Raw genomic sequence first — 117221 nt, forward strand, 5'->3', positions numbered from 1 at the left:
GACTTAATAACTGCTTCTTTATTCAATTGGGATATAAGTGCTAAATCAGGTAAATTTATCACAGTTTTCCCTATTAATATGTTTTGTTTTTTGGTTACAAAAATTTTGTTACACCCAAACCTGTGCCATGAATATACTTTGAGGATGCTGCTGAATTACAACTTAATTAAGGACAAATTTATGGAAAATGATTTCTGACATATAATGTACACAGTTTAATACATATAGAGCCTTGGACAATATATCGGTATTCGTTTTTGAATGGTACGATGAGAAAACCTCTAACACCACAAATAATTAAAGATGCATTATGTAAAAATTAGAAAAAGAGCTGGACGGTCTTGCTGTATAATAGTTCAAATGTAGTTTATGTAAAATGAATATATGGAAATTTTCAGTCAAGTTACTTCATTCTGTGCGAAGTTATAAGTGTTGGACGTTTTCACAAAATGCAGGGTTGATTGTTTATTGTAGCAGCAGTCTCGTTTATATATTTTATCTTTAACCCCATAAATGGCCCCGGTGTTCTTATCTACTTACATCGGGGCCATCCAATGACCCATAGATTTCATTATGGGCTTCAAGTCATGTTAACTTTGATTGCTTGATACGTTTGAAAAAAAAAAAAATGTGCGATTAATTAATATGTGCCATCTATTTATTTTGGGGTTTCGGCGGGGGACATCAGCCTCACTGTTGGCTTGTTTATATAACATTTGAAGCCAGAAAAAAAAAACTTTCAATAGGCAGATTTAGCTCTTACATAATGCATTTTTAATAGACTGTCAGAAAGGAAAATGATAAAAATGAAGATAAATTACTGGTAATGAAGTATTTGTAATAAATTATTCCATATGAAACACATAATAAAATAAACGATTTTGAACAATAAAATTTCCAATTTGAATCCAAAATTACCAAACTTAAGATAAGTAGATATAATTGTACATGTACAATAGTTGCTGATAATGTAATATCCCTTGATGGGTTCAAATGAGTCTGATGTTTGTAAAAAATATCAACATAATGAAGCATTCTTTGATTATCCAGTTAAAGTTCATTTTGGATGTAAAAAGTATCTAATCTAAGGGACGGAATGTATCAATAAAACATTATCAGAAATCACCAAAAAATGTGTTCTTCTTCAAGTGAATGATAATAATATTGCTATTCAGTTGGGTATACATTCAACTGTTTAAAAGTAATAATACAAAAATAAAAGCAACCCTTTACTTTGGGCGAAATAATTTTTTGGCATACATTACAATTACAATTCATCAAAAATGTATGCTTTGGTAAAATTTAATGATGTTATTGCTGTGGTCCCATCAACTTGGTGTGTTTGGAAAAAAATTTAATGGCCAACTGCCACCATCCGTTAACATGCCAGGGAAATTGACAAAACTTGTACAATGCCATGCATCTTGTAAAATTCTGGTTAAAAGTGGTTAGTGTAATTTGTACTTTGATAGGAATGAAAATAAATGGATAGACTGCATATTGCAATGAACAACTTATTATTTCACTGTCAGCAACAGATCGCGATTTATTAACCATTCTGGAACTAAATATTCAACATCAAGTAAAATAGAAATATAAAATATTTTGAATATACCATAATTATTTGAAAATCACAGGATGTGTTTACCTTAAAGCTTTGAAAAAATCTTTGTTTTTCTTATTTTGTGGTTTAAAGGGTGTCCAGAAGACATTGACCACATAATTGGGACACGTTCATTAGGACATTGGGGAAGCCCAAACAAATTTTAAAATTTCGGATGGTATATTTTAAATAGTTGTCTTTCCCTTCACTTTAGACTTTTAAAGCCCGCGAGCGGCACAAGCTCTAGAATTATGGACTGCAGCGATATTACTCTTGAAGATAGGTTTCCAGGCAACGAAACATGCGCGTTACAGAAGCTAAATCGTCCGACGGTTGACAAGGGTTGTCGCATATTTATTCTTTTGGAGGTAATTGGGGACATTTACAAGACAATTTCATACAGATCAGATTATAATTTTCGACGTTCAAATTTCCACAAAGTGAAACAAGGGCCATAACTCTAGATTGTAATCAAAAGAAATCGCTGAAATTCAATAGGATTCTTCTTTTATATGCCCACATTAAAATGTGGTCGTAAATTGTCGTCGTCCCCACCCGTCCGTCCGATGAATCCTATTGATTTTCAACGATATTCGATAATTACTGTCAGAGTTATGGCCCTTGATCACTTCAAAATATCTTGTGGGCGCTCTAGAGGCTAAAGTTAATATCCGATTAACTTTAAACAGTGTTTAAGGTCGCAAGACGAAGAAGCCCAGTGATTTTCAATGATTGTCGATAATTAATACCAGAGTTATGGCCCATGATCACTTTGAAAAATCTTTTGGATGCTCTAGAGACCAAGGTTATCATCTGATTGACTTTATATTGATACACAGAGTTTAAGGTCTTGAGATGAATAAGTATATTGATTTTCAATGAATTTTGATAACTTAAACAGCTAAGTCTATGATATTAAATGTTTCGTATACAAAACGATAGCATGGGGCAGAACTAACAGCCAAACAACTTCTAATGATTCTCTGATAATTACTTAATGAGTTGTTACTCTTAATCAGATTTTAGTGTATTATAAATGTTTCATTACCGACAATAGAAAAAATATGCGACAACTGTTATTGACTGCTCAGACGACTTAGCTGCTGTGGGCGTATGTTTCGTTGCCTGGCAACCTATCTTTACTAATTTAAATGACGCATATATATTTCATACAGATCGGCAGAAAACTTTTGATGTTAGACCGTTCACAAGGTGCAACAAAGTGAAACACGGGACATAACTCTAGAAGTTATTAACGGAAATTATTGAAATTAAATAGTGTTCTTCATCTCACTAATGTAAACAACATATATCAATTTTAAAACAATCGGGTGATAACGTTTGGCGTTAGAGCGTTCACAGGAAATTGTGGACGACGGACCGACAGACGGACGGATGGGGTCGACGGCAATATACATCCACATTTCTATGTGGGCGCATGAAAACGAAAAGAGAATCATTGTAAAACGTATCTCTGACTGTTGCTCTCTCTCGTCGACTTACACCCAATGAACTTAGATTTATGTAAATTCCACCCGTTGCCTTAATACGAAAACAAAACATTAGAGATAACATTGTTTTATCAACCACTCGAGATTACTTAGTGAGACTAGAATTTCGGGTGAGTAAAGTACATACATTAGAATGTCGTTCAGCAGATAAGTAACATCGACAGATTTGTATGTTCCGTATTGAATACAGGTGTGTAATTCTAGTAATGTTGTAAGTTGTTTTATAATAGATCAAATTAATGTGTTAGTCTTGAGAAAAATATGTTGATGGATGGAATATGCAGAGGCATCGTCAGTAATTTGCAATGGTCACGTGAACACAGAGGATGCAAATTTTTACAATTCAGTGCATCATCAGTAAATCTAATACCAAATTTTGACTAAATGGTTGGAAGATCTTTTCTTTGTTGTCTAACGCAAAATAGTCTGATATTGTGGACGAGTATTAAACATTCGTGCTTGTATACATTTTTAATTTAAGTCTGGAACAGGAGGGGCAGTGACGGATCAGGACAGGAGGTTGCCGGGGCCCCAGTGACAAGATGACACCCTAAAAGGGGGGGGGTCTCCTCTTGGGGTTTAAGGGGTCCAGGGGTCCTCCCCCGAGAAACTTTTTGTAATTTCGACCTGAAATGGTGGTCTGTGGTGTATATCCCGGACGGAAAGTCATATACTTTGTTCTAAGTAGAAAAAACTATCGCAGAAAGGGGCCAGTGGGAAGGGGGCCCACTGGCAGTCCGGGCCTGATGATATCGGTTCGCGATTCTTGTCAAGGGAGCTGGTTGAGTGAGAAACGGGAGCCCAACGGAAATATTGGACTATTAACAAGACCGTTACATGTCAACCAGAAATAATATTTCGGGTTTCGGGTTATGGAAACATCTCTGATATCAACTACCTAATAATTTTGAAAACTCATCGAAAAAAGGTCTCCACTCAAGTGGCATTATAGCCTACTATTAAATGAGAAGTGACATAAGGTGTATATTGTTTCATGCAAACGAAAAAAATTCACCAAAGAAAAGGAGGCCTTCTTTCATGTTTGAAGAATAAAATCCATAGGTATAATCGATGTCGGTACGAGCCCCCACTACTTCTCCCGCTTCTACCACACCGAACCGCACAAAATAGATCGAACAATTTGTATGGTGAAACGATGTCATTTCTATTACAATGTCATCTGAAATCAACAATTTGAGAGATGTATAGATTATACATTTTTTATTTTCATGACCTAGTTTATGTCTTCTACTAAGTTTTCAGTACAATTGGAAACAAGTATAGAATTCTAATTCAAAGCAACTTTTAATCTCTTGAGGCACGATCAATAAATTTATATTGCATGTATTCATTTCTTAACATGACATTCTATATAAATGGGTTTGTGTGTGTGTGTATATATATATTGATTGAAACGTCTGGTACTTGATTAATATAAAGGAGAGATTAGAAAAGGCAATAGGTTATTTTTAACATTCGGGCATCAATGAAGGGAATAAAACCAAAGGAAATCGTTACATTGATTTATTATATTTTATAGTGATTGAAGTTTTCTTAATACAGGTATACAGAGCTTCAGCTACAACTGGCTTCATAGGTTTTATTTGATCTTTGTTGTTGGCAGTGGAGAAACTTTAGGCTGAAGCAACCGAGACGTTCGACCTTATGCTTCTGTTGTAGGATTTTGTTTTTAATTTTTAAGATTATAAAAGTGATTGGAGTTTACCAAGAATGTGTTGCTACAAGAAGAAAACTTAATTTTGTATCTGTTTTAATATTTACAGCCTATTTTGGACCGTTTAAAATGTCGTGCTTCGTGAGACCGTAAGCGTACATTATTCACACAAATGACTCTGCGTTGTATATCAATTTTTGTATAGTGTACCAAATTATTTGAAAGGAGGACGTTTAAAACAAAATTACTTTGATAGATACATTCGTGAATAATTGAGGATTATCGATGAGATTTACGGATAATCGAAGGAAAAGTTACAGGTGTTTGGGGGAGTTCGGGAATGGAAGTTTGAGATGTAATGATTTTAGAAGAGAAAAATCGAACTTCTCATCAGACGTTGAACAACTGCACAAAATAATTCGTGAAAATTCAGATCTTGCGGATGTGTACCAACACCGACAAGTTAGTTTTATGGGCAAGGACTCGCGATTGAACAATGCAAATACAGCTAAATATTTGAATCCTTATTCACTGAATGTCGTCAGCAGAAGTCAACCGTTTATCAGTAATGTAAGAGGAATAACTCAAGGAAAGTCCTTTTGCGATCGTGAGGATGTTGAAACGATTTCAGCGAACAAACGTCAATATTGCGATGTGCTAGGAATGGAATATTGTTCAGATTGTTCTAGAATTGGAGAGCAAAGTCTCAAGAAATTCCAAAGGGAACCAACGCTATATTTTGTTCCAAAAATCGGGAAAAGTTCTGCTGTATTTGGCGAATCCAGGAGGAGTACTTTTCCCAAAGTGAAAACTCCAATGGATGTATTTAATCGTGTTTATGGGCATCACCAGTATTTTAGATCAATAACTGATCCTGGTGGAGACAGAATCATCCAGAAAACAAACTTACCTAATCTTAGACCTAAATATATTTACTGGTAGAAATGGGCTGTCCTTTTGTATAGACTATAGCCCTTCATACAGGGTTTTGATGTTCAAAATTAAATTTTAGGTACCGGTATAATTAGAGATTGCTCCGATAATAATATAAAAACCAGTTCGAATTTGGCAAGTGTATTACATGTAGAAAATAAGACATCGCAATGGGTCTGGAAATAGTTGGAATCCGTTTGGGTCTTTTATTTAAAAAAAACAACAATATTTTTATTCAAGATGTCTGAATAGGATTGGGAAACAGGCTTAGCTTAGTTCATGGTGATATGAATTACGTTTTAATGACCAAAAATAATATAAGAATAAAAAAAATGATGGTTTGGCGGGATTATTCTATAGAGAAGGAGTGGAATGAATCAGATATTTGGAACCAAAGTTGATTTTAATGGAGTTCATTGAACATAAATGATCTTTTATTCATCACAAATGGTGTTGAATTTTTTTATCATAAGAGATGGTTCTGGTAGGAGATGAATTTCATAACCATTTGTTATACAGAAACGAAAAAAATAAACACGCTTCCTATTATGTTTATACCTTCTTATTACCACAGTGAAGTTTATTTATCATAGAATGATAAATATTTGGTTCCTTAGGAAGCTATGCAAGGGGTTCACAAGGCGCGAAATAGTCGAGTTGTCAATGGGAACAAGAATTTAGAGCAAAATGTGTTCAACATTGCCTTTTCTCGGAATTTTCCTTAACCCCGAAAAAATGTTTGTACGGATAGCTAGGGAAGATTTGTAAACAATTTTAACAGCAAATCGGGTTCAAAATCTCAAATGGACTCGCTTGTGGGCTAAAAACGCTCGCCAGGCTCCAGCTAGTTTACTTACGACTTTCCGAGCTATGGTCGTTTGTTCTGGAGCTTCCTGTGGCAGCTACTAAACCACACTGGGCACCTTTACAAAATCTTGCCCACCTTGCTGCGACTTTCTGAGTCAATGTCGTTTGTTCTGGAGCTTCCTGCGGCAGTTACTAAACCACAATGGGCGCCTTTACAAAGTCTTGCTCGCCTTGCTGCGACGTCCCACCACTCCACTGACTGGAGAGTCTTGTTTCTAATAATACAATGAAATTGAAAATGACCTTAGTTTCCTTTTCTGATCAGGCCACGCTAATGGGGTTTAAATGAATGTTTGATTCAGTGATGCGATTAATGATGTAAGTTTCGTAAATTCTGTAGTCTTCTCTTGTACATTAAGATCATCACTCTACTAATATATTGTTAGTATTACATAGTGGTATCTGTTTATTTAAAAAAATTCATTCTGATAACAAATTAATAAAGAATACATTCTGAATACCTGTCAACCCATCAATTTATTTATTACATTAATCCGTTGGAGTTTCAAGGTTCATTACTCATATTATCACAAAAAGAAAAACCATATCAATTTCATCTCATATCTTATAAATAATATAATAATGATAAAAACAAAATATTAAAGAGGCATTAGCAGTACTTTGGTATGTGGCTGGTTGGTGAAAATAATGTTTTGTTTCACTATAGTTATATGGTGCATGTTCAAATTCAAAACTGTCAAAATACCTGCTCTAGGTTGTGCAAGAAGTAGTGGAATTGAAGGTAATTTTGATTTTGATTTTAATCAAATTTATTACATATATTTTCTTGCTTTGCGAGAATGACAATGCCTCTTTAAATTGATGAAAAGTCAACAACTGTTTAGTTAAATGGTTAATTGTCTTATTTCATCTTACAAATACAAATTTATATATTTATATATTTAAACAATTTGATTAAAATCAGATGTCTATTTTGTTTCGTTTTTATTTCTGGTGCTGTACTAATATACTGACGTTTAACATATTTCCTTTGATCTACTCGACCAATAAAATTAGTGGTAGTCATTTTCAAAGCCGTGTAATCGCAGAGGGTTGTGGGAAATGACTCCATGTAAATAAATCGAGCATGACATACTGGTAAAATGTATATCTGTTCTTCATTAGTGTAACGAACGTGAAACTTATAGACAATAAATTAAATGAAACGTCAGTCATACCATCTGGCTCAACACGCCGCTGATAAAAAGTTGATTAGATTGTAATATGTAGTGTTAATGAAAGAAAGAAATATAGGTTGCTAGGCACCGAAACATACGCTCACAGCAGCTAAGTTGTCTGGACAGTCCAAAAGTCTTCCCGTACCATGAATCTTTAAGATACCAAAAAGTAAAATCTTTTACCTACTGACATCATTAGCGCGTTGACAAGATTTTATAACATAACCCAGGGCAATAACTCTATAACCTATAATTAGAAATTGTTATTCAACATAACATAGAATTAAAGTAGATTAGATGATAATGAATGTAGTATGTAGTGTGTTCACAAGAAATCATGGACGGCGGAACGACAGGCCGAAAGACGATGGCGACGACAGTATACGACCACTTTTCAAGGTGAGCGTATAAAAAAAGAAACAAAATTGCAATCTGGTTTTAATTAGACTGATATTTAACCGATTAACCGCAAATGCACAAGCAGATAATATTTTCAAGATGAACCCATCCATTATATATATATATATTAATTGACGAAATTCATATCACACCTTAAAAATAACATTTATATATTTAATCCAGTAATGGCATATACACAACAAGAACGCATTAGGAACATTATGTTACCGTCACGAATGCGGAAGAAAGAGCAGAGAATACACGAACTGTTAAACTTGCTATGGAAGGACTTAAAAGCAATGGACAGAGCTCACGCTTACTGGAAGTCTTAACAAGTTAAGAATCTGACCGAGCGTTTACTACAAATGTAAGTATGCGCTTTTAGTACAGATCAACCGATCAAACACTAGGACTGTTTAAAGAAAATGCATTTATAGATGATATATTCTGATAACTTCGGTCGAACTTTGTGCTTTGAATTTTGTAATGGGACTACGGATTGCGATCTTTTGAATTACTATTTTATCACTTGGTGTGGGTAACTTATGTTGATACACAATTGATAAAGAAGTGAATAAGTAGATATCAATTTTAAATATTGCATTTACAATAATACACGGAATACAAGTGAATAAGCCTTAAACTAATGTCGTAATGACGTGAAAGATCAATTTTTTTCCATTTTCCCTTCAAAATTCACCGCTCAAAAGTAATGTGGTTGAAATTATTTATTCATTCATCTGTCAACAAAAGCAAGCAGCCACTCCTGTGTGGTGGTATAAAGCAGCCTTTTATCAGAACGGGTTAAAGCGCCATTTTTTAAAAAAATATCTTTTATGTGACCTCGCTTACGTTATCGCAACAAAGATGAACTAGTTTAGTTTTTCTTTCTTTAAAGAGGGTTAATGTTCACCGTCTCGTATATCCCTTGTGTGGAAACTGTCTGTAAATTCGCCCTTGCGGACTGCCACTACTGTCGTCATAACTGAAACATGTCCCTGCTCTAATCTTGACGTCATCTATAGCCACATCACTCCTGTACCCACCAGCTACCGCCTCAAAAATAATCTTTAAAAAATATATATATATAAAAAAGCATATTAACTTTATTAAAAGGGAAACCAGAAAAGTATATGGGTAGAGTAAATGTCGTAGAATATTTTTTTGCGTTTTGCGTAGGGCATTACCAGACTACGACGACCTTAATGGCAAATTTATCTAGTCATCACTGACGCTGTCGGTTTCAAAACTTTTAACCAATCGAAGTAAAACTGGATGTTTGCATTTGTTTAACATACATACCAAAGCATGATAATACGCCAACACAGCAGCTATGTCTCGAAAAAACGATGACCATAGACAGCAGCTTATCCGAAAGGAAATGAAATGAAATTTAACGTCCTATTTTTCTGCTCCAAATTGGGCTAATGAAACGGGCATACGCCATACAGTGTGATTTCGGGGAAATTTTGCCCGGACAGCGGCACTACGGCCTACTCTTATATCGAATTCCAACTGTTAAGAGATTTTTTACGTGCACACAAACGTGTACACGGGACCTCGGTTTTTCGTCCCATCCGAGCGACTGACAAGCTGTCCTTGTCAGGCCCTCCGTCCTGCATCACTGATAAGGGGGAACCACGTTGGAAAATCTGGATGAACTTTCTCGGCCAATGCAAGGATCGAACACATGACCTCTAGGCTAGAGAGACAACGTCTTACCCACTTAGCCACCGTAACCCCATATCCGAAAGGAACACCTGGATGCGGAACAAATTTGATCAGGATCCGCATTCAACAGCTTTGATCTCTATCGTGTTCACTAGCGTTTCCAGACAATTAATATACCCAGAATGCTGAAATCACAACAAATTACAAAATCAATAGGGTTCATCCAATCACAGCCGTAATACTTTACGCCAAATTTGAAAAAAAAAAATCATTATAAACTGTAGAATCTATCGATTTAATAAGGTTTCGGGAAAGGTAGGAGGGGTGGTAAATCCGCTACGCTGAAAATCGAAAGGGTTTGCTCTCTCACGCCACCAATGCGTCATACCAAGTTGAAGAAAATCCGTTAAAATTTCTAGCCTTCGCGGCGTTAACAATTTTTTTTTTCGAAACGGAAAGTTGCGAAATGCTGAATTTCGATAGGGTTCGTCCTCTCATGACCCCAATGCTTCACATCCAGGCGATACGTTTCAAGTCAGTAGCTTGAAGCGTATATATGGTATTAGTGTCAGTGGCCTGTGGCACGAAGTAACAGTATATTGTCGCATACATAATATATTATGTCAACGCTTGGGCGATATAATATATTATGTCAACGCTTGGAACTAGGATGGAGGTGACTAGGCATGAACTTGCAACGATAGATTTAATTGGCGCTTTGATAACCAATGAATGCTTAGTTTCGATTGTTTTTTTCTTTTCTGTTTTTTCTCTCTTTTCTGTGTCCTAACCCTAACCCTAACCCTAACCGAAAGAAAAGTGCCCTTTTTTGAAATTCTGACATCACAGGTGCCCTTTTTCTGATAAGGATGCCCTCTTTTATTTACAGGGACACTTTCTATGGCTCTGATGACGCGTACATTCCACTGAGTCTACAGGTCTAATATGCTAACACGCTTGGAGCGTCAACACAATATATTATGTCGCCCAAGCGTTGACATAATATATTATGTATGCGACAATATACTGTTACTTCGTGCCACAAGCCACTGACACTAATACCATATATACGCTTCAAGCTACTGACTTGAAACGTGCAGGGTGTCACATCCAGTCGGAAAAAACCCCATTTAAACGTTAGCGTTTATTGTGCTAACAAGCAAAATACTGAACGATCAACGGACAGGGGCGACGACTTAATACGTCCACACATAGGCGTAGGAGCCGGGGGGGGGGGGGGCTGTGGGGGCAAAAAATTTATTTTCGGACAATGAAAAATTTAACGACCTTTTTTTTTCTATTAACGTTTAGAGAAAAAATATAACTAACTTATTTCTATGAGATCCACACTGCCCGAAAAGTATTTTCTCGTTTTTTTCTTGTCCACTGCATGCCCGAAAATATGCCCGAAGCTCTCTTATGATATGTATGCCCGAAAAAACGGTATTGATTTTGGGCAATTTTCTCTTATGCCCCCCCTGAATTACTTTGAGCTCCTACGCCTATGCGTCCACACTGAAATGTGATGGTATAAAAGTAGTATTTTCAAAAAAAAAAAACCCCAAAAAACCGATTTGAACAAACTTGATATCAGACTTTGAAACCACAATGTCCTTAATATTTCCGAATTTTATGAAATATCAATTCAGTGAGTTTGTAGCAATATCAAAAGCATATTTAAAGGATAGGTTGCCAGGCAACGAAACAACTCATTAAGTGATTATCAGAAAATCGTTAAAATTTGTTTGGTCTTTATAAAGTTCTGCCCCATCCTAACGTTTAGTATACGAAACATTTAATACCACGGATTTAACTGTTCAAGTTATTAAAATACATTTGTTTGTTTGTTAAACTCTGTGTATCAATCTGAAATCAATTGGATGATAACTTTAGCCTCTAGAACGTCCACAAGATTTTTTGAAGTGTTCAGAGGCCATAACTTTGGCAGTAATTTTCGGAAATCGTTGGAAATCACTAGGATTCTTCGTCTCATGACCTCAAACACTGCGTATAAATTTAAAGTCAATTGGATATTAACTTTAGCCTCTAGAGCGTCCACAAGATTTTTGAAGTGATCATGGGCCATAACTCTGGCAGTAATTATCCGAAAGCGCTGAAAATCAATAGGCTTCTCCGTCTCATGACCTCAAACACTGCGTATTTTTTGACTTTAGCCTGTTAACTTTAGCCTCTAGAGCGTCCACAAGTAATTGTGGACACCAGACGGACGGACGGACGGGGGCGACGACAATATACGGCCACATTTCAATGTGGGCGTATAAAAAAAGGATTGATAAGTCATAAATATTTCTATAAGACTGTACTTACATGGAAATCCTGGCCAATACTGCCTACAAATAAGCTATGTTTTCTCCACCAATCGCCCTGGTTGTTACTTACACTCCACAGAGACTTTTCTTCCCCCTTTTCCTCTGATTCCCTCAACACACTCAGTGACTTTATGTGTGTTCCGTACATGTGGTACCAAAATTCTACACAGTGTCCAACATTACGGTCAGTAATAGTTGGAGACCTGATTCGAGCGAAATCCCCTTGAAATCTCAAAGATGTTTCAATATATATATAAAATCCTGTGAATAAAACAATGATAATTACAATAATAACACAAGTTTACCTATCCCTCTAAGTATTGTTACGTCACCAATGGCCGTACACACTTCTCTGCTGTTGGCAAAGCTCTAAATATGACGCATCGTCGCTGACTTTTGGTGCCAATTTTTGAAAAACTGTTCTTTTATTTAGCAATATTTTTTGGGGAATTTTAAATAGGTTTGATAGGTGACATAAATTGGGCAGAATTGTGAACATTTCTTTTTAAGCCACAATTCTCCAAATCAGCTTAATTGCAATTTGAGTCACTGAATAATTTTCATGAACCAGAACAGTAGTTTTAGGAAGCAAAGATTACTTAAAGGAGTTGAATTTCTCTATACAGTAATCATTTGTTACATCCCGGTTTACATTAACGCATTAAAATAATCTATCACGATAATGGAACTATGGTTAAACAGTTCGTCAGTATTGTGTTAGAAACTGCTATATGTGAGACGAAATAACGAAAGTTATAACTGGTCAAATATATAAAGGTATTTAAGATATCGTTAAAATGCTTATATTACAAAAACAAACCATTTCCAGTAGTATGATCTTTGCTGGGACCTGTTCCAGTTGTACCAGTAGCACCTTTGTTTCTCGACCAATCAAATTTATCGGTGGGACTTTTTACATTTTTCCAGCCACAGAAGTCTTGATCAAAATTACAGTCGAATGTTAATATATCTGATGAAAAGAAAAATTCATAAGGATGCATATTATATTTTGATGATTGGATGTCTTGGCGCTATGAGAAACTGTCCCAAACTACACAATCATTTTCATAATTTATATTTTTATTCTCAAATTATGATATAATTTCCAGATATTATCGATTGTCATAAGTTGCACTGAACCTTTTACATAGTATAGTCGGTAAAGAAAAGCGCCTCCCTGCTCGCCATTGAATTCCCCGACCCGTGGATTAATGAAATTTCTGGGCTAGGGCTATCTAAATAACGTGCAATGCAGGTTGGGTGGAAGGCATGTTACATGAAACGCATAGCTCGAGAAATCCACAAAATTACAAACATATTAGCATTTATATGTATCGAGTGATCTGATACAAGCAGCAATCACACAAAGGTCTGTTACAAGCAGCAATCACACAACTACAATCTACGAGATTTTGTTGTGGCCCTAGGAACAGGTTTCTAGTCGGATCTTCCTCCTTGCGGTCTTACCCATATTATTTTATTTTGGGGGTAGAAAATGAATATTTCGTGAACAGATCTCAATATCCGACACAGGTGAATCATTCCCGGAATTGTATTATAAACAGAATAGAAAAAAAATACCATTTCTGTTCCTGATAATGATTATATTGTTATTTTATTACCCGGAATTACCCGGATTCTAATTTCTAAAGTAAACCTAGATAACAAGCCTCATCTCTCAACCCTCCGTGTTTCGAGATAAGAGATAGTCTTTATAGTTCCACGTAGCAAAGCCCAACGCGAATCAGATCGGGCCTCAGTAAGCAAAATTGACAATATTTTTCATCAAAACAACGATTGATTATTGTTATTTAAAATATTTCTGCCACATCCAACTAGAATTATGCATATAATCCTGCCTGAAACGGGTATAAATCATCGTATTTAAAATCGAGGCGTTAAGACGTTACTAGGATCGCCATTTTAAACGGGGCTAAATATAAGATTTTTATAACAGCCAATCAAAAAGGTCATCGCAAGTGGAGAAAATGTAAACAAACATAATGACACCCACCTGTTCTAATCTATCCGCGAATCTTTTCGAAAAATAAAATCAAATTACGGCGGTAACATTGAATTAAAACCCGAATAAGAAATTATTTTGGACCTGATAATAAAGGGCAAGAAGGATATTTTTGCGTTATGGTAAAAGGGGCGTGTAGGGTTTGTGGATGTCTAAAGCATCGTAACTATTATGAATGGACTTTGATGGCGGTGTATGTCGGATAAAAACAACACTGGTCTCTGTAAGTTTAATTAGTCATAATAGTATAAAATTATCTTACTTTTAAGATGTTACATGCATTAATAAAGAAATTGAGTTTGCCACTTGGAACTAAAGGCACCCAATCGTAGCAAAAAACAAGCACATCTGTATATCTTAACGTTTTTAGCTACGTTCTAATAGCTAAAGTAAGCCCAGCCTTGGTACTTTTGAAGTAGCTATCATAAAATAAAGCTCGAGCTAAAGTGTGAAGTATTCCTGCACAAGGCCTCTTTGAGAAAGCACTTTTACTCTCATTAACAGGTATACTGATGACGGCATATTGGTGACGTCATTTCACGGACTATGAATTTACTGATAATTTGCTTTCCATGTATCCCGATGAGTTAGAGATTAAATAGATTATAGATAATTACAACGAAGCACCCGACTTGGATCTACAAACCAGAAATAGAATGTAAACTTCTATTAATTTTAAATTGTCATTTATCCTTTTCTGTGCTGCAATATGCGTCAAGATACAGCTTTTAAGGTTTACATTTCTCCTCATTTGAATCTATGAGGCTATCTCAACTTAAAGTTTGTATTCAAAGAATTTTATTCCCCAATTATGCCGTCAACCCTGAATGTCGGTCCGTTGGCTCGTTAGAGTCTATAATCGGTTTATTTTCAAATTTGATGCCTAGCACGATTCCGTTCTGGAGTTATCCCCCTTTTAAGAAAACATTGTAAGCGCGATAGAGGCTGCGATTTTTAACATGTTTTTTTTTTACAAAGACGGTGTGAAGTATAGGGGTCATGAGTGGACGAACGTTGTGCTACCCTTCGCTCTGGAGTTATCCCCCTTTTCCCAAATCCTTGTTAACGCAATAGAGGCAACAGTAATTTGTTCAAACGAATCAGCAGTAAATATTCGCTTGACAGCTACTATCACTGAAAGTGGTGACACCGGGAAGAGTTAATTACAATTTTTTAAATTATCAAGAAATAAAATAAATGTGTTGGAAGTATATCTGGATAAAAATAAATTACTCAATAAAATACTACGCGAATGCGTAAAATAAAAGGCACCAATTATAGATCAGTTTGTGTTACTACGCCCGATGTATAATGCTCGTGAATTTGAAGGTCAGTCATCTTCTACAGAGTTAATAGAAGACTGTCGCAATACCGCTGTGAAACAGATTGAAAGTTGTTAACGGGTTATTTTGACATTTCTTATTTGAAGCACTGGGGTCCTGAGATGAGGAACACTATCGACATTCAGCATTTATCACCCCCCCCCCCTTCAAACACACACACACACACACACACACACACACACACCCACACAAAATCACCACAACCGAAAACCTTGTAAACGCGTAATGGGCTACAGTTTTTGATTAATATTATCCAAATTTGGTGTGAAGCATTGGGGTCATGAGAGGACGAGTTCTATCGACATTCAACGTTCAGTAACCCCCCCCCCCCCTCCAACCTACGTCCTACCAACCCATTAAGGGCGGGCTCTTTAGCAGTGGGAGGAAAACGGAAGATTCGGTGAAAACCCACGAGGTTGGACAGACGACCCTACTCCTTGTCACGTACAACCGGGGTATCGAAACGTCCCCAGTTGACTCAGTGACAGACCTTATGATAAAGCATGCACGGGCTAACCATTTGGCCATTCAACCCCTCTAATGCGATAGAGACTACTTTATAAATGCTTATTTCAAAGAAACGGGCCCAATTTGTATACCGCATGTGAACAACACTGTCAAGTGAAACAGTGAATGTTTGTTACATAATTATAAAAAAAAAACACCTAAAAATTGAAAGATATAATTAGCTTAGGGTTGTACATGAGCAGATATTTCAAGCACACAAGACATTCCAAACCATGCGTTACTTACAACACTATAAGTCTAAAACTCTTAATTCCAGTCTTGTAGCCTTTGAGCTACCTGTCGAGTAAATCCAATCCTTGGTATTTCGTTAGCATTTCCCTCAAAATACCCATTTATGTTGATTTCCCTCTCAAACAAACGGCCAATGCAAAATGTTTAGATTTTATGGGATTTAATAACGCATGTTTTGGAAAACAGTAGTTGTGTACGAAACTTTAAATATACTACTACTATTTAGTTTGGTATTATAATCTATTAAAAAAAACATTTCCACTGTATCTGGACTGAATTTTATTTTTTGAGATTATTTTGTTACATTATGCAAGAGCGGTCAGTGCAAAAATCTCTAAATATAAGTAGCCCTCTATATACTTATACTAATAAATTTAAAAAAGAAAACCTAAAAAACAATATTCTTCACGATAATGATCCTCTTAGCATCAATTGCAATATTTCACAGGGAAAGCCGCGGAAGCTTATATTCATATTAATCATAGAAATAATAATAATACGCTTTAAAGTTGTGAAATACTAATACCTAAGGTTAGTAATATAACATTAGTCTGTCATAGCACAGTTGAGAAATACTAATATCTAATATTCTTTACTAATAAGGTTAGTAATAACATTAGTCCTGTATAACAATTTCGTGTCAGCCATTTTAGTCTTGGGAGTAACTAGCCGGGTAAGTAGCAAAAGACTAAAATTACTAATAGCGCTTTCTATGGATGACGTTAATTATTTTGACGCAATATCTGAAGGGATTGTACATCAGACCATGGCCAGACAAACACGCATGACGTTAATTTGGGCCTTCTTATGATCCTTAAACGTGTTTACGAAAGTTTTCAAGTAATGATTTTTTAGGAAGATAAGATAAAAAGGATTTAATTTTAGACGTTTGATTATCAAAAGATGTGTTAGATCTAATTAAAATAATGGTTGGAATGTGCAACTGTATAAAACTAACAGGCAAAAAATAAGATTTGATAGAGCTGGAAAATGGTATGAAATTAAAATACCTAGTAGCCAAGGTTCGAATAACTTTCCCTCATTTCACATACCGAGTATGTTTTAATACAGCTGACATACCGAGTAGGAGAAAAGTGTCTGACCCAATTTCCATAATGCTTTTCAGCTAAACGTCAAAATTTAGTTTCAGTTTCTCTAGAAAGCGCTACTAAACACAATGATTACAACATGGAGGGGTGACAACATAAAAACATCTAGCAAATATAAATATTTAGTTTTTAAATAGATCTAGTCTATATCTAAGACGCACCAGCACAGTTCCCAACAGTGACATCTACATTATCAATTGCCATGTCACTTCTATAACTTGAACCACGTGAGCCTTCAAATACCAACTGAAAAACAAAACAATATTAACATTGACATGTTATTCACATATCCGCCAAAGGTAATTACATAAATAAGATATGTATTTTTCAAAAGCATTGAAATCAATTTTCCGCACTGGCCTCAATAACAAAATTAATGTTCAACTTAGCCGCAATCTCCTAACCAAACCGTTTCCTCTTCTCTGAGAATTAATTTGAACAATTCGGTTTATATTTGTCGCTATTTTGGATTGAATAAAAAATCTGGACATATTTTACTGTCTCATTGAATTTGTCTGTTTTATTCACGGCTCCCGGTGATAATAATGTCGGCAATATGGCACTTGGCAAGGGAAGTAACTTAGTTAGACCACTCTAAAATTCGACAGAGTTTCTCCTTAGGAAATTCCAGTAAGTTTGAATACAAACTATTACGAAATCTGACCTGTCCAGTGTGTACACGAATTGTGGAAAGATGGACGGACAGGGGTAACGTGAAATGTGGGTGTACGTTTAGACAATTTCGGACGTATATTTATTTACCATTCATAATACCCCTACGTCCATCTTGTCCTAAAATGTGTCTAAACTTGTAGTTTTATAGAAGTCATAGGATATTCTTACCTTGATACATTGTACCCTTTATCATGATTAAGCCCTAGTCATGGATGTCGAATCTTTCTGGCATGATTTACTAAACGTTATATCTCTTTAAATTATTTAGTTTAATCTCACCTGATAAAGCGATTTAGGAACAAAATCTAATTGTTCTCGAATCCAGTCAGTGCCATGGTCTCCAGATCGCGTCCATAGCAACTCTTTATTTGAACCAAACTCTGACAGATACACTTTGATTGTGCCCATAGAATCGCCAAACATATGGTAGGAAAAAGCAAGGCATCGTTCAGAGCCACCCTAAAACAACACGGAACATATATGAATATAATAAATGAATATTGTTCAATAGGTTTTATGCGACTCCTGTAATATTTATTGATAACGTTGACCGAAAATGGCTAATGCACCATACCTCTGTAAGAAAATGGAGTAGTTGCTTATATACTCAGCATATCACCTTTAAAATTGTTCTATCCTTCATTACATTAATTTTGTAGCATATTTATGAATTAAGTGTATTTAACCTGTCTGTTTTCTTTTAAAAGTACTTCCATGGAATTCAGACACAACAAAAGTTTACAATGACTGACAACTGTGGTCATGGGGCTGTTATGTTGATAACAGTATATTGTCGCTTTACTAAAACGATAACTACGGGTTTGAAATTTGAAATTCAAAAAGGTTCTTCCCAATGCCCCAACGAACAACCTCGACACGTTTTAAAAACTTGGGTTGCTAGACATCGAAACATGCGCCCATCACAAACTTAGACATCCGTACTTTTTGATAATGGTTGTCCCTATTAAAGCTACTAGTATGCTACTTCAGGGTTTGTATCTCAAGATTTCCATTGTAAACCTCATACATGCTTTTGGGCAAGACGTTGGCACATTTTGCTTTATCTACGGTATACGGCGTTCAACCCACGAAAATGTGGGAATAATATGGAGGTGGTCGAATAGATGAGAATTGGTTTTGTTTGGATAGAAAGTATTGTCGGGTTTATATGATACATCATGTACTAAATCCAAATACCATTTACATGTACTTACCCTTAACATCGGTGACTGAATTATTGCTGTATCACCTTGTACTCTCGGCGCTGATGCTTCTGTATACAGATATTGACCTGTAAGTAGATATGAATTAATATGAATCACATTCAGCGACACAGCCTTCATCACATCTGTTTATTCTATTGTTTGCAGACGATGCAGTTTTGTTTCCAAAAAGCAATTCAGTGTTGTAAAACCTTTTAAACAGATTCCGTTCATACTTAAAATAACTTTCTATATCAATCACAAAAACTTCTCATTATTCAACTTAGTCCTCATACTACTGCTCTGATCGTGAGCATATCATTGATTTAGACTTTTCTGTTAAGATAGATCCAAATTACCTTGAAATCAATTCGGAGGGGGGGGGGGTAAACGTCCTACTTTTCTGCTCCGTCCGGGATAATTAAAACGGGCATACGTCATACGATCTTTTGTCCGGACAATAGAGACTTTTGGCAAGCGAAAATTTCTGGTCCGTATCGCGTATCCGTATGGATTTTGCGTGTGACGTAATCAATGTGTGTGTATTTCTCATATGTGATACGGCACACGGATACGGCAGCACGTATCGAACGGCTTTCATACGGAAAAGGTCCGTATAACATTGTCGTGTCCCTTTACCGTCTTTTTTACTACCTTTAGACGCTGAAATGTTGTATCGTAGCGTTTTCATGGATCTTTGTGTATTCTAGAACACGAAGGTATATATTTGATGGGATTTTAACCATGATGGTTGATCTACGTGCTAAATGTAGGGAGGCGGAACCTTGCAAATCTTTAAATGATTTTATTCTGTGGTAAACGGGTATAAACTTTCTGAAATGATACATTAGTGAAACCAAAAATTGCAGTCGAGTCGAAGTCGAAGATTTTTTAATAAGATTCGACATTAATTTTTTTTTAATAGCTCAGTGACTGTCGAGCGACTTCATTCCCTCCTGGAAATTGTCGGCTATAATAGGCATTTGACTAGTACTGATGGTGATCTTGGTAGATATCTGCCATCATGCTGTAATAGAACTAAGCTCAGCTTATCGACGCATACGTACGCGACGCGAAAATCTGCCAAAACTCTAAAACTACATTGACGCAACGTATAACGTATGCGATACGGATACGTGATACGGATGGGAAAATTCCGCTTGCCAAAAGTCTCTATTGACCCTGCGACGTACTCTTGTGTCGATTTCCAACTGTCAAAGGTTCTTTCACTTGCACGCTCACGTGTACACGGGATCTCGTTTTCTTTTGTCCCATCCGAACGATTAAACATTGTCTCTTGTTTGGTCCTGCATCAAGTGGGAACCAAAATATTTTTCATTATTTATATTATACTATCCTTAAACTTTGGAACTTCTAAAAAAAAAAACGTCGTTCAATTTCTCCTAGTCAACCGTTTTAACATTCTTTCCATGAAGCGGCCCGACAGCCTTGAAATGAAAATATCCACCTAATGTTTTTCAATGGATATCTTCAATATGTGTAAATTCATCCTTGAACGGCAGAAGATGCCATAACCGAACGAAACGCCAATATGGTCCTTATATTCCACAAAATAGCTAAGTTTAGGAGGCCATGGAAGAAAATAGTCATGTTAAAACTTTGTTATCAAAGGACTCATCGAGGACACTCTATTCTTATAAGAACACAAACTCTTAACAGCCAAACACACTTCACTATCAGACCACAGTGAGTTGAAAGCAAATATTTCTAAATGTTGACTAGTGCTTACATCTGTTGTAATAGTGCAGCTACACATTTATTCTGGGTGGGTGCTGTTCCTAGCTGTTTTGCTTGCTCTAAAAAAAGCAAGCCATCTAAGACTCAACAGTGAAGTCAAGACGTATGAAAAGTGATCGCGGGCATGTAATACAATTATGCGATATGCAAGGCCCATTGTAGATTAAGTCATAGGTCACGAGATGTAAATAGAGTTAGGGCACTGGTTAGGGTCCTAACACTAACCCACAATCTCGTCAACAATCACCTGCCCTAACCCTATTTACATCTCGTGACCTATGACGAATTCTGCACTGGGTCTTTTATTTGAAACGTAAGAGGTTTCGTAGTTTACCACAAGATACAAGGTCATACAACAGAAGCTATGGAGAGCGGATTGTCAAGCATACATTATGTTCCACTACGACACCCGTCCGTGCTACCTTCCCTACTAGAAATCAAAGAGGAATTAAGAGAGGGAAAATGTTTGCCAGCGTGATACAAACCCGCTGCTTTGCCTGTGCGTATGAGTGATCGAATAACTGTCACGCAAAGTTCATCTTTGCTGAATGATACAGATGAAAAAGGAAGAATCAGGCTGCTCTACTGATTGCGAGTATTCCAGTGATTCAATCAGACAAATATGCGAGTACCAGTTAGCTTTTAGAAACATTTGCTTTCAACTCATGATGGTTAGATTGTGAAGAATTTGTGTTCTTAAAAGAATCCAAGGAGAAGTATGTTTTCGAAGTAGAATTAAAGAAGAATACAATAAAAAAAAACCCTGACTTCTAGCAGTCGGATTATACCGATTCCGGGATTATTCATCATATCAGTTTTGGATCATCAAGATCCCGTGTAATACTGCCAACTTAGGAATTACTACTGCAACGCAGAGAAGACGTCTGTAAAGGAATGTCTACAAACTACTATACTTCAAAGCAGTAGAAGCACCTAGAGTAAAGAACATTTCAACCAAATACTGGTAAAATTGGACTGCATACTGTGAGTAATCTTGTATATTATTATATTAGGACAATATTTGTTTATTGTTTGTAGTTGTTATATTCATACTTACACCCATTTGTTCCAATATCATTCTATTATTAATATAATAAATCAGTCTAGATTTGTCTGATCGAAGTATTGGGTGGATCGTGAATCTGTTAACTACAACCGATACTCGGTGATTGTAACACAATATAATAGGAATAAACTGGTAAAAATTGTTAATCTCATGAGATGATAATACTTCCATGGTATTATCCTGGGAGGCTTTCCTATTGTAGTGAAAACGGTACAAAATAATTCACAATAGAATGGTATGAGGTAGGTGGGCGGGTGCGGATGCTGTCTGCCTACAATTCAGACAGACATACCTTCGAACCAAGGGTAATAAGCGTAATGGACAGGGCCACAGGGTAACGACATTATGATACGCACGCATTAACTGAAGAATTCCATGACAGAGATAAAACCATTGCAAATAATTAGCATGCTACTTTTCACTTATTTAACAAACAAAGTAATTTGAAAAAGTAAATTAAAATCTCTAAATGACTGACCTGTATTGTCTAAACAGGTTTCAATGACAGGGGCGATAACTCGGGTTATTATGACTAGTCCAGGTTATCTTAAAAATATAAACGCAAAAACTCTTGACTTAAATGGCGATTACAAGATTTCGACGGGGCCTCATTTTGGGAGACTTTTCGATACCTCAAAGAAAATAGATGTTGCCAGACAACTAAACATACGTCAATTGTCGAATATTTTTCTTTTCTAGGTAATGAGGTAATACAAAACAATTAGCTCTTCGAGTTATCGGAAATCTTAGTCTCATGAACATAAACACTGTGTATAAACTGCAGATTAATTGGATAATCAGTTTGGACAATAGAGGGTACACAAGATTTTTGAAAGTGATCTAGGGCAATTACTCTGAAAGTAATTACCAGCTTCTTCGTCTCAAGAACTTCAACAGTGTTTATAAATTACATGTCAATAATTTTAACCTAGCTTGAGCGCCCACCGGTAATCAGAACATGTAACTTATACTGTTCGAGATATCGCAAATCGACTTCTTGGTGTATAAATGTCCAGTCAATTTGCCCCCAGAACGAAGCCTGGGCGTATAAAAACGTGGGATTATTAGACAAAACAGTGGTTACTGTTTTAACAGTATATTTGAGATGATTGTATAGCGAAAATTAGTCATTGTTCTTTCATATAGAACAACAGAAAAAAAAGCTAGGTTGTCAGGCAACGAAACATACGCCCACAGCAGCTAAATCTCCCGGGCAGTCAAAAACAGTTGTCGCATGTGTTTACTTTTTTCGGTAATAAAACATTTATAATACACTAAAATCTGATTAGGAGTAACAACTCATTAAGTAATTATCAGAAAATCATTAGAATTTGTTTGGTTTTTATAAAGTTCAACCCCATGCTAACAATTAGTATACGAAACATTTAATATTAGTCTGCCGGATTTAGATTATTTCCTGGAAAGAAGTCCCATCAAAGCAAACTTGGTCTCAAATGAAAGGTGGGGTCCGTAGGTACTCCAGAAAAAATTACCCATCATGATTGCTTGGGGAAAATTTTTGGGGCGGTTTCAAAGGCCAGGGTCGACCAATCAGAAAACAGCAGTTAATATTTCAAAACCTATCAATGTTAGACCCTATAAATGTATTATCAAGATATAGAAACTCTATTATATCTGAGTCAAATAAAGCAGTCTGTACTAATGGACTTAAATGCCAGTGCCTGGGCAAAGTTCTACCATAGAAAAAATAACCCATGGGGTTGTCCCGAAATGACCGAGGTAATGTGTCGACGAAACGTTTAACTCAATTCTATTTTATTTTTTAAAAAAATCGAAGGAGCATTAGGTAAGATTATAGTAAGGGAGCTAGGAAAGACATGAAGAGTACAGGGGAAGAACGATCTAAGTCACATTTTTGTCTTTTCGTATAAAAGGCAAAACAGACTTTTGGACGAGAATGCTTGACGCGAACAGAACAACGAGTGGGTTTAATTATAACTTCAAAATGATGTTTAATACGAATCATAATTACCAGTACGACAACTGACTTCCACTTTTTAGCCAAATTAAGGTCAAATAAATACAATGGACTTGTATTTGTCCGGGAGGCCATTTTAGAAGGGCCTTGGTTCGATGTGACTCCGATCGTTTTTACATTAAATTGATTGTTCCACAGAAAGCTTACACAATTAACTGGGGTTCGTTGAAAAAGGGACTTAGATCGTTCTTTTCCTGGGCTCTTCACATTGATGGGGGCTTTGGACACATGCTCCTTACTTCGGAGGTTTAGGATCGTTTTAATTCACCAATATACAGTTAATTTGGGAAGGTAGGCTTTGTGGGGTTTGACTTTCCATTAGCATTTACTAACTCTTTAGTTGTTGAGCCTTTGGGGAATGTGGTTTCTATGCCTGCTTCCGTTTAAAATAACCTTCGAAATTGGTTTGGGTGGGGGGGTTTATGATTTTTTTGGTTTATCAAGTTTTGATCGGTTGGATAATGTGGCTTTGGTGAACTTGTTTACCATATGTTCTGAATAGTCGTTGTACAGGACGTCTTTTAGGTTTTGTACTCCCAGGTTGGGGGATTCGGGGTCATAAATGGTTTTGGCTCTTTTAGTAAAAGTGGTGATAATGCCTGCTTTTTACGCATTTGGGTGATTAGATTTGTAGTAGATATATTGGTCGATGTGTGTTGGTTTTCTGTACACTGAGGTGCGGTGACATTGGAGTTATCTCTTCTTACCATTACATTAAGAAATGGGAGGCTGCTGTTGGTTTGATTCTCCATTGTGAACTTCATTCTTGGATGTTGGTTGCTCAAGTGATTCAGGGGGACGACAGTATCATCTTCTTTTTGTAACATGACGAAGGTGTTATCCATCTTTCTGAACCAGAAAATAGGTTGAAAAGGAGCGGTTAGATTGCCTTCTTCTGGTGACATCATGTAAATATCGGAAATCAGCGAGGATAAAGGATTTCCCATCGATAAACCATGGATACCTCCATAATAGTTTTTTCCCCATGTGAAATATGTGGATTCCAGGCATTGCTTGATCAAAGGAATAATGGTATCAACTTGTAGTGATGTGTCCAGTGGTGTAGAAAGTTGTCGAATACGGGTTTCAAGAACTCTGAAAATCAAGGCTTCTTCTCTTGGCACATTAGTGAGTGGGTCGACAAAACCGTACGAGTCCTTAATGAAAATATCACTATGTCTGGAAGATCTACGTATATCATGAGTATGACAAATCCTACAGATTGTATTTAGAAGAAATAGAATGGACGTCAGGAGCTTTTCGGGTCATCAACTAAATCAGCTCCCTTCTCCGAGAGCCGAGCTATATAAAACCCGTACAAACTCGTGGACTAATAGTGAAACGTTTAACAAAAAAATTAATGTTGAACGCAGAAGTTTACATAGGCAGGAAGGATGATATTTGTAGGCTGAAGTTGATTTAAATCGTCACCCTGCCCACCGTTCCCCCTCCTCCGTTTTCTCGTCCTTATCCAAGATGGAATGGGATTTCGCGTTCTTAAGTTAGTGTTATGTTCTAGTGAACCAATAGTGAAACTTTTAACGAAAACATTAATGTTGTACGCGGAATTCGAATTCACCCACCCTTGTGGGGGGGGGGGGGTAAAGGGGGTGTTCTTAAAGGAGGAAGGAAGGGTCTTCTTAAGCATCTGAGGTTGGTCGACATATGCACTAAAGTTGATCGTTGTACGCAAAAGTCGAATTAAATCGTCGTTTTGGTCATTTCAGCCATGGGTCGCCCGTTTTGTCGTTCTTATCCGGGATAGAAGGGGATTTTGCGTTCTTAAGTTAGTGTTATGTTCTAGCAAACCAATAGTGAAACTTTTCACGAAAAAATTAATGTTGTACGCGGAAGTCCAATTAACTCGTCTCTCCGGGGGATAAAGAGGGTGTTCTTAAGGGAGAAAGGAAGGGGCGTGGGTCTTCTTAAGCAGTGTTTTTGGCGACATCTGAAGTTCGTCGACTTATGCACGAAAGTTGATTGTTGTACGCAAAAGTCGAATTAAAACTCAAAATTTCGATGTTTTGTCAGACCCCCCACCCCCATGGGAACGGGACCCGCAACTTAAGGATCAAGGCTCAGAGTATCGGACACCGCTGTCCACTCATCTAGCATAGTATAAATTTTGTACGCGATTTGATAATAAATTTATAGGGTCTAACATTGATAGTTTTTGAGATATTGACTGGTGTTTTTTCTGATTGGTCGACCATGACATTTGACCCCGCCCCAAACAAAAACTTTCACCAAGCGATCATGATGGGCCATTTGCTAAACTACTCATACCGCTTTTAAAAAGATCCAGTGGTGATGGGGCCCCTTAGAATGTTAAAGCTATCCAAAAATGTCGGGTTTCAAATTTTCCGACCCCTTGACCCCTCTGGGAGAGGTATTTTTGAAATTGGGATCCCCCTGAACGAGGGCATGGCTATCTCCGCCAATAATAGTTGGATTTTCATGATCTAAATTTCATTCTCGTGTTTTTGTATCATGCCGAGCCCATCTATGATACACTTAAAGCGAATGGAAGTAGTTTCATTGACTTCAAGTGGGAAATACCAATTTCCGGGTTCAAACTTGGATTGATTTCAGCCAATAATCTTTGGATTTTCATAATTTGAAATTCATTCTCGTTTTTTTTTTCATAATGCCGACCCGACTTACAGCCAATGGAAGTAGTTTGCATTGACTTCCGGTGGTGAAATACCCATTTCCGGTGTCAAACTCGGATTGATTTCAGCCAATGATCTTTGGATTTTCATAATCTGAAGTTCATTCCGGTTTTTTTCATCATGCCGACCCCATCTATGATACACTTAAAGCGAATGGGAGTAGTTTTTATTGACTTACGGTTGGAAATACCGATTTCCGGTGTCAAACTCAGATCGATTTCAGCTTAGAGAAATCTATCACGCAGCACCACTTTTTGTAACTTCTGAAGCATGGAAAAATGATTCATGCGGTCACTTTTGGGTCATTGGAATTTTCTGTCATGAGATTCAAGACAAATTTGACATTTGTAACAAGTAAACAAGTTTAATATCAAAAACAAAAATAAATCATAACAAAACCAGAAGTCGCTAGAAACGAAAACAACGAAATTCCTATCTTGAAAATAAATACAACGCAGTCCACTACATAAGCGATTCTACATCCTCGTCCCCTTGCACATCCCAGATATTGGCACGCTCCCTATCAAAACCCTTGAACAGAGATGTACAAGGTGGACTATCATTCCGGCAACTGCACCGCCCCGTGCAGCCTGTTTTACAACCACGTTCTGTTAGTTTAGTTAAAGCACGCTGGTGTGGCAGAGTAAGATTTTGCACAGGAACATGCATGCCTTTGTCCAACTGACAGCCAGTTTGTTCAATGACAGGAAGGTTCGGGGATCTGGTCGCGTACGACTTGTCGCGCACGGAGGTGTAATTCACCAGCTCAGTAATGATTATTTCTTTGAAAAGTTCTTGAAACAGTTGATTACAGGGTCGTCACCATCAAGCTTAAGGTATACACAAACCCATATTTTCTTTGTGGTGCCCTCAAACTTACATCCCCAGTCAGCACCAGAGAGGTTGTGAAATCCAATCAGGCCTTGACACTTGTGACTTCCAATGACACGTAGTCGCTCGATCACATGTATCTCTCTATATTTAGCTGCCGTCGCAGTCAAAACCTTGAGATGAGTGCGAAGATCTAGATACAAGGTGTTGGAGAATTGTGAGGACATCACTATAAGCTACAGATGCAAGGACTTGGTGAGGTTTGAGTGTGTCATGAAAATCCAAAGATTATTGGCTGAATTCGATCCGAATTTGACGCCGGAAATTGGTATTTCCTACCGGAAGTCAATGAAGACTACTTCCATTCGCTTTAAGTGTATCATAGATGGGGTCGGCATCATGAAAAAACACCAGAATGAACTTCAGATTATGAAAATCCAACCATTATTGGTGGAGATTGCCATGGCCTTGGTCAGAGGGATCCAGATTTCAAAAATGCCCCTCCCGGAGGGGTCAAGGGGTTGGAAAAGTTTTGGATAGCTTGTCTAACATTAACCCAACACAATAAAAAAAATTAATTTTAGCATACAAATCCTACGGGATGACATGTCATACCACACTATACCCTATACAGTATTTCTGTGTCTAGAAACTTTGGGATTAAGATTAATATTTAAAATTTTTTTATAATCCCGATGCATCTTAACAAACTATTAAAACTACAAAATGTTAGTATAATAAGTGTTTCCCTTAAAGTGTTAACACGCTTTGATAATTAAGTAATTGGTTCTCGGAAATGAATCAGTCTTTAACAAAATATGTTTTCCCATAAAAAAAATCTCAGAAAACTATAAAACTTTCTTATATAGTGAGTAACTCTGGAGGTAATTACCGGAAATAGTTAAAAACCATTAGGAATCATCCTTTCATTAAGTTGAGCAACTTGTTATAATTTCCAAATTGTTTTATAATACCCAGTCCTTAGGGTATTAACGGGCAGACAGTACTGGAGAAGGGTAATTGTCGGAAATGGTTTTATGTTCAGAGGCGCCCTACTTCTAACAATTTGAACAACCTTTTAAAATATAGCTTATATGCAAGGTAACATACGCCTATTAGCAGCTTCACCGTCCACGTCGTAATAAAACTGCGTTGTATCATTTTCTCCCTTATATATGTTCACAAGGTTTTCGGATTTGAGACCTGTACTGTAAATAATTATACCGATTCAACTCTTGTCAGTACAACAGGCTAATATCCTTAACTTAACTTAATTCTAACTATTCCTGAAAATTCAAAAAGAGGACATAAATCCCTGGCATAAGTCATGTGTAACAAGACTGTAACTACTTTTTTGAAGCTTTCAAACTCGAGAGGGGGGTCCATATTTTCACAATATTAATTACTCCTGAAAATTTTCTGAAAAGCTGCGAAGTCTGTTGAGTGACTATGAGTAATCTACGTGCATAAACAGTCATATCAGTCAGGTGCCTTAACTAACTCCGGAAAAATGATATTAATTTTTTCGGACAATTTCAGTAAAATCGGCCATGAATTTAACTTTGTAGAGTTTGTACAAGCAATTGTAGACGGACGGACGAATATGATTCGTCTCTACTGTATGATTTGTTCTGTCGTTACTTTTGTTTTGCAGTTATCCCGCATTGTCTTTTAAAAATGTGTCAGCACTTTAGTGATCCCAGCACTGGATAATAAATTACTTTTAAAGAAAAAATTAGTAGAAACATGACTGAATGACCGACTAAGAATATAGGCTGGCATATATAGGTATTTGTTTTATTATAGACCTACCTTTAATGCAATCGGACGGATCACAATTTGGTCCCGTGTTAAACGTTGAAGTAGAACCGCTCATTAATTCCCAGTCAAAAACGTCATCCTTGGCCTGAGTCCACCCACACAAACCATTATTAAAACCACATGACATCGTATCTTGTATGTCCCCTACAATGAAATAATATTCATTGTGTGTCACGCGTATCCAAAGATTGCTGCATATTTCATAACGTATTTTTGGCCAATGCCACGAATAGATTTTAATACATATATATATATAAATCTCCTCATTTCCGACTGTTGAACTCTAAACCGGTAAATCAAGGAGTTAATATCCTCCTAAATCCCTTATTCAGCTAATTAAGACGAAATCCAAGTCAGATAAACATGCTTCTCTCAGTGTACGGCATCTGTCACACCTATAAATGCATATAAAGTAATACCAAAATATACGTGTCAATGAAAAAAGAACTGCAGTGATAGAAGTCACACGCATACTATACATATATCTTACAATCTTTAGGTGGTGACCATCAAATATATTGTATTGGTATTTATATTTGAATAGTGTATAGCCTTATCTTATGAATTGAGAAGTTAGCAATTTACATCTTCCCAAGAAGTCATCATATAGTACTCAAGCTCTGGCATATCCGTTCCATGGAGAAATAAGCTGGCACATGGGCACACTAAAAATGAGTGGCGCAAAACTATTAATGCCACCCAATTAATTGTATTTAAGTGTCCTTCAACTCGCTAAAAAAATAATGTCACGTGTATCACTTTCTTCGAGAAGATGATTGATTTGTGGATTTAAATTCCCAAGATTCCATATATTTCTGCAAAGTATGTTTTAATCTACGGTATTCCTCGCTTCTTTAGGAACTAAGACATTACTCTCAATTTGACTTAGGAACATTAGTTAGTTTTAAACAAAAATAGCGATTAATGATTTTCTTTATACAAGATGACAGCACTTTGAACCAGTCTTTATACAGACAGCAGGCCAATAAAGTACAATTCCGTTCTTAGCAGCTCGAGCAACAAAATATATAAAGCAGCTCTCATAGCTTTTTGCCCTGACATGATGGTCCTTGAAATAACAGTGTTTTAACAACTTCTCTATAATTGTTATTTTGGCGATGTAAAGAACAATCGCCAAGTTGTTTACGTAGAGGTTTCTCAGGAGAGGGGACTCACATATGATGATCGTATTATAACCCTCCCAGATCAACACATTTGGTGTCGTGTTCACGAATAATACTGTGATCTGCGAGTGGAAGACATCTGGAACGCGAACATTTCGAATGATGAACCCTGTTTGATATTCTTGATGCAATACGATAATTGTTGAGCCGTTTGAAAAATCTTTAATGAACTATGTTGGAGATTTTTTTTACCTTAATCGAAGAGCGTGAGCACAATACAAGCTATTTGCAATCTCTCTACTGCCCAGGTAAAACGGTATTTTCTTTATTAAATGTTCTATGGAAAAGGAACGTAGGCTTTCATATGTTTTATTTCATAATAATGACTACTAGGGTCTGAGAAATAATAAAATTCAATATATGTCTTTTTGATGTGGGATATAATTATAGATACAGTATAATTATTAGCTGAAGCTTTTTGTTTGCAAATCTACAATTCATACAAGAATAAATAAGCTTCGAAAATCAACATTGTCTAAATGACGACATATTTGCAAAGCATTGCGTGCTATTATAAATATGGAATTGTGCAGAGGGTCTACTTGTGATTGGTATTTCCCTTTGCTACACACCATCAAAAGTTGTTCCCGGTAAAATCATCACAAGTGCTAACTGCTCCTACTAGACAAATTAGCTACATGTTGAGCTTCTGTAATATTTGGGCTACTAACACACTATATTAATTTAGTTTTTGTCACCCAGACAAGGTAATGGTCGTGTTTGCCGCACTGGCGGCAGGCGGTTTCTAGTACAGATTAGATCATGTGTTGGCATCAAAGATAGATTTAAGAGTACGAAAAAAAACATTTTTCCAATGGAAATAATTTGGAGATACTTTGAAGGTACCACTAAATTGTTCTAACTTGAAGGTCAACAATCTTAATAGTAAAGGCATCATTAAGTGTACAATAGACAGCGGAATTGATTGAATTTCGTCAAGTAAACAAAAAATAATTACTCAAAAATTATGAATTCGGCGAGTTTGTTTCGAAGCCATCACTTATTTTTTGTTCTGGTATGTCATGGCTATAAATGCTGCCCATACTCGAACTCGATAACTTTGACAAAAACATTAATCTTTCGTGATAAATTAACGCTAATAAGAAAGTACACCATTTATTTAGATTGAAAAGTGGAGGTAACTCTGGAACGGATGGTCACAGAATGTTCTCGCATGACCCAATGCTTCCCACTAAATTTGAAAAAAAGATCCGCTAAAAACTCTAGCCTCTATCGCGTTCAGACGCCAATTGACGGATGAATTGACGGACAGGGTGACGTCATCATATGCCGCCAAAATCGAATGTAAAACAATTGTGAATTATGTTTGCAAAGAAACCTTTCGGTATAAATTTCAGAATTAGTTGTTCCAGAGACCCCAAAAATAATATTAGGACTTATTGTTTGCTACACCAATATATAAAAGAAATTGGCTTGGTTTAGAACTACCATTTACTAGTGATGATAAGATATCACAGGAGCCAACAATGACGTCATCAACTGCCATATCACTCTTATAACTCGTGCCAGCAATAGCTTCAATGACAATCTGAAAATACAATGTGGACATACTTACTGGAGACTTGATCTAGTTCAAAATATAGTAACATATGTTGATTATTAAGGTACCCGCTTCCCCCTCCCCATCCCACTAAGCGGTGTGTTTGGACCTTTACGTCACATCACGACTTGACTTGTAGTAAGAACGTATGGGTGGGACAATAATGATTCTACAAAATACAAAACGGGCTAAATTTAATAGCCCCCCACCCCCACACCCAAACACACCCGTCGCTCACACCATAAAACACGCCAACTTTGAGGCCCGGTACAGAGCAAACGAGAATACATTAATTGTATTAAATCTAAAATTAGAATTTTTTGCGGAAGCTAACCTATTGCTGATTTCTAAAGATCCGTTTCTGTAAAATGTCTTAAAATAGCCTGCGATATTTTGTACCGAAACACATTACACAGTATTGGACTTTATTCAGAATTGTTTTATTTATAAAATGTATATACCTCAAAGCTACTGTACTCATCGAGAACAACTGCTGTCATATGCCAATCTTGACCTTGGTCACCACTTTGACTAAATTTCTTCATGTTTTTACCACTCACTCGCTGGTAAACGTTCAGCTGGCCCATGGTAGACCCATACATACTATAGTAGAACCTATAGCGTAAACATAGAAGCATACAATATGCACGCCGATATATTGTTTTTATTATTTAAAAATAATATTTGCACAGTATAGTCAACATGCAATGACGGCCATGTTTGCTACACATGGGGTTGACAGATTTTATTTATTGGTCGTATAGGAAATATAATCTTTTTTGTCAAAAATATTTTTTCGTGTTACTCTAGATAGTCTAATTACCTCGAAGGGCACATATCTTCAGCAAGATTTCGTTACAAATGAAATCGTTGGAAATCAATAGATATTCTTTATTTCAAATAGCCGGACAACCTATCTGAATATCAGATGGTAACTGTGTATTAATCAGAATTCATTTTTAAACAGAGTCATTTCTTTCCCCAGACATCTTTATTATTGTTTATGGTTGTGTTAGTGGTGACCAATATCTTACAGATTTGTTTCTTCGTCTTAGCTATAAGTAAAAATATGTTACACATTCTATACAGGTAACTGGGTGTTTGATATTGGCGTCGATAATCGCATTTTATTTTTGCTTTTGTTTAACAGATTTAATGACTTTAATCTTTAATCTTTACTTACACTAAGCAGGCTTTTGTTCCAGAAAAATCAAAACTAGGAGAAATTAATCTTGCAGCATCACCCTCTTCACAGGGCCTGGAGCTCTCCAGAAATATGTAATAACCTGAAAGCAAATATCAGAACCGTATTAGTAGCTTGTATTCCGCCGCTAGTCAAAATAATTTTAATATAAATTGATCCTTATTTGTAATTGTGTGTAATCGGCTCTAAACATAAATTATCCAAATAATATATTGAAAATGTTTCCAAAATGGAAAAAAGAAGAAAACATTTAAATAGAAAATGTATTGTAATCTCAAAGCATGCATTCATCCTCGAACACACAACTGAAATTACATGTACTTAAAGAATGGGCTTTTGGTCTATTATAAGGTCTTTATGACTTTCGTGCTTTAATATATTGTGACATCGTTGTTTGATCAAAACTCTACTCTTGCTACTACTTGTTAATGGAAATATTGTCTCCCAGCAACCTTTTTTTGTAGTAAATATTTAATTTTATAACAAAATTCAAATTGTTACAAAATTTAATGTTTATTACAAAACCGGATGATTTTAGTTTCTGAGTGCGTCTCTAATGAAGCATCGATTTCATTGGATTTACATCGATTTGGTGGGCGATGACCACCTGCCTTTGTTCAAACTTTTCCGTCTATATAAATATATATATAGAACATGTTGAGGTATAATTATTTGTGTTTCTTTCTTGACAGCCACATAGATAACAAACCTCATCTCTCAACCCTCCGTGTTCCGGGATAAGAGATGATCCGATAAAGTTCCGCGTAGCAAAGCTGAACGCGAATCACATCCGGCCTCAGTAAGCAAAATTGACAATATTTTTCTTCAAAACAACGACTGATTATTGTTATTTATAACATTTCTGCCGCATCCCACCTGACACGGGTACAAATCCTCTCTTTTTAAATCAAAGCGATAGTAGATTGCTTTTTCCGACATTTTAAATTTACGTCTTTAACACATAAAGGCGGGGCCTCGTGTGCAATAGCCAATCAAAGTACTAACCTGATCAGAGTTGCGCAGGAGTAATACACCGTAATTATGAATGTCCGTATCAATTTTGATAAAAACAACGCTTGATTTACTTTATTGTCAATATTTGCTGATAAATGAATATTGTTTCAGTAGATTGTGCTGCGTATGTGTAATAAGTACTAATAGTATAAAATTAACTTATATGTTACATGCATTAATAAAGAAATTGAGTTTGCCACTTTGAACTAAAGGCATCCAATCGCAGCTAAAACAAGCACATCGGTATATCTCGACGTTTTTATACGCCCACATGGAAATGTGGTCGTATATTGACGTCGCCCCTGTGAACACTCTACAGACTACATTTATCATGTTGTTTGCATTAAGCGGTGGACACACTAGCCGAATCAATCGGCGTCGAAATTCGCCTAGTGTGTCCACTGTCATTCGGCCGAATGATTCGCCCGAATCAAACAGGTTTGATATATTCGGCCGAATTATATTCGCCTGGTGTGTCCGCTTCGCCGAAGCATTCGGCCGAATGTAGAATTCATTAGCCAATCACCACTCATATCGAGAAGTCACGTGATAGTTTGAAGACATAGACGCCGCCATGTTTAACCATGTGACATGAAAGGTGATGCAATCGACCGGTGAATCGGGCGAAGCATTCGGCTAGTGTGTCCACCCATTCGGCCGAATAAAATTCGGCGCCGATTGATTCGGCCGAATGATTCGGCTAATGTGTCCACTGCTTTAGTGAGATGAAGAATCCTATTTAATTTCAATAACTTCAGTTAATTTCTTCTGGAGTTATGGCCCTTGTTTCACTTTGTTGCACCTTGTGAACGCTCTAACGACAAAAGTTATTAACCGATCAGTATGAAATTGTTATGCATCATTTAAATTAGTAAAACAAAGAAGCCTTTTGAATTTCTGTTAATTACATCTAGAGTTATGGTCCTTGTTTCACTTTGTTGAATCTTGTGAACGCTCTAATGACAACAGTTATCATCCGATCTGTTTGAAATTAGTGAATTAGTGAAACGAAGAATCCTATTGAATTTCAGCAATTTCCGTTAATTATGCCGTGAGTTGTGGCCCTTGTTTCACTTTGTTGTACCTTGTGAATGCTCTAACGACAAAGGTTATTATCGGAAATTTATATGCATCATTTAAATTAGTAAAACAAAGAAGCCTATTGAATTACGGCAATTTCCGTTAATTACATCTAGAGTTATGGCCCTTGTTTCACTTTGTTGAATCTTGTGATAGTCTCTATCATCCAGAAAAATATTCTACGAATATTAGTCTGGATGCGTTGTCAACATTTGAGAAAAATTGGCTAGATAATGAGTGACCGAGACTAATCTTGTGAACGCTCTAATGACATCATCCGATCTGTTTGAAATTGATATGCATCATTTAAATTAGTGAAAGGAAGAAGCCTATTGAATTTCAGCAATTTCCGTTAATTACGCCGTGAGTTATGGTCCTTGTTTCACTTTGTTGTACTTTGTGAATGCTCTAACGACAAAAGTTATTGTCCGATCTGTATGAAATTTATATGTATGGTTTAAATTAGTAAAACGAACAAGCCTATTGAGTTTCAGCAAATTTCCGTTAATTACATCTAGAGTTATGGCTCTTGTTTCACTTTGTTTAATCTTGTGAACGCTTGAACGACAAAAGTTATCACCCAATCTGTATGAAATTCATATGCATAATTTAAATTAGCGAAATGAAGAAGCCTATTGAATGTCAGCAATTTCCGTCAATTACTTCTAGAGCTATGGCCCTTGTTTTACTTTGTTGAACCTTGTGAACGTTCGAATGACAAAAGCTATCATCCGATCTGTATGAAATTTATATGGATTATTTGAATTAGTAAAACGAAAAAGCCTGTCGAATTTCAACAATTTCTGTAGAGTACTTCTAGAGTTACGGCCCTTCTTTTAGTTTTTAGAACCGTGTGAACTCTCAAACGACGAAAATTATAATGTCATCTGTATGAAATTGTCTATTAAATGCCCCTGATTACCTACAAAAGAATAAATATGCAACAACCCTCGTCGACCGCTCGGACGATTTAGCTGCTGTGGGGGTATATTTATCGACTCGTGTCAACATAATTTAAATAGCACTTACATTTCATATTGTATTTTGAAAACGCTTAAGGTCCTTCCTTAGTGCTTTTGCTAATGGTTTCGTTTGAAATAATGTATCTTAATTCCACAGTGTCTTAAGGGAATTTACAGATGGAAGTGTTTTTGCGTTTGTACAATTTTTGGTGCTATTTTCAGAATTAAATGTAAATGAGATTCAATTATGTTGTATTCAGTTTCTTGGAAGATTTCTTCAAAAGTTCTAGAAGTAGCATTGGCCCAAAGGCCGAAACTGTTAGAATGAATTGGCTTTACAGAATAGTTTTTGGCAGATAATCACAATAGCATGATACGCTTTTCAACAATGGCCATAAAGAAATATATTTTTTGAAATTTTCAGACATTAATTTGGGGTTTTTTTTTAATCTATTGTAAACTAAAATATTGTAAAAGATGAATCTCTGAAAGGAATATCGTTACAAAAATAATAATTCAGTTCCGTTCAGTATTATTAAATAACAAAGATATGATGAGTTGAGAATTTGTCAACATTCGGCAAGCTCCGTGGATGATATATATAATCGAGATAAGGTAAAAACAATTCAGTGACACCTGAAATATTCTCTAAAATCTTTTAATGTGCCCCTTTTTAATCCGACTGAATCCAAGAAGGGGAATTATCTACCGCTGATATTTTGCTTTCCTAAATTTAATTTTTAATAATCAGTTTTACATTTAAGAGAAGACGAATAGCGTTTTAAAGTGTTTCAGAAAAAGGTAGTTTTGGATTGTTGGCCATGCTAAGAAATCTTACAGGTTGTTAAAAGCATTGCGGTAATAAAACTTAGAAATCAGAATTAGAAAGATAGGTTGCCAGGCAGCGAAACATACGCTCACATCAGCTAAATCGTCCGTACGGGCAACAAGGGTTGTCGCATATTTAATCTTTTGAAGGTAATTGGGGGCATTTGCAAGATAATTTCATACAAATCAGATTATAATTTTCGTCCTTTGAGGGTTCACAGGGTGCTACAAACTGGAACAAGGGCCTTAACTCAGAAAGTAATACACAAAAATTGTTGAAGTTCGACAGCCATTTTCGTTTTACTAATTTAAATAATGCATATAAATTTCATACAGATCGGATGATAGCTTTTGTCATTCGAACGTTCACAACTCTAGAAGTCATTGACGGAAATTACTGACATTCAATAGGCTTCTTCATTTCGCTAATTTAAATGATGCATATGAATTTCATACAGATTGGGTGATAACGTTTGTCGTTCAAGCGTTCACAAGATTCAACAAAGTGAAACAAGGGCCATAACTCTAGATGTAATTAACGGAAATTTGCTGAAACTCAATGGACTTGTTCGTTTTACTAATTTAAACGATACATATAAATTTCATACAGGTTGGATAATAACTTTTGTCGTTAGAGCATTCACAAGGTACAACAAAGTGAAACAAGGGCCATAACTCACGGCGTAATTAAAGGAAATTGCTGAAATTCAATAGGCTTCTTCGTTGCACTCATTTAAATGATGCATATCAATTTTAAACAGATCGGATGATAACTGTTGTCATTAGAGCGTTCACAAGATTCAACAAAGTGAAACAAGGGCCATAACTCTAGATATAATTAACGTAAATTGCTGAAATTCAATAGTCTTCTTCATTTCACTAATTTAAATAATGCATGTACCTTTCATACAGATCGGATGATCACTGGGTCCGACAAAATGAAACAAGGCCCATAAAGGATGCATATAAATTTCACACAGATCGGGTGATATTTTGTGTCTTTAGAGCTATTAACAGGGTGCAATAAAGTGAAACGAGGGTCATAACTCCAGAAGAAATTTGCGGAAATTATTTAAATAGGCTTATTCATTTCAGTAATGTAAATAACATATATCAATTTCAAAACAATTAAATCATAAATGTAGTCTGTAGAGTATTCACAAGAAAGTGTGGACGACGGACCGGACAGACGGAACGTCGGACGGACGGAGGCGACGGCAATATAAACTCTTATCCAGATTACTATGTTTTATTTAATAACGACCCAATACATGTACTGATAGCTGTAGAAAACAACAGCACAACAGAACTGGTATCAAGTGTTCTAGAAAGTACACATAACCCCAAAACATTTGTTTGTTAATATGCACAATGCAATTGTTTTTAGATGTGATATAAGGTGAGCTAGAAAGAGTCGGTAGCCACGCTGACTCAGTGTGAAAGCGCGCGATCAATAAGGGGGGAGGGGTCCCGGGTTCGATTCTACTGTTGGCTGAGAAAAATCCTCGAGATTTGCCATCGCAAGCTCTGGCAACGTGCAGTGTCTAGTCGTACGAGTGGGGTGAAAAACTGAGGCCCCGTGTACACACTGGGGTGCACGTGAAAGAACCATTGACCATTGTTTTCATATCATTCATATTTCATATAATATATTATATACCTTCTTGTGTTCCCATTGTCCGATCTTCTTTAGGCCCCGTTTGTACACTTGGAGTATCACGGTTATTAAAGGTCCAATCCTGATTATCCAGCTTGTCCTGTTTCCATCCACAAGAATTATTTCGGTCAAAATTACAATAGTGAAGTTTGCCACCCTTGTAAGAGGCTGGAAATAGAAAACACAATAAGAAAACTAAAATTATTCAAACTAAACTAAAGTTCATGTAATGAGAGTGGTCTAATATGGGAGGGTATCGCTGCCAATATTCAATGCTCTGCTAAACTGCCTTTTCGATGTAAAAAGTACAATGTACAAATTCCTAATACCGGTAATGATAAAGTCAAAATACCTCTAAGGCCAAAGTTAAATGTAAAACGTCAAAAGTAATGTGTAAAATGACAAATGTCTTATTCAAAAGTGCTATTTTTTGACGTGTGAACATTTTACATTTCTCTCATTACATTTTACATTTGCGCTCTGCCGCATCTCATTTGTCCTTCACGCTTTCTACATAGCATCTTCCGCACAGCACTATCTTTTGATATGCAAATACAGGATATCACGTGACTTATTAACAAACGGAAACGACGCCGAGATCAACCTGGTACACTATAAGCCAGCACACTATAAGGGTATTCACCACACAATAAGAGGAAATCAAGCTGACACACTATAAGAAATTCACTGGACGACCGTTACTACAATGAAATCTGTGAATGTTTTGACTAATCCGAGCCTTCGACAAATACATAAATTGAAAGTATAGTCTATCTTTAGCAATTAGGTTAATGTTTGACAGCAACACATTTCTTTCGACAAAACGAGGATTTTTCTTTCTGTTCTTAAGTACGTAATCATGAATGTGCCAGGAAATAAAACTGATATATCCAAAGAAACATACTTTCTAGTTATGTATAACACGATAACTAGAATTTCGTACTTTGACATTTTAAACTGGATTTTGACAATTCTGGATTAAGCTCCGCATTTTTAGTTCAACACCCCCCCGCCCCGCCGCCACCGCCACCACCGCCACCGCCCCTCCTTCAAATTCAACTGTAATCTTTTTATGAAAATATGAGTGTGCCAGAACATTATTTGCATATTTGAAAAGAGCAACGAACTTGCTAGTCAGTGATACGTAACATGATATCTGGAATTTCGTATTAAGACCCGTATTTTTACTTTAAATACCCCTTCCCCCATCATTTAATAGAGTTTCTTACCAACCGACGTTTTTCAAGGTATGCAAGTATGGATTTGCCAGAAAATTATTTACATATTTAAATAGGGCAACGAACGTGCTTTTCACTTATAGGTAACATAATATTTGGAATTTCGTGTTAAGACCCGTATTTTTACTTGAAATACCCCCCCCCCCCATCATTTAATAGAGTTTCTTTCAACCCGACGTTTTTCAAGGTGTGCAAGTATGGATTTGCCAGAAAATTATTTACATATTTAAATAGGGCAACGAACATGCTTTTCACTTATAGGTAACATAATATTTGGAATTTCGTATTAAGACCCACATTTTAACATTGAATGCCCCCACCCTCCCCCCGACACATACTCACACAAAGTCAATTAATAGAGGTTAGCATCATCTAAAATGATCGGAAAATCTGCCAGACAATTATTTACATATTTTTTCAAAAAGAAATGAACGTGCTTTTCACTGGTATGTAACATGATATCTGGAATTTTGTATTAAGACCCTTATTTTGATATTGCTTACCCCCTACTCCAACCACGTCTTGTAATCATGGTAATATATTGGATGGTAACATCCAAATTTGATCGTTTGTCAAGGCTAAGTAAATTTCTTATGGTGTGCTGGCTTATAGTGTACCAGGTTGATCTCGGCGCCGTGTCCGTATATGTTAATAAGTCACGTGATATCCTACATTTGCATATCAAAGATAGTGCTATGTAGAAAGCGTGAAGAATAAATGAGGTGCGGCAGACTGCAAATGTAAAATGTAATGAGTGAAATGTAAAATGTTGGCGCGTCAAAAAACAGCATTTTTCAAAACAACATTTATCATTTGACACATTACATTTGACGTTTTACATTTAACTTTGGCCTTAGAAGTATTTTGACTATATCATTACCGGTATTAGGTACATATACTTTTTACATAATCAATCGAAAAGACATTCTTGCAGAGCATTTAATATTGGCAGCTACACCCTTCCATAGTCTTGCGACTTCCATTTATTACCTCAATTTTATATAATACCCCTTCTTTTTTATAAAATAAGTAAACGAAAAAGAACCCCAAATCACCGTTTTCCACGATGTAACGTTTTATTGACCGACAAAGATGCCTTGAGAAAGGAACTAGTTTTATTTCAATATCCTTAGCACTAAATTACTTACGTAAACAAACAGGTAAGTTTCCAGTCCATTGTCCAATGTCCATACAATATCTGGCTCGACTTCCCACTAGTACATAATCAGCTGAGCAGTTATAATGAACAGCACTAGCTACTTGAAAATTATCCCCTTTTCTGTACCCAATCTTCGGAACACCAGCATCAGGACAATGGGTTATATCTTGCAACAGAGTAAGGTAAACAAATCTATATCTTAACATATCTTTCACAAAGTTGTTCTAGTAAAAGTTTACAATAATTTTGGTATAGGCAACACATAGAACATTACTGTTTACAATCAAGATCACATCCATCAGCAACTAAGGTGTCCGTCAGTTAATAAATGAAATGGGGTTTAACGTCCTACTATTCCGTCAGTTAAAAAAGATTGTTTTTATTTTAATCAAGACATAACCGATGCGTGACTGCCCCCTTATTACTACGTCACCAATCTTGCAAATTTGGAAAAACCAAAAATCACACAAATCTGGCCTCTTGCGCGATTACAAACAAGGCGAAGAACTTTGACAAAATAGAGATGTAATTCTCATTTTCAAAAGGGTTCATCCATTTTAATCTCAAAAACTCTCCGAATAATTGATGTGCGATTCGACTTTCGTCAAATTGTTACGAACAGTTAGTAGTACATGTAGTAGGCTAAAGTTAATGACCTCGTTGAACACCTTTTGTAGTTTTTTTTTTAAAATTGAACAACTTTGACGCTTGACATACAAAACACAATATCAATAGGAATTTATCTAGATACAAATTTGAAAATTTTCAGAGGTGTTTCGTTAGTTTTTCCACATATAAAACCAGAAATGGCAATACAATAACATTTCCAATATCCTAACCCGTTTAACGACGACCCGTAAACAAAATCTAGCAATTAAGCCAGGGTCAAATTAGTTCCGTCACAGATAAATTGATTTTATAAATGAATTCTCCTTGATTCCATTAAAGATTAGTGGATGTCCCGGGTTTCTGGTATGTTTCTGGTTGAGATAATGACATAATATTACAATTGAAATGTTGTACTCCTTGTGGACTTTTCTTATTGAAAATTCGTTTCTATTAATTTTAGTAAATGCATCAGCTAGATCTAAATCTGAATATTGTTTATGTTTTCTTACACCAAGCCCTTTCTTCTGTGTAGGGCCCAACATTTTTTTGAAATTACACTATCGAAATAGGACAGCTAATATGTAACAGACTTTTTAAAAAAAAAAAAAAAAAAAAAATTGGTAATATTAAGAAATCATTTAAAACAAATATTTTGTTCAAACTTTGACTTCTTTAGGGAATTGTGAAAATTATCCCCATATTTAAAAAAAAATAATTTATCACTTGTCAAATTTATTTGAAGTGACATAGCAATGACAGATTTTCAAACTTGGTTAAGAAATCATAAGGTGGATGTTGTGACTGTGTTCGATTATGAGCTTTTCTGCATGGGTTAAGAATTGATCAGCAATTTGATATGTCAATGCTTTGAGGCACGATAACTTTGATTCTAAATAAGCGAGAGTGATGGAATGTTGTGCATAGTAGAGAGGGTTAAACAGAAGTCCACGAGAATTTAGAGTTTAGACTTGACTTTCGTACGTGTTTGTAATGTGTCTGTGCTGTTCATGTTTGTAACGTATGGTTTGTGAATGAGATACTTTTTTTTAGGGTACATGTAAAAGCTTGTGTAATTTTGTATTATAGGTTTATTTACAATGAAATAATGGTTTAATTTTAAATAAGCTTAATGATTAAGATATACATTAAAATGTCAAACTAATATTAAAATAAAGTTTTAATTAAAAGTTATTAAAATTAAGAGTTATTAATTCGAATGTATTGAAGTCTGTTGGAACAATGAAATAGTTCAATTGAAAGGATATATTGTATATTGTACCAAACAAGGCCACTCAGGAACTCACTCAGGCTGCCTTACTACTTAGATCAAATTCAAGGTGCCGATTGCCAGTATTGAGAGTGGGGAGGTTTGCAATTAACAATTTGTCTGGTTCAAAAGAATAAAAATCCCGTCGATGGAGCCGCATTTTATTATTTGGGGGGAATCACAACACTAGAAGTCCAAGGCGAGATAACACTATATACCAATTAACGATCGCATTAAGGAATATGATATGGTCTTCGGGTAGAATTCTAAGAAGCTTAAAACCGGTAATAGAGGATTCAACGCAGACCTCCCCCCCCCCCCCCGAACATTATTGAAGAGGACACTATTTATCATAGTGACGTTATATTAAATGTGCAACCATGTTGTTTAATTTGTTTCATTTCAGTGTTAGAGTTTTGCCATCTATAAGTCAGCTATTATGGGACACCCATCAATGCTTCCTAGTTATCAAGAGCTTTCATAATAATAGGCCATGATAACGCCGTTCACATGTCTTGTGTCGTGGGACGAATGTAAAAGAATAGGGCTAGCCGCAGGCTAATATTGCTATAATGATAGTAAATGACCCCGAATTTGGTATGCTAGATATTTCAAATTCATAAACAACTTATATTTCGGATATTATCAGGGAGATTGTTTTTTCTTTAGAGATATTTTATTCTCTATAAATGAATGGGAGATCGGGAGATATGTAGACTGGAAATATACCAGTCAAGGGCGTCAACCTATAGTTTTCAGTGACATGAACAATAACTTTCCATAAAATCTCAGAACATTTCACAAAAATAATGAACAGACGTACGCAAGGGGCATCAATAATATACTGCTACATAAAATGTAGGTGCATATAACATGTGCTGGTATGTAGCACTATTTAGAAAGTAGGTTAACATACTTACTGCATCTATATAATCTGTTTACTTTAAGTATATCTGTATCCGATAGTTCTATACGCTGTCCCATTTCAACACCATCTGGCAATGGGAATTTACTTTTAATGGTTGGTTTAAAGCGATCATTGGCGAAAGTATTATTTTTATAATGCATAATGGAACCATAGTCATAGGGTGCTCCGAGAGTATCTATATCTTCTTCCGTATACTTTCTGAAATTACTCTTATGATCTGAAAGAGAAATATATATGTTTAAATGTAATCAAGCGCATCAATACTATATTATAATAATTTCTGTGGGTTTTGATTTTGTATTACGTACAATAAATCCTGGGAGGGTCACCATTTTAAAATTCAAGTATGTAATAAGTTGTGGTTCCTTATAAAATATGAATGTGATCAAGGATACAAGTGTAAATTGTTAATAATTACCTTCTGGTATATTATCCCACGCGATAGTGATATAGCTGTCTCTATCCGGTCGACTGTGTTCATGCCAAAATCCCAAAGCATGCATCAATTCGTGCATAATGGTCCCTTTCCGATCACAACCTGGACCAATAGATACCAGCTGCTGCCCACCACGTCTTCCAACTGGACTAAAACACCTACAATACAATAAAGAACACTAGAATTAACAGTTAGCCATTGCAGAAGATCACTTTCACATAGTAATATAAAATCTTTCAATTAGTGACAGCCAACATATTCCATAATATACGTCAGAAAAGAAAAGACTAACCCCATCTCGGAACGGATTATAATATAATCTGTTTCATCAGAACGAGGTACAAATCTAATACAGGTCTTTTCTTCAAACTCTGTCATAGCCAGCTTTATCTCCATTCTCTGTGAATGATCTGTAAATATTGTAGATATGTGATCTTAAACATTGATGGTAAGTGAAATGAACAGTGTACGGATATAAAGTAAGTCTAAATAACCGGTTTGCGTAAATGCCACCCTACACAACTATCTTAGAATTACACGATCTAATCTTTAAAACAAATCATGGTCTACAATCTGAAATCCTGTTTTGCACATTAAAAGTATGCATAAAAGGGATTATATAAATCTAATGGTGGATGATATAATAAATTATAAGCTAGAAGGAGTATAATGAATATCCATTATTTATTATCATGTTTGGTGTTAGAAGAAAACTTACCATAGGTATCTTCTATGATATAAGGCACTGTTCTGTTTAACCATGTTGCATGTATATCTCTAACAGCATTCCTTCTCTGTATTATAAAGATAAGTCGTCAAAAGTTTAAATAAATACTATTCTTGACAATGTGTTAAACTATGTAATTAAGGTAATTATAATGTAAGATATTTTTGCTGTACTGTGGATCTTAATATTACTTTATTTGTAAAAACAAACGATTGTTTTTTTTTATTTAAATATTTATTTTTAAATGTAAGTTATGTTGTTATGTGGTTGTATAAATTCAATTTATCTATCGAAATACTCCAGAAAGGAAGACATACACCTTTTCAAATGAAAAACAAAATTGCATAAAAATGTAATGTACTCAGACATGAAAATAACATAACATTGCCTCAGAGAGCCAGAAAAACTCAGCTTGTCGTGAGTACTAGGATCATGCCAATTCATGCACCATTCAAGACAATCAAGGTACAGTAAGGTTAATGAATAGTTTGTCGGAAATTTGTCTTATATAGTGGTCCTTTGAACAAATCGAAATAAGCATTCATACCTACCAAATTTGGTTGGAATCGATCAAGTGGTTTAATTTAAAAGTATTTTCGCCCTCTTTAGATGCTGCCACCCCGTACCTATGGCACTGATAACCCCTTTTGAACAAATAGAAATAAGTAACGCTGGGTAACATGCATGTCGATTTTTGTTGAAATCCATCTAGCGCACGGTGAGATTAAGCAGACGGAACCTCACAAATTGGGCCCTCTCCGGCATAAGAAAAATACATGTAGCCTGTATCAAGTTTAGCATGAACCACGAGAGAGGTACCTCCTCTATTATAGATGCTTCGCTATAACAACATTCGATTAAGCAGATTTTTAGCGTTGGTGCGTTTGGTTTCAAACTAGACTAATATTAGCTGGACATGGTTTATCTGTGGACGTTCTCGACGGAAATAACTACAAAACCATATTTTGCCATTTCAGCAATAGTATTATTCTCGAATACTCGAAACGTACGTCCACGAACAGACGGAAATAACTACAAAATGACATTTAGCCATTTCAGCAATAGTATTATTCTCGAATACTCGAAACGTACGTCCACGAACAGTTTGCCCTTCTGCAACATTTATTAGATAAGTGAAGGGGGTAACAGTGCCACATAATATTGGAGTGTTAGCATGTTTACAAGATTTCAAGGACGGGCAATAAATGTGTAACTCGTGTTGTGTAACTCGTGTGTTACAGGCACTCAGCTTTATCAATTTATACAGACAAACATTTGTACTGTCATGCCATTCAAACACAAACAAACATTTATAAATTCAAATCCTTTTTACAAAACACAAACGTTAGGCATATATGTGTGTGCACATCGAATATTAGAAGGGTCATTCCATGTCAAGTTAACCAAATTTGGGAAAGTTGGGAACATGACCCCTTCCAAAAAAATTATAAAAATATATGTTACAGTACATGGACTTAAGCTAACAAATCCAAAATTATACCTCTGTTGGCCGAAAATTCGCTGAGATATGGCCATTTTAAATTACGGTACTGAAACGGATCATAAATTCAGTAATTTCTATCGGGTTTTCTGGTGCTTTAAACTCTAAGATCTAAGACAACTTTTGGTGTAGATTATGAATTTAGCATCACACACGATGTTCAATTCACACAGTCCGTGCCACCAGGTTGCAAAATGTGGAACAAATGAACTATGCACTTTTTTTCAGGATTTCCTCAACCTCTGGCAAAGTCACTACTGCATGCACAACTTCCAAAATTGGCATAGTTAATGTCAGTTTGTCTTTTATCAATTTACAAAAAATTCTTAGTCGATGGGATATAACATACTTTTCAAATATTCAGTCTCGAAATTCAATGCACACTGAAAACGTACAAAATATACTCAGTTTCACCTTCAATTTTGGCCATGTGGGACAGAGGTTAAAATTCTGAAAAAGTTTGAGAATGAAACCTCAATTACCCTACTATAGCATACATTAAAGTCCAGTTTGTGTATTTGATGTCTTATATTTTTAATTGGCACTTGAGATCTGTGCGGTGATGAAGTTTTAATGGCTATCATCAAAATTGTTGACTTTTCACTTTGATTTTAAAATTACGTCTAAATGACCTATACCTCTCAAACGTGTCAGGGGAAAACTTGTTTTTTCTGCTTGGAATGTTGAAGTACAGTACAGTTGTTACACTATCACTGAACATTTGAAAACTACAGGCCGCAATTCATAACGCATGGTCTTGAAACTTTGCATACTTATTCCTTATACCCTAAGGATGTTTCCTATTGTTTTGGTGCTTGCCCAACCCGGGTCAGAGCCACGCCCATTTTTTTCTTTGTGTGTGTGTGTTTTTGTTTGCCTACAGGCCGCAATTTTTAATGGATTGTCTTGAAAACTAGTAATATATATTCCTTATACTCAAAGGATGCATGTTGGTGCATGCCCGACCCCAGGGACACAGCAACACAGATTTTGGTGTTATCGTCCACAGGCTGCAATTCTGAACTTTTGGTGCATGCCCGACCCCTGTCACGCTCCAGGATGATCCATTCATAATTGCGGCCCCTAGGCGGTAAATATATATAAAAAAAATGGGCGTTGCTAGGCCACTGGGGTCGGGCATGCACTAAAAACAATAGCGGTCATCCTAAAGGTAATAAGTATGAAAAGTTTTCAAGATGATCAAAACACACATCCACGCAAAGAAAAAATAGTTTTATTATCAAATTTTTTCAGAATTTTAATCCCTGTCCCACATGGCCAAAATTTAAGGTGAAAATGGGTATATTTTGTACGTTTTCAGTGTGCAATGAATTTCGAGACTGAATATTTGAAAAAGTATATATCCCATCGACTTAGAATCTTTTGTAAATTGATATAAGACAAACTGACATTAACTATGCCAATGGTGCAAAATTCATAATCTTCACCAAAAGTTGTTTTGGGTAACAAAGTTAGAGAGTTCTACTCCTATTAGAAATGTGAGTTTAAAGCATCCGTAAACCTGAAAAAAATTGCTGAATTTATGATCCGTTTTGGTACCCTAATTTCAAATGGCCATATCATAGCGAGTTTCCAACCTAGAGAGGTAAAAATTCGGATTTCTTAGTTTAAGACCATATACTATAACATATATTTTTTATAATTTTTTTGGAGGGGGTCATGTTCCCACCATTGATTCAGTTGACATGGAATGACCCAGAAGTGGAATTAGAAAGACATATTGTAGGCGAGTCAATACACAATAATTACACGTTACACAGATAGGTAAAGAAAACACTCATAAAATGAAGGGAATAAGATGTCATAACGTCACGTTACTACACGCAATTTAAATAAATCAAAGACAGCACATGATTACAAAGCGCGGAAATACGCCCACACACAGCAGCAATGTCTCGGCAGTAGATTATACGACAGGAAAGCTTGGATGTTGACCAAATTTGATATTTTGGCAGGGGTGGGGAAGGAGAGAGAGAATAACCATGGAATTGAAAGTCGCAGGGTACTAAATATCGACAGCGCCCGTCCTCTAACGGCCAGAAAAGTAAGTGCGTGTGTAGGGGGGGGGGGGGGCCTTGACTCCGGACAAATATAGATAACTATATTATAATATTGAAGAAAAATGTCAAAATACCATATTTTATGGAAGGATAACGTTGCCAATATTATTTCAATGTTCACCGTGCAAAATACATGTCAGCAATTCAAAATACGTGTTTTACACAGTGTTCAAATACAGAATACACTTTTCAATAATACTTAATACAGTATAATAATTATTTTGCACATTACACTTCTCCATTCCGCATTTTGCTTAATCGACAAATGCATAATGGAACTTGGCATATTAGAACATACACCTTATAATATGGGATCTACGACGAAGCTCATTTGCATACGGAAAAAAGTCCGGGCTAGGACAGAAATTAAGAATTATAAGATCGACCGCGTAAATTATTAATTTCCTTCCTAGTCCGGACTTTATTCCGTATGCAAATGAGCGTCGTCGTAGATCCCATATAAGGTATATGTTCTAATTTGCCAAGTTCTATTTTGTCTATTATGAAAAATACAGAACGGAGAAGTGTAATGTGCAAAATAACTATTATACTGTATTTGTATTTTAACACTGTGACAATGGCATTGTGGAGGAATGGAAATTGCAATTTGTAAAACTAAAATACGTATTTTGAACTGCTGACATATGCAGTTTGTACAGTGAACATTGAAATAATATTGGCAACGTTATCCTTTCATAATATTTATCATTCGATCATTTGTTACTTCACTAAACCAAATGTTGTTGAGTATCAAATAGAGAACGAAAATTTCCCAATATGTGGTTATTCGCCCGATGATCAAAATATACATTACAGACGCTTCAAAATGCGACTTTTATACTTATAAATGTTGTTTACGGAGTAAAATGACTATAAGATAATTTTTAAACACTCATACTGGCTAATTTCGTAAGCCCGTGGTATTACGGACAGCTCCATTAAACGATTTCAAAGGAATCCATCTACACGGTCAGTTTTGAGTACGGTCAACCACATATTTAATTATCTTGCCTTACAAATTTAACTGATTATTTTGGAACCCTTTGCGCTCTGGGGTAACTTCTCCGGGCCTTTTATTTCTTTCATTTAGAATTTTGACCTTTCTGCAATTTTGTTAAAAGGCATGTGGCTCTATTTTAATATTATCTAGAATATTCGACATTAAAAACACAAATCGTAATTCGATATTAGCTCATTTCAATCAATATTGATGTTGTAACCTTATCGTGATAATATGGGCTTCTTACGTCGGGCTCTCTATGGTGTCGAGTGCCATGTAATGAGAAGACTCGAAGAACAAAACAAGACGTATCCCACAAATCAATGCGGAAGTAATCAAAAATGGCTGTTCCACAAACAACAAAAAAAGGGAGATAAACTTGTAGACTGGACGAACAAGGCGCGAACGATTACTGCCATTCAATTTGGACAACTCGCCTATCTTAGTGAACATAACTGATTAGAAATTTATTGGCAATCAGTTTATTTACATTCGTAGTACATAAGTATTGCGCTTTCCTATCCAGGGGGTTTGGATGGTCGATTGGTTAGCGCGTGCGCCTTGTATCATAAGTTCTGTCATTGAGTCAACTGGCGTGTTTTCGATTCCCCGGTTGTACGTGACAAGGAGTAGGTTTGCCTGTCCAATCTGGTGGGTTTTCTCAGACCCCCTACGCGCAAGCGAATTATTGAAATAAAATTGAAACATGTGTTAGTCCCGAAATGACCTAGTTTGTGTCGAGCGGACGTTAAACCTCATCTCTCTCTCTCTCTCTCTCTCTCTCTCTTTCTCTCTCTCGCTTACAAAAGGTTGGATGGGTTGAAAAGCGGTTGGGCGAAATGATAGAAACATAATTACCGCTCGAGATGTTTGCGTATCAATTTTATGGATATAAAAATTAAGAACTAATTTGTAATCTATCAGTATATTTGAATTGTTAACATGCATTGGGAGGGGGGGGGGGCTTCATGCTGGTGGAGGTAAAGCCACACGGAAGAAGATCTTACATAGTAGTAACCTTGTTATGGTGGATTCTAGCACTCCTTTTACGCCTCTGCATTCATTAAAATTATACAAAAATTATAAATGACTAATTTAGGACTTATAACTATAAACTAAATCTATACAAGATGACTAGTCATCGCCATCCCGCGCCCTTGCACCCTTTGGGAGGCATGAGGAAAACAACTTCTTAAAATATCAATTCACACTCTGATCACAGTAGCTGCCAGCTGGGCAAGGCAGGGTCGCTATTCCCTATAATGTTTGCACAACAACCTTTGCCTACCACAACCAGCTGCTGTACATGTATGTTAAACAATAAACTTATACATCAGAAAATAAAATATCATAATAAGTTGATGTTTTTACAAAGTTTCAAAAAGATTTCTTGAACAGATAATGAAATATGCTCCGGAAACGAAATCAGGACGGAAGGACAGCCATCAGAAATCAAAATAATAGGTAGATGAATGTTGAAGTGTTATAAGAAAAAAGGTATCTTGAACAGTTTCTGAGATATGCTCTAAAATAATAATTATATATAATCAAAAACTGAGTCAAATGTGTAGTAAAAATTCAAAAATCATTCAACAGAGAAATTTGTTTCCATGGAAATACTAAAATTATCGAATCCAAGAAATATCTAATTAGCACAAGGCACAACTACTATCACAGGTGGATGTTATTATAAAGTTTCACGAAGATCTCTTGAATATAGCAAAATAGGTTGATGTGTGTGCAAAGTTTCAAAAGGATATCTTGAGCGGTTATGAGATATGCTCCGGAAACACAATTGTACACCAAAAACAAGGTTAAATTTGTTTCTATGAAAACACAAAAATGATTAAATCCGAGAAATTCTAAATTAACAAAAGGCACAACTACTATAATAGGTTGATGTTTTTACAAAGTTTCATGAAGATATCTTGAATGGTGTATGAGATATGCCGCGAAAACAAAATTGTACACCAAAAACTAAGTCAAATTTTTTTCCATGGAAACACAAAAAAGTATAAATCGCAGAAATTCCCAGATAGCAAAAGACACAACTAACGTAATATGTGTAAAAAGTTACAAAAAGATATCTTGAACGGTTTATGAGATATGCTCTGGAAACTAAATCGGGACGGACGGACTGAAAGACGGACCCCATTTCAATATCCCTCCCTAACTTCGTTCGGCGCGGGATAATAACATGATGGTGTATCAACTATGCCTGAAACCAAATGGATAGATGCTGATTGTAGCTACCCAAATACTGCCCCCAAGTCTTGTAGATGCTGGTTCCTGAGTTCCTACCTCTCATACAATCCCATTATCTATTGTATAACTGCATGACCAGGGTCGCCCATTGCCAAGCATGTTAAGTCCTTAAAATTTCTGTCCTTAAAAAACCTCACCTTTTAAGAAGATAAAAAACTTAACACTTTAATTCCCAGGTTACGTCTATTAAACGTATCAAGTAAAATTCCAGCGTTAATGGGTTGCATCATGTATGAGATAAATCTGCCTATTGCGGGTTTTTAAGCCTCAAATGTTATATAAATTATTTAAACATTTAATAACATGACAAGCCTATAATTAACCCTTTGGACCACCGGAGAACTCTGATTTTCAGTAGATTAGAACACTGCGGCTATTTAATAGTTGACGATAAAATAGATAATTGAGACTTAGTCTCGACTGTCAAGTAAGGTTGCTACGATAATAAACAACCTACGCAACGATTTGTAAAAACTTGAAACACTCATAATTTCGCATAGAATAAAGTAATTTGACTGAATATTCAACATATTCATTTTGTTAAATATCTTTATTTGAACTGCTATAGGCAGAACGACATAATCAGAAACCTATTGGGTTTTTCAATAAGTATCTACTTTTAAAAAATTAGATTTTCAAGAATAGGCTTTCAATATCTTATTTTGTAAACTATTCATATGACGTGTAAAATCTGCACTATCACAACGTGTAAACGGAACGATAATTACGCAAAACGCGTTCAACTTAATGCTCTAGTGCATAACTAGTGAACAATCTCACCGAATTTTAAACTATTACATTACGATATCTGCCCTTCATTGAGTATAAACAATTCCGTCAATTAAAATTTAGAGAATTAATTTAAATCTAAAATGTACGGTCGAAATTTCTTCGATTTCAAGGATTCCGGTTCCCACTAGACAATCCCACCAAAAACTTTAAAAGTGAAAATATGACCGAAAAGATAACTACAAAAACGCGTTGACAAATTCTGGTTTTTATCAAGAATTGTGTCCTGTATCGCGTTCCCAAACTTTCATAATTTCGAACTTAAACAGAGAGATAACTCGCCCATTTGCTACCGAAAAGTCCTGTTGGCGACTCTATGAACCGTCCCTGCATAAAACCTCTGACCTGTAGAGTGTTCCCAAGAAACTGTGGATGAACGACGGACATAAAATGCGTCCACATTAAACGAGGGCGTATACGAACCCACTATGAGTTCTTTTTTAAGCTTTAAAAGTAAAAAAAATGTGACCAGAAAACGCGTTCAAAAATTTACGATCAATTTTTACGAAACTTGGTACAGACTAGTAATGTATAACAAAATCTAGATACAGTTTGGAAATCATGTGATTCGAACATTTGATTATGAAGTTACTACCTAGATTGAACACAAGCACTTGTGGTCGGTGGACAGTAGAAAAGTATACTACCAAATTAATTATTCTGTTAGCATATAAAATAACTACAATAAATAATAGTGTTCTCACCATGTCTGCTAGAATATCACCTTCTGTTAAAAATACACTATCTATACCTGTAAAGTATAAGAAATGTGTAAAAAGTATTATTATCGTGTAGATTAATTATAGTTTGGATGACAAGGGCAATAACTTAACAAGTAATTTATACAAGACTCGTTCATCAAACAGGTCAACATACTAGTCAAACAACATCCTCAATTTTGAAAAAAAACCCTCTCTTTCCTGTCGAGTGGTTTCACAGTTTAGATTACAAGAATAATAACGCTGTAAATAATAGATGCACAACTCTTAAATTCAACTAAGTTCATGCTTATTACAAGTCAAACAATCATAGCAGTCTGAAATAAATAGATAGTCATGCAAAGCGTGGAATCGCCCACAAAGCAGCTTTGTCTCAAAAAAAAAAAAAAAAAAAGATTGTAGCCTCTATCGCGTTCACAAAGATTTTTTGGCAAAATAGCATAACTCCAAGAAAGAAAGGCGCGGACCTCTATTGCAGTCAGAATGTTTTTTGAAAGTTGTAGTGGGGTGGGGGGATAACCCCGGAACGGAAATTCGCGAAATGCAGAATATCCACAATGCTTCACACCTAGTTTCAAGTACATCCGTGCAAATATGTAAACCCTATTATGTTCGTACACAGTCTTCACACAAGTATCGTGAAATTCGGACAAAAACACAGACCTGAAAGAAGTTTTTATACATTTTACGTAAAATCAAAGGCCATAATTATAAAAATATCCGTATAATTATCCAGAATAGAAATATTCCTCCCTGTGTAGTCATAATAGAACTTTTTTGAAATTTTCAGAAAAATCCCATAAAAACTGTGACCGCAATCATGCTAACAAGTTGTTCTCGCAAATGGGGGAGTAACTCTAAAAATATTACTCAGATTTTGACGAAAAAAATAAGGATTCTTGTTTTATCACAATATAAGCTTACCGAAAGTTTCAGAAAAATCTGATCAATACTCTGGCTTGTATGCAGACAAGCATCCAATTTTGACGGAAAAAAATAGGGATCCTCGTCTTGTCGTCATACAAATTTCCTGACAGTTTTTTTTTTTTTATAAAAAAACCGATAAAAACTGTAGCCTCTGTTGTGCTAAACAAGAAGTGTGGACAGTTTGGCAAAATGGAGTATAATTCTAAAAATATTTATCTGATTTTCACGAAAAGAAATAGGGATCCTCTTCTTGTCAAGAAAGTGTGGACGGGTCGATTTATTAAAGACCCGGGACTGTACAGCGCAGTGGACGCCTACGTCTGGTCCCCCGATCCATTCACTTGAAGTGATAGATTTTGTCTTTTTTTTTTAATCCCTTCAAGTGCTTGCATCGGTTTACTAGTCAGTCAAGTTGGCTGAAAAATACAATACTAAAGATAATTGTTGTGGTTTTATATTCAGATAACCATACATTTATACCTAGCCTTCTCAGCAAATCCTGAGATTTCCTACAATTTTCTTAATCTCTTTAACTTTAACCCACCAAAATCGATAGCGAAGACAGTGGTTTAATATGTGTTTTTGGCATTTGATAAGAGAGCTAAATCAAATTTGGTGGCAACTACATGTAACTGAAACCCCTTAGATATACATGTAGTATACTGTTTGTATGAATGTTTTGTTTTGTTTATGTAATATGTATTATTAAATGTATATGACATATGGACTATATTTAAGTGTATATGTATGCATTTTGTCCATAATGGACGTTTTGGTGCAATAAACATCTTATCTTATCTTACACGTTATTTATCTTCTCACGGGTCTCTATTTATATGATAGCTAGTTGGACGTTGTATATGATTGGCTTGTGCAGCAATTTCGATTGCAAATATCATGTAAGATTTTTCATGATGTATGATTATTAGACTTATTGGATAAAATTAGGTATGCGGAGTAAATAGATTGGGATCTATTAATCTATGGCATCTTACCAACACTTGATTTGCACCTTGTATTTCATTTCACACCATTTCTCTTTTACTAAGTAAGGGTCGCTTTATTTAATATATTCTGATATTTGTTTTATCTTAGATTTTTAATGCACTAATTTTTTAAAGTTTAATCTCCATGTTAGAGGGCCAATAATTATTTCATTAATATTGAACATTTATACTGAAACATTAGAAAGTGATATAAATGAAAACTTCAGATCGCCGTAGCGTCCACTAGGAATGATGGAATTTAATCATGTTAATGCGATATGTACAGCATAGACATGAATTGGGCAGTCAGGAATGGTTGCGAAAGCCATTATGCCAAGCAAATGTTGAGGTTGGCATTAATTTCAGTATTTTCTGTATTTCTAATTTGTATTCCTTTAAAATGAATTATGTACAAGTCTGCCTATTGCAAATGTTGTATAAATTATTTAGACATTTAATCACAAAACAAGCCCATAATAAACTCCCTATAGACCACCGGATGGTCGTGCTTTAATGGACTGAAACACGATTTCCATTTAATAATTTAATTTAAAATTGGATAATCGAAACTTTGTTTATTATCGCTAAAATCCAGCAGTAAGTTTGGAAACTTGCGTCACATATCACACTACTGTATATATTTTCTAAATAATTATTCATTGTTATTTCTATAATTCGTACGGTAAAAGATATTAAGTTAACAGGCTCGAAACAAATTTATAAATAGGGTGTCCTTGGAAACATTGACTTATAGTGAGCAGCACCTTAAAGTAGCCTCCATGGGACCTAAAATTAGGTCATACGTTACATAGCTGAAACTTTCTAGAGACAATGGTATCCATAGTCGGAGTAAATATTTCACAAATCTAACCTAAATTTCTGGGGCTTTCCCCAAGTCAGACCACGCCCAATATCGCCTCACGGGGCTAATAATATGGTCATCAGTTACATGACTGAAACTTAACCAGAAACAAAGATCCACACTTGATAAATACAATTTTTAAAAATGTGACCAAAAATTTGGGGCTTTTCCCAAGTCAGATCGCTCTAAAGTATGTCCGACCACCACACCCTAAAACTGGGACTTTTTATATGGTGCTGCTGCGGCTATACGCCCCAGGAGTACCCGATCTGATCAATTGACTTTTACTCGTACGGACACCTGCTACAAATTTGGGGGGGGGGGGCAAACCTTTTGTAACTGATGACCATATTATTTTGTCATTAGCTCCTGGACTATTAGGGTGCAAAGCTATTTGAGGGATCAAGTCTATGGGTTACGTCTAGGCTAGAAAGATTAATATTTCATCACTTCATCGGCCAATTCAATTGACTTTTACTCGTACGGACACCTGCTACAAATTTGGGGGGGGGGGGGCAAACCTTTTGTAACTGATGACCATATTATTTTGTCATTAGCTCCTGGACTATTAGGGTGCAAAGCTATTTGAGGGATCAAGTCTATGGGTTACGTCTAGGCTAGAAAGATTAATATTTCATCACTTCATCGGCCAATTCAGAAAACAGACTGAAGGTGGCCATCTCTCTCTCATATACAACATGAACAAATATTCATGTTTTCAGAATTGGTTGTACACTACGCCTACGCGGTAAGTAAAGGATAACAGTACAGCCACTTTTTCGGGAAATGAAATGAAATGAATGGGGTTTAACGTCCTGCTGTTCTGCTCCGAACTGGGCTAATGAAAACGGGCATACGCCATACAGTGTGCTATGAGGGAAATTTTGCCCGGGCAGCGGCACTAGGACCTACTCTTATATCGAATTCTAACAGTCAAGGGATCTTTTACGTGCACGCCAATGTGTACACGGGACCCAGGGTTTTCAGGTCCTCCGTCCTGCATCACTGACAAGGGGGAACCACGCCGGAAAATTTGTATGAACTTTCACGGCCAATGCAGGGATCGAACGTCCGACGTCCAGGCTAGCGAGCCAGCGTCTTGCCTACTTAGCCACCGTGCCCCCACTTCTTCGGGAGCTAACATTAATTTGACGTTTCTTCTGACGGTAACATTCGAGGTTGTTTCTGCTGGCTCTAACATTTGAGGTTTCTTCTGTGGTATGTTATCGTCTGGAGATTATAATTTGCTTTAATGGCTGAGGGCTGCAGACTTATCATTACTTATGCAACAAATATATCCTGTCCTATTTTGGACTTCTATTCTTTGACCAGATGCTAATAATAATAAAACAGATAGATCAAGAGCCAGTGACGAACAAACTGCCTCATAAGTATTAGAAGGTTTGATCATATTAATTTGCAGCTATTGATAGGGCAAATTCAAAACACCCAGTATCACGAGGTATCAGTGGGGCATATCCCTAATCTGACTACTTAAATATCACGACCTACCACACCGACAAGGCGAAAACACATTTTGTTATCACTTAAAAATTAAATCTACAAACTAACATTCGATTCAAATTTGGGTCAATTGTCTGTGAGTAGGTTCTGTTTGGTTTATAAACCTTTAAAAAGTTTCTATATCTGGCCTCATTTACACTTGTTAAATGACATTATCCATATATGCGACAAAACAAACTTTTCTATTGTAGGTGTATCTTCGTCATTCATATCGTCACAGCTAGTGATGCAGTGAAAAGCTGGCAAAGCACTGCATAATGATGGTCCTAATTGTCTCAATATACCTCAAAATATTTTTCGACTGGATTCCAATCTCCATCCACACATTTCCGACAAAAGGAATTTCTAAGTAGAATGATCAAACATCTGTAGCTATGGAACGAACATTTTACGTTTGGACAGGTTTGTGGCAGCTATATGAAAAAGCATTCTGGAATCTGCTTCTTCGTGCATACATGTTAATGTATAATCTTTGCTACACTGAAGAGACCCATTTACATGTACATTTGTAAAAATATAACAGTCCGTATCCCGGGTTACATACAAAGTCTTAGATATAATAACTATCAAATAGTCAGTACTCACCCAATTGTTAATTATGTACTACACAAGAGATTTTTTGAACTTGTCAGTTTTTTAATGCTGATGTAAAGTTTGATAGCAGTCTCCTGTTTGGACCTGAAATGGTCACGATCTAAGAAACCAGCACGTTTATCACTCTCATATCCTTTATCGATGGTTTTTCATTTCTATCAAATACAGCATGGATCTCTTGACTCGATACATTACATATTTCAACCAAAATATAACGAGCAATTGCACCAAATGTTAAAGTAAAATAATCATCAGGTCTAATTTATTTTCGATAAAGTAATCGAACCATCATATCTCTCTCCATTTTCATCTGTAGTCGTTATTTTGTCGTTACTTGTAGGTACTGTCAGAAGCAAATGTGCTTGGATTTGACCGTTATATGGGTTTATCAAACCGGAAGGGGTCTGTGATAACTTCTGAAATCAATTTGTCGCAAGACATGTTGCCATTTTCATAAACGTTTAAAGGGAAATTTGTTGACTAATGTTAATTAATATATCTTGCATTATTCTCGAATGGATTGGAAATGTTTACTATTCTTTCGATAACTTTTCAATGATTTTGATGCAATGTGCTGTGTTCTGGATATTAGCTTGTCTCAATTCAGAAGTTACATCTTCAGGCCTGGAAATGCCTAAATGTTCAAACTATATTTGCCCTCATATAATGAGACATGGGTCATTTATGTCTAGCTTCTCTGGAATTTGTAAATGATGATATTATTACCGAAAAACAATAAGTAGCATCTGCATTAACTGTCTGTTCTACGTATGGGAAGGGCACCTCTTTAGAATTCGTCAGATATTCCAGGATGTGTTTCATCTATTTTCACCATATTGTCATGCAACCGGGGAATCCACCTGACATAGTTTAGCTGATATAAACTTGGCATTTCAAAGAGGCCTTATTAAAATAAGTTGTCGCCAACATGAATACCTGGTGAAAAAATGGTAAAATATTATAATTATTTTGAAATACGTGTATCAATATCTGGCTGTTTTCCCATGTTCACTGGCCAGTGTCTTTGTGAATAATCAATTATTTCATTCAGTTCTTTGCAAACATAGTAGCTGTTGAAGAATTTGATTCACAAAACTTTCTGAAATGTAATACTTCCACAGATAAAGCTTGCAAAGGGTGGATGTGTTTACATTGATTATAGTGGGCGCCTGTTAAAAATCAAGTAAGAGAACCATCAGCTATTATCCCAGCATCACTCAATACGAATGGTCCTTCAGATTCTCCAATATACTGTCCAATAGCTTTGACATATGCAATTGGTATGTGGAATGGTCCCTGCATTATAAAGAGGTTATCAAATAGAGGACTTTCTGTGGTCTGAATTGTATATGCCATCTTTTGCAATATCCAAGTCATATGCCACTATTAGGTATTCCTGACCACACTCTTCATCAATCTGTTGGATCTCTTCATTGTTTCCAAAACAAAGTTGAGGAGGGGGGGGGGGGGCGATTGATTGATTTGAGGAAGATAACATATATGTTGTTAAGGAAGGTTATCTTTTACCACAAGTGAATTCCATCCTACAAACATCTGTGTATCAGTAGTTTCTAAAGCATGTGATATCATCCAAATAACATCCAAAAGTTTGCCATCTGCACAATTACTAGGAATAATAGTATAGATCTTCTGGGATAAATCCACTGTTAGTCATTCTATACTGTTATACTCTTCATCGCCATTCCATTAGTCAAATGTTTGGAAGTTTTACTTTTGCCACACGAAACATTGTACATGGCATCTTGAGAAATTGATGCAATTTTTCTTACATTTTTTTCTGGTTATTTTTTTCGTCTCTGGTCAGGCCCTTCTAATAAATGAGTAAAAAAGTTGATTACTAAATCTGGCACAGAAACCTCTCCTTGAATTAAATCCTGCACTGTTAATTTTGATGATAAAGTCGACTTAGGTACATTTAGTATTTCCTTACGTAATACGTATGCTATGTCACGAATCTTTGCTTTCATCGATGATTTTCTGAGAACACCCCTTTAATGGCCTCTTCAACATTCATTCTATTGTTATAAATGATATTTCCTTTAGTATTTGGTGATAACAATGCCAATTTCTCTGTTCCAAAGTAATTCACTATCTTCCTTTCCAAATTGAAAATAGTAAAGTCACCAAATATATTATTATCTTGGCTGCCATCCTCCGAAAAACTGGTATATACTCCCAACAGAATTGCAAAGTACTCATTATACAGTTCTTTTGTTGTGTATATATTTTCTTCTTCAATAATAGATTCATGCATTTAAGATAATGCGTGGCGTGGTTCGAATCCCCGGTTGTAAGTGACAAAGAGTAGGGTCGCCTGTCCAACCTCGTGGGTTTTCTCCGGGTCCTCCGGTTTCCTCCCACTGCTAAAGACCCCAACGCGCAAGCGAATTATTGAAATAAAATTGAACTATATATTAGTCCCGAAATGAACGAGTTTGTGTCGAGTGGACGTTAAACGCCATCTCTCTCTCTCTTTCTCTCTCTCTTTCTCTGTCTTAAATATTGGATATCAGAAGCCCAGCTTTTCAGGGTAACATCAATGTTGATTTAAATATGTTTAGCCTCATTCATCGATCGAGTCGCTTCATACAATTGGCACTCAAAAGCCAATTTTAACAGTTTCATTTTGTCTTAAGTGTTGGATATCAGAAACCCAACATTTCACGGTAAGATAACAACATCAACGTTGATTTAAATTGACCATTAAGTCGTGTTTGCAATGTCGGAAACTGGATGATATTGAGTTCAAGACTTGGCTCCTTTAATGGAGAATCATACCACTTGGAGGCCAGCCATGCTGCATTGAATTTCTACTTTGTAGTTGAAAACTGCAAATTAATAGTGGAGGTATGAAAAGTGAAAGCAAGCATGTGTATTAAACCTTTGGGTGGGTGGTGACAATTAAGTGGTCAGATTAGGAGTTTGCCCCACGGAAAACCATCAGTTTTGATATTCTTGGAACCGACTAATACATAGTTTTAACATTTGGCACCAGATTCAGTCATATTACTTATGAGGCAAATTTTGACCCCATTTGTGGGCGTGGCAGTTTTAGGCACCATTAAATGGTCAGATTAGGGGTTTGCCTCAATGAAACCAGTCAGATTTGATATTTTTAGAACCGTCTCACAATTAGCTAGCATTTGACACCAATTTCAGTCTTATTACTTATGAGACATTTTTGGGGCACCGTCAACACTTTTTAGGGCAGTTATAAAGGGGTGTGGCTCCATTTTATTCCGGTCAGATTTGGCATTTTAAGATTCAGATATAGCACCTCAACATTTCAAAACTATTTCTGAAAGTATTACTTATGATGCAATTTTGACATTTTTTTGTGGGCGTGGCAGATGGGTAGATTTTAAGTGGTCAGATTAGGGATGTGCCCTAATGAAACCAGTCAGATTGGATATTTTTAGAATCGGCTCACACACAGCTAACATTTGGCACCAATTTTCCGGTCAGATTTATATTTTTTATAATCATACATTGTATGCCAACATTTTAGAAATAATTCGATCCTAGTACATATAGAGGCAAATTTGAATACAATATCTACTTCCATTGGGCATAAAACGTTTTACTAACTTAATTACCCAGCTACGGATATTTAAGAGAATAATAATAGCATTTTATTGGAATTGTGTTCTGGCTAGGATTTTCCTTCCGAGTGACAGATGACCAGAATCAAAGCATATGTTTGCAAAAGTTCATCTCCGGAAATTGTATCAGTTAATGCTTACAATCGCTGCCAAAAGATGGCAACGGCGTGTAAATCCTGTAGCTAATGAAGTGCGTATATTTCAAGTGGGTATAATGTTAATGGCAAAATACGTCCGTTTTTGTCAGTTATGGTGACTATTTTGGATGGCGAATGGTTTTAATGGCGAATGGCTTTAATGGATAGGTTGACCCGTATATCCAGTTCTAGCATACCTATCTGAAAATTTTTGACTCTTTGGTGGCTATTTGGCAACCATCTTCGATTTCACGATAACGTCATCCGTTTTCCATCTAGCGGTCGGTTTCAATCTATTGCTTCATCCCTAAAACCTAGGCATAGACACCCGCATTGTCCCCACCCTTAAAATGAACTACAGGGGCGTTATTTTCTGTTACATGAAATAGTGGCCATCTTAGACGCCATTTGAATTTCACCATTCTCTTCCATGATTCTGAGTGGCCACCAAAGTTTTTTGTTACTCCCAAAAGAGGACTTGAAAATACAAACAGGACATACCCCTTCCCCTCCCTCTTCAGTTAATAGAATAAATATCTTTATATCAACTTTAAATTTTGTTGTTATTACTGAAAAGCACAAACCACAACTTACCTATATTTTCCTCTGGATATGTTTCAAAATATGCCTGAAAGAGTGAAATAAATCACAAAATTAACATAGATGTATTAGACGGCATGCATGATTTGCTAAATGATTATATACTATGAAAGACGGCTATGTCTGTTTTATTATATCTATTGTTGTGCTAAAGTTACTATTGCCTATCATATTATAGAATATCCTGCTTTTATTTCTATAGAGCAGACGCTGTTCAATTTTCAGAATAATGATCAATTTTGTTGCACGTAGTAGAAAAACAAACATTAGGACATGCGACTACTAGCGTATGTAGAGCAATATTCTGTCTCGTGACGTTTTCAAGAAGTCTTATGAAGAAATGTACACTTTTTATACGCCCACATTTTCATGTGGACGTGTATTGTCGTCGCCCCTGTCCGTCCGTCCACAATTGTTTGTGAACACTCTACAGCTCACAATTTTTATCCGATTTCAATGAGACTTGAAATATAGGTTTATCACCCTAAGATCTCGGTTCCTTTCAATATTGGCATGTATCGGACTGTAACTTCATGGATGATGGCCCCTGATTTTACGAAAAATCACGTTTTTAGCTTGTGAACACTGTAGAGGTCACAATTTTTATCCGATTTGATCTCAGTTCCTTTCGATATTCGCGCATATCGGACCATAACTTCCTGAATTATGGCCCCTGATTGTATGAAAAATCGCGTTTTTAGCTTGTGGACCCCCTCGTACGCAAATAGTGTAAACATCTGGTATATCAAAGTTGTGGACCCTCTAGAGGCCACAATTTTGATCCGATTTTGATGAAATTGAAATGCAAGTTTATAACCCAAAGATCTCGGTTCCTGTCAACATTCGCGCATATCGGATCGTAACTTTCTGAATTATGGCCTCTGATTGTATGAAAAATCGCATTTTAGCTTGTAGTCCCTCTAGAGGTCGCAATTATTATTCGATTTAAAAAAAATGTTCGAATATATCAACGTTACATCGTAATGTTTGTTGAGTTCGAATTTCGTTAAAATCGGGCCAAAACTGCCGGACAATATGGCCGCCCCTCGTACGCAAATAGTGTAAACATCTGGTAAATCAAGGTTGTGGACCCTTTAGAGGTCACAGTTTTGATGCGATTTCGATGAAACTTGAAACACATGTTTATAACCCAAAATTATTGGTTCCTTTCGATATTCGCGCATAACGGATTGTAACTTCCTGAATTATGGCCCTTGATTGAACAAAAAATCACGTTTTCAGCTTGTGGTCTCTGTAGAGATCACAATTTGTATCCGATTTAAAAAAAAACGTGTGAATATATCACCATTACACACTAAGATCTTGATTCCTTTTGATAATCGCGGATACCCGAACTTAACTTCCTGGATTATGGCCCCTGATTGTTCGAAAAATCGCATTTTTAGCTTGCGGATTCTCTTGAGGTCACAATTTTTTTTCGATTTTAAAAACCGTTTAAATACATCACCATTCCACCATAATGAAGGTTGAATTCGTATTTCGGGAAAATCGAAATGAAACTGCCCGACAAAATGGCCGCTCTTTGTACGCAAATTGTGTAGAAGTGTGTAATACGAAGGTTGTGGACCCTCTAGAGGTCACTATTTTTACCCGATTTTGATGAAACTTAAAACATATCTTTATATCCCAAAGATCTCAGTCCCTTTTGATATTTGCACATTTCAGACCAAAACTTTCTGGAGTACTGCCCCTGATCGTACAAAAAATCGCGTTTGTTTTTAGCTTGTTCTCTATCCATCTCTTGCAAAATGTGGGCGTATCCTGCCTGGCAACCGCTGGTTCCAGATATTACAAGTCAAGTAAGAGAATATGCCACTCGCACCTGAACATAAAATTATCATTTGTTTGTAAAATACTTCATTCCATTATGAGACTGCAGTATTATGAGTTAAACCGTTGTCATAATTGACTAAGCGACTCAAACTTTTGACTGCTCGAACAATTCAAGAATTTTTGAAAACCTATCTGTACAAAACTGATTCGTAGAATGTTAATCCCGTGACGGGCGATCACTCGGCGATTAACTAACGCAAGACCCGATAGGGTTCATCTTTACAATCAGGTTAAACTATTTCAGTCAAATAGTTTATAAAACACTCTCAATGAACGATTGCGTGGCAGGGGCAATATATCAAATAATAATTAATTTCAGTAGAATTGTTTTCATTTATTTAACGTAATCGAGTTTGCGAGCCAATAATAAGATATTCGGTTTTTCCATCGTTCAATTTTAAACATTTTTGTGACATTCAGCATCTAATATCAGCAATACAATTTTCAAGATTATATTTAGTGAGTTAAAATCCCCATTTGATGCGCGTTAAATAGAATGACAAACCATATTTCTTTACAAATGTGCCAAGAGACGATGTAGAGGCTGAAAAGATACTGATCCCTGTTGGACTCCCTATTTCAGTTTTTAGATTTCTTGTTTCCAATAATAATATATTATTCTCTATGTCTAAGATATGATCTGATCAGTTCGAGGATTGAGTCAGCAATACCAAAATCTGAATTCTGGTATAATCAGGATTTAGGTTTCATTTTTTAATAGCTGGAAATACTTGAGCAACTTTAAAACTTTCAGGCACATCAGATGTTTTTTTAAAGATGGATTAATAATGTCAGTAATGATAGGCACTACTTCAGCAAGACATTGTTTTAGGAGTCATGTAGAAATAGGATCTAGCGGGCATGACTTTAAAGGGGGCGATTTTATGATCGCTGAAACACCATCTTCTTTAACGAGTTCAAATTTATGAAGTGAAACTTGTGTGGACTCCATTATTCATTGGCGCGAGTTGGGATGGTAGAAGATCTTTTCGAATCTTAGTTATTTTGTTTACAAAGAAATCAGAAAATCCACAGGCTAATTGAACTGCAGATATGTTTCGGCAATCTGAACGACAGACTCACCCTACCTGCAGAGAAGTGACTCTGACACAGTGAATAACCATGATATCCATATGACGTTATCTAAACGTCACGGGTCATGAGGTCACATCAACAAACAAGTAAACACCATCATTATGATCATTATCAACAGTACAAGACACAATGTTAAATTGTAAACAATAGCCTTCTTGCAGCCTTTAGGACTGTATAATCCGTACAGAACGTCTTATCGCTTCTTCCAATGATTTTTCACGAAAATAACATCATCTACAACTCTAGATTTGACGTCGGCATATTGGCACTATTTTGTGCTTCGGTCGTGTCTATTTCAATCAAATCTGTTAGTGTTTTTAGCGTGGGGATTGACTAAAAGTTAATTTATTTCAGTTCTAAACACAAATTTAAAACTTTAACGCAATTTTAAAAAAATAGCCAAATTCTGGCTGGGATTACTGAGCAAAATGGCCATTCACTGTATACGTGCGAAAAAAAAGCCAGCTACCATTTAATTTTCGTACGTTAGTTACGTACGATGTTTCGGGTGTATTATTATATTATTTCATATAAACCCGAGTAGGCAAAATTTACTAGTATCTCCCAGTATACGTTTTTGGTAATCCAAGCGAACGACCAAATAAAAATCTTAGCTGTGTGAAAGGGTGTCCTGTGTTCTAAAAAGAGTAGGCCGGAATTAAAAATCTTAGCTATGTGAAGGGGTGTCATGTGTTCTAAAAACAGTAGGCCGGAATTAACCAAACTATCGCTCATTTGACCAATGTTTAAGGCACGGAGTATAGCGTCCTCATTTTTTCTCATTTGAGGACCGACTGCTTGCAAACATTAATTTTACTATTGTATTTAATACTAGTCTTGTAACTACTGGTGTCCCGATAACTTCGACTTCTAAGATACCGGTCCAAATTATCACTCCGTTAATATGCAAGGATTGAGGGCATCGTGCACGAAGCATGATAGCCTTTATCTTTCTAGAACACCTGATGACAAATATTTGTAATAATTTTATATTGTATTTAATCGACCTTATACTTATTCGAAATAAACACCACTTGTTGTTTTCTCTTTCGAAAGATTTTATAAATAGAATACAATTTTACACCAGTGACCAGTATTTAATGTGTTCCACGTTATTATAATTAAAGTGGACTGTTAGTATTTTAATTCGTGGCTTACACCTGTTCTCTTGATCACTGGCTAACTTAAAGAATCGTGGCGGTTGCCAATAACCGTTTTTATCATATGATGTACATTTGTTGAGCATTACAAATATTCCCGTGTTGCGTTTTAAATAACCGTCTCATGCCCCAGTAAATAACTTGACGCCATGAGAATGATATTAAAGAAAGACAGAATGTTTCTATACTTAGTTAAATATTGACTCAAGGGATGTTATCATCTAAGACTACCAAGGATTGTAAATTCGCTTAATTCTTATTTAATTTTCATGACTTCTGACCAGTTACAAACTTTCCTTTTTAAAGGACTTGAATCAAAAGATATTATTACAGAGACTTCCTTTGTTTATTCATTTCTTGTCTTTACTTTTACGAAATACTGGGTCATCGTTGTCTACGCCTTGACCTTTTTGTTACAGGTGCGTTTTATGATCTTTTCAGCTTGTACTTATTTTTATATACTGGGCATGTTTTATTGTTACAAACGAGTCTGGAGTCTAGGATAATATATTAAATATTTCATCTTTTTGACCACTACTATAATTATATGTAATTATTTGGGGATATTACGACATACCAGGAACAATGGTACGCTATAAACACGAAGTTGAATTACAATAATATTCTGATATTATTTTTTTTATCGCTTAAATCAAAGTTTGAACTTTTGAAGGAAAAAAAGTCTATGTCGCCCTTCACCATGACGATGACTTTGTTTACACAGATCACGATGGACACAGCTACTCTTTTGATTCATACGTGGTTTGTACAAAATGGTGACATTTCGAGATATTTTCCTATGTGAAAGTTTACAATTTTACTGAAGTTATAATTATAAAACAACAATTAGCCTAACACATATCTAAGTATTATTTAGAATTTGTATTAATTTATTGCTTTTCTTTTGTATAGTGCCGTATCAAAACTATAAAGATGATGTCATTGTTGAATAGTAAAATAAAATTATTGAACTAGGAAATTAGGAATCTTAGTACGAAATGATAAAATAAATACAGACTACACATGTCGATTATAAGGGAAAATATTCTTAATGCAAAATGAACATAAGTAAATGTTTAAAAATTCAATTGAAAGTCAAACCTACGTCACGGCATGAAAATATGATGATGACATTATTGTCTTTGACAACCGTATCATTGACACAAAGGCATCATTTCTGTCGCATAGTAGTACTCGATAGTTTAAGGGCGTGGCTGTCGTAGGGTTACGAACTATGCAAATATACACCTACTCGTAACTGTTCTTTCTAATTGAGCCGCCAACGAAGAATTAACATTCACCGAAAGGTCCATAAAGATAAAGGAATAATATGAAACAAAAATTCAGAAGATTGTGTTTAAAGGGAAAGGTAACGCAAATTTCACTTTTGTGATAACTGAGAAAAAGATGCCTAAATCGACATTTAATTCATTTTTGTTTTTAATGTAACAACTCCATTTGTTTCAAGATATAAATTTCTCCAACGAGAAGATGGCTGATTGACCACACACGAAGTGTACGAGGCTGCTATGTTATTTAACCCGTATCTAAATTGTGACATTTTGTTGAAAATCTAATCAGATTAAAATAAATACGTAATATATATTACGAAATATGAATCTTGATAATGTAAATATTGATATTGTAGATAATTTGATCTCTGATTCGTCAAATTAAAAGGGTTTTTAAGAATAGATAACCATAGTTTAATCAAGAATGCCAGTTTGAGCGCAGAGTTATGGAAAAGCGAAACGCCTATATAAAAAATAATGAAAAAAGGGATTTTAACGTCTTGCTTTTTTGCACAACCTATACAAAGAATACATTAAAAGAAAAATCCCCACAGGGTAGATATGCAATAAAAGTTCCGTCTTGCTTTCATTAAAAGAATCCATTAAAAGAAAAATCTTCACAAGGTGGACATGCAAAGAAAGTTCCGAAATATCAGATCCCAAAAAAATATTGCAAAATTCTTAATAAAAATAGTAAAAGCAAGGTCGAAACTGAAATACCACTATAGTAACTTTATGATTATTTTAGTGATTTGAATAAAAACCGAAGATAATAATACATAGAAACTGCTCACTGGAAAAATATGCCAAGAGAAAATAGAAATTGTAAATTGGCAATGAAGTCCACTATTTGTTTATCTGAACAGGCCTTTTTACTTTAGAGGAGAAATCACAGATATATTTTAATGAATACAATTCTGTGGGAAAGTCTCTTTCAGCAAATTATTCTTGTCTCGAACAATCTGAAAACCTGTGATACGTTTTAAAATAAATACCAACCCATACTTACATATCCATAAACAGAGGCGAAAACACTAAATCCTTATCGCGGGAGGTGGAAGCATGTAATACTAACAACAGGGTGCTGGTTATACCACGTATAACTTATCGGCACAGAAAGTTGGACAGAAGAAATTTCTTTTGGGTGGACCAGCAGAAAACTAATCTAGTATTAGGGTTTTCTCCAAGACCCCCTTCCTTCACAGATTGGTGATCGTCACAGAACTTGTGTTGGACTAACGGTTATATGAAAGCTGGAACCAGTTAGTAAGGGATGTCTCATAGGGTACCAAGGGCAGATATTATATAGTATGGATGAGTAATACAGATTATGTTTATTCTTCGACGTATAACATTCATACATGTTGGAGCCATCATACTATCCTCATTACGTCACAACCGGTATACAGTCACTAATAATAATTGTAGTTACCTCCCTTACACCATTACATAATAATAATACATCAAGACACCACATTTCCCCTCTCCTGAAGAAATGCTTTTTTCTCCGACATGCAAATAAGACAGTGTACTATTTCTTATGAACAACATAATCCTTAAACCAAACAGGATTTGATCTTACTCTTGTACTAGATCTAACTCTTGATGGGTTATTAACAAATGAATCGTTTGGAACATTGCGTGGAACAAATGGTACATTATTCGGATTAACATTATTTCTATTAATAGCATTATTAGGTGTATCAAAATACATATCAACACCATTTCCCCCCTCTGTTTCAAAATAATTCCCATAGAAAGGTGATATATATTTAACATTCCATTTTTGACCATTATCTAAAATATATGTGTAAGAACCTATCCTAGATCGGATACGAACTGGATCTGTATATTTAGAATGACCTTTTGGAACATACCAAGGTTTCTTTATGCGAACAATGTCACCTATTTTGAAATTTCTTGTAAGAACACCTTTACGTTTATCAGTGTAAGTCTTTCTTAGGTTTTGCTTATGACTAACTCTATTATTAATTTCATAATCAGACAAAGGAGTAGGAGGTTGTGTAACAAATGGAATATCTAATAAAGTTCTCATATGTCTACCATGCAATACAATAGATGGAGATTCACCAGTAGTACAGTGACGACTGGAACGATAGGTACCCAAGAATTCTGTAACAGCAATACTAATATTCTTATGTTCAAAACGAGCTGCCTGAATAACTTCAGAAAGAATTCGATTAAAACGTTCAATTTCAGAATTTCCTTCCGGATAATAAACGGAAGAAAAACGGTGAATAATACCTCTCTTTCTTACGAATTCTTTAAATTCGTGGGAGGTAAACTGAGGACCATTGTCTGTAACAATTTCGTCAGGATAACCCTCACGACTAAAAATACGAATAAGAAAATCAATAGTAGTAGATGTAGAGATATTTGAAGTAAAAGCTAATTCGGGCCACTTACTACGATAGTCAATTAATGCAATAACATATCGTTCATGAGCAGACGCGGAATAATCAGGTCCAACGAAATCTAACCCAAGTTTGGACCAGGGTTTGTCTGGAATGCGAACCGGTATCATAGGTGAAGAACGCGTTTTAGCGGACTTGTCATTAAATTGTCAAGTTTGACAACTTTTGGTAGTTTCTTGGACATGAGTATCCATTTTAGGCCACCAATACAAATCGCGGAGTCTTTGTTTGGTTTTAACAATTCCTTGATGATCGGTATGCGCCAAATGAACCAAGCGATTTTGAAGAGCATCTGGAACGACGACGACACGTGTACCACGAAATACCAATTCATTATGAACCGATAATTCATCTCGAATTCGGAAATAAGGACGCGTTGTATTTTCGCAATCATTCGCAGCATGCGGCCAACCATTGTGAATATATGACATTAGTTGTGTACAAGTAACATCATCACAGGTAGCTTGAATGATTTCGTCCGATTTTATAACGGTATCAATATCCGTAAGTTGGATTTGACAAACTGCGTCACAATCTTCAATAATTGCCGGTGTAGTAGTAGGAAGCGGTAATCGACTCAAGGCGTCAGCAACTTTATTTTGTGAACCAGGTTTGAATTCAACGGTATAATCATAATGTAGTAAGCGAGTATTCCAACGAGCAATACGCATTGGTTTATGACCATGCCCCATTGTCGTTAACAAAGTAGTAAGCGCACTAGGGTCAGTACGCAAAACAAATTTTCTACCCCAAAGGTAGGTATGCCACTTTTCGACGGCCCACACGCAAGCTAATGCTTCACGTTCACCGACAGAATAATTTTTCTCAGCGGAAGTTAGACTACGTGACGCGCAAGCTACTAAAAACTCTGAAGTATGCCTGTACTGTGTAAGTACAGCACCTAAACCATAGGCACTAGCGTCAGTTGTAACGACGACTGGAAGTAATGGATCAAATAAGGCCAATACTGGACTCGAGATAATCTGATTTTTGACATCTGTAAATGCACGATGAGCTTCGGTAGTCCAAGTAAATTTATCAAGTTGCATAACTGCGCGTACTGGTTGAATAACCATGGCGAAATTTTTTACGAATTTGGAATAATATCCGGCTAAACCGAGAAATGAACGGCATTGTTCGGATGAAGTAGGAACCGGTGCATCGCGAATGGCTTGAACAAGTTCAGGGTTAGGACGAATACCCTGGGCATCAATGACGTATCCAAGAACATGTAATTTAGAAACGTTAAATTGGCATTTATAGTTTAACGTAATTCCTGAATTTCGGAGTTTAGTTAAAACTTTGCGGAGACTAGTATCGCGTTCGGCTTGTGTGCGACCGAATACAATGATATCATCGATGAAAGAAATTACTTCCTTTAAATCACGTACAATCAATGACATCGTTTTCTGAAAATAAGGGGGCGCGGACGCCAAACCAAAACATATTCGTTTGAAACGAAATAAACCGTCATGTGTTATAAAGGCGGTTAAATCACGACTATCTTCATGTAAACTTAACTGATGATAGGCACTTTAGATCAATGCGCGAAAACACCGTAGCACCATGCATTTCGCTTATAATTTCGTCAATGTTGGGAAGTGGATGCTTATCGACAACGATAGATTCGTTTGGTTTCCGTAGGTCAACAAAAACGCGAATGTCACCTGATTTACGATTGGCGACTACAATGGGCGAAATCCATTCAGATGCGTCGATACGTTCAATAATATCGGCACGTTCTAGTTCACGAAGACGTTGCGAAACAGCTTCACGAACAGCAAATGGCAAGCGACGTAGCTTTTGCTGAACAGGTTTAACATCAGGTTTAACCTTAACCTTATGTACAAAATCTTTAACATTACCCAAGTTATTACTAAACAATTCGGGAAAATCAATAACATTTGGATCAGTAGATGTACAATTTTCAAAAACATTACAATTGTCAACCACGTTACGCTTATCTTCGATAGGAATAACATCTGTTATAACTGTACTCATGTCAATAACAGTATTTGGACTTTTAGAAGACTGGGTAGTACAATTACATGTTAACGTAGAACCATCAATATTAATACCTAAAGCTTGGATAATATCTTTGCCTAGCAAATTTGTACCATTCTCGACAATATAAAATAAACATTCTGAACTTTTACTATTATATTCTATAATTGTGCGAAAAATACCAAGAATTTTAATGGAATGTGAAGTGTAACTTCTAATAGAGGTTGCAGCACAAGATTCAATAGATTGTCTAATATAAGACTTGTCAAACGTATTCAAATTCATTATAGAAACATCGGAAGCAGTGTCTACGGTCATTTGATGAGGAATTGAGTTGATAAATACTGTACACTCAACACTGCGTTTCTCGGAGCTATTGGAATCAGTAGACAGAACCTGAATTCCATCTTCAGTAGTAGATGAAACGGTAGGGTCATCAATCTGTATCATGTTGACACGGGGATGTTTACATACGTTGGCGTAATGTCCTTTTCGATCACACCGTTGACAAGTAGCAGTCTTGCCTTGACACTTTGGGTAATTTGCAAGGTGTTGTGGGGAACCACAGCGATAACAAAAAGTACTTGAAGATTCGGATTTACTATGTGGAGTGTATTGAACAGGAGCCGATGGAAGCTGTCTAGATTTATGTTGAAATTCTGTAGATTTCTTGACTCTCCTATCTATCTTGGCACAATTTGGTTGAAACTGTGGAATGTATCGTTGAGTTGAACGATTAAAAGATTTAGCTTCACGCACCGCTGTCTCAACTTGTGTAGCTAGTTCTATCGCCCTTGGAAGCGGAACATCAAACTCCATGAGTAGACGTTCACGGATACGTGAGGAATTTGTTTTCTCTACTAACTGGTCTCGTATGTTTTCATCACACTGTGCACCAAATAAGCAGTTGGATGAAAGGTCACGAAGTGTAGCAACATATGCAAGAACGGACTCACCGGGCAGTTGAGCTCGGTTGCGGAAACGATAACGTTCAGCTACAATGTTGATTCTAGGTCGGAAATAATGACGTAATTTGTTGAGGCTATGTATGTAGACGTCTGCATTAAAACTTTGATGGTCGCCTGGAAAATCTGGCAAGGTGTAAAGTATTCTCTGAGCTTCGGCACCAATAGAATGTAATAAAATTGTTTGCTTACGTTCAGAATTTAGGGTATCGGATCCGAAGGCTACCATGTAATTTGAAAACAATCTTTCCCACTGTACCCAAGGCATAACCAAATTGCCGGGATTGGCTTGAAAAGCTGGAGGCTGTGAAATCGATGAAAATTGGGCTGGAATTGCCGCTGGAACGGGAAGATTTTCATTCTCAGCCATTAAGTTGATTATTTAGTTTCTCCTCGTCGCCAAATATGGTATGGATGAGTAAAATACAGACGACATTAATACAGATTATGTTTATTCTTCGCCGTATAACATTCATACATGTTGGAGCCATCATACTATCCTCATTACGTCACAACCGGTATACAGTCACTAATAATAATTGTAGTTACCTCCCTTACACCATTACATAATAATACATCAAGACACCACATATTACACTGGTGATAGGGAACATATATGCCAAAGTTAAACCACAGTACCTCCATAAAAACAAGGTAAGCACGAAAAGTGCTAGACATGATAGCAAGAAAGGTACAGGGATTTGAAGGGGAAAATGATCTCGAGACAGTTGTCGGGGTAGAAGTACTCACAAGGAGGGATAATCCTAACAAGACGAACAGCACGATATATGGCGGGAGAGAGAGAGAATGGGGTTTAACGTCCACTCGACACAAACTAGGTCATTTCGGGACTAACATATGGTTCAATAATTCGCTTGCGTGTAGGGGTCTTTAGCAGTGGGAGGAAACCAGAGGACCCGGAGAAAACCCACGAGGTTGGACAGGCGACCCTACTCCTTGTCACGTACAACCCGGGATTCGAAACCGCGCCTGTTGACTCATTGACAGGCCTTGTGATACAGCGCGCACGAGCTAACCATTCGCCCCCCCCCCCATATGGCGGGATCATTTCAGTTCAGTAAGTTACTAAAAGCCACACCATCACAGACGTTGATATCAATCTCAAGGTAATTAATAAAGATCCATATAAAAATCTTGAAAAAAAAGTTGGCAATTACTTGACCCCCAGATAAATTGCTTAGACTCCTGCATGCTGCACGAGAAATAAGTGCCACTGAAAAAAAACTCTTGCGTTAAATTTATTATACACAAGCTTGAGTTGTTTTCTAATCCATCAGTTTGTGTTGGTTTCTAATATATTAACACAAGTTTGTGTTGTTTGTATTGCATCAACAAAAACTTGTGTAAACAGTTACTTATCAAATCTTATCCTTAATATCCTTAAATGACATTTAGAAGTAGAGGTATAATATTCATAATAACACAACTTTATGGATTTACTACTTCTTGGTTTATTACATGCAACGTTTCAATACTCTTACAGGTATCTTTATCAAGCAATGATCAATAATGAATAACAATCTACATTTATGGTACATTCATGAGTAAGACAATAAAAACATAACATCAATTAATGGTTATAACAACAACATTTCCCTTTGAAAATGACTTCACAATCTCTCCAACTACTACTCCACCACCTCAACTCCATACATCCAAGAATACAATTTACAGTTGAAGAAGAAAATAATAAACAGCTAACGTTTTTAGATATCTTAATTGACAGAAATGATGATAAAGTAACGACAAGAGTGTATAGAAAACCGACGCATACTGATCAATATATTAACTTCGCATCTGCCCACCCAACAACAACCAAGGCGGGAATAGTGGCAATACTGACCAGAAGAGCTCACAATATTTGCACCGATGATAAAATTGAAGAAGAAATAAAACACATCACTGAAACCCTAACCCAATACAACAACTACCCATTAGAATTTGTGAAAAAAGTTATTAGCAGTACAACTGAAAAACTGAATAAAGCCCCTGACGTGACCGGTAAAGAAAAACCTCCTATCCATATCAACATTCCATTCATAGGCCCAACAAGTCATAAGATTAAAAGATTACTAACCAGATTGCAAATAGATGTAACATTTAGTGGAGGAGTACCATTAAAATCACTGATCAACGCCAATGGGAGAACAACAATACCAAATGTGGACCCGAAAGGCATAGTGTACCAGATCCTATGCAGTTGCAAATCCATGTACATAGGGGAAACGTGCCGCCCGTTATCAGTGAGACTTAAAGAACATAAAGCAGCAACTAGACGTTTGGAACCCAATAAATCTGCAGTAGCCGAACACATCATAGAAAATCCTACCCATACCATAGAATGGGATAACACCAATGTGCTGACAAAGAACATTAAAGTATGGAAAAGGAGAGTCTTGTGGGAAGCCTTAGAAATCCGAAGACATAAACCTAAAATGAATAAAGATAATGGTCGAGCAATATCAAATGTATGGAATGACTTATTAATGTAATGGAGGAAGAGTGGGACCCACCCTTACTAATAACTAATAGTTAACAATATATTTCATGAATTAATAGTTACATGGTTCAGAAAATGCTAAATGATTAAACATAGGTCGTTATTGTAGTTTATACATAGGGAAATGGTTTGAGTTTTTAGATTATGATTATAAGGAAGGAGGAGAGAGTAATCACCCTTATTGATTATGCTTATACATATTAGTTAAATTACCTTATGATTTGAAGACATACTCAAAGACACTAATAATTTATTATGTTTTGATAGTGTTAAAGGGGTATTGAAAGTATGACCATTAAGCCTTGGTGGTGGCTTCAGTCCCCGTGTTATCTGTTAATAGGAGAGATTGTGAAGTCATTTTCAAAGGGAAATGTTGTTGTTATAACCATTAATTGATGTTAATTAATTGATTAATTATTGTCTTACTCATGAATGTACTATAAATGTAGATTGTTATTCATTATTGATCATTGCTTGATAAAGATACCTGTAAGAGTATTGAAACGTTGCATGTAATAAACCAAGAAGTAGTAAATCCATAAAGTTGTGTTATTATCAAATCTTGTCTTTTTATTTTATATTAATAACACTAAATGTGTTACTAAATATTATGTGCTAAGTCGATTTCTAAGATAACATTTATTATGCTACTTTGTTAGCTGTAATAATTTGATTTTAATATTTTTTTAAAAAACATTTCTATTAAATTTATTATACACAAGCTTGTGTTGGTTTCGAATATATAAACACAAGTTTGTGTTGTTTGTATTGCATCAACAAAAACTTGTGTAAACTTATCAAATCTTGTCTTTTTGTTTTATATTTTTAACACTTAATGTGTTACTATATATTATGTGCTAAGTCGATTTCTAAGGTAACATTTATTATGCTACTTTGTTAGCTGTAATAATTTGATTTTAATATATAACTGATTTGAAATCAGAGTAAAAACGGAAACCATTGAATGTATATCAGTTTATATACATTCATATTACAGTATTATATGAGTTGCGACCCACATGTGCCAATTTCTAGGTCCCAAATGTTAGCGACTTAGCTCCTTTAAGCGGTGTGGTAATTCCTTCCAGGATTAGTATCAATTAATTACATAGCCCGGTGACATTGTTAGAGTCAAACCAAAAAGTGATGTTGTGAAAAAAGTATTTTTTAGAAAACAAGAATATCAGGATTGTGATTTTTGTATTTTGTAATACAATATATTTGTAACTCAAATTTTTCGTTTCGGTAAAAACAAATTGAACACAAGTTTTGTGTTGTTTCAACATTTAACACAAGTTTGTGTTGTTTCAACACAAGATTATGTTGCTTCAACACAAGTTTGTGTTGTTAAATAGAGAACCCAGTGCTTCACACCCAATTAAAAACGGTAGTCTATATTATTGCGTTCACAAGTTTTTCGGAAAACGGGGCGTAACTCTGCAATGTGGCGGAGTACTTAATATCAATATTCAAACAGGATGTCGGATTTTCATCTCATCCGAACACATACACGATGTTTCTTACCAGGAAACCAATGTGAACATTTCGAAGCAAAGCGCCGTATTAACTGGGCCACTGTAGCTCTCCGTGCGATGAAAAGTGAGGCAAAAAACACAGTCAAAAGAATCATGAGGGTTTAAAAATTATAAAATGAAATGAAATTGGATTTAAGGTCAGACTTTTCTGCTCCATCCGGGCTAGCGAAGAAGGGGAATACGCCAGGCAGTGTACTATGAGATAAATTTTGTCTGGACAGCGGCGGTGCGGCCTACTCTTATTTTGACTTCCAACTGTAAGATTTTCTTTTACGTGCACGCCCATCTGTCTTGCCACCACTGGCAAGTGTAAATCCCGAAGACACCCAGACAAGCGCCTTACTCACTGATCCATCTAAGCCCTCGAAAACATTATAAGTGTTAAGAAAATATGCAAGTGTATTGAAATAGTAAAAATGCATTACTAAAGAGATCTTATTCTGGAGTAACAGATAGATTTCAAATTTATTTATATTTGTTGGAGGTGCAAACGATATCAATTTAGAGAAAGGTAAAATTTAATAAACTGTAAGTTACTTTATAATTACTGTTTTTAATTTGTGTTCCTGAAAGCAGAAGTCATATTTATACCAATGTGCACTGACCATGAATGGGACAGGATCAGTTGCCATTGGCAAGTCATTCTCTAACCTCAAATATGGCGTTATCAATAAGAAAATGCCTTAAGTTTTGGAAAGTAATGGTTTAGCCTCTTATGAGTAAACTAGTCATCAAGTTTATGCCTTTCCCAAATGTACCATTTAAGTCTTTATCAACAAACCAATCTAGATAATCTTTGAGATCGGGATGTTGAAGCATAGTACATATAATAAAGCAGGAAAGCAAAACGTTTCTATTGATTGAGCATTATTCGTTTATTTTTGTATAATGTCTAGTTTCGATAAATCCGTTATGAATTTATAAGTGTCATTTTGAGTACTAGACTCAAATCCAACTTAAGTGAGAAATATTTCGAAGGTGGGCTAAATGCAGTGTTATCGACAGGCGTTAAGACGACATGGTTAAACATTCAGATGCAGGTGTAATTTTTAGGACTTAGTGTGGTGGCCCTTTCGGCTTTTTTAAAAAATGTAATTGACTCTATTGGGCAAAATACCTAGATTTTCCTTTCTTTAATGGTATATGAAATTTATATGACATTTAACGTTTAAGATTACTGAGCAGGTTCTTGAATTTCATCTTGCTTGGTTGTTCTCGAAATTGTAGCCCAAAGCGAAAAGGTTTTAAGAATTTTATTTTCAGTAACATTAAATTTTCCTGGTATTATTTGGTTATGCTGTTTTTCTTTGAAAGGAGACTTGTAGCATTGGCAAGAATTAGTAATGTAATTGTCAACAAGCTATTGTACGCTTAAATTTTCTAGAGTTTTGTTGTAGTTTAACATTTTATTTTTAACCATAGGTGAAAGTTTGGAGACGACTGTGGGTTAAATTTTAGGAATGGTATTCTATTCTATCCAATATCTTGTATGTCTTTATCTGTAAAATGATTTTGTATAATGCGTCAGATTTATTCTTATGTGTTTGTTGTAAAATTGATGAAATGGTGTATAACATGATAATATTGAGGGAGAATGCATTCATTTAGTTATTAGAATAGTTTATAGTAATTCGTATTTCCAGTTGTTAAATCCTATTTTACAAGATTTACTGGTCTGGCCAACATATTAAGTTACCAGTAGATACAAGGTAATATATATATATATATATATATATATATATAATAAAAGGTTATAGTTAAAGCTATTCTTAGGTGTTAGATATTCAAAATAAAGATGTTTTAGGGAAAAAAAACTAGGTTTTTGCGAGTACTAAAGGTACGAGCTTCATTGTGATTAGCGCATATTTTATACTGTCTTGTCTAGATATACTTTTTATATATGTATGTTTTATGGTTTTATGTCGGGATTCCCGTTCCCTAGAAACCCGAGAAACCCGGACCACGTTCGGGATCCCTAGATTCCGGTCCCTGAACCCGGGTTTTCGGAGTCATATAATGTTTCTCGTATATAGGTGCGTCACTCAGAACAGTTTCTCAACAGCCCTTTTGCCCCGGGTAGCTGAGTTGGATTGTTTGTGCCTGCTCGTCCATTCTACACGTTTTTAAATTATTATTACTTAAAGTACTAATTACTTTGTTGGTATTATTCTGGTAGGCAGTAGCGGATTATAGTGGAGGCGCCAGCCTCCGACCCGAAAATAAAGTAAATCTCCAAAAATATATCTGAAAGAAAACTAGTTAATATTATATGCACGTTTTGTTGGTTATTACTTTCAATGTCCGTATAATTATTTATTGTGTATCTTGTACGCGGGTTTGTCATATGGGTGTTTGCTTAGGTATGGTACCATCCTCATGAACTTATTGTTAGCTATCGAGGTGACCAAAATGTAACGAAGAGCGTTCTGTTTTTGCTCTAGTGTGAATCGCGAATCACCTGCGTTCAACTAAGAGTCCACCAGTAAATTTTTCAAAAATTTTAATTTTTACAAGGCTAAGAACAATTAAACTTCAAACATTTGCTTTCATCGGTTTCAGTCTGTATCTAAACCCACGGGAAAGTGTTCTAAATCTCATCTACGTCGCTTGGGCCCCTTCAGAATGAGTTGCCTCCCTTGACCGATTCCTTAATCCGTCCCTGCTTTATTCTCTACATATTGCACCATAGAATACACGACTTGTGTACTAATTATAAAATGTGCACTGTGTCTTAAATATTGGATATTAAAATCGCACATTTTCACGGCAACATAACAACATCAATATCGATTGAATTGGACCAATATTAAATTCTAATTCGTGTGTTTAATTTTAAATTTCATGGAAAATATTGAGTTAAATAAAGTCTAATTAAGACCGTTGGGTGATGGCATGCAATCACAGCATGCGTTTCCACCTTCTTGTAGCTCCGATCTAGAGAGGTCTGATTCATAATAAGGTAGAGCGTCAAGCAACTCCCCCCCCCCCTTCACCCCTCCCTCTTCCCCGCCCCGTCACGCCTACCTAGCTTGATTCACTCATCAATTCGGCATTCATAGTACGCAACCAGTGAGAATCGCTCATTAACGATCATGTGACGCACTTCAGAATGGAGCGCTCATAGCGCACTATATGGTGTATGTGCGTCTTTATTATCCCAGTCTGTTGACGAAAAGTTAAACCTCATTTCTTTTCATATGGAAATGAAATGGGGTTTAGCGCCTTATTTTTCTTCCCCGACTGTAAAATTTAATTATCAAAGGTCTCTTTTGTGTTTCCGTTTTCCATGTACGCGTTTTCACCGGTTACACGGAAACGGTCCTATTGCAATTGCACGAGACCGTCTTTGTCGCTGGCGAAAACGCGTACATGGAAAACGGGCCTTAGGGAGATTATCTAGTAGTTTTTGATGCCACCATTTGGAAGCAATGTTATTGGTTACATGAAAAAGAAGCTACATTTATTCGTGTTAACTTAACATTGGATTATGTAAGGTACATGAATTTAAAGGGCGAATATTTCTAAGTCTTATTCATAAATTTATTTACATTTTGTTTTGGGTCATTGTTTATGGGGTTCTTAAAATAAGCCACACGACTAATGAATAAACATAAGCAATAGGAAAATGATACCCTACTAAAGTGTAAAGGCATTTCACTTTAGTTTGACATTTTTCCTTTTTTCCAAATTTTACCTATTTTTCCTCTACGCGCAAAAAAGAAAACATATAAAATTTGAAAATGTACACTTCCACATTCAGCTTTCTGGAGTATTTGAACAAGGGTAAACATCCTTCATTTTCATGTGTCACGCGTTTTAATGTTCAAAAGAAGATACTAGCCAACTGTCCACAGCGATAATACGTAGACCTATTAAAGCACGAACGGGGAAATGTAAATAGTGTATAGAATTTAAACAATACACAAGAAGAAATTCGGCGAGGTCAAATCTGCGATCAATGATTTATATGATATTTTGACACAAGACGCTTTGACACGTCATGGAAACCGGACTACAACAGTCAAGACCGTGGCGTTTCATGAGTAAACTGCACCAATAAATCAAATCTGTTAATATTGAACCCGTGGACAATACAGTGCAGATGGTAAACGTAAAGTACCAAAGATAACAGATTATCTATAGAGTTTGGCCGTAATTTTATCAGAATCTTATAATATCAAGTCCATTAGTTGTCGTGACTGATATTAAGACACTCGTCAGAAACGACTTGAAACTAAATGGAAATGAATTTGTTGATTTATGAACTATTAAATTTCGTGAGGTCTTTTTTCATGTAACCAATGGGGGGGGGGGGGTAGGGGTCTTTAGCAGTTGGGCAGGCGACCTTACTCCTTGTCACGTACAACCGGGCAATCGAAACCACGCCAGTTGACTCAATGACAGACCTTATGACACAGCGCGCACATGTTAACCATTCGGCAATCCAAACCCCAAGGAACCAATAACATTGTTTCCAAATGGTGGCATCAAAAACTACCTGGTTAAGGCCATCTCCCTAAATTGACCCTGCCGCAATATAAAAGAGATTCTTAAAAGAATGTAGACTAAAAAATGTAAAAGGAAACGTGACTTTTATTTTAAAAACAAAAACAGGAATTTCAAAGGACCCAGGAACAATTTTGAATGATGTGTATGCCATGCGACTTATAAACTTTTATGTACAGCCTGCGTAACTAACCCGACAAACTATACACACTCTTTGAAAAAGCCACAGCGAAAGAAATTGCCTCTTACAGGATATTATTTATACTAACAAACTAAATGAAAGCTAATATTGTGGTGCTGTAATCGATTAAAATGGAAAATCAAGTCGATTATACAAAACAAAACCGAAGATGGTCACCACGCACACCAAATGACTTGCCATTTCGTCTTAAACCCTGTCCATAAGGCTAATTATTCTGACTCAAGTTGGCCCAGTACTCAAACTGACATATAAATCCATAATGGATTTAACGAAACTAGACATTTTACAGAATCAATATACTTTTAATAGCAGCAACAATGTTAAACATGCATTATGCAAGAGCTAAATCTGCTTATTGCAGGTCTTTCTTTAGGCCTGAAATGTTATCTAAATTATTAATTAGACATTAATTAACTTATTCAGACCATAATCAGCTCTCGATGCCATCGTTAGCCTGTGATATTTAGTGGATTTGAATACATTTTGTGATGGATAATTTAACTTAAAAATGGATAATCGAGACTTGGTTTATTATCGCCCCAAATTTAGTAATGACGTTCGAGGCTACCCTAAAATTGAATCTCCAAGATCTCGCTTCAGAGTAGAGCAATTTGACTAAATATTTCAGCATATTCTTTTTTCATTATCTGTTTTTATCTATTATAGCGAGAATGGACAGCTCTTTATCTAATCTTACCTAATGCCCCTTTAATATAGATGCAGTATCATATATTTATTAGATACCAAAGTTTCATAAAAAAAAAAACGTTAAAATTCCGATAGATCGTATCCTCTTGTAATTGTCAAACTATACCTTCAGCTTGACCCTTCAGCTAATACAGCAAACGATTGGATTGTCAATGGGATCCAGTCTTGTCCCATGCCTGGCCAAGCTTTCGCAGTAGTTAGAAGTTTAAATTATATATTTCGATACATTGATGACATAATGCCTATCAACGATAATGGATCTAGTACTAAAAAAGAAAATACTGATGGTATAGCACGGATAGCAGTACGGATCTAGTACTGAAAAAAAAAAAAAGGGGGCGATAGCTGTCTCTGTTCTTGACTCTGATATCAATATGATAAATTTAATGTGGGTATTTTCGATAAACGGACAAATTCTGTTTGTCATAAATTTGGATTGTTTTAAAAGTTGTAAAATACCCCATCTGGTATGTTATTCCGATTTTTAATAATGTGTAACGATAATGGGCTATTTATTTCCAGAAATACAGATAACTTCATCGTTAAACAGATAACGAAGCCCAACACCTTCGTTAAATATAACGAAAAATTCTCTCCCTTAAAGATAACGATCCGTTAAATCAATCCATGTTAATGAGTTATTATGAGAGGGGGGGGGGGATGGCCGAATGGGTAGCACGTGCGCGCTGTATCATAAAGCCTGTCATAAAGCCTGTCATTGAATCAACTGGCGTGGTTTCGAATCCCCGGTTGTACGTGACAAGGAGTAGGGTCGCCTGTCCAAGCTCGTGGATTTTCTCCGGGTCCACCGGTTTCCTCCCGCTGCTAAAGACCCCACGCGCAAGCGAATTATTGAACTAAAATTAAACCATATGTTAGTCCCGAAATGACATAGTTTGTGTGGAGTGGACGTTAAACCCCATTTGTCTCTCTCTCTCTTTCTGTTATGGAAGATTAGATAAAGAGCTGACAGTTCTCACTATAATAGTTAAAAACTAAATAATGTTAAGGGAATTTTCTGAAAATGTCAGTCAAATTGATCCACTCTGAACCGAGATACAGCTTTTGAATTTTAGGCCTAGCCTCGATCATCATTACTAAAGTCGGTACGATAAAAAAAACCATAGTCTCGATTATCCATTATTTTTGGATTTAATCATCAATGAGCGTTGAGCAGCAGATCGGGTTTAAACCCAGTAAATATCGCAGGCTAGCGATGACATCGACAGTTGATTATGGTCTGGATAAATTAATTAATGTCTAATTTATAATTTAGATAACATTTCAGGTCTAAAGAAAGACCTGCAATAGACATATTTAGCTATTGCATAATGTATGTTTAACGGAGCTTTGAACAACCTGTCCCTGGCCTATAGTTAATTTCACGTTTTCTGACCTTAACATTAGTTAAATTGGGAGAAAAAACCCAACAATGTTTCCAATACATTTTTATACCGGCTTTGGGGTAATAATTAGTAAGAAAGTGTAAATTATAAAAATCCTGCATTTAGGTGTAATGCTTAATTTACACACATGATTGTAAGGTGAAGTGTTACTGTAGTTGCCACCAGACTAAGTGTAAACTACAATATTATTTTTATACGCCCCATGGAAATGTGTACGTATATTGCCGTCGCCACTGTACGCCCGCCCGCCTGTCGGACGGTCCGTCCGTCCACATTTTTTTGTGAACGATCTAACTCCAAAAGTTATTATCCGATTGTTTTAAAATTGATATATGTAGTTTACATTAGCGAGATGAAGAAGCATGTTAAGTTTTAATAATTTCTGTTCATTAAAATTGTTAATGCTCGATTAATGAAAGTTATCATCCGATATGTATGAAATTTATATACATCATTTAAATTTTCGAAACAGAGGTCTTTTGGATTTCATCAATTTCCGTCAATAATTTCTAGAGTTATGGCCCTTGTTTTACTTTGTGAACCATGTGAATGTCTGCATGACAAAAGTGATCATTCTATCTGTATGAAATTTATATGCATTATTTAAATTAGTAAAACGAAAAAGCCTGTCAAATTTCAACAATTTCTGTAGACAACTTCCAGAGTTGAGGCCCTTGTTTCAGTTTGTAGAACCTTGTGAACGATCAAACGACAAAAAATATAATATGATCTGTATGGAACTGTCTTGTAAAGGCCCCCAATTACCTACAAAGGAATAAATATGCGACAGTTCTTGTCGACCGCTCGGATGATTTAGCTGCTGTGGGCGTATGTTTCGTTGCCTGGCAACCTATCTTTAACTGTGTAATTAATATTCGTGCGTATTCTATAATTCGCTTATATACTGTATAGGCTATATATATATTACGCATGTATATCTGTTGAAAAAGGTTCGGTGTACGTGGGTCTAAATGATCCACATGATTATTAGTAAAATAAATCGCAATCTGTCAAACGTATGTATCTATGTCTTCTATTGCACAGATAATATAATTCTGTTGCCATATCTTTAGAGTACAGAGAGGTTTTAATTGTCAACAGCTTTAAGGATTGAAATGCAATTAACTGGACATTCCAAATCGTACTGATAACCAATGAATGAGCATGAAGTAACGTTAACCATTTAACATGACCTACAACAAGGTAGTTGATTATTACTGACCTCGCGTCGACTTGCACATAATCATACCCTGTCCCCTTTAAACCAAGTGTACTAATAGTAAAACATCACTTCATACAGCCAGCATACCTCCATGCTCTCGTGTTCGTTTACATTTCTAACATAGGTCACTACTCAACTTTTATTTACCATTAACATTCAAAATGTCATAAAGCTATTTTTCGGAAACGCTTCAATGTTCTCTCAAAACATCCACAAAATGGACCGTCTCAAGTGCGTTTTATATTCTAAGAAGGCCACATTTTAAATTGTGCTTCAATTTTAAACTGCTACATTAAGCTGTCACGGAATTACCTACATGTATTACCAAGGATGCGTCATTCGTTACATACGTTTTTTGATATTTTAAAATCAATGTGCACAAAATAATTACCAGATATAAAGATAGCATATATTTAAAAATTCATTTAAAACTGTTTTAAAACCAATATATATATAAGGGAACACCGAGCGAAAAAAATGATGTGAATTAAAATGAATTATGAATATACTGAGGTCATCTCGTAGAGAATGTCGAGAACCAGATTTCAACATATCTTATCATGTTTCTAAACATCTTTATCACCACCAAGTGGTAATGTTATCATGTGATCTGCCATGAAATTCTTTTACAACATATATTATGAAACAGTTCCGCGATGTATATTACCGTCACATGGTTAGTTATTACGAAATAGTACCCGCGGTCATGTTTTACTGTTATTTTTTGTGAACTCCTTTACGATGCCATATTTGAATATCATAAAACTTAAAAAATAAACTTGTTTCACCTATGAAAAAATAACAAGGAAATTATTCTATAGATAACAATACACTCCTTTTAGTTGTATTAAAATAACTAAATGGATAAGATAGTTTAATCTCTAGTTAAAATTAACAATATTAAGGATGTTTTAGACATTGTTTATATTGTGGGTGTGTTCTTGTATCAATTAGATAGAATACCAGCGTGATGGTAATTTTAATCAACTCTACACGTAACACATGGTAATCTCATTCTCGTTCGAAAGATCAGCTATTACATTGTCTTATAAAGTATATATATTATTAAAACAAATTTAATTTCACTTTGTAAATTACCCGTTTTATTTAGATGGATCTACTTTTATGCATATATATATAGGTGTAATAAAAAAATATTTTTTAAGTACGTTTTTAATGGCATTAGAATGTTTTGTGTTTCGATTTTCATAGTGGTATACTTCACCCCCCCCCCCCCAAAAAAAAAAGATATCTACAAAGTAACTTACCGTTAATGACTTAGAAGTTGCGGTCAATACACTCAGTAAAAATAAAAGTATAACCGCCAGTATTTTCATTTTGGTTACTGAAATAATCAGAGGCACGTATTAGTCAATCTAATGGTTATATAGAATTAACACGACAACAACTTCTGAGGTTTAAAATACTTCTAATGGAATGACTAAGGAATCAACATGTTTTTATATTTAGATACTTAGTCATGATTTTTTCCTTCCTTATATTAAAAGGTTCACAGACCAAGTTTTTCTTTAAAGTAATATATTATATTAAATTGAAGAATGAATTGAATTCTGTATCCCGTGGACTGTGGACAAGAATGAAATAAATATGTGAATGAACAAGATGTAGGTGTGTAAATGAACCGCTCGTATTTCATCTCATTTGTAATAGACACATAATAATAATACGGGTAATATAAGTAACACATTATGGCAATATATTTCTAGTCTGAACACTGGGGGGATTTTAAATCTATCCAAGGTCATTTATTGGTTGAACCCTGATAATGGCTGGTCATATGAATGCAATTTCACACAGATATTGAACTCATAGAGGGATTGACGGGTTGAAAGATATAGAATCGGAACGATATTAATTATTTATTAAAGCTGACATTACAAGATTTAGTAAAAACGTCATATGAAGAGATCGGCACGATAAGACATCAAATTCCCAGACAACTATCTAATATCTGATTCCAGTGCAGGGCATCCGTTATTTATGTGAGAAAATGACATCTGTTGCCTTCCAAGAAATCCGTTCTGGTGTGATCTAGGTTGAAAATAAATCATGAATAGCCATTGATCTGATCAAGAAAGTGCAATATGTTTTGTTTGATTTAATTATAATAATATCAACTAAAAAAAAACCAAGTTAGATCACGAACGCTGGCATCTTTAAATGAACGCGAAGTGATATCCCGCCCATATCAACTTTCACCTATCATCTGTTTACAATTTATTTATTACAGAAAAAGTCGAAGATCCGGTTCTATATTTTGGTATAAACGAAATTAAATTTCACTGGAGATAATAATCAGATATAAAACCTTCCAAAACAAGTTGAAATTCTAATTAAAATCCCTTGATACGGAGCATGGTAAATCTCAACCATACCCATCAATATCTATATAGCCGTATAAACGAATGACACATTCACAACGTCGTCTAAAATCAATAAATAATTATAATGTAGATAAATCGAATTGGATATATAATTTCAGCAAATAAGGGGAAAATACACGTTATCAAAAAAATAAAAAAATACCGGGATAATAAACTTACCGTTTTAAATATGGATAATACACGAACTATTCCTCTAATATCCTATGCGTTTACTCCGCAAACAGTGGATTATTATTATCCAGTGTTTTTAAAATTAAATCTGGTTCCCACTTGTTTGTTAATTCGATGTTACAGTAGTTACTAAAGCAATAAATCCGATTATTCTTTTAAAATATTATTCAAATAATCCATCGTTATGATAAAAAAAACAATCGTTAAGAATTCCGTAGCGGTGTCCAAGATTTGAAAAATGTTTCAATAAATGTCTACAATCCACAACTAGGTGCCAAACTAACGTCTGGTTTATTTAACTCATTAGAAATTCAACTCTCTTCTATGATCTGAGGTAGAGAAAAGCCAGCCAATGTATAGAATGTATCCAAGCTTAGTATGAATACGTTGTATTGACTTAGGACGAAGCCTTAATTTGAGTCGACTGATTTCCGTAAACAGTAAACGAAGGCAAAGCGTAAATTTACGACACAAACCTGTATTTAAGGAGAGATGAAAAAGGTTGTTGTAGGATGGTGTTTTGTTGGCAGACTACCCATTCCCTCAACATTAGCCCCACCCTATCACTATGGTGTTGTTGAACAGGTCGATTTTTGGCGGTTTTGTTTTCATGTCACATCGTCACTGAACAGACGATAAAAACTACCTAAACAACGAGATTTATGAGAATTAGAGAGAAAGTTTTCTAGAGATTAACTTGTGATCCTGTTGGGGTTATAGCATCCGTCACAGCTTTGTGAATGTCTGTACGTCCCGTCTACCCGGCACCGACTATCAACGACTGTGTTTGTCTATCAGAGCAAAAACATGTCTAATACTAAAGCTTTACTTTTGCAATTCTTAGCGTTTATATATCATGGAACAAATTCACAGTGTAGATGGTAGATACAAATAATACAAAAGAACACACTCGGCAGCAAGAGTTGACACTAAGCGTAAAGTTGCACAACACCCGCGTCTAAAAACGTTGATGCTAAACTAAGTGCCATTGATTAAAACTCTGCTACAGTTAAAATCGAAGTTATGTGGTTGTGAACTTAATTTCAACATTTCCCGATTGCGAGTAAATGTGTATTTTTAAGTATTAAAATACTATCTCTGTTATCATTTTATTATCTGTATTGTATTTATTTTCAGTCGCTTTATAATAAAATATGACGTTCATTATTTTCATAACTTACGACATTGCATAGTCCCTTTTAAATGTAGACAAACATATGTCTGCTGAAAAATGTTTGGTAAAAGCGGTGGGGAAAGGGTATCCAATCTGCATAATAACTAGAGCTCCAGCGAGCTTCGATCGATGCCAACAGGGGGATTACATTTTTAATACCCAAATTGCTTGTAAACTCTACACTCTATATAGTTGTATTTAATAATTTTAAAAAACGCTCTACGAGCCGAACAGTTTTTGAGGTTTATTTTCAAACTTTCTTGGTTTGTTCGGCTAGTCATAAGATGGAATCGTGACAATTAGGAACGAATGCAATTACATGTGATTTTGTTTGATATTTGCTAAAAGTAAACGAGTAAAGTTCCAGATTACCACCAGAAGTTTCGGCATTTTTTTGTAAAAATTTCCACAATGCCACCAATTATGTGTGCTTCCCCTTAATAATAATTTTAAAAAAATAAAATAGAATTCCTTGCGTAATAAAGGCGTCACACATTTTCTCCCAAAATTCTATGAACATAACTATACATACGTTCATGTTCGCAGAAGTAATTGACACTTTAGTTCACTTCCGGTTGGCTGGAGCCATAGTGGTGATGAATTTTTAATTTAAATAAGGAGATTCGGTGGCGCAATGAGTATGACGTTGGCTCGCTAACCGATCCCGGTGTTGGCCGACAAAGTTCATAGGGTTCCCCCTTGTCAGTGGTGCAGGACGAATGGCCTGGCAAGGAACAATCTATAGTCATTCGGGTGAGACAAAAACAAAAACCTGAGGTCCCGTGTACACATTGGCATGCGCGTAAAGTAACCCTTGACAATTGGAGTAGGCAAATAGGAGTAGGCAAAATTACCCTCATTGTACACTATCTTCATTACCATCTACATTAGCCCAGTCGGTCCAAAATAGCGGGACGTTAAACCCCATTTCATTTCATTTAATTTAAACAAACTACTACATTTTTGGATCCCGTCTTCAAGAGCCCAGTCGGAACAGGAGAGTAGGACGTTAAACCTCATTTCATTTCATTTTCTAGATCCGTTTGAGTACTTTGCTTCCTACCCAGTGTTTTGGACAGTATTCTGAGTGGGCTTTATAGAACGATCTGTTCAAATTGATTTGCTTCCGTTTATCACATTAGTTTTGAAGGACTTTAAGGGGTGAGTTTAAACATTGTCTTGTGCCATTTCTAATCTTCAATTATGTCGGTTTAAATAACACTGAAAATTTCATCTACAACTATGTCGTTGATCTTTCATTGATACCGCTTACTTGGATACAGTTCCGTCAACTGTATTGGCAGACCCGTAAACTAGTGAGGGGGGGGGGTAAAGCCCCCCTACACAAAAAGTTTCGCCACCCCCCCACCCCTTGTCAAAAAATTGTCAACCTTTAAAACAATAGATATACATTGTCCGTCAATTTTACAGCACCCCTGAGAACACTTCAGCCCACACCCCTCGTTGCTCTGACCTAGTTACGGCCCTGTATATTGGTCGAAATCGTCATAGCGTTGGCTTACCGTTTGCCATACCATTTATCCGTGGCGCGAAGTCCACAAACAACTAATGTATTTGTCAATCTGTTCTATCAGAATAAGTTGAATCATAGGTTAGATAGTAATCACCACTTTCGGTTTTTCATAAGTCCTAGGTAATTCACGAGAGACATCATTAAGAATGTTTGTAAACGCTTTCCAAGTAATTGGACTGGATGAATGTGGGGCAGGGGTACAGCTGGGTTATTAAAAGGATATTGGTAATTAGTCATTTGTAAATAATCTTTGATGCTATGATTTGGCTATGGGCAAGATTTTGTATATAAAAGTTGGTAATAGTGCCCTGTCGGAATTTACTCCTTTTCAGAATACAGCATGTTATGTTAGATAACAGGTCTGTTTGTGTATGGAATAGTGACGTTGAATACTTTATTTTCATATATTTCTTTAATCCCGGTAGTTTTGGTGATTTGATGTGTACTAATGAATTTATTTATTGTGTTTTAACTTCAATAATAAAGTTTGTTCTTGTCTGAAAATGTATAAATCTGCTTTTAAAGGTGTCACGACTCGCGCCCTAGTGTGCTGAACTACGTCATTTGAACAAATACCATTACGCATTACACTCTTACACAATATCTATAGTATTTGGTTGAAATCTATAAAGAGCTTTATAGGAAGAAAAGGAAATTGTCCGAAAAAAAAAGTGATCTTATATGTTGTCGATGCTTCGAGTAAATCTTAAATCTACAATATTAACGATCGACCGGACCTGGGGAAAGCCCTTTTGAGTTGTTGGCCCTATTGGTTAAAAACGAGAAATTTAAAACGTTAACTAGACAAGAGCTGGTTGGCCTAATTATTAATACTGTTTTTGGATTTCCTTTTAATATTCCCAGATATTAGCCAATGTGACTCTTAGAAAAGTCGGACTACCGACATTCCTGGAACGAGTGTAGGCTAACTATAAACGAGAAGCCATTCATTGGATGATGGTATGATGACAGGAAACAGCGACCGCCCTTGTAGTACTCCTTGAAATCCCCAGTCGTTGGAAACAGTTGAACTAATTCATGAATTTTTACCAATATCTAAACAACAGGAAACGTTTCTAAAAGTGGATAGACGGACGCGACGGGGGGGGGGGGGGTATTAGTTAGCCCGATCAGGTAATAACTTACGATGTTACGGGTTATTTTTAATTCTAAGACAATATTATTGGGTTAAATAAATTACTTTCAAATTTGAACTCATCGAAGATCTAATATAATATACTGAAATCAAAACCAAAACCCTCAATGATAAAGGGAAATTGCTTAAAAATTATTCACATAAATTTACAGCAGATTGGAATAGAGAAAAGCTATATTTACTTACGTTGGGGACGATATATAATTGCGTTCATAATCGGATTACAATGTTTGAGTATTGGTTGTCAGCCAGAGAGAATTGACTATCTTACTAAACGTGGGATGTATAATAAAAATCCGATGTTTTATGCATCGTAGTACATGTAGTAGGCCTACAGTAGTTTTAAACATACATTATGCAAGAGCTAAATCTGATTATTGCAAGTCTTTATTTAGGCTTCAGATGTCATAGAAATTATAAATTAGATCTTTATTTACACAACAAGCACAAAATCAACTCTGTAGACCCACGGATGGCTTGGATTCAGCTTGGATTTAAACGGGCTTCGTTGACTGATTTAATTTTAAATAGCGTCGTGAGCGGAGATTAACCGTTACGTTGACGTCATACTCTCGGATCGAGGCTAAATGATAGAGTGTACGAAGCGAGGCCGCTGTTGAGCGATGCCTTAACAAATGACATCTAAACTATTTAAAGTGCAATAAACTAAACACAGATAATGAAAAATTATACAATTCCTGGAGACCGTGTGATGACTAATACAGACGGACAGGTCTTCTGTCTTAATAATATCAATAAAAATATTTGTATTTCCCCAATAGGCACGACGCCACTGGTGTATACCTATAGATTTATCGTAATTATATTATAATATTATGTCCTATATTCAATTGATTTAATGCATGCCCAAAATACAAGTAAGAATGAAAATTTACCCTCTCACTCATTTTGTCCAATTGTTATAAAAATCCAAAAGGGTAAAACACAAATTCGGATATGATGACAGCAGAGAAAAAACAGCAGAGATTATGTAGGTGGAGTTAACGCCTGTCAATCAAACGATCAGCCATACTAAGAATCGGTGAAGATGGAATTCAATCTCATTTCTTGTCAAAAATTACACTTGTGATAACTATGTTCAGAATAAAGTAATTTGACTGAAATTTTCAATATATTCTTCTTTCATCATCTATTTTTGAACTATTATAGCAAGAATGGCTAATTCCTTATAAAAATCTCCCATAATGTATCTTTGATAAATTTTAAATCTGTATAAAATAAAGCAGTTTTTATAAATCCGTATAAAATACAGCAATTTTAATAAAGCTGTATAAAACGCAGTAGTTTTATTAAATATTTTGCGGAGGAACAGTACAATGTAAAAACAGATATACTCATTTTCAATAGTTTATTTTATATCAGCCAGGGGCCAAAACCCTCAAATATATTAAATCTGTATAAAATACAGTAGTTTTAATAAATCCGTATAAAATACAGTAGTTTTAATAAATCCGTATAAAATACAGTAGTTTTAATAAAGCTGTATAATATTAAAAGCAGTAGTTTTATTAAATATTTTGCGAAGGAACAGCACAGTGTGCAAACAGATATACTCATTTTCAATATTTTATTTTATACAAGCCAGGGGCCTAAACCCTCAAATATATTTAAGGCAGTGGCTATTGTTGCGACGAGTCGTAAAAATAGTCCTCAGGCTATTGTTACGACGATGCTTTCACAGCCCTCCATCGGCGAAGTTAAAACTGAATAGTCGTAAAAATAGTCATAACCAGAACCCTAACCCTTCCCATCTCTTAATTGCTGCCCTCAGTTCTGAAAACGTTGAAAATACTGCTCCTTTTTCAAAGCTGATGTTGGGGAGATTGGCAGCCATTTTGGAATTCGTTCTTAACTTGGCCCAGACTCGTCGTAACAATAGCCACTCTGTATATTTAATGCTGTAAGTCTTAAAGGGACATAACATGGTGGATTTCTTTGTTTATTTCTTTATAATTATACTTAAATTTTAGAAAAAATAATAATGAATTTAATCAGTTCAGTAGTCGACGAGAATAATCTAATTTTAATACATAGACGATCCACCATTATGATACACTATTTGATAGTAGGACACTTTTAACCTTGTAGGTGAACATCACTAAAACTTCATATCCTTTACACATGGAAGAAAAATTTCATGCTTTGTCAGTCTCGGGACTATATTTACCGATCATTGCGAAGTTGAGGCTATATAATGGTATCAATAATGACATATATCTATAACGAGGAACAATTTATCGTAACAAATTTTTAGTATTATGTCCCTTTAAAATAAACAAATAATTCACTCGGTATATCTTGTTTTAGAAGTTACAGATGTGGATACAATGCCGGATATTATTAGTTGCAGAACAATCCTTGAGTATTTCTATTTCTTGGTTTCTCCTTTTCTGTTATTTTTTGCCAGCATCTTCTAACATTCTGACCAATTGTCGTAAATAGTCATCACGGTCTGCTATTTTTGGCATTGATGCTGGTTCAGAACTCCCGTCATCTGAAGGAGAAAATGAGTTAATTTTGTTTTAAGCAATGTGACTGTTGATCTCTTGGCATTTGCTTTATGGTATAATGGTACAAGTGAGGGATTTGTAAAAGGATTAAAGTTGTACTACTATTACTACTACTACTACTACTACTACGGTTCTTTAACGTTTGCTTTAAAGTGACATCGCAGATTAAAATTGTAGTGTTTCTAACGATAGTAAGTAGTAAGATGTCTTTAATTTCATAAAATTGTAAAGTCACGTGGATCACGTGACTTTTGAGCATATAAAGATGAAAAACCTGAAAAACACGTGCAAACACAATAACTAATCTTAGAATGAGAGTGCTTCAAACTGGAACTATTGCCGACCGCCCAAGGGCGGGAGCGCCACGTGTGACGTCACTCCAGGAAGATCAAGCAATACGATTACGTCATCTTAGAAACAGATTTGTAACTGCAACCTCCACAACTAGAGAGATGTTTGGTGGAAGGGTAACTGCACAAACTGTTCGAAATCGCTTGCAGGCTGCTGGTCTTCGAGCTCGGAGGCCCTATAATGGACCAATATTGACACCTCTTCATCGCCGTAACCGACTTGTGTGGGCCACAAGACACATAAGATTTACTCAAAGACAGTGGAATTCGGTTGTCTTTAGTGACGAATCTCGATTCACTTTCAGATTTGCCGATGGCAGGGCCTGAGTGTACCGCAGACGAGGTGAACGTTACGTAACGTTAGTGTTAACTGCAAGGGAAGACAACTCTGTTTGGGAGATTGATCAAAGCCTTTAAAGTAACTCAACCTCATCCAAAGTCTTCGACATTGAAAACACGAATTATTTGTCAATTTAGATCAACTCTGATGTTGTGATCTTATTCTTATGCGTCAGAGAAGTTGACCGATTTGGTTTGGGATTCTTTTTGTGCACATGGATGTTCTCGTCTTGTTGTTGTCCAAGGGAACTTAAATGCTGTCCAGTACAGGGATCAGATTTTGCAACCTGTTCTTCTTCCGTTTATGCAGAGACATGGGCCTGGACTAACGTTTCAACAAGACCCCATACAGCAATTGCTACCCAGAATTTTTTAAGAAATGCCGGTGTCCAAGTCCTGGATTGGCCGTCGCTTAGCCCCGACCTTAATCCTATTGAACACATCTGGGACGAACTGGGTCGACGTGTTCGTCATCAAGTGAATCCACCCCTGACGTTGCAGGACCTTCAACATGCTCTTTCTGAGCAGTGGCGACGTCTTCCTCGGGTAGTGTTTACTAATGTTCTGAGATCCATGAGAAGACGTTGTGTGGCAGTACGAGACGCTAGAGGAGGCCACAACCGTTACTAAACACTTTATTCCGATTGTTCTCCAAGTCTGTGAATTTCATTTTGGGGGGTACTGTGACATCACGAACGTTATCAATGTCAAGGCGTATTCTTGCTTTCTGTTGCCTTAAACCAAATATTAAAAATCTAGTCCCAAAAATCCCGAGTGTCAAGTTTTTAATTTGGCTGAGTATATTTATATTTTCTCACAATTCTGTATACTTGTCCCAGACAACTATCTGGACCCCTGTGATACTTTTCGTAATAGTAAGTGCAGAAGGAGTGCATTAGGGTCAAATGAATGAATTAGGAGTGACCCTGTTCGTCCATCCGCCAGTCCCTTCTGGAATTAGGAGTGACCCTGTTCGTCTATCCGCCAGTCCCTTCTGTCAACAATTTGCTTGTGGACAGCTTTGTACAAAATTGGTGTGAACGAAGTAGTAATGAGAGGACGAACCCTATCGATATTCAACGTTCTTCGACTCATGAGTTAACGCATTTGCCGAAAGCATGTGAAAGAGGCCAGGGGAAGAAACTTATCGAAAAAACTTTCGGTCAGGAGTTACCACGTCGAATCTAAACCTTTGCCGAAAACAGTTTGAACGCGATATAGACTACGTGTGGAATATTGGGCCCTGAGAGGACGAACTCATTTGCTGAAAGCATGTGAAAGAGACCAGTTTTCAGTCATTTTTTTTTCTTTCAAATTTCACTGATTGGGGTCATGCGGGGAAGAAACCCTTCGAAAAACCTGAGAGGACAAATCCGATCGACATTTAGCGTTTCGAAACTCTCCATTCCAGAGTTAGGGGTGTAACTCTGGAACTTTTATTTTTCTAATGTTTTGTGAAGCACTGATGTGAGGACAAACTATTACAATATTCAGCGTTCCGCGACCTTTTAGTCCGGAGTTTTCGGGAATGCATACGGATACCTTATCAAATTTTGTCTGGATCCATGTTTTCCTATCGGATAAGCTGCTGTCTATGACTATCGTTTTCTCGAAACATGACTTCTCTGTGGGCGTATTTGCGTGGCTACATTTTTTTTATATTTTTGGCCCTAATATTAAGCAATAATTAGGAGTTACTTTCCTAAATCTCCCAGTTACTATCTCCTAAAATCTCCCAATTAGCACATGTGAATTTTTCAATTATTCATGTGGCCCTAAAACTTCCGTACGAAACTCACAAGATAAAGAAATATCAAATTCCAATTATTAGGTGGAATTGGGGACAAACTGGTTTGTCACTCGATGAAAAATTAGCTATTTCCTGACATTTGGGAATTTGTTTTGCATATTTAAAGGACCTGTTTTGGAGACCCAGTGACTTCTCCTTTAAACAGGGACTGCATTGGACCAATGATATTGAAGAGAGACGCTATCATGTGACATGAAAGGAAAAGCAGAGAGGCGTTGATAAACATCTCGCTTAGTGACCCACCGACAAATCTATGTCGACTGCAGAAGGGGTGTCAACAATCTCCCTTAAATCTTCAACCACATCCAACAGTGGCTATTCTAAAGCCCTATACTCTTTTATGTTTTCTTTAATGGGCAAGCGTGGTAATGTGAAGCTTCTCATTGTTGATAATGATACTGAGTCCCTCGCTAGCAATCAAACTGCAACAGTCGATTAATCTAGTCTTTCATGTAATAAGACTGGGTATTCTTGTATATCAGTGGGATATTTAGAAACTTGTCAACTCCTTAAAACCAACATAATCTGAGCTCGATTCAGATCTGCCGCTAACATATCTTAATGTTCCAACCATTACTAGCCCCATAAATAAGAGCATTCTTGTTGGTACTATTCCTATGCTCTTCAAATCAGCGGTTGTAAAACCTTTACTCAAGAACCATCCCTTGATCCAATATTTTCAGAAATCACAGACCGCTTTACAATCTACACCTTTCATACAAATGCAGTCAAAAAAGGCTTATTTGATCAACTTGTTTTATGAATTTCAGTCAGCTTGTAGACAACCTTACACAAACTTGATGTAACTATTTGACATTTCCGAAGCTTTTGGCATAATAGACCAGCAAAACTGCTTTTCCGGTTCTATGAAAACTTTGGTATTAATGGTAATGCTTTGAAATCGGTTAGATCTTATCTGTCTTTTCGACGTACACTGTCTAACATATGTGACATAAAATTGGCAACCCTTATAGAAGTTACCTGATCGAATAAATCTAGAAAACTGTTATTAATTTGTGGGCCGAAAGACATTGTGTGTCCAAAATTAACAGCCTGCACGCCGCCATTTTGATATTATTGGATTTATTACCCAATACAGAAGTGGAGTGGTGTTCTTTGGTTGTTTCTTGTGTGTTCTTATTTGGTAATGTGCTGTTTCTGTTTCTAAGTGTGGTTCCTGTTTCTAATTTGCAGGTAGTACATGATAAACACCAAACTTTTACACAAAACAGGCTTCTGTTTCTTGCTGTTTTTTTTTAATCAATCCGACCATCTGACCAATACCTTTGATATTCAGAACTATATCTCGATTTCCTGACTGATAACAGGATCATACAACATTTTTGAGAGTATTTCATTCATTTGTTACTAAATTCACAAAATCTTGCGGTTATGGTGACACTGATGCTGTCGCTCTCAGTAATTACTGATAATGAAGGCTAATGTGGGCTATTGCATGTTCTGTCTGTAATTAATATTCTAGTAAATAGATTTACGTTAGACAGAAGACATCTTGCCAGAATCATATTACTGTTATTAGTGTAAATAATTATGACCCGTGTGACCTTCAATTAAGAGTGAAGGGCGTGCCGTTGGACTATTGGAGACATTATACTTTCTCCGGGTTGTTCAAATGTCACATCGTCTAATACATCATACTTATAATTTCCAAATTTGTAATTAAATTGTAAGTCTTCTTTTTTAACATAATCAAAATACTGATATTTCTCTTTCATCATCTTGTAGCGTTGCTTTTTCACCAAGGGCGCATTTTGTCAATAATCCTACAAACCTAATATAATTTGAAGAAATTACCCAGATACTATTCGATGTATCTTTTTTCTTTCTATTTGTTTTACTCCACAACTAAATTGTAATGGCTATACATATTACGTCTCCAAATAAACAACACAGCAACTTGATCCATATTGCCACTCGTGCGTTTAAATAGCGTTCCAAAATTGTCAGATCATTACGACGGGATTTCAGTAAATGGTTATACACGAAGACCCCCATCCCTCAACGAAATAAATTAAAGAAGAAGCTCAGCCGCCCCAGATTTATTTTTTTCATTTTTTTTGTATTTAAGGAGCTTCATACATGTATAATCGGTGTTTCTGTTCGAGTGTATAAATTTGCAAATAAAAAAAAAAAACATAAGAGAGTGTTATTTTATTGACAAACATCGTTTACACTACCAGCTTGAACACCTGACATCACTTTTTACGGCAGTCTACCGGTTTGAACAGCAATATTACATAATAGTTTATCAGTTTAAAACTATATCTTGAATGTTTATGCCTCAATATTTAATGCAACTAACTACATAACCTATATCAAAATATATACTTACCATTGCTTTTAATGACTCTCTGCCATCTAACATCTCTAGGTTGAAATATATCATATGGCCCATAAAATCTGTAAGCTGATACAAAAAGAAAATAGATATAGACAATAAGATTAGCAGTAAAGCTATAGAATAAGCCATTTATTGTAATATTTATTACAACAGGGAATCTGACCAAAATGATTTTTTTCTGGAGTTGGTATGATGGATGTACAAGTAGTCGTTACTACTATGATAGAAATAACATTAAACAGATCATTTATAATTTTATATCTCTCTTGCGGCGCTCAGTTTGGATTTTTTCCGGTGTTTTTCTCTTCGAGTTTGCTTGGTTGACCACTATTGATTCTGGGTTCTTTTATCCATATTTCGGAATTTCTAGTAACAGGTGGCGTGATACGCCTTAACTTTCTAGAAAACCAAATACAATTTTAAGTCTACACAGACTTTGTAATCACATGTACAAATTGGTAGTGTACGTAAAAAATCCGAATTTCTTAGTTGGTTTAACTCAAAGAAGACGCTGTCAAGACGCCGCCGTCCGGACAAAATGAACCATCTCGCATTGCACATGTAACTGAAAGAAAATGTTTTATTTATCCTGTATCAACTTGGCTAATGAAGAATGGTTTTAGACAATGGAATGTGCTGTAAAAAAACTTCGTCCGGGTAGTATGTAGTAGTAGTTCTAATGTGTTGACCCCGTCTTCATTAGCCCAGTTCGGAGCAAAACAATAGGACGTTAAACTCCATTTCATTTCATTTCATTTCATTTCTAATGTGTTGACGGGAGGTTAAACCCTATTCAATGGTACTAATTTCGGACTGATCGAAACAATAGAATTATAAATATAAAACCGAACCTAAGTAGAACATAAAGATACTGACGAATGCTTTGTTCAAGTAGACCATAAACACGGGTTATGGTTATTGTATATAGTAATCATCAATGTAGATACCAGATAAATTCATTCTCAATAATTATTCTTCTTTTCAGTTTTTGACGGGCCAGATATTTCACACGAAAATTGAAATGAAATGAAATGAAATGGGCTTTAACGTCCTACTTTTCTACTCCGACTGAGCTAATGAAGACGGGCATACCATACAGTGTGCTATGCGGGAACGTTTGCCCGGACAGTCACGCTATGACCGACTCTTATTTTGAATTCAAACAGTCAAGCGTTCTTTTACGTGACCCCAATGTGTACACGGGACCTGGGTTTTTCGTCGCATCCGACCGATTATACGTTGTTCCTTGCTACCCCACCCCAAGTATTACACCACTCACAAGGGGGAACCACGCCAGAAAAAAAAACAGGGAACTTTTTCGGCAAACACCAGGATCAAACACGGAACCTCCAGGTTACCGAGCCAATCACTAAATTGAACTAAAGTTGAAAAGTTGAAATTCGATTAATTTTATTCTCCGCCATCCGATGATCTAGTGTGTTGATTACAGGCTTGTTATGTGAATAAATGTCTAAATAATAGTTTATATAACAACATATACTAATTCATTCAGTCCATTAGTAAATGTCTAATACGTCATGATAAAACGCATAAAGAGTTATTTTATTTTATTTTACGGGGGGGGGGGGAGGAGGAGGGGGGCAAATATTTCAATGGATCTTCACTCCCTCAATCACCCCACCCCCTTTATTTTATCTAATTATTCTTTATATTATCCTATGCAATCTTTAATCCTGTGCTATATTATTTGTTTATATCTTATTAATTGTAACTAATGGTGGCGGGCTAAACCGTTTTACTTACATATTGTTGTTTGTATGTGTATTCTAAGATTAACGTCATCATATAGATCAAAACGAGTGGGGTCTGGCTGACTGAGACCATTATTTGAATGACAAGTATACATATTTATTTTAATAAATCGACAAAATGGCAACAAATAGAATAATAAATAGTGCAATTAATTATGTAAAAGACAGGAATAAATAGGACACATCTTTAATGCATCAGAAAAGCACTAATTATTTTCCAAAGATTGGATTCTGGTTGATTAATTAGTGATAGATTACTTCAATTACAGGGAGTTAAATCAGGGAAACGTCACCATATTCCAGTTTCCTTCCTTTATCACCCAAAGCTGGCAAATAATAACCTAATACTATTGAATAACATCCCAATAATATCCACCAACTTGCCAGTACATTAGTGCAACGAATCTACGATAATTTACAAAAAAGCCAAAAAAAAAATAAAAATAAATAAATAAAAAAAAAAATAAATAAATTGAACTTAATCAGAAATAAAAACGGTTTTGTGTTTAATATTTTAGTTATAGCGTTTTATTAGTAAATTTCATTTTTTGCCTAAGTTTATTTATTGAACAAGGAACGCCTGGTATCTGAAAAAAGTAAAAAAAACCTTATGCATCTGAGTTACTAATATTGGTTTGAAAATTGGTTCCATCCATCTATATTTATTAAATAAAAGCTCAATAATAGTCATAGATCAGTAAGAATTAGACACACTAATAGTGGTCCAAATCGGCTTTGACTTTTGAATCCACTCATGGTACCATTCCGTCGTCATGAGGAGTTTACCACCGGATCACTTTCCTAGAGACCGTCTTTATTTACCAGTATTTGCAATATTGGAAACAAACCGAATGTCAATTTCCGTTTCCATGTTGGAACTTGTCAACCATTAGGCATTTGTGTTGTAGTACAATGGTTTTTGTGACCATATTGTATCTTTAACTAATTATTGGGTTCACCTATTCACATTATATAGAATCATATCTAATGCACTCAAATAATGAGTGACGGATTTAAACATAAAAATAGTTATAATTTGGTAAACATAGCTGGTTCAGAATATCATGTTTAACACGTGATTGGAAATTTACTAATTGCATCATGCACTGTAGCCATCCAATCAAATTAATTATTTACAGAATCTTAAATCATGAAGTAAGCAAATCTGTTAAAAAGTCCAAACCAGCCATTTAAGATTCAGATATCATTGGATTCCGGAGAGATTATCATCTGAGTACCTAGACCATATGATGTAGCAATTTCTATCAGCAGAGTCGCCCCAGCGAGTCTGGGTGGATTGGGATTGAGAGAATGACTTTATTGTAATCTATAATACATTGTACTATATGTATCCAGCTTGACATAAAAATGTAGAACTGAACTGTTCCATTGTTATTCCTGGAAAGACAAACGTATGGTGGCTGATTGGTATCATGTCGTAATGTCGTGATGTCGCCTTTCATAACGCGACAACCCGACAACCCGACAATCCGACATCACGACATTTCTACACGACAACCCGACATCACGACATTTCTACCCGACATCACGACATTTTACCCGACATTACGACACTAAATGTCGTGATGTCGGGTAAAAATGTCGTGGTGTTGTCGGGTTGTCGACTTTTATGTTATAAGCGGCCACGATGATATTCATAACAAAAAACTGGCAATTAAGAAAATGGTTGATCAAGTGGAAGTAGATTCACACTCACAGTGCAGTTTGAGTTGCATTCGTATCCATTTGTATACGTCCACATTCATAATGTGAACCGTCTTCATTAGCTCAGTCGGAGCAGAACAGTAGGACGTTAAACCCCATTTCATTTCATAATGTGAACATATTATGAAGCCGTCCTTGTCTGTGTGTCTGTCATTGAGTCAAGTGGTGTGGTTTCCAGCCCAAGCTTGTACATGACAAAGAGTAGGGTCGTCTGTCTAACCTCGTGGGTTTTCTCCGGGTCCTCCGGTTTCCTCCCACTGCTGAAGACCCCTACGCGCAAGCGAATTATTGAAATAAAATGGAACCATATGTTAGTCCCGAAATAACCTAGTTTGTGTCGAGTGGATGATACCCCTCTCTCTCTCTCTCTCTCTCTCTCTCTCTCTCTCATGATCAAACTCAGAATTAGCTAGAATCAAGGTTATTGTGTCCCAAAACATCGACCAATCAAATTGCTTATCTCTGCTTAGCCTTAGGAAAATCATAAATAAACAACAAGATTATGAACATGTTAACGATTGTATACAGAGTCAGTTAAAAGCCTGATTAAATAAATGCGTTTTAAGTTGTTTTTTAAACGAATATAGAGATGTACAACATGGTCAAGATATAACGCGACAACCCGAGATCACGACAACCCGACATCACGACAACCCGACACCACGACATTTTTACCCGACATCACGACATTTTTACCCGACATTACGACATATACCAATCAGCCACCATACAAACGTCTTAACTAATGACAAGATAAACGTCTTAACGATATAGTAAGAAGAAAATACACAACGTGAAAAGGAGGCCAAAGAAGACAATTGAAAATACTAGACGATCACAAGGCTATTTAAATATGTAGGATGTGGCGACCGGATTAGCTCGGCCCACTTTCCACGTCTGATAAAAGACCCATGAGACTAGTGTCAAGTTTGTTCGCTTATTAATATTTTACAGTTGTGCTTAGCAATAAAGAAAATTCGTCTTTTCATTTATTCATCCTCGTGATTATTATATATAGTCTGTTATAAACTATAGCCTCTATCGTGTTCACGGGGTTTTTGGAAAAAGGGGCGGCACGCTGAAAACGTTTCACACCAAATCTGAAAAAAAAATCCGAGTGGGCGGACAGTGTGGCAGCATTATATGAAATTAAGGGTGATTCTTGATGTGGGCCTTTAATCCTATTCCAAGAAAAAAAACAGCCCATTTTCTAACCTACATTTTCATATTATATTCCTTATCACCTTTCAGGTTCTTTGTGCCAAGAATTATGAACAATATTTAAGGTCTTTTTTTATGCAATATCCATTTTAAACCGACGTTGGCAATTTTAATACTTTTGTCTCACAAATTCCATGGTACCCCGTTTTCAAAATGCCGGCAGATTGTCTTTTCTTTTTTTGTTTGTTTCGAAAATGGAAAGATATACCTATAACAAACTTTCACTAAAATGTTTCCTGTAGAAATAAAGCGAGTTATAACCTGAGAAGTGTTACTTTGTAGCTCCAGTTATTATTAATATTAACCTATCCCGAATTTCTTAATTTCAAATGTTAGTCGAGATTGTGTGATAGTGAATTTGAACATCTTTTGACATTTAAAAATAAATTTTAAAAAATTTTTGACTGTAAAAATACATTATATTATTCACTTTCAACACTAAAATAAATGTAGTAGTTAATCGTTGTATACTCTTCAAAAAAAAGTAGGAGATATTGAAATGCAAATACCTATGCAGGTTGTGATATGATAAATAGTCATGGACACTTGACATGCTTTGAGAGTATGTTCACAGATGAAGAACTTATCGCCCCAACAGAACCACTGAGTTGCACATGCGACACGCAATAGCGTCATACACGTACGTGGGAGGGGTTCATTGTCAAATTTGACACTTCGAGGAAGAGTTGATGAAAACTGCAGCGTGCTGTTTTATCTATCCATGTTAGCATTCCTATCGGTTCTTGCATAGGATTTACTGTTTAGCGTATCTTTGCTTTTGTGTGTAACGTTTATTTTTATCGGGAGACGTCTTCGTCAACGTCAACCGAAAACACTGCAAGAACTGGCCGCGGCACTGCAAGGGGAGTGGGTCAGATTGTCCCAAATCATGATTGAACGGTTGATTAGGAGCATGCCACGACGAATTGCTGAATGTCTGAGGATTGGTGGAGCAATTACTCATTATTAAGACAAAAATCAAAAACGTCCATTTTCACTTTTGACGGTGTATCTCTTTGCGAGTGAAATGGGGCTGTCAGATAAGCCACCCATATGAATTGTTTATGTTCATGTGTAGGCAATCGGCCTGTTATTAACATACACTGGTTACCTCTAATAAAAACAGCAGTGCATTTCCGCAGTTTTGTATTGTTTCTGAATATCGCCTACTTTTTTTTGAAGAGTATGTAATACATATAAAATTAAAATTGTATATAAAATTATAAATCGAAAATCCAAGAGAAAGGCGTTTAACACAAGTCTTAGTGTCCGCTAGTCCGGCAGCCAAACCCCAGTTTAAGCCTAGACATGGAAATATCGCCCACCTTATGTTTTTTGATGATTATATATCTCTAATAGGTATAGATTCTTTATCCGGGTGAAGCAACCCTGGCGTCCTTGAGGAAATTTAAATATTCAAGATGATCGCAATGAGGCATTTTCTGGTTATTTAATTGGGTAAATTCCGGACAAATTCTATAACACCTCGATTTGAATGTGGTTTCTATAACAATTCGGCCCGCTGAATCAAATGGGCTTGGGTATCCCTCCCGAACGTGACGGCTAATTCCGGTACCCTAGGGGGGCTCATTTTGGCGGGGAAATCACAGAGTGCCTTATATGGATATGTAATATTAAAATATGGGTTTTCGGGGTCACTTACTTCAGAAATAAACATAAAAATATGTTCCGACCAAAAGGTATTCGAATATGACGGCTATACTCAAAATGCCGCCCACATTTTGAGGGACATTTCTATGTAAATAATATTAAGATATAATATGTCTAACAGTAGGTTTTCGGGGTCGCCGAACTCATATATGAAGGGCAAAATATGCCATGAACGAACGAAACAACAATATAGTTCTCAAATTCGACATAATATCTAAATTTAGGAGAGCATGGAAGTAAATAGTCATGTAAAACTTTCTCTATCAAAGGACCAACAGATTGATACATTGGCAGTTTCCCGAGCTTCTAAATGGACTTATATATGAAACGCAAGAGGTTTCAATGTTTACCACAAGAGAAGCTACGGAGAGTGAATTATGAAGCATACAAAAGGATTCACTATGAAACCCGTCGCGCCACCTTATCCACTAGAAAACAGAAAGGGTTGAAGACAAAAGGAAGGTTTGCCAGCGTGATACAAGGCCCCTTTTTTGCCTGCGCGTGTGGATGACCTAATAACTACAAGACAAAGTTCATTCCCGTTGAATAATACGGATGGAAAGTGCAGAATCGGTTTGCTCTACTGACTGCTAGTATTCCAGTGACTCAAGTGAGTAAGAGTATGACAAATATGTGAGGTTGAGTAAGACGAATATGTTAGCTTTTAGACGAGAGAGAGAGAGAGAGAGAGAGGTGGGGTTTAACGTCCATCCGACACAAACTAGGTCATTTCGGGACGAACATATGATCCAATTTTATTTCAATAATTCGCTTGCGCGTAGGAGTCTTTAGCTGTGGGGGGAACCGGAGGACCCGGAGAAAACCCACGAGGTTGGACAGGCGACCCTACTCCTTGTCACGTATAACCGGGGAATCGAAACCACGTCAGTTGACTCAATGATAGACTTTGTGATAAACCATTCAGCCCCCCCCCCCCGGTTAGCTTTTAGAAACATTGTTTTTCAAATTACGATGGTCCGATGGTTGATATTGTTTGGCTGTGTGAGGAATTTGTGCTCTATTAGGAATACAAGGAGTAGAATGTCAACGAAGTAGTTGTTCTTGTTAACGCTCATTCTGCCTTGCTCTTAGAGCTATGTTTTTACACTACTATTTACTTTCGTGGTCTCCTAACCTTAGCTATTATGTAGACTTTAGGAACCATATTGACCATTCATTCTATCATAACACATTCAGCTGTTCAGATATGAATTCGGCAACCCCGAAAACCTACAGTTTAACGTATTCCAAGATCACACTACTAACATCGAAATGTGGCCCCCATTTTGAATATATCGGTTATATTGGAATACCTTTTGGTCGCAACAAATTTTATGCTAACTGTGAGTTAGGGGACCCCAAAAACCTATATGTCAATATATTACACGACTATGTAGGGAACTTTATGATTTTCTCGCCAAAAATGAGCCCCGCTTTTGAATTTGGCCCATAGCGGAATTAGCCGTCACTTTTGGGAGGGAAACCCCAGCTCATTGGATTCAGTGGGTCGAATTCTTATAGAAACCACCTTCAAACCTAGGTCCGAAAGAATTTGTGCAGATTTTAACAAACTAAATGTCTCATGACGGACATCTTGAATATTTCAATTTCCCCAAGGGTGTCAGGATGGCATCAACGGGGTTCTGATTCTACATATATTAATGATATATAATCCATCAAGAAACATTAGGTGAACTATATTTCCAGGTTTGTCGACCTGCTGCTGGAGTATTCGGACTAAAATGTGTCAAACTCGTAATGAATCTTAAAACGTTTTTATCTGATGGATTGACAGATTTGTCTCAGATCATTTTGAATATACCCAATAAACAAATCAGTTAAATGGGCAAAGATCTCTAGAGCGCTATTTCCTCTTTAAATATTTACCAAAACTATATTTATTTCTAATCGGCTTCTACACTTAATATAACACGGTACAGTAATACTTCAGTCAATGTTAGAGATGATGGTCTCTAATCGTCAAACCGATAAAAAAAATATATTAATTATAATAAATGAAACGAAAACTCACCGTTAGTTGTTAGTTGAGCCAAATATATCAATAATAAAATAAAAGGCGTAACCTTTTTGGTCATGCTGTTTCATACAAGTAGGAATACTTTACGGACGAAACTTTTGATACAATAACACGGTACCATAGCCCACATCACTTATATACATAGCCGCGTTTACAGTCACCTGATTTAAATCAATATAATGATAAAATTATTCTGTAAGAACGACAGTAATTGAGCAGGCTTTTACTTCTAGGCTGGTAAGATATTTTGTAATTCCGCCCTCTAGAATATAACGCGGCTGTAATTATATAGTTGAGAATATAATGTCGGTATATTGTAAAACTACAAAATTATGTATATTAGATCTAGATTTGTTACATCTCACAATTCTCCAAGTAAACTGCACTATTATATTTATACAATTTCTGAATATGGAAAGGACGTTCGTAAGTTTTATTAACTTTTGTCCAATCTAATTGTACCAATAATTATTATTGTTGATGCAATAAAATATGTTTTAAACTGTAAAATTCGCAAAAGGGAATAGGTGAAATCCGTCGGGTTTCTTTGAGAAAAAAGAGAGAGGAATGGATTTTAACGTCCACGCGACACAAAGTAGGTGATTTTGGGACTAATACATGGTTCAATTTTATTTCAATAATTCGCTTGCGCGTAGGGGTCTTTAGCTGTGGGAGGAAACCGGAGAAAACCCACGAGGTTGGACAGATCATGTGATTGCACGTGCACGCGTTAAACCACTAGACCCCACACCCACCCCCGGGTTTCTTTGACGGAACCATGTTGATATAACAAGCTAATTTTTAACTAAAATAGGGATCAGAGATATATTAAGATGTATTCGGCTGTCGTCTATAATTTCAACATGTTCACCCCATTACCAATATATCATAATGATAATTTAAAACTATCACCCACGTACAATCTAGTATGATAGCAAAATAAATAAGGTTCCGAAGGACGCATGTTGGTGTTTGTCGTGTGCGCGTGAGCGTGTGGATGGGTGTGTGTGTGTGGGGGGGGGGGGGGGGTGCACGTATGTTGTGGAAATTCAGAAGTGGAGCGGATTGTTGGGATATTAGAATCCAGTAAGCCTAGAGGTAGATGAAGACATTCGCTGCCATTGAAACTGCGTCTCATCGGTACACTACACATTGTATAGATAATGTAAACGACAGTGAAAGACCACTGAATAATCAAAATTATCGCCATCCAAACGAAGTCGCAGCTCTAAACATGGATCCATTTCTTTCTGTGAAATTCTGTGTAGCATAGCCGGTCGAATATGGAAGCTAAACCACTACCACTGCTACACATTCTTTGTTTTCGCTCTAATCGGCCGGGGTGTATACTGTTACAGTTCTTTGATCTTTGACTCTCAATCCACTCAGCTCGATCTATCCAGAGTAGATTGACTGCTGGAAACGTTAGAGAATGCCCTCCAAAAATTGATATGGCTATTTGACCAGACAGAACTAGCTCTGGTCTTTTGTATCCCTGACATCTAGTTAGCTGATTGGTAGATTATGCTATGGCTATGCCAAACCTTCTATATATTTCCGAAACCAACACCTATATGACTCTATAATTATTCATACAACATGCAATTTACAATATTATCAAAATACAAAATTATATAATATGATTAACAATTTTACTTGTTCAAAGAATAAAGTAATTCACTTTAACAGATTATTGAAAAACATAACTAATGTAAATGTTCATTGATTTTTCTTTCAGTGTCCTAAATCTAAAACACTATAACACTGCAAGTCCTATTTCTAAATAGTATTACAATCGTTTACTCTCAAGATAACTAGTTAACAAATAATGATCATGGCTTCTGGGAATACCAATGTCCTATTCTTAATATTCAGCCTTGCACTTGACGTTCGGCATCCAAGGTTACCAGTTAAACCTTCTTAAATTTTCATCTCAGCAATCAGCAATTGGTAAATTATTATCTGGCCTTGGATTTCTAGTTTTGTGATTTCAGCTACTATGGAGCTTTTCATTCTTCTAAGCAAGGTATTTTGTTAATCACAAATCTCCCCACCCCCAAGAACAACAATCAGCCCTTCGTTGTTGATTGGTTAGGGCAAACTACATTCATCCTCAAATTGAACTATGTCGTTGTTATATCCAGACCAGAAGCTAATTACTCTTAATTTCATCCTCGGTATCCCCAGTGGTTTCATTCCGTTCTACTCCACTAACCCCTGGGTTAATATATGGGGGGATACGTTTTCAAGTTATCCGCCCTTGATGAATGTGCTATTTTTATCGACCAATCCCATAAATCGTTAACTGAAAAGGAATATGGCAAAGGGAAATAACTCTCATTGGACAAGGTTAGGAGTTTGCCTAAATGACAGAAGTCCAAATTATACTAAATGCCTATAATTTAACAACAAATTATATAGTATTAATAGTATTTTAGTAATGAATCCCGGACGTTTATAATATTTAAAAAAGCACAATTTTTAACTATTAACGATTCATAAAAGCTAATAAATTTATCACATTCCGCCGAGTACTTTCGACCGTTGCGGTTTCTTCAGGGCGAATGATAAAGTAAGTGACAATACGTCGTCATAGCGACGTCAAAAGTTACAAGGGATAGTAACTATTTTTAGCATTTTACATTTAGCTTTGCATTAAACATTTTTATAAAACGGAGTCCTTTAAGTTCCAGAAGATGTATATCCAATTTGTTCATTTTATAAATGGGGGAAACTTTAAATTTTCCTTACCCACATACATCAAAATGTCTACTGACAGGAACTGTGCGGTTTTCTGGAATCTTAATGTGCGAGCGACGAAGGTTCATTCTCAGGCATAATTTTTGGTCCGTTTTTCCTTTGTACCGCTCATTGCAACCCCCACAAGTCATCATATACGCATCATGTTCAAACTTGCAGTTCATATTCTGACGAATATAGAATGTTTTTTTCGCTAGAAATCCGAATTTCCGACCCTTCTATGATGTCTTCACACAAACTATACCTTTTATCTCCACATTTGACGACTTTCGGAATATTTATAGTCTGCCGCTCATCGAAGCGTGATGATGTTAAAATCCTTCGTAGATTTGGCGGTTGTTTATAACTACTTAATGGTCTATAACAAGGTTATATGGTATGTTCCTTTTTGTGTGAGATGGATGGCACGAGTAAAATTCAAGTATTGGTAGGTGTCTGTACTTTTATAGTACAGGTCCGTTTCGATTTTCCCGGATAGATGTAGGTGGATGGTGACATCTTAAAAGCTTAAATTATTCTTGCTTTCTTCCATGGTGAATTTTAATGAGGGATCTAGGGAATTAATTATAGCATGAAGATCTTATAGGTCGTTTTCTTCTCCATTATATATGGTGAAACAGTCATCTAAAAAAACGTTCCCAGAATTCTTCAAAGTATTCCTTAGTAGATGGTCCAATTGATTTGTAGAGTAGCGTCTCTAAATACCCAAGACTTAATGTGGCATAAGTTGGGGCCACCTTTGTACCCATCGCAACGCCATGGATTTGGCTGTAGAGTAAAATTGGCTGTAGAGTAAAATTTGTTTGTGATGACTAATTCCAATGCTTCGCGTATGAAGTTAGTTGAAAATCTAGACAGGATATCATCACTATCCGATGGCCTTCATACCTAGAGATAGGTCGATGTTGCTGTACATCAAAACTAACAAGTGTACTACTCGGAAGCGTTTTTTGAGGCAGTTTACTTAAAACGTAGTTCCGTCTCGTAGGTAGCTTGCAGAGTGGCTTCAGTATAATATTGACGGAATTGCTCAAACGTTGGGTTAGACTTTGTGGGCCCCTGCTTTAGCGTGTTACGTTTAATTTGCAATGAGACGTCTTCAACATGATGAACGTCTACGTGCTATTGGCAGACTGTGGAACCGGTACCAACAAACACACAATGTTGACGATAGACCTCGTTCAGGTCGTCCTAGAGCCACCACACAAGCCCAGGATCGATACATTCGTACACAAGTTCTGTGAAATCGAGGACAAACGGCGATTAATCTTTCTGTAAACTTGTACCAAGTTACAGGTATTCGAGTTACACCCCAAACAATTAGAAATCGGCTACATGCAGACCATTTGCATGCACGACGACCACGTGTTGTGCCTCCATTAACTCGCCAGCACATGGCGTCAATGGTGTAGGCAGTGTAAAAATTGGGGTAATCGTTGATGCGCGCGTGTAATGTTCACCGAAATACTACAACCCTATTGTATGGAATTGACAGCATAGAAAACTCATTCATTATTTTTAAAACTGTTCACTCGTTTTTTGAAATCACCAGACGATTCGAGGGACAATTATAACCATTCATTGTAAATATATTTTCACTTGTACATTATTTGCCTATTATTAAACTGTAAATCCATTCCAGAGACAACTATAACACACTCACTGTAAAATAACTGCACTTGTACATTGTATGTTTCTTTATGTAAATACATGTATCTATATCTGACAGGGAGAAGGGTTTAATATAGGCTATGCCTGTTCCCCAATCCCTATTCAGATAGAAATCTGAATAAAAATATTGCATATAAAAAAAAGATAGGTGTGCTCGCGTTTGGAGGCGTGTAAATGAGCGTCATGCTAACGTTAACGTCAGACAGCATGACAGATTCGGGCGTTATGGTGTGGGGAGGAATCATTATGACTGGCAGAACGGACTTGCATATTGTTCAAGGAAGGGTCACTGGTGTGTACTATCGTGACCACATCCTGGCACCGATAGTTGTGCCCTTTGCTCAACGTGCAGGTCGACGATTCATCTTTCAAGATGATAATGTCCGTGCCCAGCGCGCTCGTGTCGTGAATAACTACCTCCAGCGTCATCATATTGCCCGTATGCCTTGACTAGCCATGAGTCCTGACCTTTCCCCTATAGAGCATGTCTGGGACACGATCGGGAGACGTGTTCTATATTCGTCAACCGACAACACTGCAAGAATTGGCCGTTGTACTGCAAGAGGGGTGGGTCAAATTGCCCCAAATCGTGATTGAACGGTTGATTAGGAGCATGCCACGACGAATTGCTGAATGTCTAAGGATTGGAGAAGCAATTACTCAGTATTAAGACAAAATTCAAAAACGTCCATTTTCACTTTTGACAGTATATCACTTTGCGAGTGATATGGGGCCGTCAGATAAGCCGCCCATATGAACTGTTTATGTTCATGTGTAGGCAATTGGCCTGTTATTAATACTGGTTACCTCTAATAAAAACAACAGTGCATTTCCGCAGTTTTGCATTTTTTCTGAATATCCCCTACATTTTTTGAAGAATATATATATATATATAAACTTATATATGTAGGTTCAAGAGTTTTATTTAAAAATCGTTTGTTCCCCAAGTTTTACGTCCACGTAATATCGTAGACAAATTTTTGTGAACATTGTTGTTTATTACAGATTTAACGTCCAATACAATGAATATGGTATTATGGACAGGTTGATTTAATTAAACTATTTACACTTGAAAATTGTTAAAAACACAAAATTAAAAACAAAATAACAAAAAAGGTCATCGGATTCAAAAGTTTCTTAAAGCACATGTTTTTGTGAACCAAAAAGCCAAGTATAAGTTCAATAATAATAAACATAACAGAATGAAACATTTCAGACAAAGAACGAATAATAATAATAATATCAAAAGTCACACATATAGATGTTATACATATTTGAAATCAGCGAAACATACTACAGATTTTGAGAATACAATTAAATATAAATGAATTAGAAATATATACAATATTTGCATAAATCATTCAGTATCTACCCTTATAAAAACGAAGGCGATGCGATTGGTTTGTAAACTGTTTTTTGATTGGTTCGTAGACAGGGGCAGATAATTTGAAATCGAGGAAACCCTATGGTGTCAGACTAGCAATTATTTGCCCATTGACTTCAATGTTAAATGGCTGTAACATCACAGCCTGTAGCTTTTTGCCCAACATTCCGTTGGTTCCAATCTTTATAGGCACAATGGGGACAACATTTTGCAATCTCCTCATTATAATTTTGTAGGGGGTTGATCATTTAGATTTTTTGCTACGCGGATTTGAAGTTGACTTGGGTGAATATCTCACTTCCGACACAATGATTGCTCTGCAGAAGGACACTCTACACCGCCTATCCCTTCGCTGTAATATCATCAGTATTACCCAAAACTGCTATGAAATTGCAAATTTGATCCCTTTTCTCCAATTCTAGACCAAAAAGTTAACCCAAAAATGCAGGAAGAGGGGAGAATAAAATTAAGGAAAAAATTGTCTATTTATAACTCGCACTACATTCGTCCATCATGAAATAAGGGGAAATAATTACTAGTCTTAGTCCCTATGGATTAACCCAGGGTAAAGTGGTATAGAACGGAATGACAACACTGGGGATACCGAGGTTGTCTTAATTTAAAACCTTATCTTAATATTTAATAATAGTCAGACATGATTATAACTTAAATATATCTGTAACCCTTATATAAAATTAAATCTTATTTCTTTATTATAAATTAACCTTAATGTGCCTCTTTCGTTCCTTCGAAAAAGCGGATAGCGAAACTCTTGCAAACGAATTCAGTAACTACTTTATAAGCATGATTGAATATATTCGAACCTAACTCTGATCTTCATCATCTCATTTTCAATCGCTGGGATTCAACAGGGAAAGGTTTATTGTTTTCCAACCAGTTTCCATAATAGTGGTTGTAAAAATAATCAAAGAATCGAAACCTACATCTAGTGAATTGGATCATTTTATAGTATTTACCAAATTCATAACTGTTTTAGCCCCTGTAATAACGGAGATCATCAATAAAAGCCTACTTTCGGAAAGAGTACCTAGATATTTTAAGAAAGCTGTGGTACAACCTGTTATCAAGAAACCTTCTTTCTCCAGCAACCTCAAAAACTGTCGCCCTGTTTCAAATCTGCCCTTTGTGTCTTAGAAAGACTGTGAAATTTCAGATATAGCAACATTTGGACGTCAATAATTTACTCTATGTATACCAATCTGCCTACAGACCGAAACATAGCACTGAAATGGCGCTAGACTGTGTAATAAATAACATTCATTGATCTGTGGATTCTGGAGACGTTTCACTTCTTAATCATTCATTGTTGCTAAAGCGTCTGGGTTTAGACTTCGATGTGTCTGGAACACCACTGATGTACCAAACTGTGATGATGCATTCTTCTCGCACAACTTAATTGTGGAGTACCACAGGGTTCTGTCCTCAGGCCAATCCTTCCAACATTATAAACCAAGCTTGGTAATCTTCTTTACGACAAGCCCACAACTGATATGCAACTGATAAATGACTTTGCTCGAAATCGCACAGCATATACCGAAACTTTGACTCATATACGCACGCAGGAAATCATACCATGTACAAATGTAAACATGCTCAATTTAATTGACGAGAAAGGGAGGTATGTTTGTAAAAGCCCCTACAAAGATGTCAACATATAGTACGACACCAGTTACAAATTGCGGATTCCATTATCAGCACATCTTCAACTGTGAAAATCTCGTTGTTATTCTAGATGAATCTCTGAGTATGGAGAAGCAGGTTGAGGACCTGTCTTCCAAGTGAACATTGGTTCTATTTTTAACCTCAACTGCTACTACTACACTAGTCAGCTCATTAGTTTTCTCCCGCCTGGATATTTGCAACAGATTATTATGTGGAATGAATACATCATGATTATTAACAAATTATAGCTTATTCAAAATAAACCCGCAAGAACTGTTACCAGAGCTTCTCTACGTCATAATATCACTTCTGTTCTGTCAGATCTTCACTGGCTTCCGGTTGAGGCTTGAATTGGTTTTAAATTGTTGTCTCTCACCTACCAATGCGTCTATAGAATTACACTTCATGTCTAACTGAATTTCTTGTTCCGTATTGTCCTACAAGAAACATTAGGTCAAATTTAAAAAATCTGGTTTCATTTGGATCTCGTTCATTCAGTGTACTCGCAGCAACAAAGTGAGATAATCTACCCGAAAACCTCAAATCATGCTCGTCACTGGCCTCCTTGAAAGGTACAATTCAAATCGTTTGTTCGGCGAAGTTGATTCTTTGGTCACAGGTTTCCACGGGGTTTCTTACATGGTGACCATGGCAACCAAATCGAATGTGTAGCATAGCCGGTTGAATATGGCAGCTATACCACCAGCTTACTAAATCCGACTTGTAACACTATCCCTGCTACACATTCTGTGTTTTGACTGGCGTTTAATACATGTACTATTGCATATCTCTGGTCTTGGACTTCGTGTTTTTGCAATTATTGCCTAAAATATTTGTCTTAGAATGATACTTAGAAATAGACCTGTCCACGGACTAATTATGACTTCTAATGTAGGCCCTATTAGGCCGCATGTATGGGCAACAATTTTCGTTGCAAAAATATTTTCGTTCCTACAAATCCGGTCTAGTAGAAATTTTACTAGTGTTTAGTTAATATAGTGATCATCATTTGCTGCGATGTTCTACAAAAAAATTAATAGTTTTGCGATGATATTCTTCTTTGAAATCCGGATTATTTATTGATTGTAAAATTCATGGTGTGAGAGGTCACTTGACAGACTTCAAAGTTGTTCGCCGCGTCACGGGATCGTTTTTTTCCATAATCGACCAATCACGTTATTGTCTACATTCGCTTGTGTTGTTGATAAACACAAAATGGCGAGCTCCACAGAACACATTGCAGGGATAGAATCTACATGAAATGGCGACAAATGCTCAGTTCAATTAGACAGTGCAAAACCCTTTACATAGACAAGCCTAGACATCATCACCCAGAAAAATATTCTACGAATATTAGTCTGGATGCGTTGTCAACATTTGAGAATAATAGGTCATTGGCTTGATTATCCGGTCTTTTACATTAACATAAACAAAGTCTAGGTGGGGGGGGGGTAAATAGTCCTAAAACAAGATGTTGACGCCCAAGAAATTAATTTAAGAATGCCATTTCAGAAAATTCATTTGACTGCTTGGCCAGTTCAATATCCAACACTCTTATTTTTTTTTATTGTAAAATTTCTCTCATTATGGGCCATATCTATGTGGTTTTTTTAATTAATCCTAATTCGTGGTCACGATTCATGTTTGTTTATATTAATGCAAGAATTATGGG

The 117221-nt window shown here is 36.1% G+C and overlaps 1 protein-coding gene and 1 long non-coding RNA gene across 3 annotated transcripts; both read right to left on the minus strand.

Annotated features, from left to right (window-relative positions):
- Window positions 1-7055: 7055 nt before the first annotated feature.
- Window positions 7056-88934, minus strand: LOC126811166 (MAM and LDL-receptor class A domain-containing protein 1). Of its 2 annotated transcripts, XM_050536690.2 has the most exons (20): window positions 88357-88930; window positions 87061-87137; window positions 62882-62915; window positions 53620-53666; window positions 45271-45346; window positions 44845-44962; window positions 44535-44710; window positions 44109-44333; window positions 41302-41478; window positions 38919-39083; window positions 33354-33456; window positions 32632-32785; window positions 32059-32158; window positions 29417-29569; window positions 19291-19367; window positions 18356-18535; window positions 17563-17647; window positions 12988-13137; window positions 12166-12428; window positions 7056-9234 (listed from the first exon to the last, which is right to left on the minus strand). In XM_050536690.2, the coding sequence occupies exons 2-20, from the start codon at window positions 87127-87129 to the stop codon at window positions 9076-9078; spliced, it is 2511 nt and encodes an 836-aa protein (XP_050392647.1). In that variant the 5' UTR covers window positions 87130-87137; window positions 88357-88930; the 3' UTR covers window positions 7056-9075. The 2 variants fall into 2 exon arrangements, with proteins under 2 accessions (XP_050392647.1, XP_050392648.1); XM_050536691.2 differs by lacking the exons at window positions 7056-9234; window positions 12166-12428; window positions 12988-13137 and having other exon boundaries at window positions 16202-17647; window positions 88357-88934.
- A 4822-nt stretch (window positions 88935-93756) lies between these two features.
- On the minus strand, window positions 93757-108150 carry LOC126811310 (uncharacterized). Its single transcript, XR_007675548.2, has 3 exons — window positions 108046-108150; window positions 99616-99690; window positions 93757-94747 (listed from the first exon to the last, which is right to left on the minus strand). It is a non-coding gene; the product is annotated as an uncharacterized LOC126811310 (long non-coding RNA).
- Window positions 108151-117221: the final 9071 nt, after the last annotated feature.

This window comes from Patella vulgata, chromosome 2 (assembly GCF_932274485.2).
Source record: "Patella vulgata chromosome 2, xgPatVulg1.2, whole genome shotgun sequence".
Classification (NCBI taxonomy): Eukaryota; Metazoa; Mollusca; class Gastropoda; family Patellidae; genus Patella; species Patella vulgata.

What these genes read in the sequence shown, in the direction of transcription:
- LOC126811166 (XM_050536690.2), bottom strand. Translation starts at nt 87,129, where the DNA reads ATGAAAATACTGGCGGTTATACTTTTATTTTTACTGAGTGTATTGACC. An exon ending in GTGATATTCTAGCAGACATG is followed by an intron (nt 45,347 to 53,619) that starts GTGAGAACACTA and finishes TTTATAATACAG; the next exon opens with AGAAGGAATGCTGTTAGAGA. An exon ending in GGAACAAAAGCCTGCTTAGT is followed by an intron (nt 32,786 to 33,353) that starts GTAAGTAAAGAT and finishes TTTACGCTATAG; the next exon opens with GTTCTACTATAGTATGTATG.